Genomic DNA, 140,960 nt, shown 5'->3' on the forward strand with positions numbered 1-140,960 from the left:
GCTGGGCAGGAGAATTACTTGAACCCGGGAGGTGGAGGTTGCAGTGAGCCAAGATTGTTCCATTGCACTCTAGCCTGGAAGACAAGAGCGAGACTCTGTTTCAAAAAATAAAATAAAATAAAATAAATAAAATAAAATAAAATCTAAGTTTAATACTAAGTATGTGAGAAAATCCTACAAGCTTGGGAAAAAAATTGAACATAGAATGACTTGTCACTCTGATTGTGTGGCAAGGGTCTTTGAGAACTTCCACTTAAACTAAACCTGCAAATTATAGTGGTGTATCATAATTGTGGTTTATGACTTCCGACTCTAGGATGTGGTTGAATACTCAAAGAAAAATTCTTGGCCCTACATCAAAAGATTAGTGAACGAATATATATTTATTTATCTTGGGTAAAATAGGTGGTTTAAGATATATTTAGGATGTATTGACTTTGATCTCTTGATGAATGTTTTTCATTTGCCAAGTACTAGCCCCAATTGCATCGGATAATATGGCTTTTTATATTGCACAGAAATTAAGCATAAACTACACAAATAATGAAGCACTTAAAAACCATTTAAATACTCTTGATTGACAACACTTATCTCTTCAAACAGTCCATAGTAGTGAAAGAGTTGAGGTCCACCCTCTACTGGGGTCCATGACCCACTGGCTTTGCCTCCAGAAGATCTGCTTCTACTATATTAAAAATAACTTGGCTACCCCAAGGCAGGATGACAGAAATCCTGGCAGCATTCCTTTCCTTCTCATCCCCCAGTCAGGTTTTTGGAGCCATTTCCATTTTCTCCTTTCTTCTCTCCAGGAGCAGAGGTAACTTGGAAGAGATTGCAATAAAAACAGCTTGATGAGACTAATGGAAACTTGCTGCCTTCAGCTCTGGAGCCCCTCCCCCAAGGGCTCCTGCCTCACACAGACCAGGGAAAGAAAGTCCTAATGGAAGAATGATGCTTAGTGTGAGTGGCCTCGCTTTAGTGTCTGTTTTCTCCAAAATTATGTGGTCCACATACCATATTTTTGTTTAAAAATCCCTAAAAAAGCAATACAAACTCACAGCAGAAGTCTCAAACGGTGCAGAAAGGTAAAGTCACACACTGTAAATGTAGCCTCTGGCAAGACACGGAGCCTCTCTGATCTCCGGTGTTTCCGTTTGCTAAATAGGATAATGAGAGCTAATTTGTAGAGATGATCCGAAGATATAATGAGATAATATATGCAAAATGCCTATTGTTATTTTATTTATGGTTATTGTGTCAGTCCACTTTCTTTATGTCAGCCCAGTGACATAAAGAAAAGCGGTTTACCTTGGGTCAGTTCTGCTGGCTGTACGATGGAACTGTGGTGCCGGCACCTGCTCTGGTGAGACCTTAGGAAGCTTACAATCATGGTGGATGGTGAAAGGGAGCCAGAGTGTCACATGATAGGAGACGGAGCAAGCGAGAGAGAGAAGGGAGTTGCCACACTTTTAAACAACCAGATCTCTTGTGAGCTCACAGCAGGAACTCAGTCATTACCATGAGGAGCGCACCAAGCCATTCATGAGGAATTCTCACCTATGAACCAAAGACCTCCCACTAGGCCCCACCTCCACCATTGGAGGTCACATTTCAATATGAGATTTGGAAGGGACAAAACATCTAAACCATTAGTTATATATACACTATTTTCATCTGCTTAACCAAAAAATACTTTTCCAGTACTGAGAGAAGTTTGTTGTTTTCCAGCATATTGAAAACACTGGGAGGGACAAGGTAAGAATGATGAGGGTGGAAAAGGACAATGAACGACCATGGTAAATGGGGTGATGTCACAGCAGATGACATTTATATTGCACTATGAGATGTCCCACAGGTACTCCAAATACAAAGAGACCACAACTGAACAAGCCAGGGCTCATTACTCTAGGCCAGTTAATGCTGATAAGGTCATAAGCAGCCACCTAAGATCTCAATTTGTCAATTTAGGTGTTCACACTAGGCACATCTCCTCCTCTTCCCAATTAACCGTATCTGTTTACTGTAGTCTTATATACTGTGTCTCCTACTCTTTTCCTTTTCAGTTTCAATGACCTTTGGCATCTCCTCATGGGTTTTGGCAAACACCTCTAAACTGGCATCTTCTCTTCCAATTTATCCCCCTTTAATCCATCTGCCATACTGAGAGCAAAGTGATTCTTCTAAAATGCACAACTGGTAGCAAGTTTCTTCCCTGATTAATTTCTTTCATTATCATCTACAGTGTAAATTTCAATTTCTGTATACAGCACCTAAGTTTATTCCAGAGGTTAACAAATGTTAAGTCCTTAAGCACGCAGTATGTACTACAGAAATCCTTGTTATTACTATTATTTTTTAATGACCTGGTCTCCACTCTGCTCTTCAATCTAAAACACTGTCATTCTTCCATTAGAATAATTGTTCACACTTTTCCAAGCCCACTGTGCTTACACACCTCTGGGTTTCACACACACACACTTCCACATTCCTGATTTCTCCCGTGTGGAAGTCTTACTCTTTTTTATATTCTACCTCCCCTGGTGTTTCATAGCCCCTACATACACGAGATATTTTCTTCCAATTCTGAGACCTCTGGACTTGTAATGCTTTTCTGTTTGTAGCACCACATTGGGTTCTAATTTGTTTCTGTGTTCCTCTCCCCTAATAGATGGTGAGCTCCTGGAATGCAGGGATTGTATTTTACTTACTCCAAACACCTGAGGAAATGCTGGCACATGGTAAGCAACTAGTATTTAATAAGATTTTTTTTTTGAACAAATGAAAAGGGTAGGCTAGAATTAGACAAAATGTAATTAAGAATATTTTATGATATGGAAAGAAATTCCCACTAGGGTAGAGAAAAGAAGTTTAGTCAAAATCTGGCGCGCTGCAGTTTAACTTCTAGCTAACCAGTGATGGCGGTGATGCAGCAAAGCCTATTTGGTTGAGATCCTGGTCTTTTGATCCGTTGGTGCCACGTTATGTGCTGGATGGGAGTAATCAATATACCACCTTCTCTGCTACTTTGGGCTCAGGTGGAGGGAATTTTATTCCACTCTCTGCAAATCTTCCCCGTGCCTCAGTGGGAAGTGGAGACTGTGAGCGTCTACCAGCTCCCAGAAGGCCTCCCCTTTCTGTTTCCCCTAGGGCCCTCCACCCGGGCTGCAGCCCCAGCATCCGCGTCCTCTCCGAGCAGCCCGGCCCCAGGTGGCTGCGGGGCGCGGGGCCGCGCGCCTGGGCTCGCCCCTCCCCGCGCGTCACATGCGCAAGGATGCAAACTCCCCTTCCCTCCTCCTCCGCCCCCTCCGCCTCCCGGGCCTCTTCCTCCTCCCGGTGAGGGAGTGCTTGGCAGACTGCGCGAGGGGGAGCGAGCGAGCGGGCGCTGCCGGGAGCCCGCAGCCCTGGCGCCCGCCGCCGCCCGGAGCCCCGCAATATGCCGCCGCGGCCCTCTGGCTCTCGGCCATGGCGAGGCTCTGCCGGCGTGTCCCTTGCACCCTGCTTCTCGGCCTGGCAGCGGTGCTGCTGAAGGCGCGGCTGGTCCCCGCGGCCGCCAGAGCGGAACTCAGCCGTTCCGACCTCAGCCTCATTCAACAGCAGCAGCAGCAGCAGCAGCAACAGCAAAAGCAGCTGGAGGAGGCTGAGGAGGAGAGGCCAGAGGTGCCTGGGGCGACGTCCACCTTGACGGTTCCAGGTAGGTCCTGGCTGCCCAGCCCGGCCTTTCAGTCTCGGCCGGCGATCTCTTACGGCCTCGCCGGCTTCTTCGCCCCTTCCCTAGCCATTCCCATCCTCGTTCCTGTCACCATCCCTCCCGATCTCTTGCCCCAGACTGGCTACACAGCCTTTGGTCCCTTGATCTGGTGTAGGGAATCTGCTCTTCGGGTAGTGAGCTTTCTGGACAGCTCAGAGCACTGCAGTGGGTTGGAGAGGGGTCGGGAAGGCTGGGGGTGGGTGACTGCCTGGATTGATTATGTTTTTCTTTTCCCTCCCTTCTGCCTGAATTCTACCCTCCGCCGTGGGAATGACAGCACACACACACACACACACACACACACACACACGGTTCTTAAATCCCTTAAGCATTTTGTTCTCTATCCTTTTCTCTCCTAGAGACTGAGAAATCTTGCCGTGGACACCCACACATCCCTTTTCACCATTTCTCCATGCCTGCTATATTTAAATTTCGCCATGAAGAGAGAAATCTTGATTTTTTTTTATTATTTATTTCTCTTTCTCCTTACCCCAGGAAGGGTTTAAGGGTTCATCTTATTGCAAAGAATGCTTTTAGTACAATAAGATGAAGCAAAACAAAATAGGAGTTTGTAACTGAAGGAAAGGGAAAAGGAGAGGGGGATACATATGGTGAAGTCTGGAGTGGTATTAGTACAGCAAAAACCTATCCCTGGAAAGGGAAATCTCCTTACTTGTCAGTAGAACTTAAATGAGGCAGATTATTGACACTGTTCAATGAAAGTGCAGAAAGACGGCTGTGGTATAGGTGGCTGTAACAGTTCTGCAGTTTCACCCTCTACCCCCATTACAGCTCCATCGGTAAGCAAATAGCTGGATTATCCATGTATATTGCATCTCCCTACCCCCCAACCCACTTCGCTTCCTGGCTGTAGATTCTGTCTGCTATTTGGAAAGAAAAAAAGCCTCCAATTTTCTGGCACGAGGGCTTAGATTTTGTGAAACCAAAGTGAATTTTATTATGACGTTTGTTTTTGTTTTAAAATCCTGCCTGGTAACACTATATGAGTGCTGAAAATGAGATTTTAAAGAGTGGAATCAGCATCACGTTTTGTATTGCTTGCTCATCATCAAAAAGCAGTACACAGGCATGCCAGCTGCGATTCATGACACAGCCAGGATGATTTAATTTATCAGAGTGCTCTGAGCATAGGATGAAATCACCAAAGTGTGCAGGAAAGCATGTGTTTCTGACACCCTCTGAAACCAATTAGTAACACTCAAGTGTGGCTAAAAGTCTTGAAAGGTATAGCGTATGGTGGTTTTCCTACCCAGCTTTTAATAACTGAAAGTGATAACGTGGTTTGGGTGAGGCTACTGTTAGACATGCCGTTCGCTGAACTTAAGGAAATTGGATATATCAGATTGATTGGCCTCATTAATAGAGATATTTCATAAATTCACTATAAAGCAGAAGTCTGGGAGAGTGTTGGTGGGTTTTATGGTTTGCAGTATATTTTTATTTCAATGTACCTTTCAGGAATATTAAAAGAGTTTTGACTACTGTAATACATATATGTTGTGATTAGGGTTATGAATAACTGCAATAATATGAAACCTGAATCAAGCATGCAAATTAAAATGTTTGCTTTCTGATATTTGTGAGGGAATATTCTGAAAAAGATGATTGTCTGGGAAATTAGCAGTTTTTGTTTTGTTTACTTATTAGATTGCATAAAGGAACCACACTATTCAATAGATCAAATTAGAACCTGAAAAGTAACTTATGATGATTCTTCTTCCTCAAAAACTCTAGTTACCCAAGCCAGTGGCAAACAAGGGAGCAATTCAATTGACTGCTGTTTTAGTTATTGGACTATTGAGTCTTATAATGCAACACAGCTTATAGACAAATGAAGTTGAAATATTCCTTTGAATGCATTGTGATCTCTCCATTGAACTGGTCTTCCTGTTTCAACCTTTGTTTCCCTACTGTCTATTCTCCTCACACAGCAAGGGGTCTTTAAAAATAAATAAATAAATAAAAAACAAAAAAACATTAAATAGGATCATTTCTGCTCACAGTCCTCCAATGGCTTCCCATCTCTCTCATACTAGATGCCCAGATCGTGAAAATGTCCTACCAATGTCTAAATCCTTTGTATCCTCCTTTTCTCCCATCTCCTACCAATGTCTAGATCCTTTGTATCCTCCTTTTCTCCCGTCTCCTTTAGCCCTTACCCTAACTCACTCCACTGTAGCCACACTAGTTCTATTTTCTTTAGCTTGCAAGTGGACCCAAGTGTTTGGCCTTTGCGCTTGCCATTTTCTCTGCCTGGAATTCTGGAACTTCACATTTTTCAGATTTGCTCAAGTGTCTCAGTAACTGAGAGACCTTTTCCTGACCAGGTGTTTAAAATAGTAATCTGCACATCCTTTTTGCTCTTACCGGGATTCATTCTCCTCCATGGTACTCATTATTCTCAGCTGTTCTAATAAGCCTGTTTTCCCTTGATAGAACATAAGCTCTGTGAAAGCGTGGACTTTGTTTTGTTCACTGCTATATTTCTAATATCTCGAAGAGCACCTGGTTTGTACCCATAGACATTCAACCATTTGTTGAATGGATGAATGAATGAATGAATTCACTTTCTCAGTATTCTTCTTCATTGGAGAAACTCTCCATTGGAGTTTAGCAGGGGATTTATAAAAATAAATGTTATGTAGTAAAATTTGTAAGTAGAAGTTGTAAAGTATATAAATTTTGGATCTTTAATTTTAGTTAATATCAGTGTTTATCTTATGCCGACTACAGAAAACTGATTGATACCAGTACTTGGGCCTACTTATTAGGTTCTATTAAGAATTTTCAGGGTTTTTTTCTGAGACACGGTTGAGTGCAGTGGCGTGATCATGGCTTAACTCAGTCTCAACCTCCTGGGCACAGCCTCCTGAATAGCTGAACTACAGGTGCATGCCACTGCGCCCAGCTAATTTTTAATTTTTTAATTTTTTGTGGAGATAGGGTCCTGCTTTTTTGCCCAGGCTAGTCTCAAACTCTGGAACTCTGGGCTCAAGCAATCCTCCCACCTCAGCCTCCCAAAATGTTGGGTTTACAAGCATGAACCATAATTCTTTACCTGAGTATACTTAATCCTCTTATGACCCAGGAGGATTTTAACATATTATATACCTTTAAATAGCTGTGATTGAGCTTGAGTTCATTCTTTACCTCTGTATGATGCTTCTGATTCTTTGGACGTACCATTTGAAAAACTGTAGGACTTTTCTCAGGCAAAATTTAGAAAATGAATATGACACATTAAATGACTGATACATGACTAAGCCTTATCAGTCCATAGTAGAGAAATTCACCATTGCCTTTGCTTAGTATTCTCTGGATTTTATTATTCTAAAAATTTATGCCTCTTTATATTTCTGAGAAACAAGAAAGCAAGATGAAACAAAAAAACTTAAATGTGAAAAATTTTTAAAAAATCAGCAAATAAAAGTACATTTCCATTTTCTCATTAACTTACAAAAACACCATCTTCAGAGAGCAGTGAAAATAAAGACTAAGGTTGGTATCCATCAAATCAATTGTTTTCTCCAGTGTATACAACAGCTCTTATTTCTCCATCTGTACCCATATTTGTTAGAAATAAATATTTGAGGGTGCTGAGAAGAATTAATTTGGGGGCTAGTGGTAGTTGGTACAATCGTATTATACTCATTCTGATAGCCCATTAGATGGGAGTCATGCTGGGGTTGAGGGCAAGAGGAGCTGGGGAAAAATAATGAGCTCCGTTTAAAATTCTCCATGTGAAGCAGAGACACAGGGGATCTCTAGGGATTATAGAAATGTCTTTTCGGTACAGAGAAAGCTTCTTGAGAGGCATATTTTCATGGTATGATAATTTTTGATTGCATATTTCAGTGATATCTATTTTAAAATTTTTTATTTTGCAAGATGTTAAATATATAGAAAGTAAACAGGATAGTGTAATAAAAGCCTATACCTGTCACCCAACTTTAACAGTAGTCAAAATTCTGCCATTGTTTTTCCACCCATACTTCTACCTGTTTCCACTATGTGGGATTTGTTTTTAATTTTTAATTTTTATGGGAACATAGTAGGTGTATATACTTATGGGCTCCATGAGATATTTTGATACAGGCATAAAATGAATAATTATCACATCAGGGTAAATGAGGTGTTTATCACTTCAAACATTTATCATTTTTGTTGTAAACCTTCCAATTACACTTTCAGTTATGTTAAAATATACAATAAGTTATTGTTTACTACAGTTACCCTGTTGTGCTATCAAGTAGTAGATCTTATTCATTCTGACTATATTTTTATACTCATTAACCATCCCCACTTTTTCTCCCCTCCCAATACCCTTTCTAGCCTCTGATAACCATCATTCTAATCTCTATCTCCATGAGTTTAATGGTTTTACATTTTAGTTCCCACAAATGAGTAAGAATATGCGAAGTTGGTCTGTGCCTGGCTTATTTCACTTAATGTTCTCCTGTTCCATTCATGTTGCTGCAAATGAGAGGAACTGATCCTTTTTAATGGTTGAATAGTACTCCATTGTGTATATGTATCACGTTTTCTTTATCCATTATCTGTTAATGGACACTTAGGTTGCTTCCAAATCTTGGCGATTGTGAATAGTGCTGCAATAAACATGGCAGTACAGATATCTCTTCAATATACTGATTTGCTTTCTTTGGGGTATATACCTAACAGCGGTATTGCTGGATCATATGGTACCTCTATTTTTAATTTTTTGAGGAACCTCCTACTATTTTCTATAGTGGTTGTACTAATTTACATTCCCACCAGTGGTGTACAAGGGTTTCTTTTTCTCCACATCCTCATCGGCATTTCTTATTGCCTGTCTTTGGATAAAAGCCATTTTAACTGGGATGAGATGAGCTATCATTGTAGTTTTGATTTGCATTTCTCTGATGATCAGTGATGCTGAGCACCTTTTCATATACCTGTTTGCCATTTGTATGTTTTCTTTTGGGAAATGTCTATGTACATCTTTTGCCTAATTTTAAATAGGATTATTGGATTTTTTGCATATTGAATTGTTTGAGTTCCTTATATATTCTGGTTATGAATCCTTTGTCAGATGGATAGTTGGCAGATATTTTCTCCCATTCTATGGGTTATCTCTTCACTTTGTTAATTGTTTCCTTTGCTCTGCAGACGCTTTTGATGTGATCTCATTTATCCATTTTTGCTTTGGTTGCCTGTGCTTGTAGGGTATTACTCAATAAATCTTGGTGCAGACCAATGTCCTGGAAAAATTCCCCAGTGTTTTTTTGTGGTAGCTTCGTAGTTTGGGGTCTTAGATTTAAATCTTTATTCCATTTTGATTTGATTTTTGTATATGGTGAGGGATAGGGGTCTAGTTTTATTCTTCTGCATAAGGATATCCAGTTTTCCCAGCACTATTTATCGAATAGACTGTCCTTTCACTAATGTATGTTCTTGGCAACTTGGTTGAAAATGAGTTCACCGTGGATGAATAGATTTATTTTTGGGTTCTCTATTCTGTTCCATTGGCCTCTGTGTCTGTTTTTATGCCAGTTACAATGCTGTTTTGGTTACTGTGGCTCTGCAGTATAATTTCAAGTCCTGCAATGTGAGTTCTCCAATTTTTTTTTTTTTTTTTAAAGCTCAGGATGGCTTTGGCTATTTGGAGCTTTTTGTAGTTCCACATAAATTTTAGGGTTTTTTTTTTTTTTTTCTATTTCTGTGAAGTATGCCATTGGTATTTTGATAGAGATTCCATTGAATCTGTAAACTGCTTTGGGTAGTATGGACTGGGTTTATTTTTTTTTCTTAATAGGTCCTTTTAGAGGTAAAATGTACATATATGAATTGTACATATTTTACTGTACACTCTTGACAAATAGATATACCCATGTAAACATCACCCTATTGAGATACAGATGTTTATATCACCTTAGAAAGTTTCCTGAATAGCCCCTTCCTAGGGAATTCCTGTCCCTCACCTGGCGATGTCTGCTGTGTTGATTTTGTTTTCATCATAGATTAATTTTGCATTTTATAGAACTTCACAAAATGGAATCAAATAGCATGTGTCCAGCTTCTTTAGCTTAGTATAATTTCCATAGATTTCATTCATTTTGTAGCACATTTAGTAGTTTATTCCTTTTTATTGCTGAATAGTATTCCATTGTATGAATTACCACAGATCAGTTTATTGATTTTTCTGTTGATGGGTATTTGGGTTGTTTCCAGTTTTAGCTATTCTGAATGAAGCTGCTACATTCTTATACAAACCTTTGTGTGTACATGTTTTCATATCTGCTGGATAAATGCCTAGGAGTGGAATTGCTTGGCCAACTGATATACTTTTGAAGTGAAAAATGTTTTTGTTCCCCAATATTCTATGTAGGTGGAACTTACCTCTCTTAAGATGATTACTTTAAAAATAATGAAATGTATTGTATAGTATTACTGTATGCTTTTTCTTAAAATAACTTAATTTAAACTTCTTTTTAACTTTTTTTTTTTTTTTTTTTTTTTTTTTTAAATACAGACTCCTGCTCTGTTGCCCAGACTGGAGTGTAGTGGTGCAATCTCAGATGCACTGCAACCTCCGCCTCCCAGGTTCAAGTGATTCTCCTGCCTTAACCTCTTAAGTAGCTGGGATTACAGGTGCCTGCCACCATGCCCGGCTAATTTTTGTATTTTTTTTTTTTTAGTAGAGATGGGGTTTCGCCATGTTGACCAAGCTGTTCTTGAACTCCTGACCTCAGGTGATCTGCCCACCTCAGCCTCCCAAAATGCTGGGATTACAGATGTGAGCTACTGTACCCGGCTAACTTTATTTTTTAATTGTATATATTATAACAACAGGATATTTTAATAGGCTTATACATAGTGAAATAATTACTATAGTCAAGCAAATTAACGTATCCATCCTCTCACATAGTTACCTTTTTTGGTGTGATAACAACACCAAAACCTACTCTCACCAAATTTCCAGTATACAGTACAGTATTCTAACTATAGTCTTCATGCTGTACCTTAGGTCGTTAGACTTACTCATCTTACATATCTGCTACTTTGTACTTTTTGTCCTACATCTCACCATTTTCTCCTGCCCTTGGTAGCCACTTAAATCTCCCATCCATGAAAGCACTTATTTACTTACTTTTTTCTTTTCAAGGAATTTGAAAAATCAACAGGAAAAGTGGAATTCAAAATAACCAAGTAATCATGTCTCAAAGGCCATATTCCCAGATGGGGTAATTATGATTTCTTTCCAGGATTTTAATACCAAAAGGAGTTATTTCTTGGTGTTGATAACACATATGTTATTGTGTTGAATTTGAGTCCAGTTTGTTTTAGTAGCAGCTTTATAGTGTTCTTAATGTGAGTAAGTAGAAACTGTACCAATTATTTTTCTGTAATAAAGCTCTTCCCCCAAGTATATAAATATTGAACTTGATTCTCTTTCAATGTCTGTCTGACTAGGTTAGCTCTGGTATTGTTGTCATTCATTTACTTGGCTTAGTGTAATGTTTCTTAATTTCCTTTTGTCCAAGTTGCCTTAGCTAGGAAATGGATACACTATTTTCCGTTTGCTGTTGGTAAAAAAAAAAAAAAAAAAAAAAAAAGTTTGCTTTGAAATACTTATCTGGAAGAGTCTAAAACCATGAAAGATATGTGTGGTAGTAAAATGCAGTCCTGCATTATTGAACAACAAGGACATTTTCTGAAATATGCGTCATTAGGTGACTGTCATTCTGTGAACATCATAGGGTGTACTTACACAAACCTAAATGGTATAGCCGACTACACACCTAGACTATATGTTATAGCCTATCACTCCTAGGCAACAAATCTGTACAGCATGTGACTCTACTGAATACTGTAGGCACTTGTAACACAATTTTAAGTACTTGTGTATCTAAACGTAGAAAAGGCAAAGTAAAAATGGTATTATACTCTTATGGGACCACCACTGTCATATATGTGGTCTGTTGACCAAAACATGAATTGCTATATAACTGTGTAAGTGTAAGAAAACAGCTCTGTTTGCTTTGAAGATTCTGTTTGGAAATGCCTCTTTAATTGGCCTTTTGCATCAGCACAGTTCACATGTCCAAGACATATCAGATTCTGTGCCATTTAATTTTTTTTTCTTTTATGATTGTTCGTGTCACAGTGACTAGGCTGTATTCTTACATTCTTGTTAGTAATGCCTGTGAATGTAAGGCCAGTTTATTTGGGCCTAAAATGAGTGAGTGATTGAGAGTGCCATTTCATGTAGGGCAGCGAGTGTCAGGGAAATGGTAATCACTTTCCATCATTATTAATGTGTCAAATATGCCTCAGGGACCTAGTGAACCAGAATTATAGCATGCTTCAGTCATGTATTACTCTTCAAACCTTGAGCTGATAATGCCAAAGTTCTCCACATTAAGGTTCTATATCTTACACAGAAAGTAAGATTTAAAATTAATTTCATTTATATGTGACATTTCAATTTCGATTTAATATGCTTTTTTTTTCCTCAAGCAGATTTCTGTATCATAACAATTTAGGGAATGATATAACATTTAAGTTAATATTTCATTTGCCAGTATAATCACTTCTTGTACTTAGTTCAGTTTTGTTCCTGTTCAGTAAAGAAATATCATTTATAAATTATATATAGAGAGACACAGGATCTCACTCTGTCCCCCAGGCTGGAGTGCAGTGGTGCAGTCTCAGCTCACTGCAACCACCTCCACCTCCTGGGTTCAAGCGATTATTGTGTCTCAGCCTCCCAAGTAGCTGGGATTACAGGCGTGAACCACTGTGCCCCGCCAAATTACATATTTTTAATTCACTTGTTGGCTCTGCTGAGATGTAGAACATTTACTTGGCTAAACCAACAGCAATTCATATGTGTGGATCCGAATGCTAGCTGGTCTTTACGTAAGCAGTTGACCAGTCAACTGGTAGAAATGTTCAGCTTCAACTCATAGCTCATGCTGTGAGGACCCTGGGCTCCAAAGACATTATAAAATTCCATATCCTTTGTCCTTTCTGAAATAAAATAAAACCAGTGTTCGTGCTTTTATTCCCACTGACCTATTCCTTTGCTTTTTAACAATAGGAACATGACACAAACAGAAACAGGATGGATAGAGAGGTGATTTGTTTTTCTTAATGGATTAACTATAACCAGGAGTTAGAGACAGCAGATGTCCTGGAGTTTGTGACCCATTTCACCCTTGCCTCCTTTCCTGTGTTTTGGGAAAGGGTAAAAATTAAGATGTCAAATTATGGCTCAGTATAATTAAATGAATTAAGTTTCTTTAAAACTTGAAACATGCTGCTAATGTTCTTTGACATTTGCATGAGTAGGGTTTGTTTATAAATGTCTGGGTGACTGAAACAAGATTACCAGAAAAATATCCATTTACTGTAAGAGTGAAATAGATGAAGAACATGCTTTTGTGTAAGGGGAAAAATATCACCAAAATAATGGGCATAGTAGACTTTATTTAACTATTTAAGTAAAATGAACCATTCATGGATCAGTGATAAGGGTGTGTCATGCAAGGGATTATGGTTAATTTGGTTTGTACACCTGAAGTTAAAAAACCCATCTACTTATTTATATTTAAATGAACTGGTACTTTCAAAGTATTTGTATTTAAAGACAAATAACTTCTCTTCATAAAATAAGTACTTCCTGAAGTATATTTTTCAATATATTTGTGCTGTTTAATTCTGGAAGTTTAGCAGAAAAGCTATGACTTAATACTTCTAAAAATTTCACTTTCTTTATATTAATCAGATTTTGACTGTAAACATTATTTTTATAGTATTGTATGAAACAGCTAATCTGATCTAATGCTATCTACAATAAAGCAATGCCTAATATTAATTAAGATATGTAATAATTTTTTTAAAAAAACAAAAGTATTCCCTTCCCAGGTTATACTCATATCTATGCTTTATAATAAACACTCTTGGAATCATATGGTCTTAGAACTAGAATGAGGTAGAAATGACCTTCTTTTACGTTCTTTGCTCTGGCAGTGTTTGAAAAGTGTAAGACACGAGCTAGAAACCCTTAAAAGACATTCTTTTCAGGTAGACACCCTTAAAAGAAATTGTGGTAACACTGGCAGTTACAAAGTCTGATAAAACTGTTAAGGATAATTTGCTGATTTCCTTCATAGCAAGTATGACAGGGGTTGAGCTTGTTCATAATCTGAAACTTTCACTACCAACTGCTTCAAGTTTGTGAATCAGAGGAGTCAAAAGAATGTGTATTTTAAAATTGCTTCTGTACCGTAGTATACTATTTCAAATAGGAGAGAAGCCTATGCACCGATAAAGCTTGGCAAATGTAGGATGTAAAGATGTTGGAAGTGAAGACTTTGGAGGCTCAAGAGACGAGAGAGGGAGTCAGGTAAGTCAATAGTCCGTGGAGCAGGAAGGGCCTCCCAAGTAGTGAATCTCTTTACCCCCATGTATATGTAAAGGACTCTCATTCCTTTATATTTTATTGATGCAGGACAGGCAAGCCCCAAAGTGGGGCTTAGCCTGCAAAGGTTCTTGGCCTCGCCCAGGAAAGAATTCAGTGGTGAGTCAGTGGTAGAGTAGAAGAGAGCAGCTTGATTAAACCATCAGTGTTACGGCTCCTATGGTGTTACAACTTCGTGACTGCTCCTGCAGCACAGGGCTACCCCATAGGCAGAGAGTAGCAGCTCTGGGCAGTTTTGTAGTCATATTTATACTTACTTTTAACTACATATATGTTAAAGGATGGTTTATGCAGAGATTTCTAGGGAAGGGTAGTAGCTTTTGGGTTATTGGGTCATTGCCGTGGAAAGGGGCGGTAACTTCGGGTTGTTGCCATGGCACACTGGTGGGCATGTCTTATGGAAAGCTGCTTCTGCCCTGTCCCTGTTTTAACTCGTTCTCTGTTTGGGGTGTCCAAGTCCTGCCTTCTACCTCATGGCAACACAGAGGTTCTAGGGAGCCAATAGAAGGGCATAGGGGGTTCCTGGGAACCCTGAAATTAATTAGACAATCTGCCATTATCGAGTGTTCAATGTGCTTTGAGATTTTCAAAGGCATCTCTGACCCCTGAAAGGGGTCAGAAAACCTACCATGGTTAATTAAGCCTTTGTAAGTGGACTCAATAAGAGAACAAAGGTAACATTCAAACTCAAATAACATTTAGACTCAAAAAACATTGTGTTTTCTTAACATGTGAAGATTTTTTTGTTGTTGTTATTGTGCAGATATGATGGTTGAAATTAGCAAGCATGACAGCCGTATAACCTATCCAACCAGAAGGCTCTAAACCCTTAAAAGATTTGTGATTGCTTAGAATGCACGTATCTCGGTCACTTCTTTCAGCCTTAGTTTCTCCCTTCTGTTGGTGCAATGGCTGCCAATATGTAATAAATATCTCCTGATAAATCGCATGACTTGGAATTGATTCATATCTAGGTTTTGTTATATAATAAACAGGTGGGATACCTTATACCTGAAAAAACCCTTTATTCAGAATCTGTTGGCAGTCAGTCCAGAAACTCTGCATTTTGGCTCATGGCTCTTCCACTGAAAGATAGTCACTGAGATTGAGTTAATCTTAATATGGGCTCTGATGATTTTCCAGTCATCTAATCCCTCCAGGCCTGATTATAAATCTCAATCAGTTTTAGCAGATGAGGGCTTACCCTGGTTGTTAGTAATTTCCAAAGAAGGCATTTATAAAAACCTAAACCTTTTCCTCTCTCCTGAGATAAGTATTAATCTTTGGTCTCTAAGCTGTTTTGGGGTCAAAATGGTAATTTCGGTCTACAGTGATTTAAATCTGTAATTTAACTTGCTATTTTTATCACCAATGCTGTTCCAGGCTTTTGGAATTAATATCATCTCTAAACTCAGTGAAACCCATATTTTTCTTTTTTTGATTCACACTTCTCATGGTATCATTAATAACTGATTACATTGGAAATGCAAGAGACTATGAAGAGTGAATGGCAGAGAGAATTTCTGTACTTTGAGGACTAGCTCTATCTTACAGAATTTATCTTTCACTTGGAAATCCAAAAGGAGAAATTTGTATCTCAGCACATTCTGATGTTCCAAAGATAAATAATAGCATGTGTTGAGCTTGGAAAGCTGCAGCTTTAGAGAACAATCTAGGGCATAGAAATGAAGGTGAAAAAGATATAGACACCCCTTGACAAATCCCAGTCCTGTTGTGGTGATTGTGCTTTCTGTATATAAGGACTGGCTTAAAGATCAGGACGCTATGCAGGGACGGCACATGGGCCCATCATGGCTCTAACAACCTTGGCCCAGTTTACTCCCCTTTCTTCTTTGTCAATACTCCTTATCAATAGTATGGTAGAAAGTCTATAACTCAAATAATTTGCTCTCTCATAATTATATTATATTGAAAATTTTATATTAATATTATAATAACACATTTGAAACTATAATATGCATGTCATTAAAATATCCTTACATTCTAAAACATGAAAGTAGAAACAAAATTTATTTTTCTGTTTAATATTTTTTCTGTTTAATATTTATTTTCTGTTTAATATTCTCTGACTCTCTTCTCAGCCTCCTCTCCCCCAGGTGGTCATATCCACTCCAGTTGCGTTAAATATCATCTATATGCTAAGACTCCCCGGAGCTCACTCCTGAATATATCTACCAATTATTTTGATATCTTTATGTGGCTATATCACAGGTATCACAGTTTAATAATAAACCTAGACTCTTGATTTCCTACCATGCCAGCCAAAATAAATATTTCCTTCCTTATTGTTACTAAAAACCAATAAAGTGCTCCAGCAGCCAGTGAGAGTAGTTGGTGCTGTGTTTGCTACCAGCTCTACACTCCTCTTCATCTATCAGCAAACTCCATTTAGGAGTCTACTTTCTAAATATATTCCTCCTCTGTTAATTTTTCCCCATCTTTACTGCCTCTGCTCTAGCTCAGGTTACTCTTAGCACTAGCTCATATTAGCACATCAACCGGCCTCCTTATGTCCATTCTTGATGCTCTGAAATCCAGACTCCCCAGAAAAGCCTTGGGGATTGTTCCCTACCCTGCCCTCCTATGCTGATTACTATAACGATTATTTTTAAGTACACATTAGTTACATTGAGAACCAAGTCAAAAATCGTAATGTGACCTGTAAGGCTTTGCATGATTCATTACTGCAGTCTCAACTCCAGCTTCTTTCCCACTTCATCACTGCTCCAGTTCTCTGTACCTCGGGAGTGACAGGTTTGGTGCCTCAGTGCCTTAACACAGGTTGTTTCTCTGGTTTTTAACACTACCCACATCCAACACAGGCACTGCCCATCCCCCACCCCAATTACCTGGATAATTACATTCAAACTTCAGATATTGGCTTAAATACCACTTTTTTTTTTTTTTTTAAATGGTTTTTCATTGACTTTCCTGTCTGAGCTAGGTTCCTCTGTTATGCACTTTCAGAGGCACATTCTACTTGTGAAAGGTCTGTAATTAATTGGTGGCTAGGCATCTGTTCCATATTTCCATATTTATCTTTTCCTTTAGTTTGGAAGCCAGATCAGGCCAGGTGCAATAATTGCTTTGCTTGGGGCTATATCCCTGTATAAATATGTATTGAATGAATAAATTAAGGTCTCCATATAGATAATTATTTGGGTAATTGAATATGTTCTTTCATTCACATGCTTGAGCTGGCTTCTCCAGATTATATAAGAAAAGGATCTTATGTGGGGAAAAGACTGTAGGACCTTAGGACTGAAGTGGTCAAAGTATACAGGTTTTGGATGACGAGCAATACCTGCTTTGAAAAGCAAAATTTGGCATTTATGCAAATTCAACACATCATATGCCAGTATATCTATGGGGTTGGTGAGAATATACAAGATTCCTACAAGACTGATTTCACTATTTTTTTTCTTTTTAAACAAAACTCATTGAATGTCTATTTGCCAGGCACTATGCATGGTGCCAAATATACAGAAATAAAATACATTGTCACTGCTTGCAGAGAACAGTCAGTTGGGACATAGATAAGAAGACCAATAGTGTGATGAGTATATTTGAAGTATGTATAGGCTACTGTGGAAACAGGTTTGGGGGAAAGTAATTTGGCCTGAGTTTCCCAGAAGAAAGCACACTTAAAGTGAGTCTCAAAATTATGTAGAAAGAAAGAAAAAGGAAATTATTTTAATTTTTGTCTAAGATCTATTTTATCTTTCTGTGACAATAATAAAGTGCAGACTTAAGTTCTGACATATTAACAATTATATTAAGTATCAATGATCCAAATATAGCACTTAAATTACAGATTGGAAGACTGGACAAAAACCAACCAACCAAAAGAAATATAACCCAACAATACGTTGTCTAAAGGAAGCTACTTCAAATACCATGATATACTTAGGCTGAAAGCAAAAGGATGGAAAAAGGTACACTATGTATATTAAGCCATTCTTGCAAGGCTATAACTACTTGAGACTTAGTAATTTTTAAGAAAGGAGGTTTAAGTGGCTTATGGTTGCACAGGCTGTGCAGGAAACATAGAAGCATCTGCTTCTGAGGAAGCCTCTGGGAGCATCCAGTCATGGTAGAAGGCAAAGAGAGAGCAGGCGCTTCACATAGAGGAAGAATGACCGAGAGAAAGTGGGAGGTGCCACTTTTAAGCGACCAGATCTTGCCAGTACTAACTATGGCAAGGACAGCACCAAGGGCATGGTGGTAAACCATTCATGGGAAATCTGCCCCCATGATCCTGTCACCTCCCACCAGGCCCCAGTTCCAACACAGGATTACATTTCAACATGAGATTTGGGTGGGGGGACACACATCCAAACTTCGTCAAGTAGTCTCTAGAATTTTCCATTTTATTTCCTATTTTTAGGGCTTATTCTGGATTAGAAAAGAAAACTAAATGTATCATCTTCCATAGTACCCACATTTCTTGAAGAAACCAGACTGGTAATGCATCTTCCTTTCTTAAATACGGAAACTGAATTCAGAATTCAAACATAAACCCCATTTCTGTCAATTTATTGGGATCTACTATGATCTAGCAATTGGTACTTTTTGCCTTTACATTGATATATAATAGAAATACTTTCCCCTGCCACAAAAACAGTGGGAGTGTCACCATCTTGACCAGATTGTGCTGTTTTCTGAACATGTCAATCCTCAACATGAATACAACAACACAGACCCATTGTGTTTTGATATCTCCTATAACCTCTCTTCCCCACCTGTGCCAGCCTGCTGGCCATTTCCACCAATGCATCATGAAACAACTTCTTTTATTTCCCTTTCAGTGACTTCAAATTTCATTTCCACACCCCACCACGGCAGTGAGTGATTTAAAATATATTTTGTTAATTATTGTGGTTGCAATATCTAAATTGAGACTTTAAAAAATATAATTGCACATAGCAGTTGCCTGGGCTTCTGTTAAATTGGAAAGTTCATGAAAACTGATACATATCAAGAATTTTTAATATTCATGAAATTTTCTTTTTTTCAGGTTAGCCTAGAGATGCACTCATAGCAGGAGGCCACTTAGCTAGAAATTATCGAAGCAGAAGAAAGGGCATATATTTGTTTTAAGCTACATGCATTGATGTATTTTGTGGATACAATTGAAGTTTGTTCTTATCACATAAAGCACCTGTCATGCAGTTTTTGCATTTTTAAAAATCTCTGAAATTCTGTAACTGTTCCAGGCTGAGGGAACTGAGACGCCGAGACAGGTGGCGTAAGAGGAGAAGCATATGGGCTGACTATGGCTGTTCTCCCTCGGGCTCTAGCCCAGTGTTCTCAGGGTACTTGTGTGGTGTGTTGTCTTTTTTGGCTTTTAGAGACTAAGCGGGAGTTTATACCACTTGCACCACCATTCAGAGTGTGAATTGTGAAAAGGCAACGTATAAATCTGTTTAACGAAAGATACTGTCTTAACCCAACAGATTTGCTTCCTCTTTAGACCTTATTTATTTCCACCATTTCTCTACTCATCCAACTTGGAGGGCATGGAATCTTCATTGATTCTGTCTTTTCCCTCTTTAAGTGTCCAATGACAGTGTTTTTAGTATTTGTCCCTGCTGTTTGATTTTTATGGCCACTTTCCCTGTCTAGGCCCCAACACCGTCTGTTTGGATGATTGCATCTGTTAGGGTTCCTCATTTTTGCTTCCCTGTAACTCAAACCATACCCTTGCTGCATGCATCTTGCTGAAACATTGTTGTCTTTCCTAAATTTTCATTTTATTGTCATATAAAGTTGAAGTTTCCTTGAGGCTTCTATCTGTCTCCAATTGTTTATAATGAATACTTTGAAATATACTGAAACATTGAAATTGGGTAATGAAAATCCATATGCCCTCCACCAAGATACAACAGTTGTTAAAATTTCATATTTGCTCTATTACTGTCTTTCCACATGCGCGCGCGCGCACACACACACACACACACAATTGCAGAACCAATTGAAGCTTACTTATATACACCGGGAGTTTTCATCTCTAAAAGTTTCAGGATACCTTTCTTAAGATCTAGATAATTTTCAGTGTGCAAGTCATACTTTTAAAAAAATGGTAATGGTAAAACAATTATTAAAAACTTTTAAATAAGCGATGTAAAAATGAAAAAGTATAGAATTTCAAGTAATGAATGAATAAATGAATCTTATAGACTGTTCTGTGGCAAAAAGAAGGTTTACTTTGGCCTGTTTTATTTGTGCAAATAGCATACTTTATTTATACTAATATATGTGCATCAGATTGTGGTAAGTCCAAGTGTTGTAAGAAAGTAATAATTTAGCTACATACTCTCTTCCAGGCTTTCCATTTATTTTGTTCTTTATTTCCCACCAACGTGGGGTCATTTCCCATTGGTCAACTCTACTCTTTGGCTGTAACTTTTATGGTGAATGTAGATAACATTGGCTGTCTGGTACTTCTTCCCAACTTTATTCTGATTATACCACCATCATCCTTCCATATTTGATTATGGAAATGGTAAGATGTAAAAACTGGGAATTGTCATCTGCCACAGTCCCCACCCTGTGGAGAAAGCCAACCAGGCTGTTAATGGAGATGAAGCCAGTACACAGAAATGGAGTTCCTGGTTCCAGTCATTCCTAAGATCTGGATGGATAGTTAACTTCTCCTGGCCTGCTTATATAACCCTTCCTTGTATTCCATGACTTAATAAATTCTTCTTTTTTTTTTTTTTTTTTGGCCTCAGCAAATTCTGGTTGGATTTCCATAACTTTAAAGCAAAAATCTTAACTGATTCTATATGTTATTTCTTACACTAAGCCCTAACTTCAAGCAAATTTTTAATCTGTTGACACTTTTCTCTCATTGACACTGCCCTACCTCTTTTATATTCCAAACTCCAGCAGAAACCAACTTAGCTGTGCTTTCTCCATGAGGCTTTTCTGGTCCATGATTATCTTTATCTAACTGTATCACTTATAATCTCTATTTGGCGAGTCAATATTTGATAATATGTCTTTTTAAATTAGTTTCTAATTGTTTCTGGTGTGTTTATCTTGTCTTTCTCTTGAGCTTATGAATTTCTTTAGGGCATTGGTACTGTATTCACTCATTTTATGTCCCAGAATGTCTTGTGCTCAGTAAGTGCTCTATAAAAGCATGTTGGTTCATAATATGTTATGAATATATATATATATATAAAGGGAAGTATCCAAGGAATTAAGTATCTTTTGTTATTTATGTATTTGCTTCTAAAATGCTCAGAATAATTTAAATAATATTTACCTGACTTGTTGTTATCTTTCTTTTTTTGCTAATTTTCCTAGAGTTTTGTAATGTTTAATTAAGTGCATTGCTATGAAACATAATCTCTCATTCTACCTTTTTCTTTGTGCCCCTAGTATGTCCCAAGGTATGTTTAAATGGGACTAATGGATAGTTGTCTTTTTCCTTGTGAGAGTAAGCTCTGTGGACTGTATCTCTTTGTTCTTCCGCTGTATCCTCATGCCTCTCGCAGTGCTAGACACATAATAGGTATCCCAACATTCTTTTTTATTAGAAAGTATTTAAGATGTATGAGTTTGGGGTAAATGCTGATGGTGTTAAAATGAATGGGAATATGTTGACTTGAGTAATACCATAAAATGCTTTGAGTTGGAGAACTGTCAATCATATTAATATACTGAAGTACAATTCTTAAACCTGGGGCACTTTTTAGAGTCACTTTCTTTCCCTGTTCTGTACTTTTGTTTCTTTCCATTTCTGCCTTTATTTTTGTCTCTTATTAGCACTGAGTTTTGTTACTTTTTGGTCCGTGATGATAACCTCATGCCTTCTCACTCCCACTCACATCCTTTTTCTCACTTTCATTTATTGTTCACTTCACAGTACTAATTTAAATGTCCTTGGATTCTGTCTTCCCAACATGAATCCTTTCTTTTCTCCTCAAAATACTGCCCAAGGGCCTCTGACTTATAAAAACACGTTTCTAAATCTATATTGCAAACAAGTACATTTAATTAATCAGTCTTCAATAATTGTCAAATGAAAGTTCTATTTTCACAAATAGCATAACAAATAAGGGCAATCAATCAACTGCTTTTTGGCACTTAAAAAAGTTGGGTGGCCGGGCACGGTGGCTCACGCCTGTAATCCCAGCACTTTGGGAGGCCGAGGCGGGCGTATCACGAGGTCAGGAGATCAAGACCATCCTGGCTAACAAGGTGAAACCTGGTCTCTGCTAAAAATACAAAAAATTAACTGGGCGTGGTGGCGGGCGCCTGTAATCCCACTACTCGGGAGGCTGAGGCAGGAGAAAGGCATAAACCCGGGGGAACCTGGGAGGTGGAGCTTGCAGTGAGCCAAGATTGCACCACTGCACTCCAGCCTGGACGACAGAGCAAGACTCTGTCTAAAAAAAAAAAAAAAAAAAAAAAAAACTGACCAGCTCAACCTCAGTTCATGCTTGTGGTGTTGGAGAAGAAAGACCTTGGTGAGCTTGAGTCTTGAAGGAAGGCCTGCCCTGGAGAGCATGAAGTGAGAGGGTAGTGGTCTGAGGCGTGGTTAAGGGAAATGGGGCTCAGGGATGGTCAGGGTTCTGTGCACTCACACGGGCATCTGCCATTCATGTAACCAGCAGGACTCATTCTAGGGCTGCATGGTTTGGTGACTAGAGCATGGGCTTTAGTGTGATGGCAACTGTAGTTTAAAATCTGTTCTTCCCCTTCTAGGGGGTGATCTTGGGCAAACTCATTAAACTTCCTCTGGGATAGAATTACATCCTTTAGAGTTATTGTAAGTATTAGAGATAATATGTGTAAAATACCTAATTCAACAGATACTTATCAATAATTATTAGAGATTACTTTTAGTAAATTAAATCAGAAGTATAAACCTTTTATTTCATTGATTTATATACTATTAGTAAGGGTTGAATAGGTAGGGAGAGAGAAAAGGTATATACCCATTTTATAACTTTCTAATAAATGAGGCCAGATTTGTTTTTTAATGAAAACAAATTGTGCTTCCTGTAAATTCACTTTTAAAAGTACATATGTTTCTGTAGTAAGAAGTATTAAAGCATATTGTGAAATAAAATTACTGTTTTTCTTTTAAAACAACCTAGAAACAATATTGTCTTTGGAACATTACCTAAAGCAAGAAAGCAAGAAAAATATATTTGAAAGCCAAAATTCAGTGAGGTATTCATCTGAGCTTTGACTTTTCCCTATTGTTGACGCCTTTTGTTTTGAATTCAAACAGTAGTTTTTATTCTTCTTCTGTTCAGAAAATCTTAACATGAGCTACAATATTCCCAGCATACTAAGAAGCCAACAAATACTGGCTGTGGTCCTGTGGAAAACCTTTTATTGAAAAGATAATGTTCCTCTTTATGCGAAAAACAAGAGTATTTCTCTTTTTCCTTTGCTGGCCTTGGCATTGTGGCATTGTGTTGGACAGTATCATTTGTCCATTAAAATGGTGTGACTTTGAACAGTCTTTTTAGAATTCTGCGGAGCAGATGAAATCTTTTTTTTTTAATACCTCAACGGAGTACTAAATTGTGTTTCTCTCTAGTATTGCAGTTACCACTCCACAACAGAGAAGGGCATTAACATCATAATGGAGGCAGCAGACTGATTAATATATTGATTAGATCTGGAAGATAGTGTTCTGTGAAATTTGAGGCTGATTGAGTTCTCAAATTGGTAGGGCATTTCCATCTAAATAGTTAAAAATTTTTCTAATGTTAACAATATTCACAAGTAAAACAACATTTTATGTGACTTTTGTTAAAAGATGAGATGAAAGAAACTACACATTAAGAGAAAAGTGTCTGGAAATTTTACTATTTATTCTGTGTCTACAAGTAGGAAGCAGAAGAAAGTCATGAATTATAAAGGCCAAACAGGATCCACCAGGAGTTTACTAAAAATTCCTAGTCATGATATAAATTGTGTCCAAATTAAAGTAATACATCAAATGAAAGTTTAGAATTGGTGGGACAAAAATAAATCAGAGTGTTATTTAGGAATTATTTTTAGTCCACTTTGGTTGTAACTGAAAATAAAGGATTCAGTCACATTAAAATGATCACTTTTCTCTGTGCTTTCAGAGCCCAGCTAATGGCAGGAAGGCATCACCCCTGGACTTGTATTGAGTTCACAGTAATTGCTTCCTGAATAGTTATGCCGATCGGTTAGGTGGAACTGATTGACAAGTATGGCAGGGGCTAATAAGGCAACCATGTCTAGATAGCCAGCTAAATAAAAGATTTGAAGATTGCTCAGTTCTTAACCCAAAGCAGTTTGTGTTATTCTCTTAGGCTTTGTCAGAAGAGCAAGAATTAGAAAAATTTACTTCAGAGGTGGTAATTCCTTAAAGTCTGTAACATCCAGTAATTAAAACAACATGATATGCTGAACTGCAAAATGGAAAATTATTCAATAGTCAAATAGAGAGATGGGCATAGAGTACAACTCTCACATTCAGTACAAGGGCAGGTAAACATTTACTATGCCCAGAATCTCTTTGGCTTGCTTTTCAAAGGAACTGAGGGGTGTGTGTGTGTGTGTTTGTTTTGAGACTTGAGTTTTGCTCTGTCAACCAGGCTAAAGTGTAAGTGGCACAATCACAGCTCACTGCAGCCTCGACCTCCTGCACCCAAGCCATCCTCCTCTTACCTCAGCCTCCCAAGTAGCTGGGACTACAGGCACATGCCACCACGCCTGGCTAATTTTTAAATTTTTGTAGAGACAGGGACTCATTACATTGCCTAGGCTGGTCTTGAACTCCTGGGCTCAAGCAATCCTCAGGCCTCCCCCTTACAGAATGCTAGGATTACAAGCATGAGTCACCATACGTAGCTGGGACTGATTTGGTTTCAAGGTACTGTTTATAGGCAGAGAGGACATAAACATAAAAATATAAGGCAGGCCGTCATAATATGCTCTGTTAACATTTAAAAGTGCTGTGGGAACTCAGGGAAGGAGAGACAAACTTTCATTTATAAAGGGATTGATTTCCCAACAATTTACTTTGTAATTACCTGCTTTTTGATCAGCATATTTTGATCGCCTACATAAAAGAGGGTGGCTGGAAAGTAATAGAAATTTTGCTATTTGTCTCTAGATAGAAGTGTAGCTAGTAGAACTTAACCAGGAAATAGGAACTAAGATTTCGGTTTGTATTTTTATATTCACATGTTCAGCATAGTAATGAATTCTTCCATTTTTGTTTTTCTTAAATTTTTAATCCTTAAGATTTCAAACATAGAAACAAAGTCCGTATGTAATGGGTCCCCATGTGCTCACCACTGAGATTAATCAAATATTAGCTTTTTGCTCTGTTTGCTTCAAATTTTGTCTCTCCCTCTTTTTAAAATCAAAACTTTAAATTTGAATTGTTTTTTGGAGATAATCTTGATCTGCCTCTTAGGCTGGAGGGCTCACTGCAGCCTCAAACTCCTGGGGTCAAGGGATCTTCCCACCTCAGCATCCCCAGTAGCTGGGACTGCAGGTGTGCACCACCACACCCAGCTGATTTTTAAATTTTTTTGTAGAGAGAGGGTATCACTATATTGCCCAGGCTGGTCTTGAACTCCTGGCTTTAAGGGATCATCCTGCCTCAGCCTCCCAAAGCACTGGGATTACGGGTGTAAGCCACCTTGCCTGGCCTCTCTCTTCTTTGAGAAATAAAAATCAAAGATAGAATCAATCCTCATTTTCATCCCTTTTCTTTCCTTACCCAGAATTAATCACTGTCTTGAATTGGTGTCAATAATTTTCTGTTTAAAAACTGTAATAGATGTATACACATATTATACATATGCTTTTGTAGTTTTCTTCACTTAACATCATGTTTGAAGGACTTTCCTTATTGATATATTTGCATCTCATTAACTTACTATAATTACTGCATAATATTCCATTGTATAAATAAGTCACACTGATGGACAGGTAGGCTTTATCTTTGGCTTTGTAGTATGCTGAGTGCAATGATCTGTTTAGTAGGTATCTCCTTTTAGAGGCATATAACAATTTATATAGAGTTCATACAAAGAAATGGAATTGCTGAATTATATGGTATGTACATTTTCAGCATTTCTAGGTCTGTTTAAGTTCCCCTCAAAAGTAGTTGTACAGTTTGCATTTTTGTGGTTAATAACGCAATATTTTTCATGTTCTTCCTCTTCTATTTTTCTTTTCTGAGTGTTTGTTGTTGTTGTACTTACTGTAGTAATACTTCAGGACCAGTTGCTGTTCTAAGCACATTGATTATATTATTTTATGCAATCCTCTGATAACCCCGTGAGGTATGTCTGTTAGTCAGATGCTGTCATTGTCCTCATTTCATAGAACGAAATTTAGGCAGACAGTGTAACTTGCCACGATGGCATGGGTAGTGAGAGATGGAGCTGGGGTTAGAACCCTGGCTGTTTAGCTCTTAAAATAGACTATACAGCCTTTCTGGGAAAAGAGCCCATCCTTACTCATGAAGGCAGAACACATTTTTGAAAAATAGCGCTGGTACTTAAAACAATTACTCTTCTTTTAAAAAAATGTGAAGAAGAGAACATGAGTAAAAATAAGTACAATAAAAATAAATATTTAGAACCTTAGTTTATGGGAATCTCCTAGCCCAAGAAATTGCATGAAGAATTTTCATGTATTTATGAGTGCATGCTTTTCTTTGTTGGGGGCGCAGTTGAGATGGGAGTAAGGAGAGATCCATACATAAATAAGATTCTCAAAGGGATTAAAGAATTGCTGTTCTGGTATTAAGAGGAGAGATCTTTTACATGGAGTTACATCACTGAATCACCAAGATAAAAAAAAAGAAAAAAGTTCATTTATGTTTCTTTCCAAGAGGACCGTATATGAGTCTACTGTAATGGATGCTTCTGTTCAGATGCCCCTCCCGCTTCTGTCTCCTTCTCTCTTGCATTCCATGCTGTAGTCAGGCTTTCCTCTCTGCAGTGTCTGCCAGCTGCTATCTTAGGTGTCAGTGTTTTTTCTCTCTCTGCCTGGAAGTCTCTTCTGTCTGGAGAGCTTCTGCTTGCTAAGGTGAGGAGAGACTTTCTGGTGTCACCTTTCACTTCTATCAGGAATCTTTCTGGACCCAGTCCGGGCTTTGTGTCCTGCTATGTTTCCAAATCCCATGATTTATTAATGCACGCTTTCTTCACGCTCAGTTGTCATGACATATGGATTTGTCTGCAGCCTCCTGCTAGACTTTCCAGTCCTATGGAGTATGGTCTATTGCTATTTTGCTGTTTGGCTGATAGTCAGTGCCTATCACCTTGACTGACAATTATTAGGTGCTCAATAAATGTTATTATAAATAAATGACTATTATTTCTGTTCATCTGGTTATCGAAATTCAAAAATCACAGTATCGTTTAAAATTTTCCCTATCTCAATATTGTGTCATTTGCCAAATCTGAAATGCTTTTGCTTCTGATCCTCCTTTGTCACCGCCTCTGCTCTAATTTTGATTTTCTTTTCTTGCTCCTAAACTATTTCAATAGCTATATCCAGTTTCTGACTGTCTAAGGCCATTTTACAAATTGCTCCTAGAGAGGTCTTTCTATACCAGAAAGGTCTTGTCACACACAGCTCAACCTTCCTTACATCAGCAGCGGAATGAAATCCAGTCGTCTCCATTGTTCCCAGGCTTTTTTCTTGCTACAGCTGACTGTCATTCCCTTAACGTGCCTTCAAAACAAAACAAAACAAAACAAAAAGACAAAACTTTTGTTCCTTTTCTCACACTATTCCTTCTTTCTGATGTACCCTTGACTTAACTCTAGGTTTTCAAATCTACTCTTTCAAATTCAGTCTCAATTATTTCCTACTTGAAAATATCCCATATTCCCTCATTTAGAATCCATATTTCCCTCTTCTCTATCCCTATAATACTTTGTTTGTATAATTTTGTATGCCTTTCCCATTAGATTTTGAATTAATTCAGGCTTGAAATTGGGGAATATTAAATATACTTACATAAACATCTAACACAGCTAGCTACTAACTCAAAGAAGGTGTTGAATAAATAGAAACTGTTATGCCATATACTTCTACTGGACCTGGCATTTTACTTAATTCCTGGTCAGTATTCATGTTTACTGAGGCAAATTTAATTGATATCTTAATTTTTTTAAAATACTGAGATGCTACCTACAGACGTTTTTCATATGAAATGTGTATTGCACATGTGTTGTGTCATGTCTGCTTTTTCTTTTAAGACATTTCAATTTAATATATATATATTTTTTTTGCTTAAAATTTCCAAGCCTTCCTGGCAATACAGTTGCCATCTACTAATGCTGTAGACTGTATCTCATTCATGCTGTGCTATTCATGCTGTGCTATTCTTTAAGGCACTCAGTGTTCTCATAGCACCTGAATTTGTATTTACTGGTCAGTATTCCTTTCAGATGTTAAATTACAGGGAAAACCCCACAATTTACTAAAGTGTCAGAGAAACATTGGAGAAAATGCTCCATCTAATTCTGTTTAAATCTAACCACTTTCCCCACTCTCCCAGCACGGTGTGTCTCATCTGCTTAAATGAAATGCTGACAGAAGATTTCAAACCCTTTCTGAAAGACATGCTGAAGCATGTATCTTGCAGTTTCTGAGTTCCATTTTTTTCTTCATTGATCTAAACATACTTTGCGCATTGATAGAACAAGGAGAGAAAGGTTTCTGTAAAAGGGAAAAATGGATATTTCATTTTTTCCCACTTTATTTCACTGTAAATAAATTGTGTGAGTTCACCAATGGAATCCCAAAACAACAAAATAATATATACTGGACTGTTGTTGCTATCAGGCTATTGTTTGTGTGTTTAATTTTCTTTATAAGAAGCTCTCTTAACCTATCAAGAGACTGTTGTGAGGAAAAAAAAATAACAATCTTGGGAATGAAAGCTAAGTTAAAGGAAAATATAATGATTTCAAAGCATACTGAGCATTCATTTCCCTGTTAACTCCCTGCGGAGACAGGAGCAGTCACATTGATATATTGACTACAGTAAAATCATGTAGGAATACTCTCCTATTTACAGTATAAATTGGCATCACATTCTGGAAAGCATTTTAGCAATGCACATCAAGAAGCTATGAACAGTTCACAGCTTTGACCTATTATTTCTCCTCCCCAGGAAGCAATTGTAAATTCAGACAAAGGTATATGAAAATAGATTTTGATTAAAGCATTGTTTGCAAATGTGAAAAATTAGGTCTAAACATATAGTAATAAGAAAATAGTTAATAATAACCCATAGGATTTTCTTAAATAAGAAACAAGATAATTTTAGAAATATTTAGTACCATGGTTGTATGTTTGCAATATAATCTTAACTGAAAAACACAGCATATAATATTCTTTTCTTTTTTTTGAGATGGAGTCTCGCTCTGTCACCCAGGCTGAAATGCAATGGTGCAATCTTGGGTCACTGCAACCTCTACCTCCTGGGTTCAAGTGATTCTCCTGACTCAGCCTCCTGAGTAGCTGGGATTACAGACACCCGCCACTATACCCAGCTAATTTTTGTATTTTTAGTGGAGATGGGATTTCACCATGTTGGCCAGGCTGGTCTCGAACTCCTGACTTCAGGTGATCTGCCCACCTCGGCCTCCCAAAGTGCTGGGATTGCAGGCGTGAGCCACCACGCCTGGCCATAATATTCTTTATTGTCTAATTTTCTTTTTCCCCTCCTGCTTAATACATGTGCACTGTAGTTGTCATGTCATACATTTTGGTGAGTCACATAGTATCCCCTCTCCAGAATGACTCCTACTGATATAGTCAATATTAACAATTTGGTGAGTTTCTTTAATACATTACTGTGCTTATGCAAATGTAGACATAAGTAATCGTAATATGATCTGAATTTTATAGGTCTGCTTTTTTCAGTATGCTTTTAAAAGTGCTGGATGGAAATCAAGTGACCTCTGAAAAACGGGATTAAGAGATATATTTATTTTTCTCTATAGTTTTTTGTATTTTCCAAATTTTCTATGTAGATCATGTAAAAAAAAAAAAAAGAAAAAGAAAAGAAAAAACAAACAAAACCCCTCTAATTAAATGCATTAAATGTACCCAAACCCTGAGTTAACCAGACATTTCTAATATGGGAAGGATGCAGAAATAAATGAGCAGAAAATGGCAGATAACAGTAATTTGTTTAAAAAAATTAATAATAACTATCAGCAGATCTGGTAGCCATCAAAAGTCAGCTTTCATTTTTGTCAGTATCCTACGTCTCTGATATTCTGGGGTGCTTGTGCCTCTAGGGGTATGCATCAGGATTCAGGAGTAAGTCATAAAATATCAATGATATTGAAGATAAGTAATTTCAATTCTTATTGTTATAGTAAGAGAAACAGAACAATTAAATATGAACCGAAGAAGATGGCTTTAGGTCATATCCTCATATCTCTATCCCTTCAGGATATTACCTGTTTATCATTTTAGGTCACATTTTGGCTGTGCACTAGTAATCATCTGAAACCTTTTAAAAATGTGCTTCTCTAGACTCCATCTGCAGTGATTTTAACTTAATTGGGACTGGGGTGGGGCCTGGGAAGGTAGCAAAAGTTTAGTCTCCTAGGTAAGTCTAATGTATAGCCAGGGTTGAGAACTGCTGTTCTGGGCCAAGAGAGTTAAGCATTCTAGAGAAGGTTAACAATAGTAACACATTATGAAAATTGATAATCTTGAGGTTTTATAAGATTCTCATTCAACATTTCATTGACTCAAGCAATCAAGCAATCAGTCATGCTTTCAGAAAATAAAAGTGTATTTAGAATACTAAATGTTTTTTTCAAACAAAACATGTTTTCTAGAATGTTCTTACTAAGACAATAAAGTGAACAAGCACCTTTTAGATGTACACTAAGAGTTCATAAATGACTGATTTCTTGCTTAACATTGTTAGCCAGAATAATTTAATTGTACAATTCTCTAAACTCTCACTTTACCTGTAATTTTCTTGGTACTGTCACTCTCTCCTACTGACTTGTATACATATTAAAGGCAGCTAATTTATTTGTGTCTCTCTCACTGCCGAGTACAGATCTTGCATATAGTAGGTGCTTAATAAAAGTACGTAGCATTAAGACTGCACAAAACAAAGGCTCCAAAACTTTCTTGGTTCACAGTCCCCTCAGTGTCTCAGTAGTTGTTTGGTAACCAGACTATGTAATGTCTAACCTAGTAGTCATTTGAAAAAAAAACATATTTGCTAATTGCTTACTGGGATATGTGTGCACAACTTTGCCAACATTGGAATAAGACTGAAAATTTCCACCTTCATTTCCTGCTCAAATTTATTTTCATGAAGTATTTACTTTCTATCAGAGCAGTCACTGAAAACACAGCTTTACAAAGAACCATGTCATTTGATTGAACATCGTATGATCTAATGCTGAAATTGGAAATTCCCTGGAGTTTGTGATATCTAACAGATGTTAGTATCATTGTGCTTGCATGGAAAATTTAAAATATCTTCTGGCACCCCTATGAGTTCGTTGTATCACCTTTGGTAGCTTTGAGCATAGTTTGGGACCTGCCCCAAATCTCAGGCTTTTGATGATTTTCTGTTCTAGGTATGACACAGAATTGATTTACTAAGTTTTTGTTCATTATGTTGTTCATTTTAGATGTGAATTGACAAGCCTGTATACATTCTAACAAAAGATAGATCACACTGTTTCTTTTCAGCATTAAAGATATGGAACCACTAAAAATAGGTGCTTAAAAAAAAAGGGACTTAACTAGATTCAAGGCACTGTGGTCATATATGCTTTACAGTACCATTTTTTTTTTATTCTGTGATCAACTGTTTCTCATTTTAATGTTTTTAAAACTTGAATGCATGATATACCAGTGATCAAGTTTTGAATGCATGATACACCATGCATTCATACAGTGAATGAATATTTACCGTGCAGTAAAGAAAACTTCTCTGCTACAGGATGGAGAGGACTGGGTTGTCCAGTTGCACAGGGCATAGATAGAGATGATGGCCTTTGGGCTGTGCTAGACAGTTCTCTTGGCAGGAAGTGGAGGCCACTGGCCATCCCAGTTGGTACAGACAGTTTAACCCTATCTTAAAGCTCATTCTATTGAAAAGTGTTAACATAGACTCCAATAATGAGTTCCGTCTTACCCCGTTTCCTCTGGCTCAGAGTTGTGCAGCTCAAAATGGTAATCACGCTTTACAATTATTTGGTGTTTGGGGATATTGCATCCTTTTTGGGAACTTTGGGGAAATAATTTTTTGTGGGCATTTTTAGTTTTGGACAATAAATCCTTTTCAAGGTATTAATTATATAAATAGCAATAGCCTGATTCTCCTTTTGGCCTGGAGATGATACAGTCGTCTCCAGACTTCATTCATCAATTATACTAAATTGGGAATACTTAGGGGTATTGAGTCATTAAGCTGCAAAGGAGGCTAGGGTACTCTGTATCCAATTCAAGTAATTCACACTTAATTCATCCCCAAGGGGGTATTGTACCCTAGCAAATGGATCTAACCAGATTTCCATTGTTACATTCATGAGAGGGAACATTCAGTAATTGTTGATTCCCCAAAGGTCCTTTTGTCTCTCTCATATAGATTTATCAATAAGTTGAAACACCTGGAGGATGAACAATACTGTTAAAAGATTCCCAACAAATGGCTCTTTTAAATAATAATTCATTAGAAATAGTCTGTGTGAAATAGATTTTGTAATTCTACATTCAAAAATTTGTTTTCTCAAGTGAGACTTTCCCCCTTATGTCTTTTTTTTAAATTATTTTCAACTGTATTATTCTCATATTTATTGCCAACTTGAATTTTGGTTCTAGTATTTTTCCAATTAATTACTTAAAGTTGGGTAACAGATAAATGATGAATTTAATCTTCATATGTTTGTTTTTCTAAGGCAGAGCAACAATGGTGGTCCTAATCTTGCATTTTAAATCCTTTTTTAACATCAAAAGAATTAGTATATTTATTGAAGAAGTTGCCGAAGGAAGAAACGGTAAAGAATTAAAGAATTTGTACTTTGTTTAAAGTACAAAACTTACAAATGTTCTGTGCCAGAAATGATTGCTTACCCATCTTCTTGTCCCACCCTCTACTTCAAGGCCTTCTACCTCATTTCACATATTTGCATCTCTCCTTGCAATTAAGTGGTTTTGAGCCAGTAGTCCCATGTACTGGTACAAGAGTAAGGCGTTCATTCATTAATTCAAGTATTCATTCATTCAAAAATAAGTATTGATATTTGAGGATATAGTAAATAAAATGAGAATGTCCATGACCTTATAGAGTTAACATTGTAGTTGGGGGAACAGAAAATGAACCTAGTGAATAAGTTATATATGTGTTAAGAAGGTCGTATGGAAAAATATTATGGAAAGAATAGATCAAAGTTGAGAAGTGGGTTAGCACAGCAGGTTTGGTTGCTCTGTCCTTGCTTGTCATGAAGCCTGGAGCTATGATTGTCCTTGGCTGGCTTCTGGGAATGTGGCCCTCAGAGTGTTCTTTATTTTACTGATTGATGATGATATTTTATATACCTGGAGCAATGGGGTATGCTGTTCCAGTTTGTCAAGACTTCAGGATCATTTAGCAAGATCATGATCTACACTTGATATTTATGCTGGGGGTCCTGTGTTTCTGCTGCCCTCGCTAGTTATGTTACAGGAATGTGTCCACATGACCAATGCCTTGACAGCTTTGGACCCTAAGACTCTATTGGCCTTCCCTATGCAGAGACACTGCCTGTGTCCCTGCAGCTAACAGCTAGAAGAAATACGTTTCTTATGTTGTTTTACTCTTCATCTTTTCCTATACTAAAGCATAGTGCAAGGACATTTGATTCCTTTTGGTGAATCACCAACCTTAAGGTGGTCTTGGGACCACCGAAACACAGGAAAGTCAGATTGGGAGGAGAGGAGTCATGAGAAGTGTCATTTTGACAAAGATTTCTAGAAAGTGAGGGAGTAAGCCATTTGGATTTCAGGGAGAAGACAATTCTAGGAAGGAATTACCTATGCAAAGACCCAGAGGTGACAGCATGCCTGGAGTGTTCAAGAAAGTGTCAGGAGGCCATTGTGGATCAGAATGGATGAAGATAAAGAAGGGGAAATGAGCTGAGAGATGCAGTGGGCTCAGAAAAGGACATTGAGAGCAGAGGATGATGTCACTTAGCACATGCTTGCCGAATGAATTGCTAAATTCCCATCTTTCCTCTAAGGAGGAATATCTTCTTATGTTTCATCAGCTCATGTATTTCTATCTTTGGCAGAACCTTTACATATTCTTCTTAACCTCTTTGTTCTTTCCTCGTTAAGAATTTTTGCTGAGTAGGCCGGGCGCTGTGGCTCACGCCTGTAATCCCAGAACTTTGGGAGGCCAAGGCGGGTGGATCACGAGGTCAGGAGATTGAGACCATCCTGGCTAACACGGTGAAACCCTGTCTCTACTAAAAATACAAAAAATTATCTGGGCATGGTGGTGGGCACCTGTAGTCCCAGCTACTTGGGAGGCTGAGGCAGGAGAATGGTGTGAACCTGGGAGGCGGAGCTTGCAGTGAGGCGAGATCACACCACTGCACTCCAGCCTGGGCGAGAGAGACTCCGTCTCAAAAAAAAAAAAAAAAAAAAGAATTTTTGCTGAGTAACCTCAGGAAAAAAATTTACTTTCTCTGTCTTCTTTTCATCTATTATGCCAAACATGACCCTGATCTTAGGCGATAACTCAGTTTGTGCTGTATCGATTCAAAGGAAGGGGAAATCAGTCACACCATGCCTCAGCGCAGAGGGTATATCTGAGCTGGGTCTTAAGGATAAGTATCTGTGATTGAATTCCCAGGTTCAGGGAGCTGTGCTATTCACTCCTTCCCCTCACACCCCATTTTCAAAACTCAATTCTGATTTTGTCTTCACAGAGGAGCGCTCTCACGTTAGTCTGAGTTAGGTGCTCAGTACTTACATGGCAGTGGTGACCAGTGCTTTTTCAAACACTTAAAATTATCTTGAGCTTTCCTCACTGGGCTGAAGCCTCTTCTGTCTCTCTCTACCTAGTGCCATCACATAAAGTATCCTTAATAAATCTTGAATAAATGTCTGAGTTAGTGAATAAATGCTTGTGATTCTAAGGAAGGATGAAAAATTGGGAAGAAAAAACAAGTCAGGATGATAAATGGCTGTGGAGTGAGTTTGAACAATCTGTTTTAGGAGCTTGGGTCAGATTGATTGATTTCCATTGAGGAAAAAGTGTCCTTTAGGTAGGCAAGAAGGACTGGAGTCTGAATAGTAATGACTCAGCTCTCTCATTTGTTCTCTGTTGAGTTGTCTATTGTGTGTTAGTTCTTAAGTTGTAAAGGTCCTTTTTATGTTATCCATTTCATTAGCCCTGGCGAATCACACTTATTTAAGCCTTCAGTCCTAATGGATAAAAAATGTATTTTATTTGCTCCATAACATTTTATACCTTTGGAGATCATGTCTTTATTCTATCTCATTAATTTCTTCTTAGAATTGACATTTTCTCTGTAATAAATATTAGTTTACTGCAAGTAAATTTGTTTTTGATTCAAACACGCACATATTTTTTTCTTTTTCTTTTAAACCTCAAAGCCAAATAAGAGTTTGGATCCAATCTGGGGCTTAAGCAATGGAAAGGAGGCTTTTCTATTTTACTGATTTTTAAAAAAAATTCAGCACCCTGTTGTTTCTTTAAAAGAAGGAGGCTTGTGTGTCCATATTTGAAATGCTGCAGAGAGTAAACTGATTAAACCCTTTCTATCCCACTTTTCAGAATGCCTAATAATATGGTCCTTTTTCTTTATAAGCTCCTTCGTTGTCCTCAACTCTTTTCTGAACTTTCAGCCCTCATTCCAATTAAATAGGGAAATTGTGCTAGGACCCTGGGAGAAAGACTGGTAAAACTACTTTGTTGATATTGTTTTATAGTAGTAAAAATAAAATGTTTAATTTACTCTTTGCCAGGATATAGTTCCCTTATATTATTTAGGAAGTTTTGCTACTCCCTAGTATCATTCTTCCGTCAAAATTGTTTTTTTCTAGTCAAAAATTCCAGGTTAAAGATTCTTATGAAAAAAAAAATGGTATTAATTTCTGAAAGGAAGAGGAATCTTGTTATTTAGTTCTTGCTGTAATTATTATAGTAATGTAAAATATTTTTCACTGTCAAGTGTGGGATTAAGCTTAAAATTTTGTACCCAATACTGGGGCTGGAGAGCTGGCTGTAGTTTCTGGTGGCCCCTGCTGAAATCCTGCAATTATCATTCCTTTTTTCAGGTGCCTGGCCACTTCTGATCTCTTTCTCCTTTTTCTACCTCTCTCCCTTCATTCCTTTTCTCTCTGCAACTCCTCTTCTTCTGTCTCTTCCCCCGCACTCCTCTTTCATTTAGTAAGTATCCACACACTAACTCTTATTTAGCTCAAGCTTTAGTATGACTCATGACTGAGTTGGAAACAATAGGGGCTGTCAAGAACCTGACTTTTGCAGAGAGAAGATGCACAGAAAAGGAAAACATGCCAGAATATATCATGTGTCACTAATCTGGTCAGTACAGAAGAGGAGATCCCATCTGGTTGGGCTGAGGGGACATTTATTTGAAAAGGGGACATTTGACCATACTTTGAAGGATAGGTTAGGATTTTAACAGGTAGAGATTTTTAAAAGGGTATTTCAGATGGAAGAAAGAGATGAATAATTACACTATAGCAGGAAAGTGGGTTGTCTTGGTTAGTGACCAATGACTGTTTATGAGACAGTATAGAACCGGGTTCTGGAAACTTTTTCTGTAGAGTGCCAGATAGCATTGTAGCAAACTTTGCCATCGTAGCAAGTGTAGCCATAGGTAATGTATAAATGAAATAGCATGACCGTGTTCCAGTAAAACTTTATTTACAAAATCAGAGTGGGTCAGAGTTGGCAGGCAGGCCGTAATTTGCCCATATCTGATATGAGTATGATGAGTGGGGAAAAAAGACTAGAAAGGGAGGTGGTGGTCAGATCTCAGAGAATTTTGAATGCTTGCCTAAAGAGTTAGAAAACAATTGATATTATGTTTAGTGAAACCATGATGGTTGTGTTTCTACTAATGATTTAAATACCTAGACATTTAAATTTGGAATTAAATTAAATTTGGAACCAGATTTCTTCAGGTATTTGTATACCTACCTCAAAACTAAGAGTTCTTGGTAGCTGAATATTTTGTGTGAAAATGGTGGGTAGAGAGCAAACTAGGCCTCTGAATGACCCCAAGAAGCCTGATTTGGGAGGTAAGAAGAAACCTGGTATCTTTTGGGCCCTACCACAGCATCTCCACAGAAGTAGATCAAAAAGTCAGATCATGAAAAATAGGTGAGAATTCATGGGCAAGTCCTCAGATGATCTGGACTCAAAATGTTGACATTCTTTCTGTTAAAAAAAAAAATGATAGTGTAAACTGATATCAAAGTAGATATTAGTGTCATTATTTTTTGATACAGGAATTTTTATATGTATTCTAAATTAATTTCTACATAATTTCTAGAAGATTGTGTTAGATACTATAGGAAGTTCTTTTGTCTGTTTCGGTCTTCCTTTTCTGCCTCCTTTATTGTAATATCAGAAATTCTGTGTTTTTCCTCACGTATTGTTTCCCCTCAGAATTATACATCAAGGAAAGTCTGTTTTCTATTGCTTTCTGTATCCCTAGTCCCCATCTCGTGCAGATCTGAGCAAAAGTAGGTAATCAGTAAACGTTTGTTGAATGAATTCATGTAAATGAACATTTCTGTTGTTTCCAACCATTTTATTCCACTATATTTTTGTGTTCTCCATTTTTCCTAGTTCTCAGGATACGTAAACCTCAATAAAGTTTTTTGAATTTATCTCGTTAAAATATTGTTTTAAAAATTTGACCTATAGTCAGTTTATAAAATCTTTTTATTTTTTAGCAATGTATTCCTATAGGAGATAAAGTTGTAGCATATGAAATGAAATTATTATAGATACTTGCTTTTGAAACATAATGGAAATGAAGGTGAGTTTTTGTACTGGATAAATCTGAAAATGAGGTAGCTTCTCCATGTGTATAGTTGTAACCTACATAATGATGACAACATAATAGGATGATGTCAGAGTCTCTTGAAAAGAAGTGGGATTGTGATATTTTCAGCCCACCTACATAAAGATGTAAATGTCACCCAAATATATATAGTTAGCAATATTTTTTAAGCCCTTTTGGACTTTTAGTTACCTATTTGTATTCTATAGGAAGACTATAGTATAATATTGGTTCTATTATTTTTTTCTATAATATTCCTTTATACCTATTTATTATTATTTGAATTTTAGTGATTCTCACTACTTAACGATGCTTGAAACCATCTGCTAAATAGTTAAATCTTCTCCAGCAACCTCAGGACCTAGCTCACTGATATGTATTTTATTTTTACTTGTTTCTCTCAACATTTAGATTATGTTTTCTAAGGGTGCAGTTGAATCATTTAATATTGAACCATTTTAAAACAAATAGTGATATGTGGAAAAGATGATTATGTGGGCAAGACATAATGATTATAATTAAGTGACAGAGAAAATAAATATGCTCATTGAAAGCTAAACAATTACACTGGAGAAGGGTAGGTAGACAAAAGCACCTCCAGCTGAAAATCATATATTTAATCATGGAATCTGCCCTGTCTAAATGCAAAAGTATTTTATTTATTTATTTTTATTTTTTTGGAGGAGAGAACTGGTAGAGGATTATTAGGGATATATATTGCTTCTGGCTGACTATGCTGCTTGCTTGATCAAGCTGTTGACACTATAGAAATCAGAAGCATCCTGTTATCAGAAGTCATAAGCAGCTAATTCTTTATAACTTTTCCTTTTACTTGAAGTAAAAAAGAGTTGTTCATGCCTCATTAATTACTTTGACCAGGCTTTCAGCTGAGGTTTTTCTTTTTTGTTCATTTGTTTTTAAATGCTGCTTTTGCTGTGGCTTGTGCTGGGGTGAGAGACAAATCAAGTTCGAGGATGGGGAAAAGAGGCTCAGAGAGTCAGTCAATGAGAATTTCCTTCTGAGCATTGGTTGTGAGAAAATAAGTTAGTAAATATGATGAAAACCAAATCCCTAATGCTTTTCAATAAGAGTTAATGTGGAACGTGGGACTTGGAGTCAGAGGCCTGTGAATCCTGGCTATAACCTTATGAGCTGTGCAGCTTTTCGGTTTTTTTGTTTGCTTGTTTGTTTGTTTCTTTGTTTTGAGACAGAGTCTCTCTCTGTAGCCAGGCTGGAGTGCAGTGGCGCAATCTCAGTTCACTGCAACCTCCGCCTCCCGGGTTCAAGCAATTCTCCTGTCTCAGTCTCCTGAGTAGCTGGGACTACAGGCACGTGCCACCACACCTAGCTAATTTTTGTATTTTTAATAGAGATAGAGTTTCACCATGTTGGCCAGGATGGTCTCAGTCTCTTGACCTTGTGATCCACCTGCCTCGGCCTCCCGGGGTGCTGGAATCACAGGCGTGAGTCACCGCACCCGGCCAGCTGTGCAGTTTTAATCTCAATTTCCTTGCTTTAAAGTTGGGAAATGTCTTACAGGTGTGTGTTAGGATGAAATTGGACAATATGTGTAAAGTTTCCAGCACTGGGCTGGATATGTGTGTGTGTCACACAACTAAACATGTATGTATGTATAAAACCTGTAATTTATGATGTCAGCTCTAACTAAGTGGGATTAAGGAGGAAACAACTGCAAGTCGGTTGTTTCCATTTTGAGCCAGAGAGGACCCCGTTGGTCAGGCCTGTGTTATGCACTGAGTCTACTAAGCACTTTAAGATATAGGCAATCTCATCAGAGAGGGGATTGTGATTTGGATCATCAAAACTTGACCTTTGCAAATCTATTTTTTTCTAAATATGATATTTTCTCATCAGATTTATATTAACATTATTGCATGTGAAAAAATAAAATCATCCATTCTGGATTAGAACACGTTTTAGAAAACGTTTTATAAATCAAATCCAGCTTCAGAATGTCAGGAGGGTTTCAGTGTGTCTTATTTTGGCAACTGTACTTTTATAAGGATGAAACAGATGGAATATGCAGTTTTTTTTCTTTTGCGAATTTAACTTAAGATCTTACCACACATTGGGATTTGTCTGTAAATCCAGAGGCTCTGAGACTCTCCGAAACTGATCTTTTAAACAAATGAATTAATAAAAATTCCCTATTGAATATGCTGTTGAGGGAGCCATTGTAGGTACATTTGGTTTGAGCAAGATCTCTTATTGAATTTGAATAGAAAATCCTAATTCCCTTATGAGTTAGTTATGTTCAGTTTGTCTCTCATATGGTTTATCATGCTTTTGGTACTCAACAGTATCCTTAATTCCTTCACATTCTATAACAGGTATCTATGTCTATAAAATAGTGGCCTGGTAAATATTATCCTTTATTTACACTTGTACATATTTAATGTGCTTACTTAAGGAGCAAGCAACAGAAACAAACTCTGGCTACAAGAAATGAAAGGACTTTCTAGGAAAGATTATTATGTAGTTCACAGATCAGCTGGAAGGGCTGTACAACCCAGCTTCTGGAAGGAGAGGGACTAGGGAAGCACTAGAAAGCACAATGGTAAGGCCTTATAGACTTTCCAAGGTAATTCAGTTCCAGCAACCATTAGCATCTCTGTAACTGTATTCATATTGTGAGGTCCAGATAGAATCTATCTGGCCTGTACTAGTTGGGTGCTTTATGCTGGTGGCTCAGTAAATTTTGACTGAAGGATTAGGGACTGGGTGACTGGGGGAATTATTTCAAATTGAGCAGCAGCTACTTTTTCTCTACACATACAGATTTTTAATACTATCCAAGTACCTATCCAAGTACATTTGGTTTAGAAGCCCATCATGTCACATATATCAGGGGTCTGAAACCCCTTGGACACGGACAGGTAAAGATACTGAGATCTATCAGGAACTGGGCCTCATAGCAGAAAGTGAGCAGCAGGTGAGTTCGTGAAGCTTCATCTGTGTTTACTACCACTCCCCATCACTCACATTACCGCCTGGGCTCCGCCTCTTGTCAGATCAGTGGCAGCATTACTTTCTCATAGGAGCATGAACCGTATTTTGAACTGAGCATGTGAGGGATCTAGGTTGCATGCTCCTTATGAAAATCTAATTCCTGATGATCTGTCACTCTTTCCCATCACCCCGAGATGGGACCATTTAGATACAAGAAAACAAGCTCAGGGCTCCCACTGAGGGGAGTTGTATAATTATTTCATCATATATTACAGTGTAATAATAATAAAGTACATAATAAATGTAATACATTTGAATCATCCTGAAACTATCCCCCTAACCTGGTCCATGGAAAAATTGTCTTCTCTGAAACCAGAGCCTGGTGCCAAAAAGGTTGGGAGCCACTGATATATCTTACTATTATAACCTTTTTTTTTTTTTTTTTTTAAACCCAAGTGTTATATTTTCCATTTGAGTTTGAGGACATGGTTTGGCATGAGTATGTGTGTATATGGCCAGGGGATGTTTTTTCTTTTTAATTGATGTTAAATAAGAATTTAAATTCTCAATGATGATTGCAATCATATATTACTTGAGTTAATTTAGTAGTGTCACCCCAAGCCCCACTGTTCCATAGTTCAAAGATGGCTTTGGAGTCCTTCGTGGTGTTGGCAGTGGTGAATCCATATGGGTCTGCAGCCACCTCAGTTCTTGCCTTCTCAGAAGAAAGAATTCAACCGAGGGATGTAAGGCAGAGAGAGACCAAGGGAGGATTTAGAGCAGGCATGAAAGTTTATTAAAAGGTTTTAGAGCAGGAACAAAAGTAAAGTGCACCTGGAAGAGGGTCAAGCAGGCAACTTGAGATTCAAGTGCATGGTTTGACTTTTGACTTGGGGTCTTACATATTGGCAGCTTCCAGGGTTGCTTTACTTCTCTGATTCTTCCTGCGGAGTGGGCTATCTGCATGTGCAGTGGCCTGCTAGCACTTGGGAGTGGCTGCACGCGCAGTGTGTTTACTGAACTTGTACACATGCTCACTTGAGGCATTTTCCCTCACCAGTCAAGTGTTCCTAGAGGAAGGTCATATTTCAGTTAAACTCTGCTATTTTACCTCTTAGTGCACCTGCTTGGGCCCACTCACCCAACTCCTGAGATCTCATCAGGAAGCTACTGATCACCAGTTTCAGATTTTCTATCTACTGGGAGACTGCCCTTCCCTGGTGCTGGCTGTGACCAATTATTATTATGGAGAGACAGTTTAACAACTGCATGACCATTTCCTGATGTTTGCCTGACATTCCTGGTGAGGGTGGGTCCTCTCCTGCCTTGCTCATGTCTGACTACCGACTGTAACAGTGGGTGTATTTGAAGACTGGCGTGGCCTCTTACCATCTGTGAGACTTTGGTCAATTTCCATGACCTATCTGAATCTTCATTTTATAAAGATTCATTATAAAATGAATAAAATGGATTTGATGTTATGTATTTTACAAAAGTATATTGAGATTTTTGCGGTCTACATATAAGACTTGGGATATAACTGACAATGGGTTCTTCTTGCCTACTTCCCAGATACAGCTGATTTATCAAGGCAGGGGAATTGCAATGAAGAAAGAGTTTAGTTCACACAGAGCCAGCTGAACAGAAGACCAGTTTATTTATTACTCAAATCAGTCTCCCCCAAGAATTGGGAGGTTTTTCAAAGGTTGTTTTGTCACAGGATCCTTGGGGTATCACTTTGCCAGCCAGAAACCTTTGTGGCTGGTGGTTTCTTTGCCCGAGTTTTGCTCAGGCCCACTGGGCTCGTCCTTCCCACTTGGCCCAGCAGGCTGCACTCAGCTCACACTACTAGCCTGGATCCCATGCCTGCCAAGGGTGAGCCAGGCACAGAGCAGTGAGGGGTGCGTGAGTGAGTGAACAGCCACTGCACACAGTCAGACATACCAACTGTGACAGGGCAGGCAGCTCCAGGTGCTGGCATGGGTGCTGGCTCCCTGCAAGGCTGTGGCTGGACCAGGTGTACCAAAAAATGGCTTCCACTACAGGCACCAGGGAATGCAGTGGCATCTGGAAGCTTGGAGACTACAGGAACCACAGAGTCTCAAAGACGGTGTCTCAGACTTGACTCAGGGAACTCCTAGGTCTGGGCTTCCTGAAGGACTGCAGCTCTTCTTTTTCCTTCTTGTTACCTGCAATGTGGTGAGTGGAGGGGCATATGTCAACCCTGTATGTGTTACAGCTCTTTCAGTCCCAACCATTCAGTGGGGCCTGAGTTCTTATCCCACATCCAGGAAAAATGAAGTGCACAGACAACTGGAGGGTGGGCAAGGTGAAGAGGTGCTTTATTGAGCAAAAGTATAGCTCTCAGGAGACTGTAGGATGGGTGTTATCAGTGTAGGTATAAATGATACCCTGACGTGGGTAGCTCCTTTCCACAGGCAGGACATCTCAATGAGGACAGCCCTCAGCAGAGAGGAGACCCAGAGTGGGTAGCTCCTATCCAGAGGCAGGTTGTCCCAATGTCTGTAACCCGCAGCAGAGAGGAGACCCAGAGCGGGTAGGTAGCTCTTATCCACTGGCAAGTTATCCCAATGAATACAGCTCTCAGCGGAGGGGAGACCTGGAGTGGGTAGCTTCTGTCTTCAGTTAGGTCATCTTAATGATTGTGCAGCCCTCAGTGGAGAGAGGATACCTGGAGTGGGTAGCTCCTATCCATAAGCAGGTCACCCGAACATCTCTGTGGCCCTCAAGTCAGAGGCAATCCGGAGTGAGTAGCTCCTATCCGCAGGCACATCATCCTGTCCTCTGCCTGAGTCTGGCTGAGTCCAGGGTTTTTATGGGCTTCAGAGTGGAGGAAGTATATGCTGATTGGTCCATGAGTGGGCCGGGAAAGTGCACCATAAGTTCTCATTCTGGTCTGTGGAACTGGCAGCCTGGCCTCCATGCTTCAAACCATCCCTGGCCTGACAGTGGGGCTTCACCAGGGACCCACCCATTCCTGCCCAGGAACCTGACTCCTGCCACCATCAATCATGTTGTCCATGGTGCACAGGTTGTTTGTGCTGAGGGGTACCCAAAATCCCACGTGGAGCCACCCTCAGCCTCTGCTGTTTCCCTCCTGTAGCCTTCAGTGCCCAAAGTCCGGAGGAGACCTAGGTGGCAGGGGGCTGGCCTATCAGTGCTGCCCCAAGTGTGTGCACATTCAGCTGGGTTGCAAAAGTGCCTGTGCTTGGCCACAACTTTGCTTTGCCCCAGAGCTGGCACTGGGAGCAGGGAGAGGCCAGACAGTGGAAGCAGGCACTTTCAAGCCTGTGAGGGAAGGGAGCTTCCTGGGACCCTGAGAGCAGAGAGATGCTGGGGTCTGCAGCTGTAGCTGACAGGCTGCAGCTGTGCCCAGGAGTGTGGGCTCCTGCCCCACCAACTCGGTAGGGGCAGGGCTCCCTCTGGCCCTGTGGATTGTGCAGCCCCAGCTGTGCCTCCTCTGCTGCAGCTGGCATCCTCACAGTGGCTGTTCCACATGGGCTGTCACTGCTATCAGTTTGGGGGAAGCAGGGGGCGGGGTGGCAGTGGCTAGGCAGTGGGTACTTTCTGCTGATTGGTTGGGTCAGAGATGAAATCATAGGGAGTCAAAGCTGTCCTCTTGAGCTGAGTTGCTTCTGGATGCTGCCACAGGAGTGGTGGAGCCATCAATTCAGACATTAAAAAACCTGAAAAGACATCTCAAATGGCCAGTCCTTAGGTTCTACAATAGTGATGTTATTTGCAGGAGTAATTGGGGAAGTTGCATATCTTGTGAGCTCCAGAAGAATGGCTGGCATTCTACACCTTAGAATTCAGGCTCCTCACATCCTCCTAACCCGATTATCTCACTAGCTTTACAAAGGCAGTTACATTTTTGAGTAAGGGCGATTATTATTTAAACTACAAATTAAATGTCTCACAGTGCTAGCCCGCCTTAGCCCAGGAATAATTAAGGTAGCTTGAAGGCTACAGGCAAGAGGAAGGGTTTGGTTAGATCAGATCTCCCCAACTGTTATAATTGTCTGTTATAATTTTTATAAAGGTAATCTGAGGCACATATATTTATTCTTTACCTTCATTTTTTGATTTTAAGTTGTTACAAACATATTTGTTTTATAACAAAATACTATTAATGGGCTGAATTTATGATACAATGGAAAAATAGTTTGAGGAACATCTTAAGACCCAAAGCTTATTTGGTCTTTTATTACTGAATGTTCTTCAATTTATCTCTTAAAAGTAATGATACTAATGACTACTCAAAGTAATTTGACCCCTCACAAGGTTTTGTATTATTATTAATAATGCAAAGCAGATGTGTGGATAAACTTTACTTATCTCTATATCACCTTGGAATCTCTTCCTCATATTTATATTTGAATATATATGAGATTGTTGTTCAGGAAATTGTTTCAGACAGACTAATGGACCTCATTTTAAGGTATGACTTGATACAATCTTCTCTTTGCTATTCTCAATCAATTCTTCCCATCTCCACACTCTAAACTGAGATGATAATTGCTTTTAAGAGAGTAACCAGGCAGATGTAGGGCAATAGTTTACAAGATAAGCTTTGATGAGAGGTGTCCTGAGTTTATATCCTGTTTCCTCCATTTACTGAGGGTTAGCCATGGTTCATTTTCAAACTTGCAACTCTCAGTTACCAATATGTATAAAATAAAACAACAATATCTCTTCAATGAGGTTTTTTTGAAGAGTAAGTAGAATAATGTACTTAGAAACTAACACAATGCATGGCTCATTACCCCCAGCACATTTTAGTTCTTATTATGGTTAAAATTTTCATAATATATTTCATAAACATACCGAAATATGTTTATATCTGTGTGTGTGTGTGTGTGTGTGTGTGTGTGTGTGTGTGAGAGAGAGAGAGAGAGAGAGAGAGAGAGAGAGAGAAAGAGAGAGAGAGAATAGTGTTTGGATAACATTTAACCTTTTAGACTCTGGAAGGGATCAGAGCTTTTTGTTTGTTTGTTTGTTTGTTTTTTAGTTTGGTGGATTGAACCTTCCCTAGGACTGGGTGATTATTGCAAAAGTTATATTTGTATTTGAAATGTCGTTATGATCCAGAAGCAATTTAAGGTCCAGTTTAACAAAGAACGGACAAGGTATAACTATTTTGATAGCAATATTGAGGCTCCGTCAACATTGACTAGAATTTTTTATCTGATGTGCTGTTCTTGATACAAATTTTGAGTAAAAATAGGTTTATGCAAATGCATTGCAGCATAATCAATCTTTGTATTTCTTATCAGTGTACTCTAATGTTTTTGAAGTGCTCTCTAATCGTGGAATAATAATTTTTATTACCAATCACATTAAGTGATACACAAGCTTTGTACTGGACACATTATTTCATTTTATTATCTCAAAGTAGCTATTTTCCTGATTTTACATATGAGCAAATGGACTTTGGGAGCTAACTTACCCAACGTCACATGTCTAGGGAATGGCAGAGGTGGATAGTGACTGACTCCAGAACCCATTTCACAGGGAAGAGAAAGCATCATTCACAGAGATGTGATACATGCTTACAAAAGCACTTTCATGGTGGTACAAACTTTCTTGGGCAGACATTATCAAGATCTGTACTTAAGGAGTAAGACCAGAGGTTTAAATAAAAACAGACTTTAGTTTTCATTTTCCTCAAGATATGTTGGTTTCTTTTCTTTCTCTTTTTTTAGGATATGGGGTCATGCTGTGTTGCCCAGGCTGCAGCACAGTGGTGAGATCATGGCTCACTGCCGCCTTGACCTCCTGGCTAAATGATCCTCCCATATCACCCTCCCAAGTAGCTGGCACATACCAGTACACCCAGCTAATTTTGATTTTTTTGTAGAGATAGCATCTCACTATGTTGCCTAGGCTGGTCTTGAACTCGTGGCCTCAAGCAATCCTCCTGCCTCAGCCTCCTAAAATGTGGGGATTACAGGCATGAGCCATCATGCTCAGCCTTGTTTTCTTATATACCTAATGGATAATGCTTTTTGATATTTTGGAGAAGGATTTTTGATATTTTGTATATTTGGCACTGAAAAACATCTTCTGCTTTCCAGACAGCGGAAATAAATAAAAGAGCTAGCCATGCAGTAGTGGCATTTTATTCTGAGAACTTTGACTACATTTGGAATGTGTTAAATCTATATAACTTGATAGTGTTACAAGATTCCTGCGGTACTGCTTTGACAACCAGAAATCTCTGCAGCTGACTCTGTCTGCATGTTGCTCAGCCCAGCAGGCTGTGCTCGGCTCATGCCTGCTCAGATCCTGCACTGGCTCCACACTCAGCCTGTGGCTGGACTGGGCATGCCACAAGTGGCTTCTGTGTTGGGTGCTGGCATCTAGACCAGGGGAACATGAGATGCCATGAATTCAGAGATGCCAGTGATCATGGGGCCCCAAAGGATGATACAACTCTGGCTTGGGGGGTCTCAAGGTCTGAGCTTCCAGAAATGTTGCAGCTCTCCACTTCCATAGCTTGGTGAGTGGGAGCATGTTACAGCTATTTTATTCCCACCATCCATAGCCCATTGGGCAGACGTCAAGGTTACAGCTTGTTTGTTTCTGCTGCCCACAGTCTGGTGAGTTCTGGGTTCTTGTCCCATGCCCAAGAAGAATAAAGTACACAGACACTGGAGAATAAGTAGGGCAGAGAAGAATTGTATTGAGCAACAAAAGGAAAGCTGTCAGTGAAGAGGGGACCCTGAAAGCAGGGTAGCCATCTGTGAGTCTGAGTCTGGAGTTTTTGTGGGCTTAGAATGGGGAAGTACATGCTAGTCCCTGGGTCATCTTGGAAAAAGCACCATTCAGCTGGTGAAAACCATTATCCAAAAGGAACCAATCAAGAGAGAGAGGGTAAGACAAAGATAGTTCTCACTCTGGTCGTGGACACTGTCCAGAACTGGCAGTTCAGTTTTCCGGTTTCAGGCTTTCTTTGGCTTGAAGGTTGGCACTGAAAGGGGACCCATTTCTGACTGTCTAGGAATTTGTCTGTCTCTTGTTGCTATTGATAGCATTAGAGTTAGTGAAACACAATAAAAATGTATTTTCCTTAAGAGAGAACCTCAATCTTCCCATTATTAACTGCTGTCCTTTCTTCTCCTTTTTTAATTGATGGGAAAAAAATGGAGTAATATTGTGCCTTAATAACAAATACAGCCATGTATAACTTAACAATGGCAATACACTATGAGAAATGCATTGTTAGGTGATTTTGTTTTGTGAACATCATAATGTACTTATACAAACCTAGATGGTGTAGCCTACTGCACACCTAGGTTATATGGTATAGCCTATTGCTCCTAAGCTATAAGCCTGTACAGCATGTTACTCTACTGAATACTGCAGGCAATTATAACACAATGTTAAGTGTCAGTGCATCTAAACTTAGCATAGAAAAGGCACAACAAAAAGACCATACAAAAGATTTTTTTAAAAAATAGTATACTTGTAAAGGGCACTTACCATGATGGAGCTTGCAGGACTGGAAGTTGCTATGAGTGAGTGTGAATGTGAAGCCCTAGGACATTACCGTATACTACTGTAGACTATGCAAACACTCTACAGTGGTATGCTTAGGCTATATTAAATTTAGAAAAAAAATATTTTTCTTCAATAAGTTAACCTTAGCTTACTATAACTTCATAAACAAAAAAATTTAAACTTTTTGATTCTTTTGTAATAACACTTAGCTTAAAAGAAACACATTGTACAGATGTACAAATTTTTTTTCTATCCTTGTTTGATAAGATTTTTTTCTATTTTTAAAATTTTTTACTTTTTACTTTTTAAGCTTTTTTTTGTTAAAAACTAAGACACAAATATAAACATTAGCCCAGGCTTACACAGGGCAGGATCATCAATATTATTGTTTTCCACCTCCACATCTGGTCCCACTGGAAGGTCTTCAGGGGCAGCAGCATGCATGGAACTGTCATCTCCTAAGATAACAATGCCTTTATTTTTTTGGAATACCTCCTGAGTCTTTTTTACAATTAACTTTTATTTTTGTGTGTAGAAGGACTGCGTTGTAAAATAATGATTAAACAGTATAGTAAATTCATAAACCAGTAATGTAGTCATCGATTATCAAGTTTTATATGCTGTACCTAATTATATATGCTATACTTTCATACAACTGGCAGCACAGGTTTGTTTACACCAGCATCACCACTAACACGTGAGTAATGCATTGCACTGCAACACTATGATGGCTATGATGTCACTAGGCAATGGGAATTTTTTAGCTCCATCATAATCTTCTGGAAGATTATATATGTGGTCCATCATTGACTGAAATGTTGTTATGGAGCACTTCATTGTATTAAAATTTATTTCATTTTAGGAAGAATAATGAATTCTTCATTATTATATGTATTTATGTGTAGTTCCTAAGTTTAACAACAGTTTTGTACTGTTATTTAGATATGTTGAATGACATTTAAAGACTGACATATGCATTATAGGATACAACACGCTGCAATTTCTACCTTTTTCTTTCCAGTGTCTGTATTTATGCTGAAAGTTCAGGTGAATGACATCATCAGTCGTCAGTACCTGAGCCAAGCAGTTGTAGAAGTGTTTGTAAACTACACGAAGACAAATTCCACAGTAACAAAAAGCAATGGAGCAGTCCTGATAAAAGTACCCTACAAATTAGGACTCAGTTTAACTATTATTGCTTACAAAGATGGCTACGTGTTGACCCCTCTGCCTTGGAAAACCAGAAGAATGCCAAGTAAGCACTTAAACACTATTTTTGTTTTGTTTTGTTTTTGCTAAATATAAATGAATTTTTTTTCCTCTGTTGGGGGAATATCTTGTTCTGGTAAGCTGAAAATGAGAAAGCTTAAGTCAGTATAAGGAGGTTAGAAGGGAGTGCCACTTTGAAGAAAACATTGTCTTGGTCTTTTCAGGCTGCTATGATGAAATACTCTAAGCTGGGTAGCTTGTAAAGAAGAGGAATTTATTTCCTGTAGTTCTGGAGTCTGGGAAGTCTAAGATCAAGGTGTCAGCAGATTCTGTGTCTGGCGAGGGCTTTTTTGTTTATAGATGATATCTTTGGTGTCCTCACATGGTAGAATGAGCAAACAAGTTCTCTTGGGCCTGGTTTAGTTCAGGGTCTTATGTCCCAATAGGTAAACTATCTGAAACCTCCCTAACATATTACAGATTTAATTCATTTTTTAAAATTGGCAAAAATAATCTTTAAAGAATAAATGTGTAAAGATACATGGGAATCTTGTAAAAATACATCTCCTAGGGGCGATTTGCCATTACAGACAACTAAAATATTATACATCTACAAAATTAACAGTGAGTGATATTGTGCTATAAGTTGTATTATGGTGCAAATTGGACACAGTATTTATAAAAATGTTATCTATGATAAGATGCCATTAGAAATCATTGAGAAAAGGTTGGATAGTCATTAAATGATAGATATATTTTAGTTAACTATTTGGAATAAATTAATTGAATCCATATGTGAAAATAGATTGCTTAGATCGATCAAATGTGTAAAATAATTATATTAAATAAGAAAATAAACTATCTGACCTTTCAGTTAGGATGGTCTGTTTAAATTTAAAAGCAATAAAAGATGCCATAAGCTATGTATGAACATATTATTTTAATAAACTCCTGTATGTCATAAACATAAAAAGCAACTGAGGTAAAAATATTTGAAACAATAAGGCATAATGTCCTTAATATGTAAAGAATTCATACAAATCAATATGAAAATGCCAAGACCCTAACTAAATAAGGTAAATGGACAAAATCATGGCCTATCAATTTTCAAAACAGGAAATACAAATGGTTAGTAAATATGACAACATGGTTTAATAATCTAAGATTAGCACACCAAAGAAATGCACACTTCTTAGATTTTTTTTACCTTAAAAAAGTTGTTAAATGATTATCTTTAATATTGTCAAACAAGATAGGATCAGCATTCTCAAACATTTTCGGTAGAAGTACAAACTGCCAAATTACCTCGGTAACAATTTTTGAAATGTTTGTGTCAAAGTCTTCAAAATCTTCATAAACTTTGACCCAGTATTTCACTTTATGAATCTGCACAAATAAACATATGTTAAAATATTAAATACAGTGGACAGACGTTCATGCACCAGGAAGTTGATGCAATATTTTTGTAATAGTGAAATGGAAACATTCTAAATCTATGGGATTAATGCAGTAAATAAGTAAATCTTGATACCTTAATAAATGAAATATGTGTGTTAAAAATGTTATGAAAAGTACGTTTTGAGAGAAATACGTTATTAAATGAAAAAGGCAGGGTAACAGTATTCTGTATACAATATCATAATTCGCTATTTTAAAAAATCACAGGAATACCCAACAAAGAGCTATAATAAAATATTATTAATGATTGTTCCTGTGGTGGTATTGCAATGATCATCACTTTCATCTTATTTTCTGTGTTCCTCAAGTTTTTCACAGTAGGTATTACATCCCGTTTATAATAAGAAACAATTTTCATGTGAAAAGAAATCTGAATGTGTTTGAGGTTCAGAAAGATTCTCTTCATGTTTAATAGACGTGTAACTGAGAAAGTACCCAAATATGGGATAATGTCTTACTTAAAATCACCTTGATGTTCAAACTGTGACCCTCCCACCTCTCCAGTTTAATCCATTAATCAGCCTAAATGTTAATATATTCTGAAATTGAAATTACATTTTTATTTGGTAGTTCTCTTGTCCTCTGGAAGGAGAAAAGTATATTTCATTTTACCTCCACACATCATTGTATATTTTTTGTATTTTACTTTTTTCCATATTTTCTTTAAATTCTTTGAAATATCTCAAAATAATAAAAGTATTTCCATGTAACTGTGTTTTAAGAGATTTGAGGATGCCATCCTATTTCTATTTTAAATACACAGCATAGAGGAAAGATATCAAACGAGAACTTGTGCTTTGGGAACTCCTCAAAACTGATTTTTCTTTTGAAGGATTGATAAGTTTGATTTGATCTTGCTTGTAAAATGGTCTTTTGTCCCAGCTTCTTGCTCCAGTCTTGAAATAATATCTTTGAGGTAATCTGCACTTAACTCATCCCCAACAGGTAGTTCAGCTGCCTATACTTGTAGGCAGGTTTACCTCCATCCTGCATTACTACTAAAGGTTGCCTTTGAATCATTTTGTGCGTTAAATTGTTTCCTTCTCTGCCAGCTCAGGATCCTTTTGGCAAACCACACCGTGTGCAGAAGAGCACTGTGCTCTTATGTGAGAAGGTAAAAATGAAAAGTGGATATAGTTTTAGTCTAGAGAAGCTTGAATCATGGAGCCAAAAAAAATTTTTAAATCTTAATAACAAGTAACAATTAGAGAAAATATATCGGGGGGTTATTCAAGCATTTAACTTGATCATTTATATCTGGGGTTACAGAACATCATTCACCACCTTTGTATAGACTACTACTATCACATGGAACAGATTAGTAAAATAAATAGTGTTAACCAATGTTTTCTTCTTACTTTATTGTGACCTTTTTCCTCCATCATATTTTATATTCATTCTTCCTTTGTTTTGAATTGCTCTTCCCATCAAGCAGTTGTTCCCCACCACACACACACTTTTTGAGACTTGCTGTTACGAAACTATATTTGTCCTAGTTTTTTCCCCCTCACGTTAAGTACAATATTCTAACTGTGCTATATTTCACAGTATATTCATCAGTTACACTTTCACTGTTCCCGCAAAGTCAAGCAAATATATGGCTATTTGAAGACACTGTTTTAATTACTGGAAAATTAGCTGGTAAGTACCATACTTCTAAGTAAACACTTAAAGTTATTGTTGTATAGCTGCACTTCTTGACCAAGAATCAGTGTGAATTATAACTTGAGAAAATCTAAATTGTTCAGTATGATTAGTACTGACTATAAGTTGATCTGAATTGATATTTATTTTACTGTCAAATGAATGGTGTGGCTTTTTTGTGTAGCAGGAATCATTTTTTCCATTACTATTTTAGGCCCTCAAATAGGCACATTGTAGAGAACTTCTGTTCTTCTTTCCAAATCACGTTTCTTACTGGGGCTTCCACGGTGGGAGAAATTGAGGAAAGGGCAGGACATACTGCTCAGGCCTTTGGGGCTAATTTGCAGATTGCCTCCTTCCTGCCTCCCGCATTAAATTTGTCGCTTTCGTGGGAGATGCCTAAGACTTGGTAGTAAAGTATCTGCTCTGTAGATGTGATTTGCCTCACTTGCGTATCCCAAGGGGAAGAATGCAGAAATCATATTTTGGGTACTGATTCAAACTGTGTCCTCCAATTCTGCTTTACCAGCCATGAAGATGATCATTTCATCCTAACTCCCCGCAACCCGTAGAAACCTCAGAATTCTGTGACTCTTTGATTGCATATTTTAGGAAACCTCTATAAATGACAACAATTTACCTGTTTTGTATTGGTAAATTTATGTTTAGGTCTAAAGTGTAATAGGAATGACTGATAAAGTGAGAAAGCCCTCAAGGTAGAGTCCAGTAAGAGCGTCATGGTAAAAAGAACTCTGTGAAAGTTCTTTTCGTATTTAGATGCTGTCTTATCTATTCCTAAAGTATGAAACCAGAAAATTTATTATTTGGGAAGAAAATAAACTAGGGCTTGCTGAATCTTGAAGCAATTTACTGAGTGAGGCTGTAGAATCTCTTACTTATGAAATACCAAGACATTTGCCAGATTTTTTTTTTTTCCCTTTGGGACGGAGTTTCGCTTGAGTTGCCCAGGCTTGAGTACAATGACGTGATCTCGGCTCACTATAGCCTCTGCCTCCCGGGTTCAAGTGATTCTCTTGCCTCAGCCTCCCAAGTAGCTGGTATTACAGGCATGTGCTACCACACCCAGCTAATTTTGTATTTTTAGTAGAGACGGGGTTTCTCCATGTTGGTCAGGGTGGTCTTGAACTCCTGACCTCTGGTAAACCACTCGACTCAGCCTCCCAAAGTGCTAGGATTACAGTCATGAGCCACTGTGCCTGGCCAGCTTTTGTTTGTTTGTTTTTGAGACAGCTGGCTCTGTCACCCAGGCTGGAGTACAGTGGTGCAATCTTGACTCGCTGCAACCTCCACCTCCTGGACTTAAGTGATCCTTCCATCTCAGCCTCCCAAGTAGCTGACACCACAGCCATGTACCACCACGCCTGGCTAATTTTTGTATTTTTCATAGAGATGGAGTTTCACTATGTTGGCCAGGCTGGTCTCAAACTCCTGACCTCAAGTGATCTGCCCATCTTAGCCTCCCAAAGTGCTGGGAGCTGCCATGCCTGGCCTTGCTAGAATTTTGAGCTAGTGATTTCTGTGTATGGCAGAATGGTGGATGTGGAGCCTGTGTGAAAGAATGGAAAGTAAATAAGAACCACAAGTATACAGAGAGGCTATGTTTAATGCTGTTGGGGCCTTAATGAAATTAGCTTCTTCACAGTCCCTCTTCAGTGTTTATTTTGATGCATCTCTACCCCTTACTGGCATCTTCAAACCCCATTAAAAATCATAGTTTCTGCTGGAATGCATGAAATGGATCTGTGTGGCCATGTCCCGTACCAATCCTTTGCCACTGTGCCAAGCAATGGTGAGCACTCATTTGTCTGGAAAGTACTGGCCATGCCTTGGCAGGTTTCTGTGAGAACACTGTGAGTCCTCTTGAATTCTCACATCCCTTCCTTTTACTGTCTCATTTTCCTAAAAGGTGACCCATTCATAAGGCCAGGCAGGAAAGTATGAATGTTTCATAATGATGTTAAATCTTTCTGTAAAAAATACATATCCTTACTGCTAAACTTCCACAAAATGTTTCCTTAGGTTTGTACAGTGGAAATTAAGCCTGTGTGTTTATGTATTTATGGCCAAAGGAGAAATTAGAACATTTAGGAATGTATAAAACCTGAAGAAGCTCAGCTAGACATTTTGCTTAGTGTGCATGTATTCAGTTGTTAAGAAATGTGGTCTTCAAAATAATTAAGCCACATATTTTAAAAGAGCAAGTCGTAAGTAGTACCTATGAGTGATCAGAAGGCTTTAGATTGTATCCTCAACAACCAAACAAAAGCATATAATTATATTACTTTTCTTAACTATTTTCTAGGTATTACTTTTTCTAGCTTCACACACACAAAAACTACAAACTGAGAAGTCTTACATTGTTTCATTTATCATTTATTGTCATGCAGCTCTTTAAAAACTGATGTCTTTTCTATTTTAATAATTTAATTGATTGCTTCTGTCTTCATCGGTGACCTTAATAAAGTTCAAAGCAAAAGCTGATGTTTCTGATAATTTTCAGGTGTAAGAGTTGATCTTTGAATTATTAAATTAAAAATCTGTTGATTACAGAAATATCAGTATTGTCACTGAATTCTCACTTGATAAATATAGAAGATACTGAGATATTTATACTTAGGAAAAATTCAGTTACTGAGATATTTATAAATTGAGTACCTGGCATTTGAAAGACTTTTAATGCGTGGTTAGTTAACTGATAGAGAAGCTTACCCACTTAAGTATGTGGCTGAATATCATCAGAGACACTTTTCTGTTGCAAGTTACTGAAAACCCAGTTTAATCTAGCTTAAGCCCAAAAGAAGCATTTATTTATTTCTCTTATAGATGGTAAGTGTAAGAATAGGACAAACTTTAGACATGGCTCGATCAGGACTTCAGTAGAAATAACTGAAAACTGGTTCTCAGTTTCTCAACTCTCCACTCTTTGAATGCTGCCTCGATTTTTAAACAAGCTTTCATTTTTTATTGCAAGATGGCTGTTACAACTCCTGGATGTATACCTGCTCACATAAAATCCAGTCCAAGCAAAACACACATTACATCTCATTAACTGTGCTTGGGACAGGGCCCATCATTGAACAAATCACTGTGGCCGAGAGAATGAGATGCTTTTAATTGGTTTCAGCCCATTCTGGCATGCACCATCAACTCCCCTACTGTTACAGAAATGAGACCCCAAATGAAACACATGGGCTAAAAATGGTCAGTGTGGGGTTCCTCAGAGTGGAAAGAAAAGGGTGAGGAAATTCTGGGCAGCAGAATCAATCAGTTACAAAAGTGCCTTGTGTCATCTAAAGAAAGGAAAATTTCTTAGTTCTGCATTTAAAATAGTTACATGAGAAGTGCTAATGATATTTAGCAACAATTATAATTGCTTCTTTTAAAGTAAAACATCCTGACCAATGCTGCTATGGTCAACATGCCTTTATCTCTTTGTTAATAAGGTTTCCTTTATTCCAGATGCCAAATCTCAACCAAGTGTTCAGTTTTCAAAAGCCTTAATTAAACTTCCTGACAACCATCATATAAGCAACGTTACCGGATATCTTACAGTTCTACAACAGTTTTTGAAAGTGGACAATTTTCTGCATACAACTGGAATTACTCTCAATAAACCAGGTATTATCTTTTTGCATAATATAGTTATAAGAAACATTAGTACACAAATCTTTCATCAAATATTTAGCTATTTAGATAGCTATTAAATATTCAATATTTAAGCTATGGATAATACACATCACTTGAGACATAAATCTAGTTATTAAAATGTATATAATAAAAATTCCCTTTATCCAATGAAATATATATTATTCAATGAAAGAAAAACTCTGCATACGTTATTTCAAATGCATGGAAATTTTGATTTCTTTTAAATTTATTAAATTTTATTTGATCCAAAGCAGGTAAGGTACAGAAAATAGTTATGATTATTGTATAGCTTTGAAAATTTAATACATTTAAAAATTAAAATTCAGTTTGTATTTTTTTCATAATTTGACCTCTTCATTTTTATCCAACTGATGAGCAGTGTCAATAATTGAGATATAAAAAAGTTTATAGATTGGAGTAAGCTATTGTAAATATTTGCTATTCTCTGTGTAAAATATAAATACTGAAAATACATGTATTTCAGAGTCAACAGCACTCATATTTCTATAAGGCTGTCATAATATAAAAGTTAGGGGAACAATGGAATTTTACATTTAAAAATACATTCATAAATAAACCCCTTAAAAACATCATTTCCCTCTGTATATCCATACTTGTTCTGCCATTTTTTTTCCTTTTGAGATAGGGTCTTGCTCTGTTTTCCAAGCTGGAGTGCAGTGGCATGATTTTGGTTCACTGCAGACTTAACCACCCAGGTTCAAGTGATCTTCCTACCTAAGCCTCCCAAGTAGCTAGGACTACAGGCATGCACCACCACACCCGGCCAATTTTTTTATTTTTTGTAGAGATGGTGTTTCACCATGTTGCCTCGGCTGGTCTTTAACTCCTCTGCTCAACAATCCACCCACCTCAGCCTCCCAACGTGCTGGGATTACAGGCCTGTTCTACCATTTTTACCACTCATTGTAACCTAACTGAAAATCCACTGTTTAAAATAACCTCAAACAGTCTATAATTCTGATAGTTTCATCTTTTTTTCCAGATATTTTGTTTCATTTGAGGAACAGCCAGCAATGAGTGATAACAGGAAATAAGTATTTTGGTTAGATAGTTTTGTTTTCTTTTGTTTTGCTTGCTGTAGTTGTTGCTATCAGTGCCCCAGCCAGATGACACTCATTCTTCTGTTACAAACCTGCTTTTCCTACTGCACACATCTGTGACTGCCTGAGGGCATTCCTTGGTTCCGGGAAGCACACTTGACCGTCACATGGGGCAAGCTGTCAACCAATAACACATAAGAGCTGGTGTGGCTAGGACAACTCTGAGCCAGTGTATGTCCCCAGTGGAACTGAGCTGGAGTTACCACAGTGATAACCTGCTTGTTAACATATCCTGTGTTGGCTCCCTTCCTTCCTTCTGAATTATGCTTCTCTTAGTGATAGGTGCTTCCTGGGCTTACCTACAAAATAAACTATTTGCACTCAAATTATTATCTCAGGGTTTGCTTCTTGAGGAAGCCAAACTAAGACATCTGCTAAGATTTTCCAGATGTAACCTACAGCATGCTGTAAATAAAAACATTTACTAGAATGGTATCTGTACACACTATCACAAATGAAGCTCATGGCTCTGAAGGGTGTCCATGGCCAAGACTCATTAGATCCAGTGGAAAAGGGTCACAATGAACTCTGCCCCCCAACACTGTATTACCTGCTTTTGAGAGTATTCATTAAAAGTTTGGATTATCCTGAGAATGCTGCTATCATTTAAAAAATTCTAGAGCAGTGCTGCCAAATGGAAATACTCTTCTCTGTCCAACATGTGGCTGTTGTGCTCTTGAAACATGACCAGTGTACTGAGGAACTTAATTTAAATAGCCACATGCAGCTAGTGGTCACTCTATTAAGATTACACAGTTCTAGAGTTCTGTGAGGATAAAAATGTTCTTTCATAAAAGTTTTGTTCTCCTTCTCATTGTTTTTATCAGTCTTTTTTCCCTTGCACCATTCTTTTCTCCTCCGAGTTGGCTTTATCTCAAATGCTGGTGTGTCGGTTTCAACAGTTTGTAAAGCCACTGACTGCACAGAGCTGAAGGGTGGGGTTGAAGCAGGTACTTCAGAAAGCCAGCCAACTGGTTTTACTGAATAGTTTGATGTAGTTACTTAACAATTTATATAACATTTGATCTGTGCTTGCAGTGGATGACTTACTAGCAATACCAGCCTATAAAATATATATGGCACTGCTTTGCTCATTTAATATTAGTCCTTCAGGTAATTTGCTACAGTTAATTCTTATATTTAATTGAAAATTTTCAATCAGCCACTACTTGCCCTGTCTGACGGTTGAAGCCATTCCAGATGATAAGTAGTCATGATAACGAGTACTCTTTCTGTGGCTGCCAAGGCCCTCCACTCTTGCCTGTCTCCCCTGCTGCCACCTTTCTTTCCTGCACCTGCCAAGATCACTTCTAATTTGGAGGCTTTGGACTTGTTTATTCTGCCTAGAAAGTTCTTGGAGGTCCTTCCCATTTGGCTGCAGCCCAGATGTGCCCTCCTCAGACAGGAGGCCTTTCTTGACCACCTAATTATGTTCCTTTTCTAGATTATCATGCACTTACATTTGGATGGGGGAAAAAACTGATGAGGAGTAAATACATGGGGGGAAAAAGGATATTTTATAGGAATTATGAAAAAAGTATTGCAGATAATATCAGAAATTAGGTATTTGCTGTGTCTTTGGGGCCCATATGAGTGCACGGTGCTGGTAGGGACTCTGTAAATATTTGTTAAATGAATGAACAAAATTCTAGTTTTGAAGCCAAAGATTCAAAAGTGTAGACCAAAAGCAAATAGATAAAAAGTATACTTTCACCATCTATTTGTAGAAATACTGTAATTTTAACATCTATAATTTTATTCTTCATAAATATTCTGGTATATATTATAACTTTGTTTGGCATTGCTAATATTTCAAAAGCAAAAGAAGGGCACTTTCTGCTCCCTCTCTCTGCCCAGAGTGTAACAGACATCTGTAGATAGTTCCTGATATTTAAGAAGCCTTACTATAAATTGTATAATTAAATCTTTAAAACCTTAGGCAAAACAATAACCAATTCTGTTATCTCCCTTTCTCCTACTTTTCAAGCTTTGAAGTCTAGTATTAGATTTAAAATCTAAGTTTATAGTATGAATAATCAAGTATATTAAGACATAATTTTTATCAAGTAACATTACAGTGATTTTGTTTCATGTTTAATTGCCAAACATATCCATTAAAAATTGTACTTTTAATCTGAATGCTTTTTATGTAAGAAGTGCAGCTGGATCTGTGGGTTCTAGCACTCCTTGAAACAGATGGTCTTGGAAAAGAGAGGGCCAGATATTTCAAATCCACATCTGCATTGATGGTGTATGATGGAGCCTTTATTTGAGTATGGTTCTGTAATGAGATAGGGTTTTTTTGGTTGTTGCTTTTTAGATTTATAAAAATATTGAATTGGATTCTAGTGCCCTTATATCAGATGACTTAGATAACTTAGGCTCATATTGATTTATGTTACATTGCATAGCCTATATTTACACAATATTTTAAAATTACATTTTAAAATTCCTTAATGTGTATTCAGTATCTAATTTGATATTAAAATAGATAACCCTTGGTGAAATAGAGGAACTACTTATTTTAGACCCATAATAATTAGGTAACTACCACTTCTGTTTATATATGATTTTAATAAACTGTCCTCTTTTATAGGTTTTGAAAACATTGAATTGACCCCTCTTGCTGCAATATGTGTGAAAATATATTCTGGAGGAAAAGAACTAAAAGTCAATGGCTCTATTCAGATTTCTCTTCCTCTTCTACGTCTGAATGATGTAAGTGCAGGGGATCGCATACCTGCTTGGACATTTGATATGAACACAGGTATGTGAGCTAGCTTAAAATATTCTGAATATTTTGCATATTTGTCAACTGACTAGCTGACTGTTTTATCTTAGAACTTGATACAGCTCTAGTTTTTTAGTAACATCACAAATATATTTGTTAGTGACCAAAATTGACCTCATTTTAATATAATACAACTATTGGGGAAATGATGGGAATGCACATGTCAAAAAATAGCATTATTTATTCATTCCGTTACCTTTTTGTAGCACCACCATTCTGAGGTAGAAATAATTTTTTTAAATTATCTCTGTTCTTAGAAGTTTGCTTTTGTTTTGATAAGCTCATAATACCTATCTAAAAGCATGGTTTAAGGCAATTGGGAAATGTATGCTAGTTTCATGAAAAAAAAAATAACATTATGTTATTAAGAGATAGAAAGAATAATTGTTTTTCCAAAGAAACCCCTTAGATACTAGTTTTGTTCTCTGGGTTTTGCCTCCTAAATAGCAGCTGGAAATATATGTATATTTTCATCCTCAGCTTCCCTTTGTTTTGTTCATGGGTTCCCATGTAAATAAGGTAGGAGTGTAAGTTACCAAAAAAAGAAAGAAAGAAAAGAAAAAGGAAAATGATTTTTCAGAAGAAAAAGGAAAAAGAAAAGAAAAGGAAAACTTTTCACAGCTGAAAAGTTTAGAGGTGGGACTTCCTTGGGTGAGTCATGTACGGTCTAGTTAGTTTCACAGGGCTTGGGGTTAGTTTCTCTCCTCCTCCACTCTCATCTGTTTGCTCTGTATTAGCACCTTTCTAGGATAGGATTTCCCTTCAGAGTGACAAGAAGGCTGTAGGTGCTCTATTGTTATACTTTGCCAGGTTGAAGGCCAGTGCAGAGATTTTCTTAGGAGCTATATATAGCAGAAGCCCTTGGACTCACTGTAGTTGTAGAGTGGAGTTTGCATGCCCATCTTAGAACCTGTCTTTGTGACCTGCAAATTGAATGCACAGATTTATTTAGACTTCAAGTCACATGTTGAAGCTGGGGTGGAACCCTAAACTGATCATGTTGACGGAGAATAGAGCACAATAGATCCTCAAAGGAGACTTGAAATGGGATTTCATGTGGGTAATAAGACCCCCAAAACACATACGTTTTCACTATAGAATATAAGCAGTAATGTGTCTATGTTTTAAAGAAATAGTGGAAACTATATAACCATGATAGTATGGTACTGAAATCATTAGATTAAAAACTCTAAGATTTGGAGTCTAGTCTGTTTACCAGCAGGACTATTTGGAATAAGTCATTTAACTTATTTGGGCCTCAGTTTCCTGATTTGTTGAATGAGGAAGCTGTGTTAAGGCACTTAAAGAAAGAATATCTGCTGTTTGAGTCCTGGTTGCTGATTGTTCTTTCTGGCCAAGGCATTTATCTCTAATGTACCTTTCAGTGACAACATTTTTTAAATTGATTTATCACTGATGTAACACTTGTGGACTGTTTAAAAGCAATAGATTAAATTATTCTCATTATTTTCAAGTTTCTTTACCTTATTAAAATACTTTTTTACATGTTGTAGATAATTCCCTATAATAAATCAATAAACCATAATACAAATATACACCAAACTCAAATAGCTTTGTTATGCTATTTATAAATAAAACTTCATAAGAGGTATAGGTTTTACTGAATTCTTTTTTCTTTTGACAGCAAATTTTACTGGATGAAGTAACATTTATTGAGAGTTTAGAAGATCTAGTTCTATAAGAACAATACCAACAGTACTAGACCAAAACAATATTTAGTAAAAAATTAAGGCCATAAAACAGTATATTTAATCAGAATATCAGAGCAGGTGATAAGAGCTATCTTAATATGCACAGTGTAAATAGAATCTGGAGAGTCATGATTTTTCTAAGTATGACTATGTCCTTAGTTTATTTTATTATTATTATTTTCTTTTTTCGAGACAGAGTCTTGCTCTGTCACCCAGGCTGGAGTGCACTGGCACACTCTCAGCTCACTGCAGCCTCCACCTCCCAGGTTCAAGCGATTCTCCTGCCTCAGCCTCCTGAGTATGTGGGATTACAGGCATGCACCACCACGCCTGGCTAATTTCTGTGTTTTTAAAAAAATAACTATTTTGTTTTTATATAAAATGACAATTTTCTTAATGTGTATGCCAAAAACATGTATTAATATCAAGAAATGTGAAAATTTAGTACTTTTTAATTTTAAAACTCACCAAATTAATAGATGAGTTTTTCACGAATTCCATGATTAAGGCTTTGTGATCTAGTTATTTGAAGGTCTGATTCTAAGATGAGTTTATTTCAGTACCTATTACAATAATAGGTGTCATAATTGATAATTTTTGTTTTTAAAGGAGACGGGGTTTCACCATGTTGGCCAGACTGGTCTTGAACACCTGACCTTGTGATCCACATGCCTTGGCCTCCCAAAGTTCCGGGATTACCGGCTTGAGCCACTGCACCTGGCCATCCTTAGTTTATTTACAGTGTTTTTTGGTCATGACAAATCATCCAAATTATTCTATTATAGTATATACTATATTATAATATGATGTGATATTTATTAGCCTATGATAATATGTTGCCACAGTTTTCATAATCTTTGAAAAAGTCCCATAACGTATTCTATGCATGACCATCAGTTCTTAAGATATATAACTGTAACTAACTAGTATTTTTTACATACCTTTGTTTTTAGGTGCTTGGGTAAATCATGGTCGAGGAATGGTCAAGGAACATAACAGTCATTTAATCTGGACATATGATGCACCACATTTGGGCTACTGGATAGCAGCTCCACTTCCAGGAACTAGAGGTATTGTAAAAAATGAAAGTAATTAAAACATATAATCCAAATAGTCTTGCTGGAATTGATAGCAGCAGACCTCAGTTTTATTCTAAGCACTGCCACTTACAAGCTGTATGACAATGGGATAGGAACTTGATCTCAGCATTTTTTTTTTTTCATGTGTATAAGGTCTCTTATAGTTATATCTGATGAATCTATGAAGAGTGAAGTTTGTTCAAATCAAGTATTTTCTTAGTCTACTTTTTTTTTATGAATAAATTCTGTCCAAATCAGAGCTTTTGGTTGCAAGAAAAATACTTTGAGTAATTTAAAAATATGCTATATTAGAAGGATGTAGGGAGTTCACAGGAACCCAGGGAAGGCTGAAGAACCACATGCTGAAAGGCAGGACTCCTTGCCGTGCCAGATGGCCTAGTTAGCAGCCTGCTTGACAACCTTTGCCAGGTTGCTGCTGTGTGGTGGCTAGCTCCAACCCTTTCCAGCCCTTTCCAGTATTTTCCTTATACTGTTCCTGGTCATTCTAAGGCTGAAGAATGATCATCCCATTGGCCCACTTTTGGGTCAAGAGCACACATGTTACTTGGTGGGGATTGAGGAGGAGAGGAAGGGCTCTTGGAAGTCTGCAGACACCATCATTCAAGAAAAGACTGAGGATTTATTAAATCAAGCTTGTTCAACCCCCAGCCCACAGGCTGTATGCAACCTAGGACAGCTTTGAATGAGACCCAATACAAATTCGTAAACTTCCTAAAAACATTGAGTTTTTTTGTGATTTTTTTTTTTTTGAGCTCATGAGCTATCATTAATGTATTTTATGTGTGGCCCAAGGCAGCCAAAAGATTGGACACCCCCGTACTAAATGAAAATTGGTCTGACATTTTGAACAGAAGGAAGATGGAGGCTGGGGAGCAAAACCATGAATCGTCCCCTAGGGAAGATCTGTTCATATTCTAGGAAAAATGAGAATTTTATTTCCTTATATTTAACACGTTGTCAAATTATCTAGGTAATTTGTACCTCAGGAAACCCTACATTGATCTCAAGTTGTGTACATTCCTCAAAATATTCAGACATTGCATATTTTAGCCATTAAATTTTGAAAAAAAGAAAAATTCTCTAACCTGCAGTAGTGTAGACTGGTTGCACTGTCAGCCTGCTACCACTTCCTGGGCCTTTTGGGTATGTGTTGGCATAAATCAAATTGCTTCTTGGCTTTCCCTGCCACCAGCTTTCATGAGTCAATTATGATAGCTTATATTCCTTTATTCTTGTAGGTTTGTGTTTTTACAGATTAAAAACAAAGCAAAACGTTTAGTGTTATTTTAGTGAAGATTTTAGAGTGAAAGTTGAATACATGGTTGAAGATTATGATATACATGCATTAGAGATAATTCTTTTGGTTTATCAAGTGTTTTGGCTCACAGCTGAGGGGTAGTTGCTACCTGGGTATTTCATACTGATTAGGAATAGTCCTAGTACTTACCCTGATCCAGAACATGGATGGCATTTTACATATGTTTATCTGCAGCATTTTGTCATCTAACATTATTATGACTGTCTATTATTTTGAAGGCTATCGGTTTTCTCTAATTTTTAAAATCAAGTTTAATTTTTATTTTCATTCTGTGTTGGCAAGTTTGAATTTTCTTTTTTGATTGGGTCTTGCTATGTTGTCTGCTCAGGCTGGGCTCAAACTCTGGATGCTCCCACTTCAGCCTCTTGAGAAGCTGGGACTAAGTAGCCATATATAATCACGAGAAATGTTCTTTTTATTTCTATTTGAACTTAGTGCTTACAAGATTATTCATTCAGAAACCAGAGGGTGGTTACTTTTGCTTTTCATGATGCAAAATATCATACAATCTTGCCAGCTGTCTGGCCTTATCCCATTTTATATTTGCAACTATAATGAAATATTGATGAAAAACTAATTTCACACAACTCATTTCATTTTTAATAAAAATAACCTATGGAGCATTTGAGTTTTATAGAGAAATGTACTTACACTAAAAATATATCTAAAATAACTGAATTACATAAGATAGCTTTATGAATTACAAAAGCCAAAATTATTTTCTAAAACCACATGGAAGTTCTGTTCCAGATTATTTGTTGGAAAAGATGTTGTTTGGATGAGTACAAAAATAAAAGTAGGGGCTTCTTGTTTAGTTTGAATTAGAGATCTTCTAGTGATGCTTTTGAAGAATTTATTCTGCAAGCATATCAGTCAAAGGAATATTACATTAGAAATATGGATAACTTGATGATAGCCCTTACTTTGTCTGTAATTAACTGAGTGAGCTTGAAATAGGTTCTTACCCAACTGAGCATTAGTTTTCTTGTTTCTAAATTGGGAGAGTTGGATATTGTGTTAGTCTGCTCAGGCTGCCATTAACAAAATAACTGCAGAGTAGTAACTGGCTATTAACAGAAATTTATATTCTCACAGTCTGGAGGCAACTGTCTAAGGTCAAGGTGCTGTCAGGTTTGGTGAGGTCTCTTCCTGGCTTCTAGATGGCCATTTTCTCAAGGTGTCTTCGCATGGTCTTTCCACACACCAACCAATTCTCCAGTTTTCAGTGAACGTGGATTATATCCTATAATTCAATTCAATCCTGACATTATCTACTTACAGTTAGCATCAGACCCCTCAGGTTAAGGGTTTAATCCCATAGGACTGCCCCCATCTCAGGTGCCCATTGGAAGCAACAGGTTCTCAGTTTACCCATACCATCTGATTTGGCTTCAAATGGGGGATTTGCACAATTCTCTCCTCAGGTTTGATTATTTGCTATGATAGCTCACAGAAATCAGGGGAACACTTACTTATACTTAACAGCTTGTAATAAAGGAAATGATAAAGGATACAGATGAAGAGCAGATGCAGAGGTACATAGGGCAATGGTCCTGTGTACAGGAGCTTTTTCCCCCATAGAGTTGGGGTATATCACCTTTCTGGCCCGTGGATGTGTTTATCAACCTAGAGGCTTTACACACCCTACACTTGAGGGATGTTGATGGAGGCTTCCTTGTGCAGGCATGATCAATTATTAACTTAATCTCCAGCCATTCTCCTTCCCAGAGTATGAGGGGTGGTGCTGAAAGCTACAAGCTTCTAAGCATGGCTTGTTGGTCACCAGCCCCCAAGCATGAGCCCACCCAGAGTCAAGTTAGAACAAAAGATACTCCCAACACCCAGAAAATTCCATGAGATTTAGGAGCTCTATGTTAGGAAACAGGGTCAAAGACCACATAATAGAACAAAAGACACTCCTAGAACCCCTGTTGCTCAGGAAATTCCAAGTGTTGTAGAAGCTCTGTGCCAGAAACTAGGGACAGAGACCAAATATATATATGTTGATTATGACACAATTCCTAATGTCCTTAAACATTTTAAGATATATTACTATAAAATCAAAATTGTGCCTATGATGAGCTAGTGTTTGCAGAGCTTCTTTAGTTATAAATGTGGTTAATTTGTTTAAAGTTTAAATAGAATTCTAGAATTCCTTGGAAAAATATTAAGTGCAAGAGATTAATTTTTCAGATTGCTGTAGGAGAGTAGGTGGTTGAGTACAGAGTTTAATAAGCAAGTGTTTTAAATGTGCATTTTAAATATACTTGAATGAAAAAAACGTGTTTCTACCTAACTCCTTTTAGGCATGCATGCACACACATGCACACAGACAGATGCATTCTCTTGCTACTGCCATACATATAGGATTTGGGGCAAACTCAATATGTCAACATCCTGTTTCCAAATGTGAGTTTTGTTGGATTCCTGTGGAGTTGTTAGCATTATTCCATTCTGGAAACAAACTCATTTATGCCCAGTTGTAATCAAACCAATCCTCCATACAAATCTACAGATAGCAGAAAGTTACTCTCATTTCTTGTTTGACAAAATTTCATATCGTACAGTGTTGTGCTTGTTTGTCTATTAAATAAGATAGATCAGTCACCATCTGTGAAATCACGGCCAATATTAGAGTACCCGTTTTAATATAACCTTAAAGCTTCATTCAACAATAGTGTGGTATAGCTAAAACTGAGCGCTTATCGTGAGCCAAGCACTGGTCTAAGTGTTTCACAAGTATTTACTCATATCTAACCCATGTGAACTGCTGAGGATTAAATAACTGTTACTGCTCTGCAGATAGGGGAAGTAGATACAAAAGAAATGAAACTTTCCCAAGGCTACATAAAAACAAATGGTGAGGTGAGAGTTCCAATTCAGACACTTTGGCTCTAAAGTCTACATGCATAACTGCAATACTGTTTCTCCAAATCTTTAGTGCAAAATTTGAAAGATAAAATTAAAGAAGTGGTGGTCTCTCAAGTTCTTCAGTGTCCTCAGTGCAGGTGGGAGCCTCATTCTGGATGTTTTCTCATGGTAAAGATGACCAGAAACCAGTTGCCCCACCACTCACTCTTCTTACCCTATCTCCCTGAATACATATTAGAATATAATTGGTACCGATAAGTAGACTTATTATATACCTTTTTGAGCTTTGTGATATTGAAGTCTTTGTGATACTGAAGTAGATTACCTCAAGATTAGCTGCCCAATAGCATTCATCTTTATCATGTTTTTAAATGTTTTATCTTTGTGGGTACATAATAGGTGTTTATATTTCTCAGGTATATGAGCTATTTTAATACAGGCATACAATGCGTAATAATGCATAATACATCAACATAAATGGGGTATTTATCACCTCAAGCATTTATTTGTTATAAATGTTTTAATTGTACTCTTTATTTTTAAATGTACAATTATTGTCTGTATTCACTCTGTTGTACTATCAAAATACTAGAGCTTACTCATTCTAATTAACTAACCATCCCTACTCTCCCCCAACCCCACACTACCCTTCCTAGCCTCTGGTAAACCATCATTCTACCCTCAATTTCCAGTTGTTTTAGTGTTTAGCTCCCACAGATGAATGAGAACATGCAAAGTCTATTTTTCTGTGCCTGGCTTATTTCACTTAACACAATGTCCTAAACTCCCTTTCATGTTGTTGCACATGACAGGATCACATCCTTTTTTATGGTTGAATAGTACTCCATTGTGTATATATGCCACATTTCCTTTATCCATTAATCTGTTGATAGACTCTTAGGTCACTTTCAAATCTTGGCTACTGTGAACAGTGCTGCAATGAATATGGGAGTGCTGATATCTTTTTGATATACTGAGTTCTTTTCTGTTGGGTATATATCTAGCAGTGGGGTTGATGGGTCATATGGTAGCTCTATTTTTTTTGAGGAACATCCTAATTGTTCTCCATAGTGACTATATTAATTTACATTCTCACCAACAGTGTAGGAGGGTTCCCTTTTCTCTACATCCTCACCAGCCTTCATTATTGCCTGTCTTTTGGATAAAAGTCATGTGAACTGGGTGGGATAAGATGATCTTATGGTAGTTTTGATTTGCAGTTCTCTGATCAAATATGTCAAGCTTCTTTTCATATACCTGTTTGCCATTTGTCTGTCTTTTTTTGAGAAGTGTTCTATTCAAGTCTTCTGGTCATTTTTTAATGGAATTATTAGAATTTTTCCTGTTGAATTGAGTTCCTTCTATATTCTGGTTATTATTTTCTCCCATTCTGTGGGTTGTCTCTTCTCTTTGTTGATTGTTTGTTTTGCTCTACAGAAGCTTTTGATGTTATCCCATTTTTGCTTTCGTCGCCTGTACTTGCAGGATATTACTCAATAAATCTTTGCCCAGATTTATTGGAGAGTTTCCTCAGTGTTTTCTTTTGGTGATTTCGTAATTTGAGGTCTTAGATTTAAGTCTTTATTTTGATTTGATTTTTGTATATGGTAAGAGATAAGAGTCTAGTTTCGTTCTTCTGCATAAGGATATCCAGTTTTCCCAGCACTGTGTATTGAAGAGACTGTCCTTTCCCCAATATGTGTTCTTGGCATCTTTGTTGAAAATGAGTTCACTATAGATGTATGGATTTATTTATAGGTTCTCTGTTCTGTTCCATTGGTCTTAGTATGTATGTTTTTACCACTAGCATTCATTTTTATGTTGAAATCATCCTAGTCAGCTTTTACTGCAGTAAAGCTTATCACAATGCCATTCCTATACGTATGTTCTCATAGCAGGAGGATAGTGGGTCAGTTGTGCTCCATTTACTCTAGAGCCCAGGTAGAAGGAGATGCAACTCTTAATCCTTCAAGTCTTAGAATTTTTGGATTCTATTTCTTTATACCCCTGCTTGCTTTGGTAAATCCTTTTTTTGAATTTGTCTTTAAAATTTTTAAGGATTAAATAAAATAGTAAATACAGCTGATAATCAACATTCTGTCTTAAAATCTCTTTGTACAAAGCTCAAATTAGTTAAAAATATTTTCTCCCAGTTTATTTTACCAATTTTTTTGTTACTTGGATCACCAGTTTTACTGCCTGTTGAAACAGTTTTCTCACTGCTTGGCCTGGAAGCCAATGTCATATGTTTTAAGCTTTCTATAGCAGCATCTCAGCATCTTCTGTCATAGCCATTGCTGCAGTAACAAACAACCCTGCTGTCTCGGTGGCTAACGATATCAAACACTTATTTGCTACTTACATTTCATGAGTGTTTCAGGTTGTCTGCTACACTGTCGGACTTGGCTTCATTCAGTTCAACAGATACTCTCAATCTAGACGCCAGGTTGAAGAAATGAAAACTCTCTGGGATATGCTATTCACATGTTAGAAGGCTTGAGCAAGAGGGCAGAGCCATACCATGCAAACTTATTTAATATGCTCACATTTCATTGGTTAAAGCGAGTCAGTCAATGAAGCCAACAGATAGGGAAGGTTTACTTCACCCATAGGGAAATCTGTCATAGGAGGGGAGCAAACAAATAAAAGTGTAACCTATTCAATGTGCCTCACCCAGCATGTAACATAGTTGAGAATTTGATCTAAAATAACATTTTCTCTTTGTTTATATTGAACCATGTAGGTTCAGGTATAAATGAAGATTCCAAGGACATAACTGCCTACCATACAGTATTTCTTACAGCCATATTAGGAGGAACAATAGTCATTGTCATTGGATTTTTTGCTGTACTACTTTGTTATTGCAGGTAAGAAAATATTAATGGCTATAAACAGAAATTATCAAGGGATGGTATCATTTCAGTGTATTCTGTACATTGAAAAGTTTATTTGTAGAAATAAATTTAATCTTACAATATATCTTTTTTTATTTTTAATCTGCATATCTCACAATAGCATTGCACATATATGATGTGTAGATTGTGGAGTGATTTTTAAAAAATGAACCATTTGTGTCATAACTTTTAAATATTTTTTGCCTTTTCTTCTACCCTAGGGATAAGTGTGGTACTCCACAGAAAAGAGAAAGAAATATCACTAAACTTGAGGTCCTCAAGAAAGACCAGACAACTTCAACAACACACATAAATCATATCAGTACAGTTAAAGTTGCATTAAAAGCTGAGGACAAGTCACAGTTATTCAATGCCAAAAACTCCTCATATAGTCCTCAGAAAAAGGAACCATCAAAGGCAGAAACAGAAGAAAGAGTTTCCATGGTAAAAACTCGGGACGATTTTAAAATCTACAATGAAGATGTTGCATTTCTATCAGTCAATCAAAATAATTACTCAAGAAACCCAGCACAGTCTTTGGAGCCCAGTGTAGGGTCCAAACAACCTAAACATATTAACAACAATCTATCTTCATCTCTAGGTGATGCTCAAGATGAAAAGAGGTATCTCACAGGTAATGAGGAGGCGTATGGGCGTTCCCATATTCCTGAACAGCTTATGCATATTTACAGCCAGCCCATTGCCATTCTTCAAACATCTGACCTTTTCTCCACGCCGGAACAGCTACATACTGCTAAGTCAGCTACTTTGCCAAGAAAGGGACAGTTAGTCTATGGTCAACTGATGGAACCAGTAAATCGAGAGAACTTTACACAGACCTTGCCCAAAATGCCAATTCATTCTCATGCACAGCCCCCAGATGCCAGGGAAGAGGATATCATACTTGAAGGTCAACAGAGCTTGCCATCCCAGGCTTCAGATTGGAGCCGATATTCAAGCAGTTTACTGGAATCCGTCTCTGTTCCTGGAACACTAAATGAGGCTGTTGTAATGACTCCATTTTCATCGGAACTTCAAGGAATTTCAGAACAGACCCTCCTGGAGCTGTCCAAAGGAAAGCCCTCCCCGCATCCCAGAGCCTGGTTTGTGTCTCTTGATGGAAAGCCAGTTGCGCAAGTGAGGCACTCCTTTATAGACCTGAAAAAGGGCAAGAGAACCCAGAGCAATGACACCAGTCTGGACTCTGGGGTGGACTTGAATGAGCTTCACTCAAGTAGAAAGCTCGAGAGGGAGAAAACATTCATCAAAAGCATGCATCAGCCCAAGATCCTTTACTTAGAAGATTTAGACCTAAGCAGCAGTGAGAGTGGAACCACCGTCTGTTCCCCTGAGGACCCAACTTTAAGGCACATCCTAGATGGAGGGAGTGGAGTGATTATGGAGCACCCTGGGGAAGAGTCCCTAGGAAGGAAAAGCACTGTTGAAGATTTTGAAGCTAATACATCCCCCACTAAAAGAAGGGGCAGACCACCACTAGCCAAAAGAGATAGCAAGACTAACATCTGGAAGAAGCGAGAGGAACGCCCACTGATTCCCATAAATTAACTCCAACAGGGATTGTGTGTCTGCTGTCTCGTGCCGTTTATTTTTGCTTCTTGTTGTAAATTGCAGTATGAACTTAAGAAGTTGAGACTGAGCAATCTCATGGTTCTTGGACATGTCTCAAGCAGAGTAAATGGTAATTCAGTAATCAGAGAGAAAGATACCAAGGAATGCTTTTTCTGGCCTATTCATTTATTTTTGGGTAATGAATTACAGTATCCAAGTTTTCAAAATGTAAAATAGCATCAAGATGTTAGTTTTCTGAAAATGTTGCTCGGCCAGCCAGTTTGGCCTTGACTCTCTTAAGAATAAACAGTGAAATATATACTTCTCAAGTTGCCTCCAAAAATGTTGCCTCTGCCATGGTGACTACCCCATGGAACATTTAGAAACAAAACTGACTTCAGGCATCATATTCTTTCAAATGTTACTATTACGTCCTCTTCTGCCTATACTTAAAAATAACTTGATAAATGACTTGGACTGATGTTACTCTGGAGTTATCTCAAAGAAAATGTTGTTTGGTCTTTAAACAGCATGTGTATTGTATCATCCCAAACATAAATCCTACGTTTATATAATATGGGCAAGAAGCTACTTGGTCGTTAGAGAGGGAGACACCAGCTCTTTGGTTGTTTATGGATATAATTTCACAAAATAAGTAAGGTGTTAATTTGTAATTTAGAAATTTGGCAATTAACATTCTAATGCTGAGTTTTTATTTAAAAATTAATTACTTTTTCTTCCCCTCAACAATGAAGCAAGCTTAGTTGTCAAGGAAAACTTTTTACAAATCTGAAAAAATAATCTATGACTTTGATTTAAGGCTCACTGATACTTTTAGGCTATATTGGTTTTAATATATTTCTTCTATTCTAAAAACCTGAACTCAGTCACTTAAAGGCTATGAAATTTTAAAAAATGATGTGAAAGTTTCTTTTGAACACTAAAACAAAATATGTGGAGATAAACATTGATTTATTTTTCTTAAATGTTGATGAGAAGAAAAAGAAATGCCATTTTTCCTGAGGCTCAAAAATACCTTCAGGATAGTGGTTGTATATCCAGATACTGATTTGCTTAAAAGATGTTTAAGAAAAACAGTTTCAATTTCAGGGGAAAAGTAAAAGTTTTTTCCTAAGTCACTTATAGCCTTTGCAACTTCTTTTTTCAGTTTTGTAAGTAATATATCTATATTCTTTTCATCATAGCAAGCATTCAATGTGAACAACTTTTTAATTAACTCAATTACCATTCATACATCCTAAAAATAAAAAGCTCATTATTCATTAAAATCAACTGATCCCATTTTTCTTAAAATTTCCCTGAAGGCAAATGTCTGAAGCACCTTTCCCTTGTGGGGGTAAAAATCCTAAATTGCTTTATTTTTCATTCCCTGCTATTCAACATGGGAGCAACATAGAGACCGTCAACAAGTTCAGTGAACCAAAATAGCCACATTTGCTTCAGTAAAATTATAGCTAGATGTGCAATTTTTTCCTGCAACTTCTGCAACATCTAACCTGTCAAATAACCTTCCTGCCATTCTGTGTTAACCCAAAGAACATAAAGACCCTAGGTAAATATTTGCTATATATTACTCCAATCCATAGAAGAAATAAATGTTTTGGGTAATACATAGGCTTCCTTTTCTTTTTTTAAGTGATAAGGCTTGTAACAATTAGAGAAGGCTTCTTATTGGTCTTACACAGAAAGATACATCAAAAGCAGCACAAATGAAAATGATTTGGAAAAGGTTAAAGTTAGTGCTCTGCTGAAGTGCCTTTGATATAGACTTGCATTATTAGAAGGATATAACATCTTTTTTAAGTGTGCATTTTCTTTTAGTTAACCAAATTAAACAGATGTGCAGTTTTATTAAAAATATAGACCTAGTGTTTCATGTTGGAACAATAAATTTTGCATGTGAGTAGTATTTCTTGTTTTTTGAATACAGTATATATTGATAAATTATGTTGGAATGAAGTCAGAAACTATATAGCAAAACTTTATATTTTAAGTGTTTATTTTTCCCACCTTTAAATAAAAATGTTTCATCTCAGCTTGGTAATGAAATACACATATTGGTGTAAGGGTATACCATTCAGGTATGCCACTTATTTTATTCATTTTTGTGTAAGGGAAATGAGATGATGTATCCCAAGGGCTTTTCTAGAACTACTTGTTTGGTTTCAGAATAAAACCTTATTATTTTTACACTGCACATGCTGTTCTCAATTGGTAATTATAGGCAATTTATCTTTTCTAATGATCAAAAGAGTGTGACTTCTCATTTGTGAGTAGTTCACAAATTTCCTGTTAAAAAGCTGAAGCCATCTACTTTTTCTTAACCCAAGTGATAATAAACAATATTCACAACTTTCTTAAATTTTTAAATTGCAAACTAAGGTTTTTTCAAATGTAAACCTAGATGATTTTGGTCACAAATTGTTAACATTTGTCGATCCATTGTATATACTTTGGATATATATTAAAGGCAAAACTATCTCTCGACTAACTGATGGATTCATTTACTAAAGCACAGCTATATGTATTTTTGAATACATATTATGATCTTGAGACTTTATAAATCAATTTTTATGACTTTATGCAGTTGTATAGGGATTATGCCCTTTTCTAATACATCGTATACCACAAAGATCACAAATGTTGAGGGATGAAAGCACTTCTTTGCTTTGGCAATCATTTTCAGGCCACTATGTGTTTGAATCCTCTGGTATCGATATGTATTATAGGGTTTTAGAGATCTGTGGGTCAAATGATGTCCCTCAAAACTTCCCAGAAAGGTGAAGCTCAAAGTCACACATTCATTTATAAGGCGCATGAGTTTCTCATTTTCCCATGTACCAGCATTGTAAAGGAATTCAGCTGTATTAATTTCTATTTCAGATCTAGAATTGACATTTTGCCTTCTTATTTCCAGGTGTTTCTATTTTTTGTATTCTTTCAGAGAAATCTCATATTTCAGTGTATTTATTGCTGTTACTACTATATTTACTGCTGAAAATTGTAACAACCTGAAGATTTGTAAAATGTTAAACATAGTTCATTAAAAATAATAAATCTAAAATGTGCTTGATGCATTGTTTAATTTTTGGTAAACTAGAAAACATTCCTCCCTACATTGCCATTTAATCTAATAAATATTCAATTATTACTTATTACATCTCCTACAGTAAAATAACTCCTTTTGTTTATATAATGAACTTGATATTTCTTTATACTTCATGTCTCCGAAGTTCCCATTTTTACTGTTAGAGCTGAGTGTAGACAAATTGTTTTCCATCCACTGAGGAGACTCAAGACAATCTGATCGAATCTAAAATAAATTACAAATCCCAAAACACCTAAGGGAGAAAATGATACAGTAAACCCTCAACCCCTTTTTAAAATAATCTTTGAACTCTAAACCTGAATCTAAATGATAACATAAAGGCTGTTTATATTTAAAGAGTTAGCTCTCCAAGAACCTATCTGCTTAATCAGTTGAACAATATTTAAGTTCAGGCAGTTTGTATTTGGGGACTTTAGAATACTTTGTAGAATTATCTTGACCGCCATGTTTTTAGACATTTCCTGTAACTTTTATAAATTAATATGGTACTAAAAATAGCTTGGGTCAGTCCTAATGGGAATTGGACTCTGAATCCACTCACCAATAGAGATTGTAATTCCCAGCACCGTCTTTATGATAAATAGTTTCACTCGGATCCCTGCATGTGCTAGCCAAGCTATGGCTACCTTTGTTAGGGAGCCTGGTCTCCATCTAAGAGAGTCTTAGTCTTATCAGAAATGATACAGCCCCTGGAAGAGCCATAGGGGACCCTAACTCACATGGTACTGGTTTGTAACAAAACATAAATCGGAAACAGCTGCCCAACAGATGATGTTCACGAACCGATCATCACATTCTCATCTCAGAAGAGAAACTAATATGGGAAGACTGAGATGTAAGAACTGTAAGAAAAGTAGTTGGATGGAATTAAGAGACATTTTAACAAGTTTATCAAAAGCGATTCACCTTTCGGTACTTAGTAACTGGCAGATAATCAGGGATCCTTTCCTTGAAGTAAATGTTGGAGAAATATTTAAACTACACCACAGTGTTTCTTTATCTAGGCCCCATGAAATCACCTTGTGGACCTCTTTTTATAGGTGGATTTCTTGATAGATGGATACACAGTGAGACAGCTTACTTAGTAAGTTCTCTCTAAATCAACTGGAGGGCTAATTTCTTCTGAGAAAACTGCCATATTTTCTTAGTTTTGAATTTGTTTGCTCCATCAAAATAAATATTCTTTCTTTCACTTGTCTTTATCTTTTCATTTTGAGCCTCAGTTTGAGGACTGTAGATTTCTGCCTATTAAGATTTTTAAAACATAACATCTTCAGAGTTTGACTAGAAGAAAATAGGCTAGAAGTTAACCACAATTTGCCATATTAAATGCTGAAAAGCTAATAATCTCAATGACAAATTATGGAAAAACATTTTCATCAAGTATATAATGGTACATGTCTTAGAAAAAAATAACTATTTTCTTTCCAAAAAAGGTAAGCTTAAAGATTACATTTTAAAACTACCTGTGATGTTTGTTAAAATATTGCAATAACACGTTTCTGCACTTTGTTAGCTATAGTAGATGAATAGCTTCCTATTTCTTTTGGTAAAGTTTACATGATGATGTAAACTCACAGATTATTTTTAAAAAAGAAAGTTCACATCTTTAGAAGCATATGCTATTTTATCCCCCTAGGTAACAAAACCTTTCTTCGTTGAAACCTGTATTTCCTGGTTTTCAAGTCTACCCCTGCTATGGTTCTGAATGGTATTCCACAGTCTTGCAAGAGTACCACATTTTTCCTATGAGTTGATTTTTTTTCTGTTCTTCAGGTTGATTAGGGGTTTCATAATTCATATGTTGACTAGTTCTAATCCTTGTAGACCTTATTAAAACACTAGACTAACTGCAGACAGTCTGTTTCAAAACAAATAAGATAATTACATTCCCAAGAGTCTCTGGACTTATTACACTTGAACAGCTTAGTTAGAAACCTTTTCTAAATACTATACTGAAAGGGTAATAGTGGCTACTAAGCAATGTAGAGTAAATATCTCAGAATTTTTATTTTACATATCTCCATATTTCAGTCCAATAATGTAGATTATTTTTTCATAGAAAAATACTTTAAAAAATTAACTTAAAATATTAGCTAATCAGTATCCAAAATTTTATAATAAAGACTATTTCAAAACTCTGATTTCTGATTTAGATAATTTCTGAAAGGTTTGTGTCCATAAAATACAAAATAACATACTTTTGCAGATATTTTCTCATTGTTACTTTTAAAATTTAGTATTTCTTAGTTTTAAAAGAGTTGCTTGTCATTATTCCATGGATTATTTAACAAAACACTATTGATGTGAATATTGACTATTGAAGAGGATGTTAATAAGTAGACGAGATCTATAATTAAGGAGTTTACCAATTATTTCTAGGGAGTGCTTATACTTATAAAAGGAAGGGAAAAATTATTTCTCTGAATAAGTTTTTTTCCTTAATGTTTATATGACAAGAAAAGAATATTGAAAGTGAATTTCATAACAATCTTTAACACATACCTGTTTTCTGAAATTCTGGTTTCTCAAAAAGTAATCCTTGCTACTGTTCTATCATTTTCTTTTTTCATAATGAGACATAAGAGCAAGCTGTCATGAATTAGTGATAAGAGAACTATATTTACTCTTCTTGAAATTGGGACCTTTCCTGCCTTTTTCTTTTTTTAAGTCAGGGTGAGATTTGATACTATTAAAATTAGCCTTAGTAAGAAACTAATCTGAATCAGGAAATTTCAAAAATTCCATCTGCCCCAAGATGAGCTCATTTCACTTCTAAAGCAAATACTGCCTGATTGTGTGTACTAAATTGTTATGTTGGTATCTTGCTTATGTTTGTCTTCTTAGACCGCAAGATCCTTATGGACACAAACCATGCTTTATAATTCCTCCAATTTTTAACAGTACCTTTATTATAGTATGTACTCAATAAATAGTGATTAATGGAGTAATGAATTAGATGAATGATAATGAATTTTTTTTTTTTTCAGTGGAATAATTGGAAGTGTTTTGAGAAGGGGAGAGAGTGACATCAGCAAGATGGTAAAATAGGAGCTCCCCTGCTTGTATCCTCTCTCAAGCAACAAAGGCAAAAGTGCCTTTGTGGGAGCTCTGGAATTCAGATAGGAGTTTGTGAAACCCTACTGGAGCTCAAGACCTAGTGAGGCCATTCTAGAGGGTAGAACTGTGCCCATGTAGAAATCTCACAGGCTATGGTCCCAGTTCCAGACCTGGAAATGGCCCTGTCATCCTGAGAACTCAGTTGCAGCCATGTTTGGCCTTGATCCTGCTACCACAATCACCCACCAAGGAACCCAGGTAAAGTCATGCCATTTATGCCTTGAGTGACCGGCCTGCTGACTTTGTTTCTTCCTGTGGACCCTGAAATGGCTAAGAGACTTGTCTTCAGCTCTGTCAGCTGCAGACTGCAAGCAGTGCTGCCCCATGAGGTCCCCAGGGGGAGACATGCTTGTCTGAGTTCCTGGAGACAGACCTGTCAAACTTAGTCTCAGCTGTGGAACCTGAAGCAGCTCTGCAACTGTTTTAAGTCCCTCTCATCTATGGGCTGGGGCCAACACTGCCTGTCCAGAGAACTACCCAGTGACCCAGGGGGAGCCTTCCCAGAAACCCACAGGAAGCCACACCAGTCTGTGCACCTGGTGATGGGCTAGTTGTCTGAGTGAACTTGAAGACAGAAAAGTTGAAATTACCCAATTGTAGGAAGAAAAAGAATGAAGGAAGCATAAGATACTTATGGGACACCATCAAATACAAATATATTATTAATTATGGGAGTTTCTGAAAGAAGAGAGAGAGAGAAAGTTAAAGAATACTTATTGCCGGGCGCGGTGGCTCAAGCCTGTAATCCCAGCACTTTGGGAGGCCGAGATGGGTGGATCACGAGGTCAGGAGATCGAGACCATCCTGGCTAACACGGTGAAACCCCATCTCTACTAAAAATACAAAAAAATTAGCCGGGCGTGGTGGCAGGCGCCTGTAGTCCCAGCTACTCGGGAGGCTGAGGCAGGAGAATGGCGTGAACCCAGGAGGCGGAGCTCGCAGTGAGCCGAGATAGTGCCACTGCACTCCAGCCTGGGCGACAGAGCAAGACTCCGCCTCAAAAAAAAAAAAAAAGAATACTTATTTAAATAAATAGTAGCTGAAAACTTCCCAAATATTGAGAGGATTATAGACATCCAGGTTCATGGAGCTCAAAAACCCCTAAGCAAGATTGACCCTGTGTTAGGCTGTTCATACATTGCTATAAAGAAATACTTGAGACTGTGTAACTTATAAAGAAAATAGACTTAATTGGCTAATGGTTCTGCACATTTTACAGGAAGCATGGGGCTGGCATCTGCTCAGCTTCTGGTGAAGCTCCTCAAGGAACTTTCAATCATGCCAGAAGGTGAAGGGGGAACAGGCCTGTCACATGATGAAAGTGGGAGAAAGAGAGAGAGAGAGAGAGAGAAAGAAAATGGAGCAGGGGTGGCGTGCCACATACTTTTAAGTGACCAGACCTTGTGAGAACTCACTCACTATCATGAAAACAGCACCAAGCCACAAGGGATTCACCTCCATGATTCCAAACACCTCCCACTAGTCTAAAAATTACAATTCGACATGAGATTTAGGCAGGGACAAATATCCAAACTCTATCAGACCCAATGAAAAATATTCTGAGACATATTATGATCAAATGTTCAAAAATCAAAGACAGCATCTTGACAGCACCAAGAGAAAAGTGTCTTATTACACACAAGGAACCTTCATAAGACTATCAGCAGACTTTTCAACAAAACCCTTGTAAGCCAGGGGGAAGTGAGAGAACATATTCAAAGTGCAAAAAGAAAAAACAAACTATCAACAAGTAATACTATACATGGCAAAGCTGTCCTTCACATATGAAGGACAGAGAGACGTTCCCTGACAAAGAAAACCTGAGAGAAGTCATCACCAGTAGACCTGCCTTACCAGAAATAATGAAGTTCTTAGAGTTGAAACAAAAGGATGCTAAATAGCAACATGAAAACGTATGAAAGTACAAATGTTTCTCAACTTATAATGGGGAAACATCCTGATAAACCCATCATAAAGTCACAAAATTATAAGTGAAACCAATGTAAGTTGGGGACCATCTGTACAAAATTCACTGGTAAAGGTAAATATTTAGTCAAATCCAGTATACTCTAATACTGTAATAATGGTGTGTAAATGACTTTTGACTCTATACAAAAGTTAAAAGACCAAAGTATTAAAAATAACTATAGCTACAATTTGCTGATAAATAAAGTAGAAAGATATACAATGTAACATCAATAGCCTAAAAGGCGGTGAGGAGAGAAGTAGAAGTGTGGGTTTTGTATGCTATTGAACTTAAGTTTTCAGTTCAAAATAGAATGTTATAACAATAAGATGTTTCATATAAGTCCCGTGGTGAACACAAAGAAAAAATAAACCTCTAGTGAATACACAAAGATTAAAAAAAAAAGTCAAAGCAGGCACTCTAAAAATTTAACAAATTACAAAGGAGGAAGAAAAGAATGGTATAATGGAAAAAAGGAATGATGAAACAATTAGTAAACAAAATGGTAAAAGTTCTTACATATCGATTATTACTTTACATGCAAATGAATGTAGTTTCCAATCAAAAGACACAGTGTTTAAATGGATTAAAAAATATGATCTCAGTTGGAAAGAAATGGCAGATAGGAGACAGGACTAACTTCCAGTTCCCACTCAGAGCAGTGTGTGGAGGCTCACACTGTGAACTTTTGCTCCAAGAATTAGTGCAGTAACATACCAAGAAAATCAGAGACTCCACAGGCCCTTTGAAGGAAGCGGCTTGCTGTTGCAGGTTCTGTGAGACAGCCAAAAGAATGTGAGTATTCAAAGTGTAAAAGAGGGAACATCCACCCCCAAACACACATCCTCCCTGGGAAACCTGAAGGTCCAGATCACAGAGAAGGATCTGACGTTACCTGGAGCTGAGACAAATTTAGAGAGCTGAGCAAAATATGGGGGTAGAGGAAGCACAGGGAGGAGTCCTGTGGGCCCTCTCAGTCCCCAGGGAAGCCATTTCTGACTTTATCTCATAGGGGTCCTTGCTGGCAGTGGAAATGGGGAAAGATGAGGGGAAAGGAAACATTCAGCTGAACTTTGTAACAATTTCAACTGAAGGTGAAGTTTCCTGGACAGAAACTGGGGGAGGCAGTAACCTGGAGTACAGATATGAACATAGAAGCTGCAGAAGGTGGGGAGGCCTGAAACCTGAAAGCCCTGTTTACTCTCTCAGAAGGCAGGTTTGTAGCCTGGGGCAAGTTCTCAGCCCTGCTCACTGGCTGCCTGGAAATAAACTCAGTGTTGTTAGGGGGACACAGTGGGAGTGAGACCAGCTTTTCCAGCTGTATGGCAGCTGGGTAATGCCTGTCACTGCTGGCTTTCCCCCACTTCTCTGGTGACCTGTATGATGTGGCAGAGGCAGCCATAATCTCCCTGGTAATGTAACTTCATCAGCCGGAGAACCATACCCCCACCCCCCACAACAGCTGAAGCATGCCCTGCCCAAGGAGAGTCTGAGCTCAGACACACCAGACCCCACCCCTACTTGATGGTCTTTCTCTACCTGCTCTGGTAGCTAAAGACAAAGGACATAATTTCTTGGAAGCTCTGTGGCCCACCCACCACCTGAGACACCCAAATACTTATCCAGGTGACCTTAGGGCAAGCTTATATACTCCCTGTAATACTGCAGCTGATACTCCCTTGAAAGCACCACCTCCTGGCCAGAGGCCAACCAACACAAAACCAGCACAGTAAGCAAAAATACAACCAAGGACTCTCACAGAGTCCACTTCACTCCCCTGCTACATGCATTGGAACAGGTTCTGGTATCCATGACTGAGAGACCTGAAGATGGATCACATCACAGGACTCTTTGCAGACACTCCACAGAACCAGCCCAGAGCCTAGTAGCTCTGCTGTGTGGCTGGATCCAGAAGAGAAACAACAATCACTCTAGTTGGGCTCTCAGAAAGCACCATCCCTAGGGGAACGCGGAGAGCACCACATCCCCATAAGACAAAAGAATCTGAACAGCAGCTCTTGAGCACCATATCTTCCCTCTGACATAGTCTACCCAAATGAGAAGAAACCAGAAAAACAATTCTGGTTTATGAATTGATGAAAAAACAAGGTTATTTAACACCCCCAAAAAGATTACAATAACTCACCAGCAATGGATCCAAACTGAAAAGAAATCTCTGAATTGCCAGAATAATTCAGAAGGTTGATTTTTAAGCTACTCAAGAAGGCACCAGAGAAAGGTGAATACAAACTTAAAGAAACTTTAATGTCACAGTATATGAATAGAAAAATAGATAAACAGCGTAAATAAAAAACAATCACTTCTGGAAATGAAGGACATACTTAGAGAAATGCAAAATCCACTGGAAAGTCTCAGCAATAGAATTGAACAAGCAGAAAAAAGAATATCAGAGCTTGAAGACAAGGCTTTTGAATTAACCCAACCCAATAAGGACAAAGATAAAAATTAAAACATGAGCAAAACCTTCAGGAAGTTTGGGATTATGTTAAAAGAACAAACCTAAGAATAATTGCTGCTCCTGAGGAGAAATCTAAAAGTTTGGTCAACATATTTGAAGGAATAATCATTCTACTATGGAAAACAGTGTGGAGATTGCTTAAAGAACTAAAAGTAGAACTACCATTTGATCCAGCAATCCCATTCCTGGATGTCTACCCAGAGGAAAAGAAGGTATTATACAAAACATATACTTGCACATGCATGTTTATAGCAGCACAATTCACAATTGCAAAAATATGAAAGCAGCCTAAATGCTCATCAATGAATGGATAAATTGTGGTGTATATACGTATTAGTTCCTTTTCACACTGCTGATAAAGACACATCGAGACTGGACAATTTACAAAAAAAAATAGAGAGATTTAATGGACTTACAGTTCCACGTGACTAGTGAGGCCTCAAAATCATGGTGGAAGGCAAAGAGGGCAAGTCATATCTTACATGGATGGTGGCAGGCAAAGAAAGAGAGCTTGTGCGGGAAACCTCTCATTTTTTAAAATCATCAGATCTTGTGAAACGTATTCACTATCCCAAGAATGGCATGGGAAAGACCTACTCCATGATTCAGTTACCTCCCACCAGGTCTCTCCCACAACATGTGGGTATTCAAGATGAGATTTGGGTGGAGACACAGACAAATCATATCAATATATACCATGGAATGCTACTTAGCCATAAAAAGGAATGAAATAATGGCATTTGCAGAAATCTAGATGGAACTGGAGACCATTATTCTAAGTGAAGTAACTCAGGAATGGAAAACCAAACATTTCATGTTCTCAATCATAAGTGGGAACTAAACTACGAGGATGCAAAGGTGTGGAAATAATGCAATGGACTTTAGGGACCTAAGGTAAGGATGGGAGCAGGGAGAGGGTTAAAAGACTACACACTGGTACAGTGTACATTGCCTGAATGTTTGGTGTACCAAAATCTCAGAGATCATCACTAAAGTTATTCATGTAACCAAACACCACCTGTTCTCCAAAAACCTATTGAAATAAAAAAAATTAATAAGTTGAAAAATATGATCCAATAACATTCTGTGTACAAAATACTCGCTTTAGGCTTGAGGACACATAGAAAATAAATGAATGAAAAAAGATATTCTATGCAAATTATAATCAAAGAGAGCAGGGGTGCCTATACTTACAAAAGAAAAAAACAGACTAAGTCAAAAACTGTAAAACTATAAAATTCGAATGTAGTAGTAAATGCCTGCATTAGACAAAAGTGTTCATATATAATAAAGATGTCAATTTATCAAGAGGTTATAACAATTATAAATATATAGGCACCTACCATCAGATCATCTGAATATAATAGGCAGATATTAACACAAAGGAGAGATACACAGCAATATAACAGTGGGGGACTTTAATATTCTACTTTCAACAACGGATATATTATCCATACCAAAAGGAAAAAAATATCAATAAGGATGAAGTGGACTTGAATGATAAACCAAAGGAACCTAGCAGACATATAGAAAGATCATTCCATCTAACAGCAGCAGAATACATATCCTTCTCAAATACACATGAAACATTCTCCAGGATTGATCATATGTTGTGTCATAAAACAAAACAAATTTAAGAAGATTTGAAATCATCTCAAATATCTCTTTCAACTACAATAATATGAAACTAAAAAGCAATGATAGGAAGATTGGAAAATTCATAAATATGTGGAAATTAAGCAATAGGTTTCTGATCAACTAATGGATCAAAAAAGAAATTAAGGCCAGGCATGGTGGCTTACACCTGTAATCCCAGCACTTTGGGAGGCCAAGGCGGGTGGATCACAAGATCAGATCAAGAACATCCTGGTTAACATGGTGAAACCCCGTCTCTACTAAAAATACAAAAAATTAGCTGGGCGTGGTGGCGGGCACCTGTAGTCCCAGCTACTCGGGAGACCGAGGCAGGAGAATGGTGTTAATCCAGAAGGCAGAGCTTGCAGTGAGCCGAGATCACGCCACTGCACTCCAGCCTGGGCAAAGGAGCAAAAGACTCTGTCTCAAAAAAAAAAAAAAAAAAGAGGAAATTTAAATAGAAATTAAAAATTATATTAATACAAAAGAAAATGGAAACAAAACATATGAAAGCTTGTGGAATGCAGCAAAAGCAGTAAATGCCTACATTATAAAGGAAAAAATCCAAATACGCAAACTAACATTATGCCAAAAGGGTCTGAAAAAAGAACAAACCAAGAAAAAGTTTGTATAAGGAAGATAATAAAGATCAGGCCAGGAAAAAAATAGAAACTAGGAAAACAATGGATGAGATTAATAAACCTAAGAGTTGTTACATTTTAAAAGATAAGTTGATATACCTTTCACTAAGAAAAAACCAGAAGACTCAAAATCAGAAATAAACAAGGAGCTATTACAACTAAAGACACAGAAATAAAGAGGTTAATAAGAAGACTATTACCAATTATACACCAACTAATTGGATAACCTAGAAGGAATGGATAAATTTCTAGATACACACAATCTAAGACTGAATTATGAAGTTGAAAATCTGAGCAGATCAATAACAAGCAAGGAGACTGAATTAATAATTTTTTTAAAAAAATCACTCACCAAAAAAAGCCCAGGACCTGATGCCTTCACTGCTGAATTCTATTAAACATTTAAAGAAGAACTAATACCAATCCTTCTGAAAGTCTTCCAAAAATCAAAGAAAAAGAAATAACTTTCAAGTGAATTATATGAGGCCCTGATACCAAAGCCAGACAATACCATTACAAGAAAATTACAATCCAGTATCTCTGATGAACATAGATGCAAAAATCCTCATCAAAACACTAGTGAACCAAACTTAACAGCACATTAAAATGATTATTCACTGTGGTAAGGTGGAATTTATTAATGGGATGTAAGAATGGTTCAATATATGCAAATCAATAAATTGATATACCACATTAACAGAATATAGGACAAATATCATATTATGAATGTATCAAGAAAAATTATCTAATGAAATTCAACATCCTTTCATGATAAAAACTACCAATAAATTAGTTACAGAAGGAATGCACCTCAACATCATAAAAACCATATGTGACAAGCCCACAGCTTACATCATACTCAATGATGAAAAGCTGAAAGCGTTTCCTCTAAGATCTGGAACAATATTCACTCTCACAACTTCTATTCAAGTAGTACTGAAAGTCTTAGCTAGAGCAATTAAACAAGAGAAAAAAAAAGTATTAAAATCACAAAGGAAGTAAACTGTCTCTGCAGATGACATAATCCTATGCATTAAAAGCTTTAAAGGCTTCAAAGAACTTTTAGAACTAATAAATGAATTTAATCAAGTTTCAGGATACAAAATCAATGTACAAAAATCAGTTGCCTTTGTGAACACTAACAATGAATTATCTGAAAAAGAAATCAAGAAAACAATCCCAATTACAATAGCACATTGTTGGAAGGAATGTAAATTGGTAAGCTATTATGTAAACCAGTATGGAGATTCCTCAAATTAATAATGGAACTATCATATAATCCACCAAGTATTCTTCTGAGTATACAGTCAAAAGAAATGAGTACACTGAAGAGATATCTGCACTCCCATGTTTATTGCAGCATTATTCACAGTGGCCAAATTATAAAGTCATCCTAAGTGTTCATCAGTGGATGAATGGATTAAAAAATATGGTATATTTACAAAATAAACACTATTCATCCTTTAAAAAAAGGAAATCTTGCCATTTGTGACAACATAGATGAATCTGGAGGACATTTTGCTAAGTGAAAAAAGTCTGGCACAGAAAGACAAATACTGTGAGACCTCACTTATACATGGACTCTAAAATGAAACTCATAGAAATAGAGAGTAGATGGTGGTTACTAAGGGCTGGAGAATGGGAGTGGGGATTGGGACATATTGGTCAAGGTACAAAATGGGAGTGACATCATCAGCAAGATGGCTGACTGCAGATGCTTGGTGCTCATTCCCCCTGCAAGAAAAGACCAAGACAATGAAAATACAGCTAAGAATTGACTCAGGTGTTGAAGGGAAAACACTGTAGTGCAGCAGGGGAGTGGAGATGTATCTATGGTGATTGAAACTCAGGAAGGCAGTGTGGAGGCACTTGGCCTCTGAAGTCCTATCTCCCCCACCCAGATCAGATTGGTGCAGACAAGAGGGACTTCCAGTTGCAGAGGCGGAGGAGGTGAGGGAGGAAGGTAAGCAGAAAAATCCCATCCGCCCCCACTGCCACCATAAATACCTAAAGTCCTTAGTACAGGAGTATCGTACAGTTCTCTCAAAGCCCTGTGCCCAATTGAAAGAGCTGTTAGGGCTTCACATAGGTGCACTGCTCCAGATTAGGAGCATGAGATGTATACTCCCACCCTACACCCAGTCAAGCTGCTGCAGCACAGTGCCATGTTGAGATCAGGGCCATCTCTGGAGTGTGTCTTCCTCTGGGGGCAAGTAGCCACTGCACTTCTGAAGCACTGGGGCTCCATTTTCATTGCATCAAGCCCACACCAGGTGGTGGGGAGCTGGGGGCTGACCACCACAAACCCAGCTGTGTAGAGCTTGGGCCCAGGATCAGCTGTGACTCTGGTCCTGCAAAGCAGGGAAACAAACCAACCACCACTACCTATACTTCCAGTTGGAAAAAAGTCTTGCAAACCCACCCAGGGTGAACTTACTCTTGAGCCAGCAGACTGCTGTGTGCCTCACTCCCCATCCCCGCAAAGGTCCCCCACTGAGCAGGTGCCATACCCTTAGGCTGGCAGAGTGGCTACATGTTCATGTCCGATGCCTGAGAAACAGCCCTGTGGCATGCCTGACCCACGTAGAAATGCCCCTGCCCTGGATTGCCCAAAAACTCTGCCTGCAATTCATACCTGAGAAACAGCCCCTGGCAGAAATGTCCTCAAGTTGATCAGTGAGCTGTGGCACCTGTGTTCTGGGACTGAAAAACAACTTCACAGGCTACCCCTGACAGACATGCACTCAAGCCAGTTGAGTAGCTGTGCACTGACATCCTGAGCCTGAGAAACAGCCCTGAGGGCCACCACTAAAACACACACCTTCAGGCCAGTTAAGTAGTTGGGTGGTCTTGTCCCAGGCTTGAGAAATGAAAATAGGCTACACCTGACAGGCATGTCCCCAGGCTGGCGAAGCAACTACATGCTTGTGCCCCAGTTGGAGTAACAGACCCTCAACCCCAGTAAGCCAGACCCCTTGGCTGACCCATCATGTGCTCTGACCTGAGAAACAGCCCAGCAAGCCTATTTCTGGCAAAGCTGCACTGCCACCACTATGTTTCTCAGCTTAAGCCACAGACACACTTACAAACATTACTAATATAGATTATAGCTGAAGAAACTATATAGAGCCTACACTACTGTGTCCACCTAGAACCAAAGCCAACACACCTCATCAAACCAACAGCCCAATACCCATCTAAATGAATAAATCTTTTCTACAACATCTACTTCATAAAACTGGAAACGGTGACCTTCTGCCAGATGCATAGAAATCAATGGAAGGACACATCAAACATGAAAAAGTAAGGAAACATGACACCTTTGAGGGACCACAATAATTCTTCAGTAACAGACCTCAATCATAAGGAAATATGCAAAATATCACAAAAAATTCAGAATAATAATCTTAAGGAAATTTAGTGAAAAACAATTCATGAATTGAATGAGAAATTCAACAACAAAGTAGATACTGGAAAAAAAAAGATACAAATATGAATTCCACAGCTGAATAACTCAACTAATGAGATAAAAATGTAATTGACAGCTTCAAAAACAGACTAGATTAAGCGGAAGAAAAAAGTCTCTGAACTAGAAGACAGTTATTTTGAAATAACAGAGAGACCAAAGAGAAAGAGATAAAGAAAAAAGAATGATGAAAGCCTACAAATTTATGTATAGGACACCATTAAATGAACAAATATTCACATTGTGGGCATTCCAGAAGAAGAGAAGGGAAAAGGTAAAGAAAACGTGTTTAATAAAATAATAAACGAGAGAGAATTTGAGTTCCAAATTGCTGTGTAGAAGCTAGCTGAAGCACTGCCTAGCCTCTCTCTCTCCCAACCAACAGAATACCAAAAATACATATATACAGCACTGAGATTATTACCAGAAATATCCCAGAACTCAAATATGAAGATGAGACAGTTTCTGGAACCACAATAAAGTGAAAAAACTGAGCAACTCATTAAGAGAATTGGATTTCCACATCTATCATGCCCCTCCCCAAATTTTGCTGGTTGTCTCCTGATTCTCACTTTTTCCAAGTATGCAGAAATTTTTTCCCAACTGTGGTTTCTAAATTGGAAAAAGTGAGATTGAGGGAGACAACCAGCTTCCCCATCATCTTGGGTTTCCTGGCAGGAGACCTACCGTGTCTTAACTCACAGGAAGCATCAAGGGACCTGAGGCAAACTTTAGCCTAAGATGCCATCGAGAGCCAAAACGGAGTCAGGGACCTAGTGGTAAAGTACATCTAAGTAAATATATCGAATAAAAATCAAAACAAGCTAGAGATGACTGGAATAAATAATAAATCATTCAATGCAAAGACATAGACATACAAACATAAGAAACAACAGCAAACAGGGAATCATGATCGTTCCAAATTAACAAAGTAAGGAACCAGTAACTGACCCTAACAAGATAAGTTTGTTTTTTGCTATTTTTGTTTTTAAAGCTCATCAGCTATCGTTAGTGTTTGTGTATTTTATGTGTGGCCCAAGACAATTCTTCCAATGTGGCCAGGGACGCCAAAAGACTGAATACCCCTGGTCAAAAGTCAAAGATAGGCCAAGGGTGGTAGTTCACACCTGCAATCTCAGCACTGTGGGAGGCTGAGGTGGGCAGATCACAAGGTCAAGAGATTGAGACGATCCTGAACAACATGGTGAAACCCCATCTCCACTAAAAATACAAAAATTAGCTGGGCGTGGTGGCATGCACCTATAGTCCCAGCTACTTGGGAGGCTGAGGCAAGAAAATCGCTTTAACCCAGGAGGTGGAGATTTTAGTGAGCCGATATTGTGCCACTGCACTCCAGCCTGGTGACAGAGCAAGACTCCATCTCAAAAAAAAAAAAAAAAAAAAAAAGGCAAAGATAAATGTATGATGTACTGATATGAAGATGAGACAGTTTCTGGAATCACAGCAAAGTGAAAAAAATGGAGCAACTCATAAGAGAATTAGATTTCCACATCCATCATGCCCCTTCACCAATTTTACTGGTTATCCACCTAATTCTCACTTTAGCCAAGTATGCAGAAAAATTATCCCCAACTTGTGGTTTCAAAACTGGAAAAAGTGAGATTGAGGCAGACAACCAGCATCCCCATCATCTTGAATTCCCTGGCAGGAGAGAATTGACCACATGTGAGAACACAAAACAAGTCTCAAAAAATTTTAAAAAACTTAAATCATATCAAAAATCTTATCTGACCACAATGGAATAAAACTAGAAATCAATACAAAAAGGGACATTTCAAATCATACAAATACATGGAAATTAAATAACATGTTCCTAAACAATCCATGGGTAAGAAGAAATTAAGAAATAAATTTTAAAATTCCTTGAAAGAAATGAAAATAGGACACAACATACCAAATCCTATGGGATACAGCAAAAGCAGTATTGAGAGGTAAGTCTAGGCTGGGCGCAGTGGCTCACTCCTGTAATCCCAGCACTTTGGAAGGCCGAGGCGGGCAGATCACGAGATCAAGAGATCAAGACCATACTGGCTAACATGGTGAAATCCTGTCTCTACTAAAAATAGAAAAAAATAGCCTGGCATAGTGGATGGCGCCTGTAGTCCCAGCTACTTGGGAGGCTGAGGAAGGAGAATGGCATGAACCTGGGAGTCAGAGCTTACAGTAAGCCAAGATTATGCCACTTGACTCCAGCCTGGGCAACAGAGCAAGACTCCGTCAAAAAAAAAAAAAAAAAAAAAAGAGAGAGAGAGAGAAGATCCAAATAAAGTTAGAAATGAACAAGGAGATTTCACAATTGATACCACAGAAATACAAAGGACCATTAGAGATTATTATAAACTATACACTGATAAGTTTGAATGCCAAGAGAAAATGAATAAATCTTTGACACAGTCAACCTACCAAGATTAAACCAAGAAGAAACAGAAAAGTTGAATAGACTAATAACAAGTAATGAGGCTGAATCAGTAATTAAAAGTCTTCCATGACTTTTAATAAAAAGTTCATGACCAGATGGCTTCACCACTGAATTCTACCAAACTTTTAAAGAAGAATTAATACCAATTCTTCTCAAACTATTCCAAAAATTGAAGTAAAGAGAACACGTTCTAACTCATTCTATGAGAGCAGCATAATTCTGATACCAAAACAAATAAGGACACAACAAAAAAGAAAGCTACAGGTTGATATTCCTGATGAACGTAGACACAAAAACCCTAACACAATATAACAAACTAAATCCACCAACACATCAAAAAGATATACCGTGATAAAATGGGATTTATCTCAGGAATTCAAGGATGGTTCAACATACAAAAATCAATGAACGTCCTCATTACATAAGCAGAATGAAGAATAAAAATCATATGATCATCTCAATAGAATAAGCATTTTATAAAACCCAAATATCATTCATGACATAAACTGTCAATAAATTAGATATACAAGGAAATTAGATATACAATGTCAATAAATTAGATATATAATAAAGGTCATATATTAAAACCCTACAGCTAACATCATACTGAATGGGGGAAAGTCGAAAGCTCTTTCTCTAAAAACCAGAACACAAGGGTGTCCACTCATACCACTCTTATTTAATATAGTACTGGAAGTCCTAGTCAGAGCAACTAGGCAGGAGAAAGAAACATAAATATACCTAAACTGGAAAGACAGAAGTCAGATTTTTCCTGTTTGAAGATTGTATGGTCTTATATATAGAAAAAACCTAAAGGCTCTATCAAAAAAGTCTTCAAATTAATTAATAAATACAGTGAAGTTACAGGCTACGAAATCAACTTACAAAAGTTGGTAGTGTTTCAATACACGAATAATGAACTAGTTGAAAAATAAAGAAAAAAGGTAATCCCATTTACAATAGTTACCAAAAAAAAAAAAAAAAAAGAAAAAAGAAAAAAGAAAAGAAAAAAAAAGAAAAAGAAAAACCCAAAAACCTAAAATACCTAGAAATAAATTTAACCAAATAGGTGAAAGACCTATACAGTGAAAACTACATAACACTGATAAAAGTAATTGAAGAAGACATAAGCAAATGAAAAGGTATCTCACATTCACAGATAAGAATATTGTTAAGATGACTATACTACTCAAAGCAATCTACAGATCCAATGTAATCCCTATCAAATACCAAGACGTTATTCACAGAAATAGAAAAATAATCTTAAAGTTTGTGTGGAACCACAGAAGACTCCGAAGAGCAAAAATAACAAAGCTGGAAACATCACACTACCTGATTTCAAAATATATTGCAAAGCTATAGTAACCAAAACAGCATGGCACTGGCATAAAACAGACACACAGACCAATGTAACAGAACAGAGAACCCAGAAATTAATACACATATTTATAGCCAACTATTTTTGACAACAGTGCTAATGACACCCATTAAAGACAGTCTCTTCAATAAATGATAATGGGAAAATGGTATTTAAATCCAAATAATGAAATTAGAACTCCATCTCTCATGTTATACAAAAATCAACTCAAAACAGATTGAATTCAGACTATAAATTTTAAAACTAGAAGAAAACATAGCAGAAATGATTCAGGACATTTGTCTGGGCAAAGATTTTTTGTGTAAAATCTTCAAAAGCACAGGCAACAAAAGCAAAAATAAACAAATGGGATTATATCACACTAAATAGCTTCTACAGAACAACAACAAAAACAACAGAGTGAAAAGGAAACCTATATAATGGGAGAAAATATATGCAAACTATTCATCCAACAGAATATTTAGAATATAGAAGTAACTCAAACATCTGAACAACCAAAATTTCAATTAAAATGTGCAAATAATCTGAGCAGACATTTCTCAAAAAATGACATACATGGCCAACAAGTATATGAAAAAATGTTCATCACTAATCATCACAAAATGCAAATCAAAAGCACAATGAGGTATCATCTCACCCCAGTTAGGATGGCTATTAGGAAGACAAACAATAGCAAATGCTGGTGAGTATGCAGGGAAAGGGGTATTCTTATACACTGTTTGTTGGAATATAAATTAGTACAGGCATTACGGAGAAGAGCATGGAAGTTCCTACAAAAACTACCAAAAGAAAAACCATATGATCCAGCAATCTTGTTCCTGCACATTTATCCAAAGGAAAGGAATATATATATATACACACACACACACACATATATATATATTTTATTTTTTTAAATTATACTTTAAGTTCTAGGGTACATGTGCACAACGTGCAGGTTTCTTACATACGTATACATGTACCATGTTGGTGTGCTGCACCCATCAACTTGTCAGCACCCATCAACTCGTCATTTACATCAGGTATGACTCCCAATGCCATCCCGCGCCCTTCCCCCTCCCCACAATGGGCCCCGGTGTGTGATGTTCCCTTTCCCGTGTCCAAGTGATCTCATTGTTCAATTCACACCTATGAGTGAGAACATGCGGTTTTCTGTTTTTGTGATAGTTTGCTGAGAATGATGGTTTCCAGCTGCATCCATGTCCCTAAAAAGGACATGAACTCATCCTTTTTTATGGCTGCATAGTATTCAATGGTGTATATGTGCCACATTTTCTTAATTCAATTTGTCACTGATGGACATTTGGGTTGATTCCAAGTCTTTGCTATTGTGAATAGTGCCGCAATAAACATATGTGTGCATATGTCTTTATAGCAGCATGATTTATAATCCTTTGGATGTATATAACCAGTAATGGGATGGCTGGGTCATATGGTATTTCTAGTTCTAGATCCTTGAGGAATTGTCATACCGTTTTCCACAATGGTTGAACTAGTTTACAATCCCACCAACGTGTAACAGTGTTTCTATTTCCCCACATCCTCTCCAGCACCTGTTGTTTCTGATTTTTTAATGATTGACATTCTAACTGGTGTGAGATGGTATCTCATTGTGCTTTTGATTTGCAATTTTCTGATGGCCAGTAGTGGTGAGCATTTTTTCATGTGTCTGTTGGCTGTATGAATGTCTTCTTTTGAGAAATGTCTGTTCATATCCTTTTTGATGGGGTTGTTTTTTTCTTGTAGATTTGTTTGAGTTCTTTGTAGGTTCTGCATATTAGCCCTTTGTCAGATGAGTAGATTGCAAAATTTTTCTGCCATTCTGTAGGTTGCCTGTTCACTCTGATGGTAGATTCTTTTGCTGTGCAGAAGCTCTTTAGTTTAATTAGATCCCATTTGTCAATTTTGGCTTTTGTTGACATTGCTTTTGGTGTTTTAGACATGAAGTCCTTGCCCATGCCTATGTCCTGAATGGTATTACCTAGGTTTTCTTCTAGAGTTTTTATGGTTTTAGGTCTATCATTTAAGTCTCTAATAGATCTTGAATTAATTTTTGTATAAGGAGTAAGGAAAGGATCTAGTTTCAGCTTTCTACTTATGGTTAGCCAATTCTCCCAGCACCATTTATTAAATAGGGACTCCTTTCCCCATTTCTTGTTTCTCTCAGGTTTGTCAAAGATCGGATGGCTGTAGATGTGTGGTATTATTTCTGAGAGTTCTGTTCTGTTCCATTGGTCTATATATCTGTTTTGGTACCAGTACCATGCTGTTTTGGTTACTGTAGCCTTGTAGTATAGTTTGAAGTCAGGTAGCATGATGCCTCCAGCTTTGTTCTTTTGACTTAGGATTATCTTGGAAATGTGGGCTCTTTTTTGGTTCCATGTGAACTTTAAAGCAGTTTTTTCCAATTCTGTGAAGAAAGTCATTGGTAGCTTGATGGGGATGGCATTGAATCTATAAATTACCTTGGACAGTATGGCCATTTTCACAATATTGATTCTTCCTATCCATGAGCATGGTGTGTTCTTCCATTTGTTTGTGTCCTCTTTTATTTCACTGAGCAGTGATTTGTAGTTCTCCTTGAAGAGGTCCTTCACATCCCTTGTAAGTTGCATTCATAGGTATTTTATTCTCTTTGAAGCTATTGTGAATGGGAATTCATTCATGATTTGGTTCTCTGATTGTCTGTTATTGGTGTATAAGAATGCTTGTGATTTTTGCACATTGATTTTGTATCCTGAGACTTTGCCAAAGTTGTTTACCAGCTTAAGGAGATTTTGGGCTGTGATGATGGGGTTTTCTAAATATACAATCATGTCATCTGCAAACAGGGACAATTTCACTTCTTCTTTTCCTAACTGAATACTCTTTACTTCTTTCTATTGCCTAATTGCCCTAGCCAGAACTTCCAACACTATGTTGAATAGGAGTGGTGAGAGAGGGCATCCCTGTCTTGTGCCAGTTTTCAAAGGGAATGCTTCCAGTTTTTGCCCATTCAGTATGATATTGGCTGTGGGTTTGTCATAAATAGCTCTTATGATTTTGAGATACGTTCCATCAATACCGAATTTATTGAGAGTTTTTAGCATGAAGGGCTGTTGAATTTTGTCAAAGGCCTTTTCTGCATCTATTGAAATAATCATGTGGTTTTTGTCTTTGGTTCTGTTTATATGCTGGATTGCATGATTGATTTGCGTATCTTGAACCAGTCTTGCATCCCAGGGATGAAGTCCACTTGATCATGGTGGATAAGTTTTTTGATGTGCTTCTGGATTCAGTTTGCCAGTATTTTATTGAGGATTCTTGCATCGACGTTCATCAGGAATATTGGTCTAAAATTCTTTTTTTGTTGTGTCTCTGCCAGGCTTTGGTATCAGGATGATGTTGGCCTCATAAAATGAGTTAGGGAGGATTCCCTCTTTTTTTATTGATTGGAATAGTTTCAGAAAGAATGGTACCAGTTCCTCCTTGTACCTCTGGTAGAATTTGGCTGTGACTCCATCTGTTCCTGGACTTTTTTTGGTTGGTAGGCTATTAATTATGGCCTCAATTTCACAGTCTGCTATTGGTCTATTCAGGGATTCAACTTCTTCCTGGTTTAGTCTTGGGAGAGTGTAAGTGTCCAGGAAATTATCCATTTCTTCTAGGTTTTCTAGTTTATTTGAGTAGAGGTGTTTATAGTATTCTCTGATGGTAGTTTGTATTTCTGTGGGGTCGGTGGTGATATCCTCTTTATCTTTTTTTTATCACATCCATTTGATTCTTCTCTCCTTTCTTCCTTATTAGTCTTGCTAGCGGTCTATCAATTTTGTTGATCTTTTCAAAAAAACAAACTCCTAGATTCATTGATTTTTTGGAGGGTTTTTTGTGTCTCTATCTCCTTCAGCTCTGCTCTGATCTTAGTTATTTCTTGCCTTCTGCTAGGTTTTGAATGTGTTTGCTCTTGCTTCTCTAGTTCTTCTAATTGTGATGTTAGGGTGTCAATTTTAGATCTTTCTTGCTTTCTCTTGTGGGCATTTAGTGCTATAAATTTCCCTCTACACACTACTTTGAATGTGTCCCAGAGATTCTGGTATGTTGTATCTTTGTCCTCATTGATTTCAAAGAACATCTTTATTTCTGCCTTCATTTCGTTATGTACCCAGTAGTCATTCAGGAGCAGGTTGTTCAGGTTCCATGTAGTTGAGTGGTTTTGACTGAGTTTCTTAGTCCTGAGTTCTAGTTTGATTGCACTGTGGTCTGAGAGACAGTTTGTTATAATTTCTGTTCTTTTACATTTGCTGAGGGGTGCTTTACTTCCAACTATGTGGTCAATTTTGGAATAAGTGCAATGTGGTGCTGAGAAGAATGTATATTCCATTGATTTGGGGTGGAGAATTCTGTAGATGTCTATTAGGTCCGCTTGGTGCAGAGTTGAGTTCAATTCCTGGATATCCTTATTAACTTTCTGTCTTGTTGATCTGTCTAATGTTGACAGGGAGGTGTTGAAGTCTCCCATTATTATTGTATGGGAGTCTAAGTCTGTTTGTAAGTTTCTAAGGACTTACTTTATGAATTTATGTGCTCCTGTATTAGGTGCATATATATTTAGGATAGTTAACTCTTCCTGTTGAATTGATCCCTTTACCATTACGTAATGGCCTTCTTTGTCTCTTTTGATCTTTGGTGGTTTAAAGTCTGTTTTATCAGAGACTAGGACTGCAACCCCTACTTTTTTTTGTTCTCCATTTGCTTGGTAGATATTCCTCCATCCCTTTATTTTGAGTCTATGTGTGTCTCTGCATGTGAGATGGGTCTCCTGAATACAGCAAACTGATGAGTCTTGACTCTTTATCCAATTTGCCAGTCTGTGTCTTTTAATTGGACCATTTAGTCCATTTACATTTAAGGTTAATATTGTTATGTGTGAACTTAATCTTGTCATTATGATATTAGCTGGTTATTTTGCTCGTTAGTTGATGCAGTTTCTTCCTAGCGTCAATGATCTTCACATTTTGGCATGTTTTTGCAATGGCTGGTACTGACTGTTCCTTTCCATGTTTAGTGCTTCCTTCAGGAGCTCTTGTAGGGCAGGCCTGGTGGTTACAAAATCTCTAAGCATATGCTTGTCTGTAAAGGATTTTATTTCTCCTTTACTTATGAAACTTAGTTTAGCTGGATATGAATTTCTGGGTTGAAAATTCTTTTCTTGAAGAATGTTGAATATTGGCCTCCACTCTCTTCTGGCTCGTAGAGTTTCTGCCGAGAGATCTGCTGTTAGTCTGATGGGCTTTCCTTTGTGGGTAACCCGACCTTTCTCTCTGGCTGCTCTTAACATTTTTTCCTTAATTTCAACTTTGGTGAATCTGACAGTTATGTGTCTTGGAGTTGCTCTTCTCAAGGTGTATCTTTGTGGTCTTCTCTGTATTTCCTGAATTTGAATGTTGGCCTGCCTTCCTAGGTTGGAGAAGTTCTTCTGGATGATATCCTGCAGAGTGTTTCCCAACTTGTTTCCACTTTCCCCCTCACTTTCAGGCACACCAATCAGACGTAAATTTGATCTTTTCACATAATTCCATATTTCTTGGAGGTTTTGTTCATTATTTTTTTCTCTTTTTTCTCTAGACTTCTCTTCTTGCTTCATTTCATTCATTTGATCTTCAGTCATTGGTACTCTTTCTTCCAGTTGATCGAGTCAGTTATTGAAGTTTGTGCATATGTCACGTAATTCTCGTGTCATGGTTTTCATCTCTATCAGTTTGTGTATGGCCTTCTCTGCATTGATTATTCTAGTTATCCATTCTTCCATTCTTTTTTCAAGATTTTTAACTTATTTGTGCTGGGTACATAGTTCCTCCTTTAGCTCTGAGAAGTTTGATCGACCGAAGCCGCCTTCTCTCAACTCATCAAAGTCATTCTCCATCCAGCTTTGATCCGTTGCTGGCGATGAGCTGCATTCATTTGGAGGGGAAGAAGTGCTCTGATTTTTTGAATTTCCAGCTTTTCTGCCCTGCTTTTTCCCCATCTTTGGTATCTGCCTTTGGTCTTTGATGATGGTGATGTACTGATGGGGTTTTGGTGTGGGTGTCCTTTCTGTTTGTTAGTTTTCCTTCTAAAAGTCAGGACCTTCAGCTGCAGGTCTGTTGGAGTTTGCTTGAGGTCCACTCCAGACCCTGTTTGCCTGGGTATCAGCAGCGAAGTCTGCAGAAGATAGAATATTGCTAAACAGTGAGTGTTGCTGTCTGATTCTTGCTCTGGAAACTTTGTCTCAGAGGTGTGCCCAGTCATGTGAGGTGTGAGGTGTTGGTCTGCACCTAGTGGGGGATGTCTCCCAGTTAGGTTACTCAAGGGTCAGGGACCCACTTGAGCATGCAGTCCATCCGTTCTCAGATCTCAACCTCCGTGCTGGGAGAACCACTTCAAAGCTGTCAGACAGCATCATTTACATCTGCAGAGGTTTCTGCTGCTTTTTGTTTAGCTATGCCCTGTCCTCAGAGGTGGAGTCTACAGAGGCAGGCAGGTCTCCTTGAGCTGTGGTGGGCTCCACCCAGTTGGAGCTTCCAAGCCACTTTGTTTACCTACTTAAGCCTCAGCAATGGTGGGTGCCCCTCCCCCAGCCTTTCTGCTGCCTTGCAGTTAGATCTCAGACTGTTGTGCTAGCAATGAAGGAGGCTTCATGGGCATGGGACCCTCTGGGCCAGGTGTGGGATATAATCTGTTGTGCCATTTGCTAAGACCCTTGGTAAAGCACAATATTAGGGTGGGAGTCACCCAATTTTCCAGTTGTTGTGTGTCTCAGTTTCCCTTGGCTAGGAAAAGGGATTCTCTTCCCCCTTGCGTTTCCCAGGTGAGGCGATGCCTTGCCCTGCTTCAGCTCTCGCTGGTCTGGCTGCACCAGCTGACCAGCACCGATTGTCCGGCACTCTCCAGTGAGATGAACCCAGTACCTCAGTTGAAAATGCAGAAATCACCCATTTTCTGTGTCGCTCGTGCTGGGAGCTGGAGGCTGGAGCTGTTCCTATTCGGCCATCTTGTTCCAGGAACCAGGAATATATTGAAGAGACATCTGCACCCTCAGATTTATTTCAGCACTATTTACATTAGCCAAAATATGAAATAAGCCTAGGTGCTCAATAACAGATGAATGGATGAAGAATATGCGGTTTATGTACACAATGGAGTAGTCTGTAGCCATAAAAAAGAATGAAATCGTGTCATTCATGGCAACGTGGATTGAACTGGAGGATATTAAGTGAAATACACCAGGAACAGAAAGTTAAACACTGCATGTTCTCATGAACATATGGAAGCTAAAACGTTGTTCTCATAGAAGTAGAAATAGAACAAAGGATCCTAGAGGCTGGGAAGCAAGGGGTGAAGGAGGGAATAGGGAGAGAATTGTTAAAAGACACAAAATTACAGCTGGATGAAGGAATAAGTTCTAGTGTTCTATAGCACTGTAAGATGACTATAGTTAATAACAAATATATATAACATATATAGTTAACATAACATATATATTATATATAACATATATAGTTTCAAATGGCTAGAAGGATATTGAATGTCCTCAACACAAAGACATAACAAATGTTTGAGATAAATATGTTAATTACCCTAACCTGATTACTATACACTATATGTCTCAAAACATCACTATGTACTCCATAAATATATATATCTTATGTGCCAATTAAAAATGTGAAAAATTAAAAAGGGTAAGAAGTTTCAGTTAATAGAAGAAATAAATTCCTGAGATGAATTGACTAGTATGATGACTATAATATTGTATACTTTAAAATTGCTAAGAGAGTAACTTTAAATGTTCTCACCACAAAAAACTGATAAACATATGAGATGATATGTTAATTTGATTCAAATATTATACAATGTGGTACATACATCAAGCACTTTTTATACAATATATACAATTTTTGTCAATTAAAAGAAAAAAAGGCTGGACATGGTGGCTCACATCTGTAATCCCAGCACTTTGGGAGACCAAGACAGGTGGATCACGAGGTCAGGAGATCGAGACCATCCCGGGTAACACAGTGAAACTCCATCTCTACTAAAATTGCAAAAAAAAAAAAAAAAAAAAAAAAAAAAAAAAAAAAAAAAAAAAAAAAAAATTAGCCAGGCATGGTGTCAGGCACCTGTTAGTCCCAGTTACTCAGGAGGTCAAGACAGGAGAATGGTGTGAACCTGGGAGGCGGAGCTTGCAGTAAACCGAGATTGTGCCACTGCACTCCAGCCTGGGTGACAGAGCAAAACTCCATCACAAAAAAAAAAAAAAAAAAAAAAAGAAGAAGAAGAAGAAGAAGAAAATAATTAAGGTGATAAAATGAATGTGCTTAGATCACTCTGAAAGTAATGTCAAGAATGCATGGGAGGGAAGGGAAGATCCAGATTTTGTCCAGCAGAGAACCAACTTACACAATTTTAGGGGTTCTTTTTTAAAAAGCAACTTTCCACATGTAGATCTAAAACATAGGATGACAGAAGATGGCCAACTAAAAGCAGCTACAGTCTGCAGCTCTCATGAAGAAAAATGAAAACAGTGAGTGAATTCTGCACCTTCAGCTGAAATTTCCAGGTTCTCACATTGGGACTGACTAGGCAGACGGCTCAACCCACGGAGACTGGCAAGAAGCAAGGTGGAGTGATGGCCCACCTGGGAGCAGCAAGGAGCCAAAGGAACCTCCATCACCAGCCAAGAAAAGTGGTGAGTAATTGTGTGGCCCTACCTGGGAAACCATGTTTATCCCATGGATCTTTTCAATCCATGGATCAGGAGATTCCTTTGTGAGCCCACACCACCAGGGCCTTGGGTGTGATGCACAGAGCTGTATAGAGTCTTGGCAGAACAACCTCTTAAGCTCATACAGAAACTCAGGAGTTTTATACACTCTGGCACCAAGAATCCTGGCAAGGTGGGAGATCTACTCATATACTTCCCGAGGAAGAGGGCTTAATCCAGAAGCCAAGCAGCAATGTTCTGTGGGCCCCATTTCCATGGCACCTCATCAGTTAAGACCCACTGGCCTGGAATTCCAGACAGCCAGTGCAACAGGATGGAAACTGCCTGAGATGGATGAGTTCTCAAGGGGAAGGATGGCCACCATTTCTAAGGTTAGGTCAACTCAGTCGTTCTAGCTTTCTGGGTCTGGGGAGTCCAGGCAGTCTGGATGAGAAGGAATCCCCCATAGTGCAGCACAGCTGCTGTGCCAGATTGTGGCCAGACTGCTTTTCTAAAGTGAGACCCCACTTGATTTCTCTTCACTGGCCAGGGCCTCCCTGTGGAAATTTTAGCAACTCCAGTTAGGGTTATATAAACAGAACTCTGATCTCTCCCTTGGATGAAGACTGCAGGGGAAGGGCCAGCTGACATTTCTATGGTTTAGTCAACTCAGCCTTTCCAGTTTGCTGGCTCTGAAGATTCAGGTGTAACAGATGAGGAAGGGTTCTCCCAGCGTAGGACACCTACTCTACCAAAAAGCAGCCAGACTGCTTCTTTAAGCAGGTCCTTGATCCCATCCTTCCTGACTGGGTGAGAATTCCTAACAGAGGTCTCCAGACAACTCCTACAGGAGCATCTGGGCCAGCAACAGGTCAATACTCCACCTGGGATGGAGCTCCCAGAGAAAGGAGCAGACTGCCATCTTTGCTGTTTTGCAGCCTTCTCTGGTGATACCTCCAAGTAAGGGAAAAACCAAGGCAAGTAGGGTTTGGAGTCACCACCCAGCAAATCACAGCAGCCCTATACAAATGGGGCCTGACTGTTAAACAGAAAGCAACAACAGTAACATCAACAAAAAAAGACCCTGCAAAACCCTCAAAGTTTAGCAACCTCAAAAATGGAAGGTAAATAAGCCCACAAATATGAGAAAGAACCAGTGCAAAAAAGCTGAAAACTCAAAAAGCCATAGTGCTGCTTTTCCTCCAAATGACCACAACACTTCTCCAGCAAAGGCATAGAACTGGGCTGAGGCTGAGATGGCTGAACTGACAGAAGTAGACTTCAGAAGGTGGGTAATAAAGAACTTCACTGAGCTAAAGGAGCATGTTCTAACCCAATGCAAAGAAGCTAAGAATCATGATAAAACATTATGGGAGCTGATAACCAGAATAGCCAGTTTAAGGAATATAAATAACCTGATAGAGCTGTAAAACACAATATGAGAACTTCACAAAGCAATCACAAGTATCAGTAGCAAAGCAGACTAACAGGAGGGAAGAATCTCAGAGCTTGAAGACTATCTTTCTGAAATAAGACCAACAAAAATAGAGAAAAAAGAATGAAAAGAAATGAACAAAGTCTCTGAGAAATACGAGACTATGTATAAAGTCTGAACCTACAACTGATTTGGGTACCTAAAATAGACAGGGAGAATGGAACCAAGTTGGAAAACATACTTCAGGATAAGAAGAATTTCCCCAACCTAGCAAGACAGGCTAACATTCAAATTCAGGAAATCCAGAGAACCTCAGTAAGATACTTCATAAGAAATTCAACCCCAAGACACATAATCATCAGATTCTCTTAAGTTTGAAATGAAAGAAAAAATGTTAAGGGCAGCTGGAGAGAAAGACCAGGTTACCTACAAAGGGAAACCCATAAGACTTACAGTGGATCTCTCAGTGGAAATCCTACAAGCTAGAAGAGACTGAGGGTCAATATTCAAGATCTTTAAAGAAAATAATTTCCAACTCAGAATTTCATATCAGCCAAACTGAGCTTCATAAGTGAAGGAGAAAGAAGAACTTTTTCAGACAAGCAAATGCTGAGAGAATTGATCACTACCAGGCCTGCTTTGCAAGAGGTCCTGAAGGAAGCACTAAATATGAAAAGAAACCTAACGAGCCACTACAAAAGCACACTGAAGTACACAGACCAGTGCCACCATGAAGCAAGCACATAAACAAGTCTGCAAAATAACCTGTTAGTATCATGAAGACAGGATCAAACCCACACATATCAATACTAACCTTAAATGTAAATGGGCTAAATGCCCCAATTAAAAGACAAAGAATGGCAAGCTGGATAGTGTATAGACTCATCAGTATGCTGTCTTCAAGAGACCCATCTCATGTGCAAAGACACACAGGCTCAAAATTAAGGGATGCAGGAAAATTTACCAAGCAAATGGAAAACAAAAAGAAGAGGGGTCACAACCCTAGTTTCCGACAAAACAGACTTTAAACCAACAAAGATCAAAAAAGACAAAGAAAAGCATACATAATAATAAAGGGTTTAATTCAACAAGAAGACCTAACTATACTAAATATATATGCACCCAATACAGAAGCACCCAGATTTATAAAGCAAGTTCTTAGAGAACTGCAAAGAGACTTAGACTCCCATACAATAATAGTGGGAGACTTTAACAACCCACTGACAATATTAGATCATTGAGACAGAAAATTAACAAAGATATTCAGGACCTGACCTCAACTCTGGATCCAGTGGATCTGATAGATATCTACAGAACTCCCCACACCGAAGCAACAGAATATACATTTTTGTCACCACATGGCACTTACTCTAAATTGATCACATAATTGGAAGTAAAACAAACCTCAGCAAATTCGAAGGAAATGAAATCGTAACAGTCTCTCAGACCACAATGCAATCAAACTAGAACTCAAGACTATGAAATTCACTGAAAACCACACAACTACATGGAAATTGAACAACCTTCTCCTGAAAAACTTCTGGGTAAATAATGAAATTAAGGCAGAAATCTCATTAGTTCTTTGAAACTAATGAGAATAAAGGAACAATGAACCAGAATCTCTGGGATATGGCTAAAGTAGTGTTAAGAGGGAAATTTATAGCAGTAAATTCCTACATCAAAAAGCTGGAAAGATTTCAAATTAACAAGCTAACATCACAATAAAAGAACTAGAGAACCAAGATCAAACAAACGCCAAAGCTAGAAAGCAATAAATAACCAAGATTAGAGCAAAACTGAAGGAGACAGAAACACAAAAATGCTTCAAAAAATCAATGAATCCAGGAGCTGAGTTTAAAAAAAATCAATTAATAGAACACTAGCTACATCAATAAAGAAAAGAGAGAAAAATCAAATAGACACAACCAGAAATGGTAAGGGAGATTATCACCACTGACCTCAGAGAAATACAAGCAATCATCAAAGAATACTAAAAACACATCTATGCACATAAACTAAAAAATCTAGAAGAAATGGATAAATTCCTGGACACATACAGCCTTCCACAACTGAACCAGGAAGAAACTGAACTCCTGAATAGACCAATAATGAGTTCTGAAATTAAGGCAGTAACAAATAGCCTACCAACCAAGAAAAGCCCAGGAGCAGATGGATTCACAGCTGAATTCCACCACAGGTACAAAGAAGAGGTGGTACCCTTTTTTTCTTTATTTATTTTTTTAAATTTTACTTTAAGTTCTGGGATACAAGAGTAGAATGTGATAGTACCATTTTTGCTGAAATTATTCTAAACAATTGAAAAGGAGGGACTCATTCCTAACTCATTTCATGAGGCCAGCATCATCCTAAGACCAAAACCTGGCACAGTTACAACAGAAAAAGAAAACTTCAGGCCAATATTCCTGATGAGCATTATGCAAAAATCCTTAATAATATACTGGCAAACAAAATCCAGCAGCACATCAAAAAGTTTATCCACTATGATCAAGTTGGCTTCATCCCCAGGATGCAAGGTTGGTTTAACATATGCAAATCAATAAATATGATTCATCACATAAACAGAATTAAAGACAAAAGCCACATGATTATCTCAATAGATGCTGAAAAGGCCTTCATGTTAAAAACTCCCAATAACTAGGTATTGAAGGAACATACCTCAAAATAATAAAAGTCATATATGGCAAAACCATAGCCAATTTTATACTAAAGGCAAAATCTGGAAGTCTTTCCCTTGAAAGCCAGCACAAGACAAAGATGTCCTCTCTTACCACTCCTATTTAACGTGGTATTGGAATTTCTGGCCAGGGCAATCAGGCAAGAGAAAGAATTAAAGGCTGTTTAAATAGGGAGAAAGGAATTCAAATTATCTTTGTTTGCAGATGGCATGGTTCTATATCTAGAAAAAGATCCCATCATCTCAGCACCAAAAGTTCTTAAGCTGAGAGGCAACTTCAGCAAAGTCTCAGGATAAAAAATTAAATGTGCAATAATTGCTAGCATTCCTATACACCAACAACAGGCAAGCAGAGAGCCAAATCGTGAATGACCTCCCATTTACAATTTCTATAAAAAGAATAAAATATCTAGGCATACAGCTAATAAGGGAAGTGAGGAACCTATTCAAAGAGAACTACAAATCACTGCTCAAGGAAATCAGAAAAGACACAAATGAAAAACATTCTATGCTCATGGATAGAAAGAATCAATATTGTAAAAATGGCCATATTGCCCAAAGTAATTTATGGATTCTATGCTATTCCTATTAAACTACCATTGAAATTCTTCACACAATTAGAAAAAACTATTTTAAAATTCATATGGAACAAAAAGAGCCCAAATAGCTAAGGCAATCCTGAGCAAAAAGAACAAAGCTGAAGGCATTACACCACCTGACTTCAATCTATACTACAAGGCTACAGTTATCAAAACAGTATGGTACTGGTACAAAAACAGACACACAGATATTGGAACAGAATAGAAAACTCAGAAATAAGATCACACACCTACAACCACCTGATCTTCGATAAACCTGATGAAAGAAACAAAAAAGCAATGGGAAAAGGATTCTCTGTTTAATAAATGGTGCTGGGAGAACTGGCTAGCCTACTGCAGCAAATTGAAACTAGATCCCTTCCTTATGCCTTATAAAAAATTAACTAAAGAGGAATTAAACACTTAAATGTAAAATCCCAAACTACAAAAACCCTAGAAAAAAATCTAGTAATACCATTCAGGACATAAGCATGGGAAAAGATTTCATGATGAAAATGTCAAAAGCAATTGCAACAAAAATCAAAATTGACAAATGAGTTGTAGTTAAACTAAAGAACTTCTGCACAGCAAAAGAAACTACCATTAGAGTGAATAAAAAAATCTACAGAATGGGAGAAAAATTTCTTTGTCTACTGACAAAGGTCTAATATACAGGTTTTACAAGAAATTTAAATTTATAAGAAGAAAACAACCCCATTAAAAAGTAGGCAAAGGAATGAACAGACTCTTCTCAAAAGAAGACATTTGTGTGGCCAAACATATGAAAAAAAGCTAAACATCACTGATCATTAGTAAAATGCGAATCAAAACCACAATGAGATACTATCACACGCCTGTCAGAATGGTGATTGTTAAAAAGTCTAGAAACAATAGATGCTGGTGAGGTTGTGGAGAAAAATGGACACTTTTACACTGTTGGTGGGAATGTAAATTACTTCAACCATTAGGGAAGACAGTGTGGTGGTTCTTCAGAGATCTAGAGGCAGAAATACCATTTGACTTAACAATTCCATTACTGAGTATATATGCAAAGGAATATAAATTATTCTATTATAGAAGGGGGAAGGCAAGATGGCCAAATAGGAAGAGCTACAGGCTATGGCTCCCAGCGTGAGCGACACAGAAGATGGGTGATTTCTGCATTTCCAACTGAGATACCAGGTTCATCTCACTGGGGCATGTTGGACAGTGGGTACAGGACAGTGGAGGCAGCCCACTGAGTGAGAGTCAAAGGAGGGAGAGGCATCACCTCCCCTGGGAAGTGCAAAGGGAAAGGGAATTCTCTTTCCTAGCCAAGGGAAACCATGACACATGGCACCTGGAAAATGGGGTCACTTTCACCCTAATACTGCGCTTGTCCAAGGGTCTTAGCAAACAGCACACCAGGAAATTATATCCTGTGCTTGGCTTGGAGGGTCCAATGCCCACAGGGCCTCCCTCATTGCTAGCACAGCAGTCTGAGATCTAATTGCAAGGTGGCAGCAAGGATGGGAGAGGGGCACCTGCCATTGGTGAGGCTTGAGTAGGTAAACAAAGTGGCTGGGAAGCTCGTACTGGGTGGAGCCCACCACAGCTCAAGGAGGCCTGCTTGCCTCTGTAGACTCCACTTCTGGGGACAGGGCACAGCCAAACAAAAGGCAGCAGAAACCTCTGTAGATTTAAGTGTCCCTGTCTGACAGCTTTGAGGAGAGTAGTGGTTCTCCCAGCACAGAGTTTGAGATCTGAGAACAGACAGACTGCCTCAAGTGGGTCCCTGATCCCCAAGCAGCCTAACCAGGAGGCACCCCCCAGTAGGGGCAGACTCACACCTCACATGGCCGGGTACCCCTCTGAGATGAAGCTTCCAGAGGAATGATCAGGCAGCAACATTTTCCGTTCAGCAATTTTCACTCTTCTGCAGCTTCTGCTGCTGATACCCAGGCAAAGAGCGTCTGGAGTGGAACTCGAGAAAACTCCAACAGACCAGCAGCTGAGGGTCCTGACTGTTAGAAGGAAAACTAACAAACAGAAAGGATATTCACACCAAAACCTCATCTGTACATTACCATCATCAAAGACCAAAGGTAGATAAAACCACAAAGATGGGAAAAAAACAGAACAGAAAAGCTGAAAATTCTAAAAATCAGAGGGCCTCTCCCTCTCCAAAGGAATGCACCTCTTTGCAGCAATGGAACAAAGCTGGATGGAGAATGACTTTGACGAGCTGAGAGAGAAGGCTTCAGACGATCAAACTTCTCCAAGCTAAAGAAGGAATTTCGAACCCATTGCAAAGAGGCTAAAAACCTTGAAAAAAGATTAGACTAATAGCTAACAAGAATAACCAATGTAGAGAAGTCTTTAAATGACCTAATAGAGCTGAAAACCACGGCATGAGAACTACATGACAAACACACAAGCCTCAGTGACCAATTCGATTAACGGGAAGAAAGGGTATCAGCGATTGAAGATCAAAAGAATGAAATGAAGCGAGAAGAGAAGTTTAGAGAAAAAAAAAATAAAAAGAAATGAACAAAGCCTCCAAGAAATATGGGACTATGTGAAAAGACTAAATCTATGTCTGATTGGTGTACCTGAAAGTGACGGGGAGAATGTAACCAAGTTGGAAAACACTCTGCAGGATATTATCCAGGAGAACTTCCCCAACCTAGCAAGGCAGGCCAACATTCAAATTCAGGAAATAAAGAGAAGACCACAAAGATATTCCTCGAGAAGAGCAACTCCAAGACACATAATTGTCAGATTCACCAAAGTTGAAATGAAGGAAAAAATGTTAAGAGCAGCCAGAGAGAAAGGTTGGGTTACCCACAAAGGGAAGCCCATCAGACTAACAGTGGATCTCTCAGCAGAAACTCTACATGCCAGAAGAGAGTGGGGGGCAATATTCAACATTCTTCAAGAAAAGAATTTTAAACCCAGAATTTCATATCCAGCTAAACTAAGTTTCATAAGTGAAGGAGAAATAAAATCCTTTACAGACAAGCAAATGCTTAGAGATTTTGTCACCACCACGCCTGACCCACAAGAGCTCCTGAAGGAAGCACTAAATATGGAAAGGAACAACTGGTTCCAGCCACTGCAGAAACATATGAAAATATAAAGTCCATCAATGCTAGGAAGAAACTGCATCAACTAATGAGCAAAATAACCAACTAACTTCATAATGACAGGATCAAATTCACACATAACAATATTAATCTTAAATGTAAATGGACTAAATGCTCCAATCAAAAGACACAGACTGGCAAATAGGATAAAGAGTTAAGATCCATCAGTGTGCTGTATTCAGGAGACCCATCTCACGTGCAGAGACACACATAGACTCAAAATAAAGGGATGGAGGAAGATCTACCATGCAAATGGAAAACAAAAAAAGGCAAGGGTTGCAATCCTAGTCTCTGATAAAACAGACTTTAAACCAACAAAGATCAAAAGAGACAAAGAAGGCCATTACATAATGGTAAAGGGATCAATTCAACAGGAAGAGCTAACTATCCTAAATATATATGCATCCAATGCTGGAGCACCTAGATTCATAAAGCAAGTCTTTAAAGACTTACAAAGAGACTTACATCCCATACAATAATAATGGGAGATTTTAACAACCCACTGTCAACATTAGACAGATCAATGAGACAGAAAGTTAATAAGGATATTCAGGAATTGAACTCAGCTCTGCAGCAAGCAGACCTAATAGACATCTACAGAACTCTCCACCCCAAATCAATGGAATATACATTCTTCTCAGCACCACATTGCACTTATTCCAAAATTGACCACATAGTTGGAAGTAAAGCACCCCTCAGCAAATGTAAAAGAACAGAAATTATAACAAACTGTCTTTCAGACCACAGTGCAATCAAACTAGAACGCAGGACCAAGAAACTCAATCAAAACCGCTCAACTACATGGAAACTGAACAACCTGCTCCTGAATGACTACTGGGTACATAACGAAATGAAGGCAGAAATAAAGATGTTCTTTGAAATCAATGAGGACAAAGATACAACATACCAGAATCTCTGGGACACATTCAAAGCAGTGTGTAGAGGGAAATTTATAGCACTAAATGCCCACAAGAGAAAGCAAGAAAGATCTAAAATTGACACCCTAACATCACAATTAGAAGAACTAGAGAAGCAAGAGCAAACACATTCAAAACCTAGCAGAAGGCAAGAAATAACTAAGATCAGAGCAGAACTGAAGGAGATAGAGACACAAAAAACCCTCCAAAAAATCAATGAATCCAGGAACTGGGTTTTTGAAAAGATCAACAAAATTGATAGACCACTAGCAAGACTAATAAAGAAGAAAGGAGAGAAGAATCAAATAGACACAATAAAAAATGATAAAGAGGATATCACCAACGACCCCACAGAAATACAAACTACCATCAGAGAATACTATAAACACCTCTATGCAAATAAACTAGAAAACCTAGAAGAAATGGATAATTTCCTGGACACTTACACTCTCCCAAGACTAAACCAGGAAGAAGATGAATCCCTGAAGATACCAATAGCAGGCTCTGAAATTGAGGTAATAATTAATAGCCTACCAACCAAAAAAAGTCCAGGACCAGACGGATTCACAGCCAAATTCTACCAGAGGTACAAGGAGGAGTTGGTACCATTCTTTCTAAAACTATTCCAATCAATAGAAAAAGAGGGAATCCTCCCTAATTCATTTTATGAGGCCAACATCATCCTGATACCAAAGCCTGGCAGAGACACAGCAGAAAAAGAGCAGTTTAGACCAATATCCCTATGAACATTGATGCAAAAATCCTCAATAAAATACTGGCAAACTGAATCCAGAAGCACATCAAAAAGCTTATCCACCATGATCAAGTGGACTTCATCCCTGGGATGCAAGTCTGTTTCAACATACGCAAATCAATAAACACAATCCAGCATATAAACAGAACCAAAGACAAAAACCACATGATTATCTCAATAGATGCAGAAAAGGCCTTTGACAAAATTCAACAGCCTTTCATGCTAAAAACTCTCAATAAATTCGGTATTGCTGGAACGTATCTCAAAATCATAAGAGCTATTTATGACAAACCCACAGCCAATATCATACTGAATGGGCAAAAACTGGAAGCATTCCCTTTGAAAACTGGCACAAGACAGGGATGCCCTCTCTCACCACTCCTATTCAACATAGTGTTGGAAGTTCTAGCTAGGGCAATCAGGCAGGAGAAAGAAATCAAGGGTATTCAATTAGGAAAAGAGGAAGTCAAATTGTCCCTGTTTGCAGATGACATGATTGTATATTTAGAAAACCCCATCATCTCAGCCCAAAATCTCCTTAGGCTGATAAGCAACTTCAGCAAAGTCTCAGGATACAAAATCAATGTGCAAAAATCACAAGCATTCTTATACACTGATAACAGACAAACAGAGAGCCAAATCATGAGAGAATTCCCATTCACAATTGCTACAAAGAGAATAAAATACCTAGGAATGCAACTTACAAGGGATGTGAAAGACCTCTTCAAGGAGAACTACAAACCACTGCTCAATGAAATAAAAGAGGACACAAACAAATGGAAGAACACACCATGCTCATGGATAGGAAGAATCAATATTGTGAAAATGGCCATACTGTCCAAGGTAATTTATAGATTCCATGCCATCCCCATCAAGCTACCAATGACTTTCTTCACAGAATTAGAAAAAACTGCTTTAAAGTTCATATGGAACCAAAAAAGAGCCTGCATTGCCAAGACAATCCTAAGCCAAAAGAACAAAGCTGGAGGCATCATGCTACCTGACTTCAAACTATACTACAAGGCTACAGTAACCAAAACAGCATGGTACTGGTACCAAAACAGAGATATAGACCAATGGAACAGAACAGAGTCCTCAGAAATAATACCACACATCTACAACCATCTGATCTTTGACAAACTTGACAAAAACAAGAAATGGGTAAAGGATTTCCTATTTAATAAATATTGCTAGGAAAACTGGCTAGCCATACATAGAAAGCTGAAACTGGATCCCTTCCTTACACCCTATGCAAATATTAATTCAAGATTGATTAAAGACTTCAGTGTTAAACCTAAAACCATAAAAACCCTAGAAGAAAACCTAGGCAATATCATTTGGGACATAGGCATGGGCAAGGACTTCATATCTAAGACACCAAAAGCAATGATGACAAAAGCCAAAACTGACAAATGAAGTCTAATTAAACCAAAGAGCTTCTGCACAGCAAAAGAAACTACCATTAGAGTGAATAGGCAACCTACAGAATGGGAGAAATTTTTTGCAATCTACTCAGCTGACAAAGGGCTTATGTCCAGAACCTACAAAGAACTCAAACAAATTTACAAGAAAAAAATCACACAACCCCATCAAAAAGTGGGCAAAGGATATGAACAGATACTTCTCAAAATAAGACATTTATGCAGCCAACAGACACATGAAAAAATACTCATCACTGACAATCAGAGAAATGCAAATCAAAACCACAATGAGATACCATCTCACATCAGTTAGAATGGTGATCGTTAAAAGGTCAAGAAACAACAGGTGTGCTGGAGAGGATGTGGAGAAATAGGAACACTTTTCCACTGTTGGTGGGACTATAAATTAGTTCAACCATTGTGGAAGACAGTGTGGCGATTCCTCAAGGATCTAGAACTAGAAATACCATTTGATCCAGCCATTCCATTACTGGGTATATACCCAAAGGATTATAAATCATGCTGCTATAAAGACACAGGGACACATATGTTTACTGCAGCACTATTCACAATAACAAAGACTTGGAACCCACCCAAATGCCCATCAGTGATAGTCTGGACAAAGAAAATGTGGCACATACACACCATGGAATACTATGCAGCCATAAAAAGGGATGAGTTCATGTCCTTTGTAGGGACATAGATGAAGCTGGAAACCATCATTTTCAGCAAACTATTGCAAGAACAGAAAGCCAAACACCGCATGTTCTCACTCATAGGTGGGAATTGAACAATGAGAACACTTGGACACAAGAAGGGGAACATCACACACTGGGGACTGTCATGGGGAGGGGGTAGGGATAGCATTAGGTGATATATCTAATGTAAATGACGAGTTAATGGGTGCAGCACACCAACATGGCACACATATACATATGTAACAAACCTGCACGTTGGGCACATGTACCCTAAAACTTAAAGTATAATAAAAAATCAAAAAAGAAACACACTCAGAGATCCAATGAAAAAATAAGTAATTATAAATATTCATGCATGTAAATTTTCATTATAGCCCTGTTCACAATGGCCATGGAATATTATGTAGGCATAAAAAGGAACAAAATTATGTTCCTTTGTAGGGATATGGATGGAGCTGGAAGGCATTATTCTCAGCAAACTAACGCAGGAATAGAAAACCAAACACTGCATGTTCTCACTTATAAGTGGGAGCTTAATGATGAGAACACATGAATGCCTGTTGGGGAATAACACATGCTGGGACCTGTCAGGGGGTGAGATGTTGGGAGGGAGAGCCTCCAGAATAACTAATGGATGCTGGGTTTACTATCAAAGTGTTGGGTTGATCTGTGCAGCAAATCACCATGGCACAATTTTACCTGTGTAACAAACCTGCACATCCTGTACATGCATCCTGGAACACAAATGTTGAAGAAAAAAAAAAGAAAGAGAAAGGAAATCACAATATATTATAAAATTTAAAATCTAACACAAAACACAAACATCACAAGTTCCAGAGAAACAATATTAAATTCCTGGTCACTTACACTGTCTCTCCCTCCATATTTTTTCCCTTGGCCACATCACATAAGTGTTGGTTTTTTGTGTTTGTTTTATTTTTCAAGCATCTTTTTCATGTCTATTTTTAAAACATTGCGGGGCATACTGGCTCATGCCTGTAATCCCAGCACTTTGGGAGGCCAAAGTGGGCGGATCACAAGGTCAGGAGATTGAGACCATCCTGGCTAACACGGTGAGACCCCGTCTCTACTAAAAATACAAAAATTAGCTGGGTGTGCTGTCATGTGCTTGTAATCCCAGCTACTTGGGAGGCGGAGGCAGGAGAATCACTTGAACCCAGGAGGCAGAGATTACAGTGAGCCGAGATCGCACCACTGCACTTCAGCCTGGTGACAGAGCAAGACTCCATCTCAAAAAAAAAAAAAGAAAAATAAGAAAAGAAAAGAAAAAAAATTGAAACCACACGTGGTGGCTCATGCCTGTAATCCCAGCACTTTGGGAGGCTGAGTCAGCCAGATCATGAGTTCAGGAGTTCGAGACCAGCCTGACCAACATGGTGAAACCCTATCTCTACTGAAAATACAAAAATTAGTCAGACATGGTGGTATCTGCCTGCAATCCCAGCTACTCAGAAGGCTGAGGTAGGAGAACTGTTTGAACCTGGGAGGCGGAGGCTAGAGTGAGCTGAGATTCCACCACTGCACTCCAGCCTGGGTGACAGAGTGAGACTCCATCTAAAAAAAAAAAAGAAAATTTAGTAATATTTTATTTATGCCAACAGACTCAAAATATTACCATTTCAGCATACATTCAATATAACAATTACAGGTTATTTTATATTCTTTTTTCTTGTGTACTATGTTTTCAACACTTGATATGAATTTTACACTTATAGCTCATCTCAATTTCACCTGGTCACGTTTCAAATGATCAACAACCATTGGTGGCAAGTGACTTCTATAGTGAACATTGCTGCTCCAGAGCATGGCCTACCGGGCCAGCTGGTCTCCCTATAAATATAGTCAAGTATTTTATGTTTTAAAAGCTGTACTGCTGAACAACAATAACCACAAAAACAACTCTACTGCCCCCACTGAAAGAAAAAAGCAGACAACCAAATAAGAAACAAATAAAGATGCATTGCTGGCAAGATGGCCAAATAGGAACAGCTCTGGTCTGCAGCTCTCAGTGAGATCAACACAGAAGGCAGGTGATTTCTTCATTTCCAACTGAGGGACCCGGTTCATCTCACTGGGACTAGCCGAACAGTGGGTACAGCCCATGGAGGGCGAGCCAAAGCAGGGTGGGGTGTCACCTCTCCTGGGAAGTGCAAGGGGTCAGGGAATTCCCTGCCCTAGCCAAAGGAAGCTGTGAGGGACTGCAACTGGTGCACTCTAGCCCATTTAGTGCACTGTCCCCATGGTCTTCACAACCTGCAGACTGCAAGATTCCCTACGGAGCCTATGCCACCAGAGTCCTGGGTTTCAACCACAAAACTGGGCAGCCATTTGGGTAGACACCGAGCTAGCTGCAGGAGTTTTTCATACCTCAGTGGCACCTAGAACACCAGTGAGATAGAACTGTTCACTCCCCTGGAAAGGGGGCTGAAGCCAGGAAACCAAGTGGTCTGGCTTGGCGGGTCCCACTGCCATGGAGCCCAACAAGCTAAGATCCACTGGCTTGAAATTCTTGCTGCCAGCACAGCAGTCTGAAGTCAACCTGGGATGCTCAGACTTGGTGGGGGGAGGGGCGTCTGCCATTGCTGAGGCTTGAGTAGGCAGTTTTACCCTCACGGTATACACAAAGCCTCTGGGAAGTTTGAACTGGGTGGAGCCCACCACAGCTCAGCAAGGCCACTGTGGCCAGATTGCCTCTCTAGATTCCTCCTCTCTGGGCAGGGCATCTCTGAAAAAAAGGCAGCAGCCCAGTCAGGAGCTTATAGCTAAAACCCCCAGCTCCCTGAGAAAGAGCATCTGGGGGAACTGGTGGCTGTGGGCACAGCTTCAGCAGACTTAAATGTCTCTGCCTAACAGCTACGAAAAGAGCAGCAGATCTCTCAGGACAGCGTTTGAGCTGTGCTAAGGGTCAGACTACCTCAAGGGGGTCCCTGACCCCCATGTCTCCTAACTGGGAGACACCTCCCAGTAGGGGCTGACAGACACCTCATACAGGAGGGCTTTGGCTGACATCTGGCAGGCGGCTCTCTGGGATGAAGCTTCCAGAGGAAGAAACAGGCAACAATTTTTGCTCTTCTACAGCCTCTGCTGGTAATACCCAGGGAAACAGGGTCTGGTGTGGACCTCCAGCAAACCCCAGCAGATCTTCAGCAGAGGGGCCTATTAGAAGGAAAATCGACAAACAGAAAGGAATAGCATCAACATCAATAAAAAGGACATCCACTCAGAGACCTTATCTGAAGTTCACCAACATCAAACACCCAAGGTAGATCCAAGAAAAATCCACAAAATGGGGAGAAAACCATGGAATACTATACAGCCATAAAAAAGATGAGTTCATCTCCTTTTCAGGGATATGGATGGGGCTGGAAACCATCATTCTCAGCAAATTAACACAAGAACAGAAAACCAAACACTGCATGTTCTCACTCATGGGTGGGAATTGGACAGTGAGAACACATGGACATAGGGAAGGGAACATCACAAACTGGGGCCTTTCAGGGGGCGGGGGGCTAGGGGAAGGATAGCATTAGGAGAAATACGTAATGTAAATGATGGGTTGATAGTTGTAGCAAGCCACCATAGCACATGTATACCTATGTAACAAACCTGCACATTTTGCCCACGTACCCCAGAACTTAAAGAATATATATATACACACACACACACACACACACACACACACACACACACACAAAAAGAGGTAGGACAGTCTGGGAGCAGATGCCACCGCCAGTGAGAACCTGGGCTCTGAGCCAGGCAGGAAAAAACAAAAACAAAAAACAAAAGACAAGCAAACAAATAAAAACAAATAAATACAGTTGACTTGATTCTCACCAAACTTGAATTCAGTGCAATGGGGCAGAGGTGGGCCTTGATGATAATGGCAGTTTTCACAAATGCTTTAGTAAGGATTTTGTGACTAACCCTACTAACCAGTTAAACTCTCTGTGTATGCTCCAGGTTAACAAGAGCAATGCATTAATTTACTGCTGGTTAGAAGTTCTGGTAAGTGAGGAAGGAAAAGCCAGTTAGTGTTTTCATATACCAGCAGCCACATAGATCCCTCGCACTGGGACAGACAAGTGGAGGAAGAGCTAAATTTATTTTATTTATTAAATTACCTTTAAGTTTCAGGGTCCATGCACAAGTTTGTTCTACAATAAATGGCATGTCATGGGGGTTTGGTGTACATATTATTTCATCACTCAGGTAATAACATAGTATTCAATAGGTAGTTTTCAACCTTCACCCTTCTCCCATCCTCCACCCTCAAGCAGGCCCTGGTGTCTATTGGTTCCTTCTTTGTGTGTATGTGTAGTGAATGTTTACCTCTCACTTATAAGTGAACATGTGGTGTCTGTTCTTCTGTTACTGCATTAGTTTTCTTAGGATAGTGGTCTCTAGCTCCGCCCATGTTGCTACAAAAAACATGATCTCATTTCTTTTTATGGATGCACAGTATTTCATAGTGTACATGTACCACATTTTCTTTCTCCATTCTACTGTTGATGGGCATTTAGGTTGATTCCATGTCTTTATTATGTCAATAGTGTGCAATAAACATATGTATGCATGTGTCTTCATAGTGGAACAATTAAGATTCCTTTGAGTATATACCCAATGATGGGACTGCTGAGTCTAATGTTAGGTCTGTTTTAAGTTTTTTGATAAATCACCAAACAGTGTTCTATAGTGGCTGAACGAATTTACATTTCCACCAGCAATGTATAAGGATTCCCTTTTATCTGTAGACTTGCCAGTATCTGTTGTTTGTGACTTTTAATAATGGCCATTTTGACTGGTGTGAGATGATATCTCCTTGTGGTTTTGATCTGCATTTCTCTAATGATTAGTGATGATAAACATTTTTTTCATATGCTTTTAGGTCACATGTATATCTTCTTTGAAAAGTATCTGTTCATACACTTTGCCCCCTTTTTAATAAATATTTTTTGTTTAAGTTCCTTACAGATTCTGGATATTTGACTTTTCTCAGATGCATGGTTTGCAAATATTTTCTCTAATTCTGTGGATTGTCTAATTAGTCTGTTGATAGTTGCTTTTGCTGTGCTGAAGCTCCTTAGCTTAATTAGTTTCCATTTGCCAACTTTTTTTTATTTTTGTAGCAATTGCTTTTGGAGTTTTTGTGACAAAACCTTTGCCAAGGCCTATGTCTGGAATAATATTTCCTAGACTTTCTTCAAGGATTTTTATTGTTTTAGGTTTTACATTTAAGTCTTTAATTCATCTTAAGTTGATTTTTGTATATGATATAAGGAATGGGTCCAGTTTTAATCTTGTGCATATGGCTAGCCAGCTACTCCAGCACCATTTGTTAAATAGGGAGTCCTTTCCCAATTGCTTGTTTCTGTCTACTTTGTCAAAGATCACATAGTTGTAGGTGTGTAGATTTGTTTCTGGGCTCTCCATTCTGTTCCATTTGTCTATGTATCTATTTTTGTGCCAGTACCATGCCGTTTGGTTACTGTATCCTTGTAGTATAGCGTTAAGTTAGGTAATGTAATGCCTCCAGCTTTGTTCTTTCTGCTTAGGATTACTTTGGCTGGTTGGGTTCTTTTATTGGTTTCATATGAAATTTTAGAATAGTGTTTTTCTAATTCTGTAAAGAATGTTGTTGGTAGTTTGATAGAAATAGCATTGGGTCTGTATGTTGCTTTGGGCAGCATGGCCATTTTAATGATGTCAATTATTCCTATCCATGAACATGAAATGTTTTTCCATTTGTATCGTATCTGATTTCTTTCATCAGTGTTTTGTAATTCCTGTTGCAGAGATCTTTCACTTGCCTGGTTGTATTTCTAGGTGTTTTCTTTTTTGTGTGTGGCTATTTTGGATTTTATTGTATTCTTTATTTGGCATTCTGCTTGGGTGTTATTGGTATAAAGAAATGCTACTGATTTTCATACACTGATGTTGTATTCAGAAACTTCGCAGAAGTTATCAGATCTAGGAGCATTTGGGCTCAGATTATGGGTTTTTCTAGGTATGAAATCACATCATCTGCAAACAAATAATTTGACTTCCTCTCTTCCTATTTGGATTCCTTTCATTTCTTTCTCTTTCCTGATTGCCTTGACTAGGACTTCCAGTACTATGTTAAATAGGAATGGTGAGAGTGGGCTTTCTTGTTTTGTTCCAGTTTTCAAGAGGAATGCTTCCAGCTTTCATCCATTAAGTATGATATTGGTTATGGGTTTGTCATAGATAGCTCTTATTATTTCGAGGTATGTTCCTTCAATTTCTAGTTTGTTAAGAGTTTTTAGCATGAAAGGATGCTGAATTTTATTGAAAGCTTTTTCTGCATCTATTGAGATAATCGTGTTTTTTTAGTTTTGTTTATATGATAAATCACATTTATTGATTTACATACATTGAACCAACATTGCATTCCAGATATAAAGCCTGCTTGATGGTAGTGGATTAGCTTTTTGATGTGCTATTGTATTCAATTTGCTAGTATTTTGTTGAGGATTGTTGTATCTATATTTCTCAAGGATATTGGCTTAAAGTTTTTTTTGTTTTTGCTGTGTGTGTCTTTGCCCAGTTTTGGTATCAGAATGATGCTGGCCTCATAAAATGAAATAGCAAGGAATCCCTCCTACTTCATTTTTTGGAATAGTTTCAGTAGGAATTGTACCAACTCTTCTTTATATGCCTGGAAAAATTTGTGAATCTGTCTGCTCCTGGGCTTTTTTTCTGGTTGGCAGGCTTTTTATTACTGATTAAATTTCAGAACTCATTACTGGTGTGTTTGGGGTATAAGTTTCTTCCTGGTTTGGTCTTGGGAAGTTGTATGTTTCCAGAAATTTATCCATTTCTTGTAGATTTTCTAGTTTGTGTGCAAAGAGGTTTGGATCATAGTCTCTGAGGGTTTTTTGTATTTATGTGCATTGGTAGTAATGTACCCTTTTTCATTTCTGAGGTTTACTTGGATCTTCTCTTGTTTTTTTTTTAATTATTCTAGCTAGTGGTATCTTATTCTTTTTAAAAACCAATTTCTAGTTTCATTCATCTTTTTATGGTTTTTCATTCATTTTGGCTTTGATTTTGGTTATTAATATATTTTTTAGATGGAGTCTCGCTCTATTGCCCAGGCTGGAGTGCAGTGGTACGATCTTGGCTCACTGCAAGCTCCACCTCCTGGGTTCATGCCCTTCTCCTGCCTCAGCCTCCCAAGTAACTGGGACTATAGGTGCCCACCACCACGCCCAGCTAATTTTTTTGTATTTTTAGTAGAGATAGGGTTTCACTGTGTTAGCCAGGATGGTCTCAATCTCCTGACCTCATGATCTGTCCGCCTTGGCCTCCCAAAGGGCTGGGATTACAGGCATGAGCCACTGCACCCAGCCAGTTATTTCTTGTCTTCTACTAGCTTTGGGGTTGATTTTCTCTTGTTTTGTTCTAGTTCCTCAAGGTGTGATGGTAGGCTGTTAATTTGAGATCTAAATTTTTAATATGAACACTTAGGACTATAAACTTTTCCCTCAACATTGTTTTAGCTGTGTCCCAGACACTCTAGTATGTTGTATCTTTGTTCACATTAGTTCTATTTTTTTTTAAATTTCTATATTAATTTCATTATTTACCCAAAAGCCATTCAGGAGCCGGTTGTTTAATTTCCTTGTAGTTGTATGGTTTTGAGTGATCTTCTTGTCATTGATTTCTAATTTTATTGCACTGAGGTGTTGCGGGAAGTCAGGGACCCCGAACGGAGGGAACTGCTGAAGCTGTGACAGAAGAACATAAATTGTGAAGATTTCATGGACATTTGTTAGTCCAAATTAATACTTTTAAAAATTCTTATGTCTGTCTTTACTGCAATCTCTGAACATAAATTGTGAAGATTTCACGGACATTTGTCACTTCCCCAATCAGTACTCTTATAATTTCCTATGCCTGTCTTTAATTTCTTAATCCCATCATCTTCATAAGCTGAGGATGTATGTTGCCTCAGGACCCTGTGATGATTAACTGCACAAATTGTTCGTAAAGCATGTGTGTTTGAACAATATGAAATCTGGGCACCTTGAAAAAAGAACACGATAACAGCAATGTTCAGGGAACAAGGGAGATAACCATTAGGTCTGACTGCCTGGGAGCCGGGCAGGACAAAGCCATATTTCTCTTACTGCTGAAAATGGTTAAGAGAAATATAACTGAATTCTTTCCCCAGTAAGGAATATTAATAATTAAGAGCCCTGGGAAAAGAATGCATTCCCAGAGGCCTCCAAAATGGCTGCTCTGGGAGTATCTGCCTTATGCAGTTGTAGATAGGGATGAAACATGCCCTGGTCTCCTGCAGCGCTCCCAGGCTTGCTAGGATTAGGAAATTTCAGCCTGGCAAATTCTAGTCAGACAGGTTCTCTGCTCTTGAACCCTGTTAAGATGTTTATCAATGACAATGCATACACAGAGGGACATGAAACTTCATCAGCAATTCTAGTTTAGCCCTGGTCTTGTGACCTTGCCCTACTCAATTGTCTTGTGATATTTTATTGCCCTTGAAGCATGTTATCTCTGTGACCCACAACTTATTCATACACTCCCACCCCTTTGAAAATTACTAATAAAAACTTGCTGGTTTTACAGCTCAGGGGGCATCATGAAACCTGCAGACATGTGATATCTCCCCTGGACACCAAGCTTTAAAATTTTTCTCTTTTGTATTCTTCTCCTTTATTTCTTGGACTGGCTGACATTTAGGGAAAATAGAAAAGAACCTACATTGAAATATTGGGGGCTGGTTCCCCCAATACTGTGATCTGAGAGTGTGATTGGTATGATTTTTTTCAATTTGCTGAGAATTATTTTATGCCTGATTGTATAGTCAGTTTTTGAGTTATGTGCCATGTGCAGATGAGAAGAATGTATATTCTATTGTTTACAGGTAGAGAGTTCTATAGATGTCTGTTAGGTCTCTTTGGGCAAATGTGAAGTTCAGATGTCAAACATCTTTTTTTCTGCCTCAATGATCTAATATTGTCAGTTGGGTATTGGAAATCTCCCACTATTATCATATGGCTATCTAAGTCTCTTCATAGGTATCTAAGAACTTGTTTTACGAACTTGGGTGCTTCTGTGTCTGGTGCATATATATTTAGCACAGTTAGGTTATCTTGCTGAATTGAACCCTTTACTGTTATGTAATACTCTTGTCTTATTTGAGATTTTTGGTTTAAAGTCTGTCTTGTCTGAAATTAGAATAGCAACCCCTGTTCCCATGTTTTGTTTTGCTTTTTTTTTTCCTCCTTCTGTTTGCTTAGATTTTTCTTTGGTATCACTGCATGTGAGATGGGTCTCTTGAGGACAGCATACAGTTGGGTCTTGCTTCTTTATCCAGCCTGGAACTCTGTGCCTTTTAATTGGGGCATCTAGTCTGTTTGCATTCAAGGTTAATATTGATATGTGCAGATTTGATCCTATCATCATATTGTTAGCTGGTTATTAGGCAGACTTGGTTGTGTAGTTGCTTTATAGTGTCAATGGTCTATATACTTAAGTGTGTTTTTATAGTGGCTGGTAAGGTTTTTCCTTTCCATAATTAGCACTCCCTTAAGGACCTCTTGTAAGGCAGGTCTGTTGGTAATGAATTCCCTTAGCATTTGCTTATCTGAAAAGAATATTATTTCTCTTTTGCTTATGAAACTTAGTTTGGCCTGATATAAGATTCTTGGAGTTTCTTTTCTTTAAGAATGCTGAATATAGACTCCAATCTCTTCTGGTTTGTAGGATTTCTGCTGAAAGTTCCAGTGTTAGCCTAATGGGGTTCCCTTTGTAGGTGATCTATCCCTTCTCTACAACTGCCTTTAATATTTTTTTCTTTCATATTGACCTTGGAGAATCTGATGAATATGTGTCTTGGGCATGGTCATCTTATATAGTATCTCACTGGGGTTCTCTGTATTTCCTAAATTTGAATGTTGACCCTTCTGGAGAGGTTGGGGAAATTTTCGTGGATGATATCCTCAAATATGTTTTCCAAGTTGCTTGTTTTCTCTCCTCTTTCAGGGATGCTAATGAGTCATAGATATGGTCTCTTTACATAATCCCATGTTTCTCAGAGATTTTGTTCATTCTGTTTTACTGATTTTTCTTTATTTTTCTCTGAGATAGTTCAGAGAACCAGTTTTTGAGCTCTGAGTTTCTTTCCTCAGAATCTATTCTGCTCAGAGTCTATTCTCATTGTACTATGAAATTTTTGTAGTATGTTTTTCAGCTCTATCAGTTTGGTTACTTCTTAAAATGGCCATTTTGTATTTCAGTCCCTGTACTGTTTATTGCAATGCTTAGATTCTTTGGATTGGGTTTTCACTTTCTCTTGAATCTCAATGATCTTTGTTCCTGTTCGTATTCTGAATTCAATGTCATTTCAAACTGATTAAGAATCATTCCTGGGGAACTAGTAGGGCCGGAGGAAAGACGATACTCTTGCTTTTTGAGTTGCCAGAATTCTTGCACTAGTTCTTTCTCATTTGTATGGGTTGATGTTCCTTGAACTGTCGTGTCTTTTGAGTAAAGTCAGTTGGACTCATTTCTGGATGTTTTCAGAGAGCCAAAGCTTTGTGCAGGGTCTTTATTTGTAGCTGAATTCTTGTCCTTGGTTTCAAGGGGTTGTATATTAGCAAAGTATTTTTGGTATTGAAGTTTGGGCTGTGATCCACTATGTGGCACTTAAGTGTAATCACTGGTAAGTAAACTCTTGCTCAGATACGATTCTTTTTTATTTCCTAGAATTTGCAATTGTGCTCCTTCTCAGTGCTCCGAGACTGTGGGCTCCTCTCCCACTTCAGTGTTCGTTGCACTCTTGGACTGCACACTGCATCCCTGGAGTGAGCTCAGGCTTGTTACTTCCTGCTTGGAGGCAGCAGAGGCAGGGACCTTAGCAGTGGTAATGGCAGAAGGCCTTTCACTTGTCTCTTGGGGCTCCACCCTAGAGAAATGCTGAGCTGCTACCAGTTAGAGTGACCAGCCTAGGGTGAGGCTGCTGTGTTGTGGACCCAGGCTGGAGGGCCCTGCCTGGTGATGAGCAGGGGGGCTATAGGGGGTTTGCAGGGAAGACAGACTGGTCTTTTCTCCTTGGGGTAGCTGCAGTATGCTAGAGATATGAATAAAGCACTCAGGTTCTTTGTTCCTTCACCAGTCTAAGGGCAGCAAGGAGAGAACCACTACAATGGCAGAGGGGCTGTCAGTTACCTCTGGGAGCTCCACCCTAGGGAAACACAGAGCCACTACCAGTGGCTATGGTCAGTGGGAGGTGGGACAACTGCCAAGCAGTCCCCAGTCAGGGGCCCTACCTGGTGAAGAGTAGGGGTTGGGTGCTCACAGGAAAACGAGACTGAACTCCTCTCTGTATGGTGGCTGCAGTGTGCTGGAGGTGCCAGAAATGCAACCAGGCCCTTTGTTCCTTCCCTAGCTGAAGGGCAGTAACAGTGGTACCACTGCAGCTGCACTGGGAGAGGTATTGTGGGTTGTCTCTGAGATCTCCTCCCTAGGGAATTGCAGAGTTGCCTCTGGACCCAAGTGTTCAGGCAAGGGCAGAATGGTTGTGCTGGGGGCCCAAGTCAAGGGGCCCTGCCCCGTGAGGAGTAACAGGGGCAGGTAACTGTGTGGAAAAGTCTGGCTGCTTTTCTGTAAGGCAGCTAGCTGCACTGTGCTGGGGGCCTATATTAGTCCTTAACCACTTTTCTCCCTCCTGAGTCTGAGGGCAGCAGGGGCAGGAGCTGCAGGGCAGCAAAATGGCGGACCTGCCTGCTACCACTGGGAACTCCATCTCAGGGAAGTGCAGAACTTCTGGCAGCTAGAGAGCTCAAATGAGACTGGGTGGCCATGCTAGGGTCCCAGGCCAGCTGGCCTCATACACTGAAGTGCAATGGAGGTGAAGACTGCAGTCCGTCCACTCCTCAGTCCTGTCATTTCAGCCCTTATCCTGGGGATGTGTGAGGGAGTCTGGCCTCCCCTGTTGCTGGAGCTGCAGTTGCTGGTGCCTAGGGGTCCAAGGCCCCTGGGATTTCATGTGTACCTGAGTGGTGGTTATGCCCAGACTCCGCATAGCTCTCCACGTCAGTCTGGAGGTTCTGGTTGGAGGGGAGTTCACAGAAGATCTCCTGAGCTCAGGGTTGCAAAGGTCCACGGCAGAACTGTAGGGCCCTGGGGGCTCTCATTCATTCATCATTTCCCCATGCTGGGGAGCCTCCACTGGCTCCACACCAGTCCCAGGTGGGCAGCTGTCCTGTCTTGCTTGTCTCTGATCTCTGTGGATTGTATTGCTTTCTTGATGAATTCCAACATGTTCACCTGGACAACCTAGTTCAAGGGCTAGTGTTTGCTCATCACTCCTTCTCCTCTCCATGAGAGCAGCACACACTAACTGCTTCTAGGCAGCCATCTTGGCCAGGAAATCCACTCTATATTTTTTTCCCTCAATGTTTAGCTGTGCTTTTCATATGAAAATTTTGTAATACATTCTACAGATAGAATAGGAAGATAATCCAGTGTTTCTTCTAGTATGACTGCTCAAAATTTATTAGTGGTAATTTTGATTCATAAAGCATGATTTCAAACACATGTTCTCACACTTTGTAGTACTGATACTGGTTTATATTCTATCAACACGTGCATTCTATTAAACATTATTGCTGCCTGCTAATCCACTCTCCCCCAAAAGTAATGTGTTTATAAATGTATGTGACGTATTTATGAATATATTCCTGAGAGAACACCTTCTGACTAGCCATTGTTTAGGACAGAATCCTCTGCTTACAATTATATATGGCTCAAAATTGGGGGAATTTTCTGTGGAATAACTTCTTGGCTTAGTAAGTTTAAATTCTTTTGTTTCTTCCTCTAAACATGCCCTTCTGAAATGAGGCATAGAACAAGATTCAGACCATGCTATCACCTCTGGCTATGAAATTTGATGTCACAAATTTAGGTGAGTCAGTGCTGGGGTGGCTGGCAATACAACTCAATCTTCACTTACCTGGATCCCGTAAGTACCTCCAGCCACTTCAGTGCCTTTGACAAGTTAATCATTATGAGTGAAAGTCAGAGTGGATATAGTAGTCTTATCACACTCAAAATATTTTTGCAAATTTTCTAAAATCTATTACTATGTGAACAGAACAGTGCCCTCCACAACCTTGGAAGGGGTTTCTGCAAATGGAGGGCCCTGAACCTATACATTATTTGCTTCACAGCAAACACCCCTGAGGAGGGAGGGGATCAGGGAGGCAAGTCAAGACCATTTAGGAATCTCCTGAAATAACCTAAGAAGTGATGCTAGGTTCCTAAAGGAATGGCAGTGACAATGGCGAAGGTATATCAATTAAAATTTCCTCAGGGAGCTCCAACTTTCAGGACTGGATGTATTTTATGAAGTTAGTAGAGACAGCAGTAACAGATGACTTCCATTTTGTCTCGGAGTAACTGGGTGAATGGGGAAGGAGTTGATTGACTGTGGGGGAGAGCTTTCACTTTCTTTTGGATATTTCAAGTCAAGTCACCACAAGTAGTGGTGAGGATCCTAGGAAATTTTCTCTGAATCTCTGAATCAATCTTGGGTTTAGATGTTATTGTGATGCAGGCAATAGAAATTTGGGAAATTCCAGGCAGTTCTTGAAGTTACAGGTAGAGTATGTAAGGTGATACAATATTTCTGTTGATGTCATTATTTGTTAATAACTTAAAATATCACTAAAATAGCAATTCTATTTAATTTTTACAAACTGGTATGTATTTGAGTTGAAGAAAAAAAACAGTGACTTCACTGTCTCCTTTTAAATTTCATAAATATGACCATTTCACTTTACATCTCAAGTTCAATTTCTATAAGTAGAATCTTATCTAAAAATAAGTGGTAAATAATTTTTATTCTGTACCTCATTATTCATTACTCAATTTTGATTTTTTTTCTGTATTGCATTTTCACAGGTTTAGCACAGTGTAGAGCTTCAGTAAATATTTGACAAACAGGGGAGCAAGTTAGGAGATCTGAGTCTAAGTTGTGGTACTTCATCTCTCTAGTAAACCTCAGTTTCCTCCTCTGCTATATGGGTTTGACATTGGTCATGATAGTATCGCCTCCCTTACATGGCTGATGTCATACATAAGATGGTACCAAAAAAAAAAAAAAAAAGCATAGGCTACATAAATATTAGTGATTGTTCTATAATACTAAACTTGATTAAATTACAAGGAGTCACTTATATGATTCAACATTATTATCCAATGGGTAAATCTTCAATGAAGATCTAATTATTGTTATTGCTATCAAACATCTATATCAGTGATAGTTATCAGAGTGTAGGCTTCAGATGCCAGATCGCTCCTCACAGCCTCTTATGTTATGCTTTTTAATCAGATATGAGAACTATTAAAAATATTTAGAGGATTTATTAGGATTGAGATAAGTGTTGCTTACCTGCACTCATGCATAGTTTGTCTCCCACCCTCACATTACATGTCATATAACAACTGCATGGTTTTCTAATGATTTAGCAGCAACCGTATAAGAGGCATAAAGAAGAGGGTTTTTACACCCTATTTTCAGTGGTTCATAAATCAAAGGAACCAGAGTTATCCTTAAATCATGCCCCTGTAGCAGTTTTGCTCTAAATTTTTAAAATCTAAAGTTTTAAAATTATAAAATTTTATTCAGGAAAAAAAATGTGTCCAGAAAACTTTTCTTAATTTCTTCACTGATACTTTGGATGTAATCAAAAACTTGTAAGAGAATGGACCAAAACATGAGTAGGAGCTTTCCTGTTATCTTGGAGACTCAAGTCCATGGAAGAGAGGTCTAGGGAACCTTCAATTATCAGGACAGCCACCTCCTCAAAAAGTTTGTGGAGAGGTGCCTTTTCAGCAGAATTGGTGCTAATCACTCACAACACCCCAACCCCATTAATGTAAGAGCAGGACTGGGAAACAGATGATGTTCCTTCTGGAGAGGGGGTGGTGATGGAGGAAAGCTATCACCTCCCCTCACTTCCCAGGTGGTAAGTGAAGAAAGTGCTTTATTGGTATCACCTAGGAACTTGTTACAATTATAGACTCTTAACTGCTGAGCCAGACATATTTAATTCATGTTTGCATTTTAACAAGCTCCCCTAGGTGATTTGTAAGCACAGTACTGTTTGAGAAGAACAACTCTAATAGTCCATCTCTGCTAAGTAATATCTTTTAGGATCTCCACTACATGCTATGGGAACTCGATTAATTATCTAGAAAAGAGATTGCCTTTCCACGTGAGCTCCATGGTCCTTTCTCTCCTTGGCTCATAAGAAAACCTTTCTTTCTACCACTGTTTCCTTCACTGGAACATTATTCTAGGCTCACTGTTTTTTTCTTTTCCTTGAAACTTCGAAGACTTTTCTAGCCTTGAGATGTTGCTTTTTTTTGTACTTCCCTTTCTTGCCTTGCTCCTGTTTCTGGTCTTCGTTATTTAGATCTTTGTTGAGTTTCTGAGACCTTCTCTCACCCCATCTAAATTGGCTTCTGATCCTCAATCCTTAGGTACTTCCTAACATATCATGTCCTTATTTATTTATTTTTTTTTTGGTTTTCTTTCACTGTCTGAAATTAGCTTGTCTATTTATCACCTTCCCTCAGTGGTAAGGTCCTTGAGGATAAGGATACTTTCCGTCCCTTGGAATACAGGTTCAGTCCTATGATAGATAGCAAATTTGTTTCCTGAACATTTGTATCTTATTATTCCTGTAGTTACTTATTTACTTCTTTAATACTTTTCTGAGAGCCCAAGGAAAAATTTCAAAATATATGTGTATACTCACACAGTCTCTTGAGTTAAAAGTGTCAGAAGCATGGAACCTCAATGTAATATACTCAATGAAAATTATTTCAGAAAAGAAATAGTTCTTATTATATGAGATACCTTTCCAAGAAAAAAAAGAGGTCATGTCTTCAATGGAATAATATTCATATAAATGAACTACTATGTAAACTTTTTGGAAATTTATAATAGGTCTCCATCTACAACTCCTGGTTAATCAGGTACTGTCAGTTTTATGTTATCCTATAAAATGATGAAGACATTTGGATAGCTAGAGAATAAATGTAGATATGATGAATTTCAGATTTTATATACACACATATATACACATATTCATATATACACCTATGTATATATACACACATACACACACACACACACATACACACACACATATTTTAATCTGTAGAGATGTGATCTTGCTGCGTTTCCTAGGATGGTCTCAAACTCCTGGCCTCAAAGGATCTACTTGCTTCAGCTTCCCAAAGTGTTGGGATTACAGGCATGAGTTACCATACCTGACCCAGATTTAATTTTAAATTAAAGCATGTTAAACATCAGATAAAAGACCACTTATCCAGAAGAAATTTGGGTGAATTTTTACACTGTTTATAACAAAGTAATATAATTTAAATTTTCCTATTGTCAAAATAATCAATTGAAGGTAAAAAATATTACAGTTGAGAATTATCACTGTCATATTCACCTTATATATTTTGCTCACAATTCCTTAGCACTCTACAGTCTACAGTAAAATCAGGAAGTATAATTTTTTAAATTATGATTTTGAAAGTAGTTTTCTTGCAAAAAGAATTATAAATCAGTGTTGGTATCATATTTTCAAAATTGATGCCACATTTACAATGGTTTTATATTTTATTTGAAAGTAACTACATAATTACTTTGACCCAGATTATTTCAATAAATTTTGAATACTATTTTAGTTTACATTTTTAAAAAAATACATGCTTTATGAAATTTCGTATTTGAGAACCATGACCATTAGATTCTTATTCTATTTCTTCTGTAATGGACCTTTAAAATTTTAGCATCTTCTAAATCATTAGTTTTGTTATCCACATAATGAGAAAAAACTCATAAGAATCAAGCTGTGAAGATGGCCGAATAGGAACAGCTCCAGTCTGCAGCTCCCAGCAAGATCAACACAGGAGGCAGGTGATTTCTGCATTTCCAACTGAGGTACCCGGTTCATCTCATTGGGACTGGTTAGACAGTGGGTGCAAACCCCAGAGGGTGAGCTGAAGCAGGGTGGGGCATCGCCTCACCTGGGAAGCACAAGGGGTCGGGAAACTCCCTCCCCTGGGCAAGGGAAGCAATGAGGGACTGTGCTGTGAGGAATGGTGCATCCAAGCCCAGATACTATGCTTTCCCCAAGGTCTTTACAATCCACAGACCAGGAGATTCCCTAGGGTGCCTACACCACCAGGGCCCTGGGTTTCAAGCACAAAACTGGGCAGTCATTTGGGCAAACACTGAGCTAGCCGCAGGAGTTATTTTTCATATCCCAGTGGTGCCTGGAATGCCAGACAGAACCATTCACTCCCCTGGAAAGGGGGCTACCAAGCCAGGGAGCCAAGTGGTCTAGCTCAGCAGATCCCACACCCACAGAGCCCAGCAAGCTAATATCCACTGGCTTGAAATTCTTGCTACCAGCACAGCAGTCTGAAGTTGACCTGGGATGCTGGAGCTTGGTTGGGGGAGGGGCGTCTGCCATTACTGAGGCTTGAGTAAGCGGTTTTACCCTCACAGTGAAAACAAAGTCATTCAACTGGGCAGAGCCCTCCACAACTCAGCAAAGTCACTGTAGCCAGATTGCCTCTCTAGATTCCTCCTCTCTGGGCAGGGAATCTCTGAAAAGAAAAGGCACCAGCACCCATCAGGGGCTTATAGATAAAACTCCCATTTCCCTGGGACAGAGCACCTGCGAGAAGGGGCAGATGTGGACGTAGCTTCAGCAGACTTAAACGTCCTTGCCTGCCGGCTCTGTGCAGTGGATCTCCCAGCACAGCATTTGAGCTCCACTAAGGGACAGTCTGCTTCCTCAAGAGGGTCCCTGACACCTGTGTCTCCTGTCTGGGAGACACCTCCCAGCAGGGGCTGACAGACACCTCATATAGGAGAGCTCTGGGTGGCATCTGGTGGGTGCCCCTCTGGGATGAAATGTCCAGAGGAAAGGAGAGGCAGCAATATTTGCTATTCTGTCCCCTGGTGATACCCAGGCAAACAGGGTCTGGAGTGGACCCACAGCAAACTCCAGCAGACCTGTAGCAGAGGGACCTGACTATTAGAAGGAGAACTCAAACAAACAGAAAGCCATAGCATGAACATCAACAAAAAGGACATCCACACAGAACCCCATCTGAAGGTCACCAACATCAAAGACTAAAGGTAGACAAATCCACTAATATGGGGAGAAACCAGCGCAAAAAGGCTGAAAATTCCAAAAACCAGAATGCCTCTTCTCCTCCAAAGGATCACAACTCCTCACCAGCAAGGGAACAAAACTGGACAGAGAATGAGTTAGACGAATTCACAGAAGTAGGCTTCAGATGGGTAATAACAAACTCCTCTGAGTAAGGAGCATGTTCTAACCCAATGGAAGAAAGCTAAGAACCTTGATAAAAGGTTAGACGAATTGCTAACTAGAATAACAAGTTTAGAGAAAAACAAATGACCTGATGGAGCTGAAAAACTTCGTGAAGCATGAGAACTTCGTGAAGCATACACAAGTATCAATAGCTGAATTGATCAAGCGGAAGAAAGGATATCAGAGATTAAAGATCAACTTAAAGAAATAAGGTATGAAGACAAGATTAGAGAAAAAAGAATGAAAAGGAATGAACAAAGACTCCAAGAAATATGGGACCATGTGGAAAGACCAAATCTACATTTGAATGGTGTACCTGAAAGTGATGGGGAGAATGGAACCAAGTTGGAAAACATTCTGCAGGATATTATCCAGGAGAACTTCCCCAACCTAGTAAGACAGGGAACATTCAAATTCAGGAAATACAGAAAACACCACAAAGATACTCCTCGAGAAGAGCAACCCCAAGACACATCATTGTCAGATTCTCCAAGGTTGAAATGAAGGAAAAAATGTTAAGGGCAGCCAAAGAGAAAGGTCAGGTTACACACAAAGGGAAGCCCATCAGACTAACAGCAGAACCTTCTGTAGAAACCCTGTAAGTCAGAAGAGAGTGGGGGCCAATATTCAACATTCTTAAAGAATTGTCAACCCAGAGTTTCATATCCAGCCAAACTAAGCTTCATAAATTAAGGAGAAATAAAATCCTTTAGAGACAAGAAAATGCTGAGAGATTTTGTCACCATCAGGCCTGCCCTACAAGAGCTCCTGAAGGAAGCACTAAACATGGAAAGGAACTGGTAACAGCCACTGCAGGAACATAGCAAATTGTGAAGATCATTGACACTATGAAGAAACTGTATCAGCTAATGGACAAAATAACCAGCCAGCATCATAATGTCAGGATGAAATTCACACACAACAATATTAACCTTAAATGTAAATGGGCTAAATTCCCCAATTAAAAGACACAGATGGGCAAATTGGATAAATAGTCAAGACCCATTGGTGTGTTGTATTAAAAAGACCCATCTCCCATTCAAAGACACACCTAGGCTCAAAATAAAGGGATGCAGGAATATTTACCAAGCAAATGGAGAAAAAAAAAAAAAAAAAAAAAAAAAGCAGGGGTTGCAATCCTAGTCTCTGCTAAAACAGAATTTAAACCAATAAAGATGAAAAAAAGACAAAGAATGACATTACCGAATGGTAAAGGGATCAATGCAACAAGAGGAGCTAACTATCCTAAATATATATGCACCCAATACAGGAGCACTGAAATTCATAATGCAAGTTATTAGAGACCTATAAAGAGACTTAGACTCCCACACAATAATAGTGGGAGACTTTAACATCCAACTGTCAATATTAGATCAATGAGACAGAAAATTAACAAGGATATTCAAGAATTGAACTCAGCTCTGGACTGAGCAGTCCTGACAGACATCTACAGAACTCTCCACCCCAAATCAACAGAATATACATTCTACTAAGAATCACATCTCATTCATTCTAAAATTGACCACATCATTGGAAGTAAAACACTCCTGAGCAAATGCAAAAGAATGGAAATCATAACAGTCTCTCAGACCACAGTGCAATCAAATTAGAACTCAGAATTAAGAAACTCACCCAAAACCACACAACTACATGAAAACTGAATAATCTGTATCTGCTCCATTATTTACTGGGTAAATAACGAAAATAAGGCAGAAATAAATAAGTTCTTTGAAACCAATGAGAACAAAGACACAACATACTAGAATCTCTGGGGCACAGCTAAAGCAGTGTTTAGAAGGAAATTTATGTCGCTAAATGCCCACAAGTGAAAGCAGAAAAGATCTAAAATTGGCACCCTAACATCACAATGAAAAGAACTAGAGAAGCAAGAGCAAACAAATTCAAACGCTAGCAGAAGACAAGAAATAACTAAGATCAGAGCTGAACTGAAGGAGACAGAGACAGGAAAAACACTTATAAAAATCAGTGAATCCAGGAACTGTTTTTTTTTTTGAAAAGGTCAACAAAAATACATAGGCTACTAGCCAGACTAATAAAGGAGAAAAGAGAAAAGAATCAAATAGATGCAATCAAAAATGATAAAGGGGATATTACCACTGACCCCATAGAAATAAAAATTACTATCAGAGAATACTATAAACACCTCTATGCAAATAAACTAGAAAATCTAGAAGAAATGGATAAATTCTGGGACACATACACCCTCCCAAGTCTAAACCAGGAAGAATTTGAATCCCTGAAAATACCAATAACAAGTTCTGAAATTGAGGCAGTAATAGCCTACCAACCAAAAAAAAGTCCAGGATCAGGCACATTCACAGCTGAATTCTACCAGAGGTACAAAGAGGAGCTGGTACCATTCCTTCTGAAATTATTCCAAACAATAGAAAAAGAGGGAATCCCCCCTAAATCATTCTATGAGGCCAGCATCATCCAGATAACAAAACCTGGCAGAGGCACAACAAAAAAAGAAAATTTCAGGTCAATATCCCTGATGAACATTGATGCAAAAATACTCAATAAAATATGGGCAAATTGAATCCAGCAGCACATCAGAAAGCTTATCTACCACAATCAAGATGGCTTCAAACCTGGGATGCAAGGCTGGTGCAACATACGCAACTCAGTAAACGTAATCCATCTCATAAACAGAACCAATGACAAAAACCATATGCTTATCCCAATAGATGCAGAAAAGGCCTCCAACAAAATTAAACAGCCTTTCATGCTAAAAACTCTCAATAAACTAGGTACTGATGGAATGTATCTCAAAATAATAAGAGCTATTTATGACAAACCCACAGGCAATATCATACTGAATGGGCAAAAACTGGAAGCATTCCCTTTGAAAACACACACAAGACAAGGATGCCCTCTCTCACCACTCCTATTAAGCTTAGTATTGGAAGTTCTGGCCAGGGCAATCAGGCAAGAGAAAGAAATAAAAGCTATTCAAATAGGAAGAGAGGAAGTCAAATTGTCTCTGTTTGCAGATGATATGATTGTTTATTTAGAAAACCCCATCATCTCAGCCCAAAATCTCCTTAAGCTGATAAGCAACTTCAGCAAAGTCTCAGGATACAAAATCAATGTGCAAAAATCACAAGCATTCCTATACACCAATAACAGATAAACAGAGCTCCATATCGTGAGTGAACTCCCATTCACAATTGCTACAGGGAATAAAATACCTAGGAAGACAACTTACAAGAGATGTGAAGGACCTCTTCAAGGAGAACTACAAACCACTGCTCAAGGAAGTAAGAGAGGACAGAAATAAATGGAAAAACATTCCATGCTCATGGACAGGAAGAATCAGTACATGAAAATGGCCATGCTGCCCAAAGTAATTTACAGATTCAATGCTATCCCCATCAAGCTACCATTGACTTTCTTCACAGAATTGGAAAAAACTATTTTAAATTTCATATGGAAACAAAAAAGAGCTCACATAGCCAAGACAATCCTAAGCAAAAAGAATAAATCTAGGGGGCATCACACTGACTTCAATCTATACTACAAGGCTACAGTAACCAAAACAGCATGGTATGGTACCAAAACAGATATATAGACAAATGTAACAGAACAGAGGCCTCAGAAACAACACCACACATCTACAACCATCTGATCTTTGACAAACCTGACAAAAACAAGCAATAGGGAAAGGATTCCCTACTTAATAAATGGTGTTGGGAAAACTGACTAGCCATATGCAGAAAACTGAAACTGGACCCTTCCTTACATCTTATACAAAAATTAACTCGATATGGATTAAAGACTTAAACATAAGACATAAAACCGTAACAACCTTAGAAGAAATCCTAGGCAATACCATTCAGGACATAGGCATCGGCAAAGACTTCATGACTAAAACACCAAAACCAGTGGCGACAAAAGCCAAAACTGACAAATGGGATCTAACTAAAGAACTTCTTTGCAGCAAAAGATACTATCATCAGAGTGAACAGAATGGGAGAAAATTTTTGCAATCTGTCCATGTGACAAGGGGCTAATATGCAGAATCTACAAAGAACTTAAATTGACAAGAGGAAAACAACTCCATCAAAAACTGGGCAAAGGATATGACCAGGCACTTCTCAAAAGAATACATTTATGGGCCAGGCATGGTGGCTAACACCTGCAATCCCAGCACTTTGGGAGGCTGAGGCAGGTGGATCATGAGGTCAGGAGTTCGAGACCAGCATGGCCAATATGATGAAATCCCATCTCTACTAAAAATACCAAAATTAGCTGGGTGTGGTGGTGCATGCCTGTAGTCCCAGCTGCTCGGGAGGCTGAGGCAGGAGAATTACTTGAACTCAGGAGGCAGAGGCTGCAGTGAGCGGAGATCGCACCACTGCACTCCAGCCTGGGTTACAAAGCAAGACTTGGTCTCCAGAAAAAAAAAAAAAAAAGGTCATCATCACTGGTCATTAGAAAAATGCAAATCAAAACCACAATGAGATACCATCTCACACCAGTTAGAATGGTGATCATTAAAAAGTCAGGAAACAACAGATGCTGGAGAGGATGTGGAGAAATAGGAATGCTTTTACACTGTTGGTGGGACTGTAAACTAGTTCAACCATTGTGGAAGACAGTATGGTGATTCCTTAGGGATCTAGAATTAGAAATACCATTTGACCCAGCAATCCCATTACTGGGTATATAGCCAAGGGATTATAAACCATTCTACTATAAAGACACATGCATATGTATATTTATTGTGGCAGTATTCACAATAGCAAAGACTTGAAACCAACTGAAATGTCCATTAATGATAGACTGGATAAAGAAAATATGGCACATATACACCATGGAATGCTATGCAGCCATAAGAAAGGATGAGTTCATGCCCTTGGCAGGGACATGGATGAAGCTGGGAACCATCATTCTCAGCAAACTAACACAGGAACAGAAAGAACTGCATGTTCTCACTCATAAGTGGGAGTTGAACAATGAGAACACATGCACACAGGGAGGGGAACATCACACGCTGGGGCCTGTCAGGGGGTGAGGGGCTAGGGGAGGGATAGCATTAGGAGAAATACCTAATGTAGATGATGAGTTGATGGGTGCAGCAAACCACCATGCATGCGTATACCTATGTAACAAACCTGTATGCTCTGCACATGTACCCCAGAACTTAAAGTATAATAATAATAGTAATAATAAAGAATCCAGTCATTATTTTAAAGAATTAGTGTCACGGGTATGTAAAATTTCAGGGACATTATATTTCAGTGGCTTTTTGATGTGTAAAAGGAACCTATTATTCCTCGCTTGCACATGTTTCTCCTAAAGTTATAACTCATTGTAAGGAAGGAATTTTTGTCATTGTTTATCTTGATTATCTTGGTCATATATATTTTAGAGACAGGATCTTGCTCTGTTACCCAAGCTGGAGTCCAGTGGTGTGATCATAGTTCACTGAAGCCTTGAATTCCTGGGCTCAAGGATCCTTTCACCTCAGCCACCCCAGTCCCTAGGACTACAGGCATGTGCCACCGTGCCCAGATATATTAGTATTTGTTTGTAGAGACAGGGTCTTGCTATGTTGCCCAGGCTGGTCTTAAACTCCTGGCGGTAAGCGATCCCCCCATCCCAGCCTCCCAAAATGTTGGGATTACAGGCATGAGCCACAGTATCAGGCCCAGATATTAAATTATCATTGAAACATAACTCTAGTCTATTATTGACAGTTTTCAAATAAAAGGAGCTATTCAAAACATTTAAATTTTCTTTGTCCTTTTGCTCCTTTATACTATAAGAATGCACTACCATGAAGCTACTATTGGAGCATCCAAGGCTCAAGTTGATCTTTAGTGTTATATCTTACTATGCTTTCTCAGTATTTTAAGGGTTTGAACCATACATCTTGGAAACGTGTTTTAATTATAAAATAGATGACCACAAAACAGAAAAGTGTATTTACAAACTGAAATTAAACTTCAAAACATTGAGCCTTTTTAGTGATGTAAACCCGTGTCATGCCAAATTGTCTTTTATATGAATCAATGTTTCCTATTTTTAGCTTGAAATATGCTCTCTCCATTCAAGAAAGACACCAATAATGACATTTTAATTTTAGAGAAATTGGTCAACTTCTTCAAAGAACACATAAAAGTAGAACTTGTGTCACAGTAGTCACTTTAAAAAAAAAAAAAAGGAATTCCATCAGCTTTAAATCCTCTGATTGCTTTTGAAAATGTTCCTGCAAATACGTACCTCCAAATATTTCATTTAATGGTTTCTTTGAATAAAATTTATCATATGTGTATGCAACAGACATTATGTTGTAATTAATTGCATTAGTCATGGAGTATTTGCTAAGTATATTATTGATTATAAGTTGACTATACCTTATACTAAGGACAGTGTTTTGCCTTTATGAACTTCAGAAAACATTCTCTAGCAAAATTATCAAAAAAGATTAGTTTAAAATGAGGTAGTACAATATTCCATCAATTAAAAAGCTGAAATTCGGACTAGGAGCAATGAAGTATGAATTTTTCTGTAGTTTTGACTCCTCACTTTTTGTGTGACCATAGATGAGACAGTAAAACACTTTAAACCTCATTGTCATCATAAAGATAACAGAATTATTTCCTAAATTACTTTCAGCTGTTAAACCCCGTGATTCTGAAGAAGGGCTAAGAGAAATTCAGGGAACACCAGAAACGTATCTTAGTACCTCTCCTCTCAGGAATGTTACCATATCAATCATCACACACATCAGCTGTGTCTTTATGAGATTTAAAAAAGTCTCTAAAAGAGACATTCCCACTTCCAGCTATTGTTTTCTCTCTCCTGTCATTCATAATCCCCCTTCTAGGTACATGTATACACCCTGCCTCACCTGCCATTCTCTCTTCAACCCAATCCAGTCTGGCCTTTGCCACTTAAACTCTCCTTGTTACAATCACTAATGCCTTCCTATTACTAAAGTGAAGCTGCATTCTTCACTCCCAAATTAGAACATTTCTCTTTCTCCTTTGCTAGCGTCTTCTCCTAAGTTTTAAATGTTGGAGTCTTCAGAGCTCTGTCTAATGTCCTGTATTTACTCAGTATGCACTCCTTGGTAGGTATCAGCAATTAACATAGCTTTCGTCTACATGCTTGTGACCCATAAATTTATATTTGCACCTAAATCTCTCTTCTGGAGTCCCAACTTATAATTGCTTACCTCAAGGATGCAGGCTGATACAGGCTCCATTATTTTGTTGATGTGCCATCTGCGATATGTGGCTCCCCAGTTACGGTGGCTGGGAAAGAGTGGCTGGATTATGCAGCAGCTTCTCACCATCTCTGACTGGAAGTAACGCTCTTCACTTTCTCCCACATTTCATTGGTCAGAGTGAGTCCCAGGGCTCTGCGTAACTCCAACAGTGCTGGGAAGTATAGTTTCCCAGACACCCAGAAAGGAACCAGATAGTATTGGTGAGCACAAGTAGTATCTACCACAAAAATAATTGCATATGACTTCTTTCTCTCCCTTTTCCTGTAACCATCACTTCCTAAATGTTTCTTTAGTATGTCTAATTTTCTCTGTCTCTACCTGTGGCAGATGAGAGATGCACTGCCCAGATCTTCAGAAAGCCTTCAAGAAAGGGCTTTTTGCCTCAGCTGCTGAGAATGCTTTCAGCAGACAGCCTGCAGCTGTCTGCTTTTTGAGGGTCTGCCTTAGCTGCATGGCCTCAGCTTGGGCACTAGCTAGCTGAAGTGCACACCCTTCTTGAGATGGCCTACACCCCACGATGTATTTGTGGCAGAGTATGACTGCTGCTTTCCAACTCTCCCCGCTCTGTCAAATCTTGTTTTCTTTCTTCAGGGAACGGATTAGGGTGAGGAGAAAAGAAAAAAAAATCCACATTTTAAATACTGATAAGATCAGGCCCCTTCTTTGCACATGTGTTAATGTTTAACACAGAGCCTGCATAACAAATTCTATTTAAGCATCTGTTTTTGGAAGAAACAACCTATGCAAGTTGATAACAAGAAGGGTCTGAGAAAGCGGCTGATAAGATAGGGTTTAGGAGCCAGACCACTTTCAGCACACTGCGATGGGGACCCTGTCTCTGGTAAGTGGAATATAGACATCTCTGGCATAAGGTGGATGGATGCTCTGTTATTAAAACTCTCTAGTTTAGTGAGTCATGAAGGTATGCTATTGGGGGTGGGGAGGGTACACACTAGCTGGTGTGAAGTATCAGATCTTCAAGAAGCAATGGGGAAATAGTTACCAAAATGATAACAAGAACAGATGGCTATTGCTAAGCTCATTAAAACCTAAGAAAAAAATAATGAAAAACGATGAGCAATTGAACAGCAAGCATGAAATCCAATGCACCTTTATGATAGATTACAAAAAACTCTTATGCTGCAAGAAGGCAGAGAAGCTGAGGACCAGGAGTGAATGGTGTAGTAGAGCTCCAGATAAGGTTAAATGCCCCACTGAGGCAGGTCAGTTATGACAATATCAAGGCATGGCCTGGAAAAATGGGGTTCTGACACTTGAGAAGAGAACATCTATTTGTGAATGTCCCTAGAAATTTTGAACCCCAGACTCTTCTGAACTCCAAAAATGCAGAAGTGGGCCATCCCTTCTTCATACGGGCTGCTCACCCACCTTACTTGAAGGTAATGAAGAGCCCTCGCCCTCACAAAACAACAGGTGCCTCCTGTTATGGCCACTAGGCATTAACATTAGGGTTAACTCATAGCATAACCCAGCCAAAAAATGTGCTAGTTCTAATAGGGCTTAGTACCTTAAAGAAGCTGCAAGACCTAGCCATTGTGTATTGGCAGGTACTGGAGGAGAACCTGTGGGTTTGACTCCTGAGAGTACTTAATCAAGCAGAACCGAAAATAAAATTGGGCAGGGAAGAGTTTATTGATATGGGAGCATTCTTGTGAAACAGGATTTAATGGTTTGGTAAGGACTTCAGGTGATGGTACATACAAGATGGCTTCTGGAAGCACGAAAAAAGCAACAACCAATGCTATGTGAAGTTGAAATATAGACAATATTTGCAGACAATAGATAAAAGGATTAGAAAACACATGGAAGTGGGCATGCTGGAGTAAATACACTTTATACAGCCAGGAGCCCTACCTGATGGTAATGTTCTATGGGAAGGCCTATAAAAGACACCAATTACCAAGGTCATAAACAATGTGCTGGTATGGGGCTCTGACATCAGTAAAAGTTCAGCGGTGGCTCTCTCCTATAACCTAGGGTTGATGGTAGGAGAGGCTCTTACTACTAAGTTCACTGATAGCAGTGGGTTGAACACCTAATAAAGGCCAGGTGGTACCACTTAACTGCAAATCTAAGTGAATGCAAGTATTGTAATAAGTGGCAGGGTCAGAGTAGCAGCCAGGAGGCCTGACCCACAGAGATGGAAATAGTTTATTAAGCAAATTGTCACTAGGGGCAAAACAGATGGGACTACAACAAACGTACTCTAGCTTGTGCTGTCAGAAGAAATCAAGGATGAATGACCAGGAGACCAAAGGCAGCTGCACTGGTTAAGAGTCATAATCTAGTGCCAAGTTGCTGGACCTGAGGTAATTTTCAGACCCAGAACCCACTGACTGAGGAGGCTAAGACTCCAGCAGGAAGGAAATTGAAATACTATAGGAATATACTTAAAAATGCATTTCCCACTTCTTCCACAAAAGTCATTTACTTGGATAATTTTTTGAATAATTGGCCAT

General features: G+C 38.3%; 1 protein-coding gene across 1 annotated transcript; it reads left to right on the forward strand.

The window, feature by feature from the left end:
• The first annotated feature begins 3,307 nt into the window (after window positions 1–3,307).
• Window positions 3,308–75,267, forward strand: FAM171B (family with sequence similarity 171 member B). The gene is made up of 8 exons (XM_007965576.3): window positions 3,308–3,691; window positions 49,848–50,081; window positions 53,042–53,134; window positions 56,618–56,776; window positions 60,524–60,694; window positions 63,384–63,500; window positions 70,463–70,586; window positions 70,835–75,267. Exons 1-8 carry the CDS (start codon window positions 3,463–3,465, stop codon window positions 72,177–72,179), a joined length of 2,472 nt encoding a protein of 823 aa, XP_007963767.2. The 5' UTR covers window positions 3,308–3,462; the 3' UTR covers window positions 72,180–75,267.
• The last annotated feature ends 65,693 nt before the right edge of the window (window positions 75,268–140,960 follow it).

The sequence above is a fragment of the Chlorocebus sabaeus genome, chromosome 10 (genome assembly GCF_047675955.1).
Source record: "Chlorocebus sabaeus isolate Y175 chromosome 10, mChlSab1.0.hap1, whole genome shotgun sequence".
NCBI lineage: Eukaryota > Metazoa > Chordata > Mammalia > Primates > Cercopithecidae > Chlorocebus > Chlorocebus sabaeus.

What these genes read in the sequence shown, in the direction of transcription:
- FAM171B (XM_007965576.3), top strand. Translation starts at nt 3,463, where the DNA reads ATGGCGAGGCTCTGCCGGCGTGTCCCTTGCACCCTGCTTCTCGGCCTG. An exon ending in GTCCACCTTGACGGTTCCAG is followed by an intron (nt 3,692 to 49,847) that starts GTAGGTCCTGGC and finishes TTTTCTTTCCAG; the next exon opens with TGTCTGTATTTATGCTGAAA. An exon ending in GACATTTGATATGAACACAG is followed by an intron (nt 60,695 to 63,383) that starts GTATGTGAGCTA and finishes CTTTGTTTTTAG; the next exon opens with GTGCTTGGGTAAATCATGGT.